Source organism: Brassica napus, chromosome C3, assembly GCF_020379485.1.
Source record: "Brassica napus cultivar Da-Ae chromosome C3, Da-Ae, whole genome shotgun sequence".
In the NCBI taxonomy this organism is placed as follows: Eukaryota; Viridiplantae; Streptophyta; class Magnoliopsida; order Brassicales; family Brassicaceae; genus Brassica; species Brassica napus.
Genome location: NC_063446.1, coordinates 32,691,675 through 32,835,853, shown reverse-complemented (window position 1 = coordinate 32,835,853; position 144,179 = coordinate 32,691,675). Strand labels below are relative to the sequence as shown.

Genomic DNA, 144,179 nt, shown 5'->3' with positions numbered 1-144,179 from the left:
CATATCAGCTCCATTATCATCCGTATGAACTTTCTCAAGTTCCACTTCCTTAGAAGCAACCACATCTCGTATCCAATGATACCTCCTCTGAATGTGTTTTGATTTCGAATGAAATGTAGAGTTCTTCCCGAGACAGATGGCGCTTTGACTTTCACAAAGCAACACATACTTTTCTTGCTTTAAACCGATCTCTTTACAGAAGTTCTTCATCCACAACAACTCTTTACAAGCTTCAGTAGCAGCAATGAACTCTGCCTCAGTGGTAGATAGTGCAATGCACTTTTGCAGCCTTGACTGCCATGCCACAGCTCCACCCGCAAATGTTACCATGTAACCCGAAGTAGACTTGCTAGAATCAACATCTCCAGACATGTCAGAATCAGTGAAACTAACCAATAAAGGTTTCTTACACCCAAATGTAATCTTCAGATCAAAAGTCCCTCTGAAATATCTCAAAATTCACTTCACAACATTCCAATGTTCTCTTCCTGGATTGGAGATAAACCTGCTGACAACTCCAACGGCGTAAGCCAAATCCGGTCTTGTACAGACCATGGCATACATCAAACTACCCACTGCCGAAGCATATGGAACCTTCGCCATATCTTCTTTCTCTGCATATGTCTTCGGACTTTGTTGACTGCTCAGTCTTAAGTGTGGAGCAAGAGAAGTACTCAACACTTTAGACTTGTCCATGTGAAACCGCTTAAGTATTTTTTCAATGTACTTCTCCAGAGACAAGTGAATCAGCTTCTCACCTCTGTCTCGAACAATTCTCATACCAAGAATCTGTTTCGCTGGACCCATATCTTTCATGGCAAAGGACTCACTGAGCTGCTCTTTCAGCTCCTTAATTCTGTCCATGTTCCTGCCCACAGTCAACATATCATCGACATACAGCAACAAGACGATAAAATCATCCTCACCAAATACACAGTGGTCTGAATCAGTCTCAGCATAACCATGTTCCCCCATAACAGACTTGAACTTCATGTACCACTGCATTGGTGCCTGCTTCAATCCATAAAGGCTTTTCTTCAAGCGACAAACCAAATTTTCTTTGCCCTTTTTCACATAGCCTTCCGGTTGTTCCATGTAAATCTCTTCCTCCAAATCACCATGAAGGAAAGCAGTCTTCACATCCATTTGCTCAACCTCTAGATCAAGGCTCGCTGCCAATCCAAGCACAACCCGAATGGATGACATCTTTACAACAGGAGAAAATATTTCATCATAATCAATTCCCTTCTTTTGGCTGTAGCCTTTCACAACCAATCTAGCCTTGTGTCGAGGTGGCAAATTGTCATCCTCATGCTTAATTCTGTACACCCACTTATTAATCAGAGCCTTCTTGCCCTTAGGCAATTCCACCAACTCAAAAATATGGTTCTCCTCAAAAGAATCCATCTCCTCATCCATGGCTCCAAACCACATATCCTTGTGTTCATCCTCCAAAGCTTCATCATAGCTTTCCGGCTCTCCCCCATCAGTAAGTAAAACATACTCACTAGGATCATACCTTGTCGACGGTTTAAGACCTCTTTTGGATCTTCTAACAGCAGTAGGTTGGTTCTCAGCAGCTAGTGTCTCACCATGATCGTCACCATGATCACCACTGCCATCTTCATGTGCAGGAGCATCTGCACTTGGTGTATCATCCTGAACCTCAACCTCAACCTCACCGTGGAACGATGTAGAAGGAGTAGCCTCTAAATCAATCAAACTCTCATAAACCTGAGCTGGAATTTTGGACTTGTCAATGTCCTTAATCTTATGATCTTCCATGAACACAACATCTCTGCTCCTTACGAGCTTCCTTTCAACGGGATCATAAAATCTATACCCAAACTCATCCTGACGAAAACCGATGAACACACACTGCTGTGACTTCATCTCAAGCTTCGATCTCTCATCCTTGGACATATGAACAAATGCTTTACACCCAAAGACTCTCAAGTGACTGTAAGAAACATCCTTACCAGTCCAAACCCTCTCTGGAATATCACCATCCAGTCGAGTACTCGGTGACAAATTCAGCACATGAACAACCGTGTTCAAAGCTTCTCCCCAGAAAGTCATCGATAAGCCTGACTGTGAGATCAAACATCTCATCCTCTCGACAATCGTCCTGTTCATCCTTTCAGCCAATCCATTCAACTGTGGAGTCTTAGGTGGCGTGAACTGATCTCTTATTCCATGCTCTTTGCAATAAGCATCAAATGGTCCACAATACTCTCAACCATTATCACTGCGGATACACTTCAGCTTTTTCCCCGTTTGTCTCTCAACCAACGCCACAAAATGCTTGAAATATCCCAACACCTGATCCTTCGTCCTCATAGGAAATACCCACAACTTTCTTGAATGATCATCAATGAAAGTCACAAAATATGATGTGCCGCCAAGAGATCTTGTCCTCATTGGACCACACACATCTGAATGTACCAAATCCAGTACCTCGGGTTTCCTAGAAGGTGCAAAAGACTTGAAAGACACCATGTGTTATTTTCCCGCAAAGCAATGCGAACACTTCTGCAGGTGCAAACTAGAGATTCTTGGAATCACCTCATTCTTAGACAACACAAACATTCCCTTCTCACTCATGTGACCGAATCTTTTATGCCATAACTCCATGACACCATCATTCTCCACCGCATTAACAGCGTCTTTGGAGAACTTAGCTTGCATCCAATAGAAGGATGAAGATTTCTCACCTCGAGCCACAATCAAAGAACCGCGAGAGAGCTTCCATTAACACCACCGTGCAAACTTAAATAACCCTCATCATCAAGTCTTCTCGTCGATATCAGATTCATCCTAATATCAGGAACATGCTTAACATCCTTAAGCACCAACCTAGTCCCAAGACTAGTCTCCAAGCATATATCGCCAATGCCATCAACCTGAGCCATCGCATCATTTCCCATCTTCATGGAACCATAATTACCCGTAGTATAGGTAGAAAACAAATCCCGCTGTGATGTTGCATGAGTAGTAGCTCCACTATCAATCACTCAACTGGTGTATTGGCATGCGGCATTAATGGCATCACCCTCAAGAAGAATGAGAAACTGATCTTCGATGACAGTCACCCGATCCACTTTTTCTTCTTGATTACCTTGCTGCTTGTTTTTCAACTTCCAGCAATCCTTCTTCATTTGCCCTTTCTTGTGACAGAAATAACACTTTATATTAGCAAATTTATTTGATTTTCTCCTGCTCCTGTTCTTGTCCCTCTTGGGATCTCTACTCGAACTCCTCCCCCTTGACTCAGTAACAAAGACATCTGAACGCGAACTGCTAGCATTCGACTGTCTTCTTGCTTCTTCATTAAGAACACTGTTCTTCACTGAATCCATCGAAATGACACCTTCCGACGCGGAGTTACAAAGAGACATCCTGAAAACCTCTCAAGAATCCGGTAAAGTACCGAGAAGCCACAGACCGTGAATCTCATCTTCAAACCTGATGCCCATATCAGACAGCTTGTTGAGCAATCCCTGAAACGCATTCAAGTGATCCGTCATCGGAGTTCCCTCCTGATACCTCAGCTCAATCAACTTCTTGATCATGTACATCTTGTTGTTTCCGGTCTTCCTAGCATACAACTGCTCCAGCTTCTTCCACAAAGAACGAGCATCCGTCTCAGTCTCAATATGATGCAAAACATTATCATCTACCCACTGCCTTATCAACCCACACACTTTGCGATGCAGCAGCTTCCACTCTTCATCCGTCTTCTTCTCAGGTTTCTTCTCCTCGAAGACTGGAACTTGAAATTCTTTAACAAAGAGAAGATCCTCCATCTTGCCCTTCCATAGATGATAGTTAGCACCATTCAAGCTTATCATCCTGCTCGTATTTTTCATCATTCTCACAAGCAACAATAACCCGAAGTTATCAAACCCAAAGCTCTAAAACCAGAAGCTCTGATACCACTTTGTTGGGGAAAAATATGGACACACGACATGAGTGCAGCGGAATGTGATCGATCGTGTTCCCCTGACCTTGTGTGAACCTGTGAAGAAAATAGTTCGGCGATAGTAGGATATAGTATAAGCAATAACTAAATGAGACAAACACTTTTTAAGTGGAAAACCTCCTCGATGTTAGAAGGAAAAACCACGTGACCGTAGTCCACTCAACAATCCACTATATAAATGTATGTGAGTACAACCACGTCCTCCCTGTTCAACAACCTGAACAGAACAGAGACTCAAGCTACAAAGAACTACCTCCAACACAAGAACAACAACAACACGAGAGCAACACAAAGCTTCAAAAACCAGCAGCAACCAAACGACCTCAGCTCACAAGGATTCCGGCAACCAGAGATTAATCCCACCGTACATATCCAAGATAAACTAGTCAACAACACGTCTGCCAAATTTCAGCTCAATCGGAGAAGATCGCACCGTCGGATTTACCAAACACTCAAGACAGCACTGTTAAAGAACTGTGACGACCAGCTTCACTAAAACCCAGATTACAGAAGTTCCAACCGTTGAAATCCAAATCCCTTCGGTGAACCTTTAACCCACTGACTGACGAAGATTTCCACAAAATATCAGCCCGATTAGAATCCGTTTGACTCTCCAAATCTGCCTTGACAAACCCACACAAAAGTGCCTCATTAGATAGTTGTGTGGATACGCTAAGTAATATCCCACGCCAGTTGCCTCTCTCAAAATATTTGTCGACTACTACTGTACATACGCTAAGTACGGATAAGAGCATGTATATAAAGATTACGGATATTTAAAACTCAAGTCGAAATTTACACAAATTGTTTGGTGAAAGGCAAGAAAGCAATCGAATAAGTAGCAGTTCACCAATTTGCTGGCATATTCTCATCAACTATACCAACATGTTTTTTACCGTAAGTTTGTAACATTTTTTGACTGATAATACATATCACTATTGTGTAAGAAAAACAAAGCTTTCTCCTAACAAGACATTTAAGTAAATCTTATTGTAAAACATATCTTAGCTGCTAAACGTGTCTTTGCAGTACAAAGTCATAAATAATACAAAATGCGCACGAAACAAGGAGTTTAAAATGATCTCCAGACAAATATTTTATAAATGATTATGTTAGGAATAAATATCCCATGTCAGAAATTCAAAGAGATCTTAACTAATATATAAAGGTTTAGGATCAACCCACTTATCGCCAATTAGATTTAAGTTAAAAGTTTATAATAAATCTAAATTGTATCAGAGATCTAGAGATCAGTATCTGATATTTCATTTAAAATCATAGATTTGCATTGCCAACAAAATCTCATTAAAATAAACAAAAATCTGGTGAGCCTTAGAATCGAGAGAATCTACACCTTTAATAGTGGGTTCGCACATCTAACAATACAAAAGTGTTGCTAATCATGTATTTGAACTATGGGAAATTCCTCACAAATGCATAATCTGCTGGTGATATCAGTATGATATTTTGGAAATACTTGATCGTCTCTGGCTTTAACGTAGGTTTTAGTTTGCTGCCTTTCCTGGCTAACCTTCAAAGTTTCATGATAGTTTCCTCAAACTTTATAACAATATGAAAAATTGTAAATCCATCCGAACAGTTAAAAATGATGATTTTAGATCATGACATGTAACATATTGTGCTTTTTGTTAGTGTTGTTTTGCGTCATCGTCTAAATCAAATCTTCTTATTTCATTTTGCAGAAAAAGCAGATATGACGATTTGATGGTCTAACTTATTTTAGTTTTGAAATGACTTACTATCTTTGCCTAACAAGTGGATCGGTCAGTCGGTCACGGTTGGCATGATAAACCCTAAATCTGACCTAGTTAAGAGATTATTTTAATGTTTGTAGTGCTAATTATAGCTACTAACAAATCAGATCACATCAAAACTAAATATTCCACTATCGTATTTAACTTCTGATTCACCATTAGTACACAGTATACAGTATACTCTTGGTTTTCGACTATGGAGAAGATGGAAACATTGGACGGTGATTTTTGAAACAATATAATATTTAAAAGAAAATAAGAAGAGTGTTATAACCATAATGGAAAAATCTATCTTTATTCGTAACATAGAGGTTCTTTATATAGGAGATTACACCGTTATAGATAAATAGAAAGATTATAAATTATAATCTCTTGGTTATGAGCTATCCACAATCTGATTCATAACACTCTCCCTTAAATGCCATAATCATTTAGAGCTTGTAATGTGCTTTAATGTTGTCTCATTAAAACCTTATCAGGAAAACCCAATTGAGACAAAGCCATAGTGAAGGAAAAAGAGTACAACACACATTACTCCTCCTGATTTGGACATTGCTGAAGGTCCCTTGGACCTCTCCAATTTTCTGCAATCCGTGGGTGATGAAGATCTTGAGCAGAATATGCTTCGTCCTCGAACATAATAGTTGGTTCTTCTTTACCATCGGCCATGCCACAATCTGATTGAACATATTGATTCATCGACCTCAAATACACACACACGAAATCTTGGATGATGTTACTGTGATATGCGTGTACCACCATGTGTAAAACATAACATGTCTGAAAACAAATCAACAAAACCAAATAACCCCTCTTTGGGCTGGTTAGTATAAAATAAACCAAAATCAAAATCTTCTTCATCGTCCTTCTTATGGACCAATCAGATCAGTGTCTAAAACAAAACTTCTGCATCGTCCATCTCAGGACTAAATGGTCTTCTTTATCGTCCACCTTTGGACTGAATGGATCAGTGTCTAAAACAAGTGAAATCACGCCCATGTACCAGATAATGGGTGAGACTAGTCCATATTAAATCTCTTGAGTACCCTTTTCTGTATATACTATTTGATGCACAATGATTTCATTGTTAATGTAATCAAGCTGTAATCCCAAACAAAACTTTGTTTTCCAAGATCTTTCATCTCAAACTCTTTCTTGAGATATTCAACTGTTTGGGAAATTGTATCCAGAGGTTCCTAGGATATTCAGATCATATACTTTGATGATTATCAATATTGTTCTCGAGAACTTGGTGTACTTTCAGCTCAATACCCTCTAGTACTTTCATTATCCAGTGGACCATATAAATATGCAGTCACTACATCAACTTGCTGCAAGTCTAATTTTCTCTCTTATATAGCCAGACTTATGAGAAATCTAAAAGAAGTTGCATACACCACATGGGAGTATGTCTCCTCATAATCTATTACTGGTCTTTGTGAGAATCCTTGTGCAACATCAGCTTTATATCTCACGATTTCTATTCCTCACAAGACCTATTTATATCCGCTGGTTTTAACATCATATGGCGTCTTAATCATATGGCCAAATACGCATTTCTTCCTCAAACTATTTAACCCCACGTTTCCATTCAATCCAATATGTTCTACGAGTGCGCACTTTTATATTGACGTGGGTTCATGAACCTCGTTTATATTCATAAATTCAAGTGCTACCTTGTATGCAAATAAATCATCTTATGTCGACATTCTTTATTGGTTCCATTATATTCCAGACATGATATAATCGATTGAGATTCATTATTATCAGGACCTTTAATACTTTGCAGCTTGGCGTCCCAAGCTACATTCTTTGGTATCTGTACCTTAGAGCCGGCCGGCCTTATCTTCATGTCTGGGATGGTTTCTTTACTAACCTCGGATTTGGATTTTGATTATCATTCTCTGCACCTTTCTTTTGTTTCCGAGGATTCTTATCTTTTGGAACCTATTTGGTCTACCACGTTTTGTACGTTGTCTAGACTCTGTAGCAACTTGACTGTGTCTCTTCTTGGACATCAAATTCGTTGGTGCTTTACAAGCTGGTTTATATATGACTTAGTCATTCTTTTTCGGGTCAGCAATTGTGTCTGGCATTTGATTAGCTAGCTTTGTAAATGTATAATCTTTGGACGTCTATTTCACATTTTTTAGTCTGAGGATCTTGCCAAGACATTCATGGTTGATTCCATTCTATTTCTTATACCATTCTTTTACCAGCTTTATTATTTGTTTCTCCTCCTGGTCTTAAAATAATCTGTGTACCTGGCCTCAAATATAATCACCCATAGTTGGCTCAAAGTACTTTATTATTGTGGGAGAATCATATCCAACATATATCCCCATCCTCCTTTTGAGGTCCCATCTTATTTCTCTGTGGTGGAGCAATTAGTACATAGACAACACATCCAAATATCTTATGATGCGGTATGTCTAGCTCTTGACCCGTTAATAATTGTGATAGGGGATACATATGCTCACTAAATGGTCTGATGCGTATTAACTTAGGTGCATGTAAATTTCGTGTGGCCCAAGCTGTGAATGGGAGTTTTGACCTCATAAGTTATGGTCTATCAATCAGCTATTTGCGTTTTAAAAGATTTCGGCCAAGCCGTTCTTGGTATGGACATGTATCACAGAATTGTCCACACTTACCCCCATGGACATACCATAATCATTTAAACGCTTGGGACATGTATACCAGTATTATCTAGACATATAGTCTTTATTTATGAAAAAGGGGCTCGTAGCCGTTTTACTGGTGATGGCCTTATGAGTTCCCCATGTGTACATGCTACACACGTGATATTCTTTGGGATAACTCTTTCTTCCTTTCAATGTGTGCCCATTTGTATATCAATTTCGCATTATGTTTGAACCAGGATGGTCAATCCGGTTATGCCATAAAGTGAATATTTTTCGCAGGCATTTAGCCTCTATCATCCTGATCTTGACATAGTAAAAACCAGTAGAGAATGCAGGTATAGTCTCGACCATTTTTCTATGGTCTTGGACGAATTTTATATATCTAAAAAGAACTTTTTATTTCCTTTGCCCATTGTTTCAATATGGAAACCACTCTTATATCTTTTAAACTCAATGGGCTTCTATGAGTGAATATAAATCATTAGATCTCTTTAGTCTGGTCATAGCCTATCATGAGGATGGCTATACCCGCAACTAAATTTCTTATAAACTCATATATTTTAAAAATCATTCATTCCTTTTATTAAGTTCAGAGCAAACAAAGCAATAAATTCAAAGTGATAAAACAAAGCAAGTATAAAAGCCAAACAAACACAGAAGTCGAAATCAACATTATTCTTTTAGGCAATCAAAAGTTTCATATTCCGTAGGATCATCTCTTTCATGATCAAAAATCATCTTTACCATCTTTATATACCAAGTGGGCTTCAGGATTCTTCCCTTTCAGACTCTCTTGATAGATGTCACAAAGATGTTTGGGAGTCCTACATATCTTAGCCCAATGGTTCCCCATTCCACATCTATGGCACACTGATTTGGTCGAGCTTTGTGGTTTAAAGGATATACCACGGTCTATGCCTCGACCATGGCTCAAATTAGGTTGATACCCAGGGCCTTTGCCATAGTGGTTCCCAAGACCAAATGTATAATAGTGGCCATGGCCACGTCCTTTCTACCCTCCACGGCCATGGCCGTGTGGTCTATCATCCTGGACGTGGTTAGATTCTTTGAATTCTTTTTTTTTCCTTTGCGGCCTTATTGGCTTCAGGTAATGGGGTTGATCCAGGAGGTCTCAATTCATTGTTTCTTATTAGCTAGCAATAGACTCATCCACGGACTTGTAGTCCTGGATTCTGAGATTCCTCCATAGCTTTTGGTAATAACACCTTTCTTTGGTGATCATATCTCGATTTGAATTATGTCCAAAGGTCTAGAGGATTCTCAATTGTCAAATACTGATCTTTGAGACTCTCAATAAGATGATGGCGAATAATTAATATTGCCATGTATCAATCTTTCTCATTGGCATTATTGTCTTCTATGATACATTCACCAAGTCTTTTTGACTTTAGGATAATCTTTGTATTCAATGCCCACCGTAAATAATTATCTCCAGAGAGATTTAAGGCATCAAAATCCAGGTTGATTTTTGACATCTCAAATCATATATCACTCAATATTTAGGTATAATTTTCATGCGGCCTTACTCTTAAAAAAAACAATCAATTCGGATTTCAATCTTGTGAGGACAATGAAACTATCAATCTTAAAGGCATTTAATCAATCAGTCAATTTCTAGCAAGTCTTAGCAATACTATTTCTATGTGCTTATAATATTATGGTTTATCAAGACTAGCAAAAACGAATTCAATTAATCATGCAATTAGGGTTTAACAATCAATGGATTTTAGCAATACTAGTAAAAGATTTATTAATCACTCAATCAGTTTCAAGGCTGATTTTAGCAATACTATAATATAGATTTCAAGCATGAATTTCAATGAATCAGTTTCAAGGCTGATTGGTATTTAGCATAAACCATGTGTAAATAATTTATCTAGTATCTGAATTTATCAAACCTCAAAAATATATAATCAGATCAATCAATTTAATCGAACTTAGCATACAATCTTAAACCTCAAGACATTAGATTTTATCATGAATCTATCAACCTAGTATACGGATTCTCAATTCTCAAATACATTCAAATCAGATCAATATAACCTATCATACGGATTATTTAGGGTTTCTATTTAAAACAGATCAGATTACAAAACTATCAATCCTAGCAGATGATATTAAACCTCAAGAATCATGCAATCATATCATTCAGATTTTTAAACAAGTAAACCTCAATCAATCTATCAACCTATCGGATTATATAAGCAAAGCAAGCTAGCAACCTATCGGATTCAATCAATGTTTTAACAGGCTGGTCGGTTTAAACAATTTTAAATCAGATGAACAATTAACCAAGCAGGATGAGAAAATAAATCTATCAATTTAACGGTCAAACAATTCTAGCAACATAGCATCAGATTCAATCAGATTTAAAACCTCAATGATCAAAACCGAAAACAGTTTTGATTTCAAAAATATTCGATTAAGGTTTTAATATGTGATTTGATAATTATAGTATAATTAATTCTGATACTTATATTATTTAGGGTTTATAGATTTAGGGTTAGGGTTTATCGGATTTTAACTTGTAAAAACCGATTTGGGGTTTTAATCATGTAGGAACATGATTTAGGGTTTGGGGTATCGAACTTTTAGAGCTTCGATTTACTCAATTAGGATTTTTGATCTATTACCCTATGGTATTGATTCATAAAGATTAGGGTTTTAGGGTTTCATTCTTTATCAATCAATCTATGTTCGATTATGGGTTCTTAGGTTTTGAATTACCTTTTAACCTTAGATGATTGTTGAATCGGACCACCAAAGGAGTCTAGACTCTGTAGCAACTTGACTGTGTCTCTTCTTGGACATCAAATTCGTTGGTGCTTTACAAGCTGGTTTATATATGACTTAGTCATTCTTTTTCGGGTCAGCAATTGTGTCTGGCATTTGATTAGCTAGCTTTGTAAATGTATAATCTTTGGACGTCTATTTCACATTTTTTAATCTGAGGATCTTGCCAAGACATTCATGGTTGATTCCATTCTATTTCTTATACCATTCTTTTACCAGCTTTATTATTTGTTTCTCCTCCTGGTCTTAAAATAATCTGTGTACCTGGCCTCAAATATAATCACCCATAGTTGGCTCAAAGTACTTTATTATTGTGGGAGAATCATATCCAACATATATCCCCATCCTCCTTTTGAGGTCCCATCTTATTTCTCTGTGGTGGAGCAATTAGTACATAGACAACACATCCAAATATCTTATGATGCGGTATGTCTAGCTCTTGACCCGTTAATAATTGTGATAGGGGATACATATGCTCACTAAATGGTCTGATGCGTATTAACTTAGGTGCATGTAAATTTCGTGTGGCCCAAGCTGTGAATGGGAGTTTTGACCTCATAAGTTATGGTCTATCAATCAGCTATTTGCGTTTTAAAAGATTTCGGCCAAGCCGTTCTTGGTATGGACATGTATCACAGAATTGTCCACACTTACCCCCATGGACATACCATAATCATTTAAACGCTTGGGACATGTATACCAGTATTATCTAGACATATAGTCTTTATTTATGAAAAAGGGGCTCGTAGCCGTTTTACTGGTGATGGCCTTATGAGTTCCCCATGTGTACATGCTACACACGTGATATTCTTTGGGATAACTCTTTCTTCCTTTCAATGTGTGCCCATTTGTATATCAATTTCGCATTATGTTTGAACCAGGATGGTCAATCCGGTTATGCCATAAAGTGAATATTTTTCGCAGGCATTTAGCCTCTATCATCCTGATCTTGACATAGTAAAAACCAGTAGAGAATGCAGGTATAGTCTCGACCATTTTTCTATGGTCTTGGACGAATTTTATATATCTAAAAAGAACTTTTTATTTCCTTTGCCCATTGTTTCAATATGGAAACCACTCTTATATCTTTTAAACTCAATGGGCTTCTATGAGTGAATATAAATCATTAGATCTCTTTAGTCTGGTCATAGCCTATCATGAGGATGGCTATACCCGCAACTAAATTTCTTATAAACTCATATATTTTAAAAATCATTCATTCCTTTTATTAAGTTCAGAGCAAACAAAGCAATAAATTCAAAGTGATAAAACAAAGCAAGTATAAAAGCCAAACAAACACAGAAGTCGAAATCAACATTATTCTTTTAGGCAATCAAAAGTTTCATATTCCGTAGGATCATCTCTTTCATGATCAAAAATCATCTTTACCATCTTTATATACCAAGTGGGCTTCAGGATTCTTCCCTTTCAGACTCTCTTGATAGATGTCACAAAGATGTTTGGGAGTCCTACATATCTTAGCCCAATGGTTCCCCATTCCACATCTATGGCACACTGATTTGGTCGAGCTTTGTGGTTTAAAGGATATACCACGGTCTATGCCTCGACCATGGCTCAAATTAGGTTGATACCCAGGGCCTTTGCCATAGTGGTTCCCAAGACCAAATGTATAATAGTGGCCATGGCCACGTCCTTTCTACCCTCCACGGCCATGGCCGTGTGGTCTATCATCCTGGACGTGGTTAGATTCTTTGAATTCTTTTTTTTTCCTTTGCGGCCTTATTGGCTTCAGGTAATGGGGTTGATCCAGGAGGTCTCAATTCATTGTTTCTTATTAGCTAGCAATAGACTCATCCACGGACTTGTAGTCCTGGATTCTGAGATTCCTCCATAGCTTTTGGTAATAACACCTTTCTTTGGTGATCATATCTCGATTTGAATTATGTCCAAAGGTCTAGAGGATTCTCAATTGTCAAATACTGATCTTTGAGACTCTCAATAAGATGATGGCGAATAATTAATATTGCCATGTATCAATCTTTCTCATTGGCATTATTGTCTTCTATGATACATTCACCAAGTCTTTTTGACTTTAGGATAATCTTTGTATTCAATGCCCACCGTAAATAATTATCTCCAGAGAGATTTAAGGCATCAAAATCCAGGTTGATTTTTGACATCTCAAATCATATATCACTCAATATTTAGGTATAATTTTCATGCGGCCTTACTCTTAAAAAAAAACAATCAATTCGGATTTCAATCTTGTGAGGACAATGAAACTATCAATCTTAAAGGCATTTAATCAATCAGTCAATTTCTAGCAAGTCTTAGCAATACTATTTCTATGTGCTTATAATATTATGGTTTATCAAGACTAGCAAAAACGAATTCAATTAATCATGCAATTAGGGTTTAACAATCAATGGATTTTAGCAATACTAGTAAAAGATTTATTAATCACTCAATCAGTTTCAAGGCTGATTTTAGCAATACTATAATATAGATTTCAAGCATGAATTTCAATGAATCAGTTTCAAGGCTGATTGGTATTTAGCATAAACCATGTGTAAATAATTTATCTAGTATCTGAATTTATCAAACCTCAAAAATATATAATCAGATCAATCAATTTAATCGAACTTAGCATACAATCTTAAACCTCAAGACATTAGATTTTATCATGAATCTATCAACCTAGTATACGGATTCTCAATTCTCAAATACATTCAAATCAGATCAATATAACCTATCATACGGATTATTTAGGGTTTCTATTTAAAACAGATCAGATTACAAAACTATCAATCCTAGCAGATGATATTAAACCTCAAGAATCATGCAATCATATCATTCAGATTTTTAAACAAGTAAACCTCAATCAATCTATCAACCTATCGGATTATATAAGCAAAGCAAGCTAGCAACCTATCGGATTCAATCAATGTTTTAACAGGCTGGTCGGTTTAAACAATTTTAAATCAGATGAACAATTAACCAAGCAGGATGAGAAAATAAATCTATCAATTTAACGGTCAAACAATTCTAGCAACATAGCATCAGATTCAATCAGATTTAAAACCTCAATGATCAAAACCGAAAACAGTTTTGATTTCAAAAATATTCGATTAAGGTTTTAATATGTGATTTGATAATTATAGTATAATTAATTCTGATACTTATATTATTTAGGGTTTATAGATTTAGGGTTAGGGTTTATCGGATTTTAACTTGTAAAAACCGATTTGGGGTTTTAATCATGTAGGAACATGATTTAGGGTTTGGGGTATCGAACTTTTAGAGCTTCGATTTACTCAATTAGGATTTTTGATCTATTACCCTATGGTATTGATTCATAAAGATTAGGGTTTTAGGGTTTCATTCTTTATCAATCAATCTATGTTCGATTATGGGTTCTTAGGTTTTGAATTACCTTTTAACCTTAGATGATTGTTGAATCGGACCACCAAAGGAGTCTAGACTCTGTAGCAACTTGACTGTGTCTCTTCTTGGACATCAAATTCGTTGGTGCTTTACAAGCTGGTTTATATATGACTTATTCATTCTTTTTCGGGTCAGCAATTGTGTCTGGCATTTGATTAGCTAGCTTTGTAAATGTATAATCTTTGGACGTCTATTTCACATTTTTTAATCTGAGGATCTTGCCAAGACATTCATGGTTGATTCCATTCTATTTCTTATACCATTCTTTTACCAGCTTTATTATTTGTTTCTCCTCCTGGTCTTAAAATAATCTGTGTACCTGGCCTCAAATATAATCACCCATAGTTGGCTCAAAGTACTTTATTATTGTGGGAGAATCATATCCAACATATATCCCCATCCTCCTTTTGAGGTCCCATCTTATTTCTCTGTGGTGGAGCAATTAGTACATAGACAACACATCCAAATATCTTATGATGCGGTATGTCTAGCTCTTGACCCGTTAATAATTGTGATAGGGGATACATATGCTCACTAAATGGTCTGATGCGTATTAACTTAGGTGCATGTAAATTTCGTGTGGCCCAAGCTGTGAATGGGAGTTTTGACCTCATAAGTTATGGTCTATCAATCAGCTATTTGCGTTTTAAAAGATTTCGGCCAAGCCGTTCTTGGTATGGACATGTATCACAGAATTGTCCACACTTACCCCCATGGACATACCATAATCATTTAAACGCTTGGGACATGTATACCAGTATTATCTAGACATATAGTCTTTATTTATGAAAAAGGGGCTCGTAGCCGTTTTACTGGTGATGGCCTTATGAGTTCCCCATGTGTACATGCTACACACGTGATATTCTTTGGGATAACTCTTTCTTCCTTTCAATGTGTGCCCATTTGTATATCAATTTCGCATTATGTTTGAACCAGGATGGTCAATCCGGTTATGCCATAAAGTGAATATTTTTCGCAGGCATTTAGCCTCTATCATCCTGATCTTGACATAGTAAAAACCAGTAGAGAATGCAGGTATAGTCTCGACCATTTTTCTATGGTCTTGGACGAATTTTATATATCTAAAAAGAACTTTTTATTTCCTTTGCCCATTGTTTCAATATGGAAACCACTCTTATATCTTTTAAACTCAATGGGCTTCTATGAGTGAATATAAATCATTAGATCTCTTTAGTCTGGTCATAGCCTATCATGAGGATGGCTATACCCGCAACTAAATTTCTTATAAACTCATATATTTTAAAAATCATTCATTCCTTTTATTAAGTTCAGAGCAAACAAAGCAATAAATTCAAAGTGATAAAACAAAGCAAGTATAAAAGCCAAACAAACACAGAAGTCGAAATCAACATTATTCTTTTAGGCAATCAAAAGTTTCATATTCCGTAGGATCATCTCTTTCATGATCAAAAATCATCTTTACCATCTTTATATACCAAGTGGGCTTCAGGATTCTTCCCTTTCAGACTCTCTTGATAGATGTCACAAAGATGTTTGGGAGTCCTACATATCTTAGCCCAATGGTTCCCCATTCCACATCTATGGCACACTGATTTGGTCGAGCTTTGTGGTTTAAAGGATATACCACGGTCTATGCCTCGACCATGGCTCAAATTAGGTTGATACCCAGGGCCTTTGCCATAGTGGTTCCCAAGACCAAATGTATAATAGTGGCCATGGCCACGTCCTTTCTACCCTCCACGGCCATGGCCGTGTGGTCTATCATCCTGGACGTGGTTAGATTCTTTGAATTCTTTTTTTTTCCTTTGCGGCCTTATTGGCTTCAGGTAATGGGGTTGATCCAGGAGGTCTCAATTCATTGTTTCTTATTAGCTAGCAATAGACTCATCCACGGACTTGTAGTCCTGGATTCTGAGATTCCTCCATAGCTTTTGGTAATAACACCTTTCTTTGGTGATCATATCTCGATTTGAATTATGTCCAAAGGTCTAGAGGATTCTCAATTGTCAAATACTGATCTTTGAGACTCTCAATAAGATGATGGCGAATAATTAATATTGCCATGTATCAATCTTTCTCATTGGCATTATTGTCTTCTATGATACATTCACCAAGTCTTTTTGACTTTAGGATAATCTTTGTATTCAATGCCCACCGTAAATAATTATCTCCAGAGAGATTTAAGGCATCAAAATCCAGGTTGATTTTTGACATCTCAAATCATATATCACTCAATATTTAGGTATAATTTTCATGCGGCCTTACTCTTAAAAAAAACAATCAATTCGGATTTCAATCTTGTGAGGACAATGAAACTATCAATCTTAAAGGCATTTAATCAATCAGTCAATTTCTAGCAAGTCTTAGCAATACTATTTCTATGTGCTTATAATATTATGGTTTATCAAGACTAGCAAAAACGAATTCAATTAATCATGCAATTAGGGTTTAACAATCAATGGATTTTAGCAATACTAGTAAAAGATTTATTAATCACTCAATCAGTTTCAAGGCTGATTTTAGCAATACTATAATATAGATTTCAAGCATGAATTTCAATGAATCAGTTTCAAGGCTGATTGGTATTTAGCATAAACCATGTGTAAATAATTTATCTAGTATCTGAATTTATCAAACCTCAAAAATATATAATCAGATCAATCAATTTAATCGAACTTAGCATACAATCTTAAACCTCAAGACATTAGATTTTATCATGAATCTATCAACCTAGTATACGGATTCTCAATTCTCAAATACATTCAAATCAGATCAATATAACCTATCATACGGATTATTTAGGGTTTCTATTTAAAACAGATCAGATTACAAAACTATCCATCCTAGCAGATGATATTAAACCTCAAGAATCATGCAATCATATCATTCAGATTTTTAAACAAGTAAACCTCAATCAATCTATCAACCTATCGGATTATATAAGCAAAGCAAGCTAGCAACCTATCGGATTCAATCAATGTTTTAACAGGCTGGTCGGTTTAAACAATTTTAAATCAGATGAACAATTAACCAAGCAGGATGAGAAAATAAATCTATCAATTTAACGGTCAAACAATTCTAGCAACATAGCATCAGATTCAATCAGATTTAAAACCTCAATGATCAAAACCGAAAACAGTTTTGATTTCAAAAATATTCGATTAAGGTTTTAATATGTGATTTGATAATTATAGTATAATTAATTCTGATACTTATATTATTTAGGGTTTATAGATTTAGGGTTAGGGTTTATCGGATTTTAACTTGTAAAAACCGATTTGGGGTTTTAATCATGTAGGAACATGATTTAGGGTTTGGGGTATCGAACTTTTAGAGCTTCGATTTACTCAATTAGGATTTTTGATCTATTACCCTATGGTATTGATTCATAAAGATTAGGGTTTTAGGGTTTCATTCTTTATCAATCAATCTATGTTCGATTATGGGTTCTTAGGTTTTGAATTACCTTTTAACCTTAGATGATTGTTGAATCGGACCACCAAAGGAGTTGAGCTGCGTGTTGGACACGAACGGGACGCAAGCTGGAATGGATCGAGTCGCTTCTATCGGGTCGCAGACGTCCTTTGTTGCTTGATTGGGAACGCCTTGATTGTCGGACGCAAGCTGTCTGATGTTGTCGCGAACGAGGAAGAGGTCGCGTGCTGGAGCTGCTCTCGGGTCGCGAACGTCTGAGCTAGAATCATGAACGCCTTGTGCTGAAGCTGATCGGGGACGCGAGCTGAAACAGATGCGGGAACAAAAGACGCGATCGGGGTTTAGGATTCGTCGGATCGCCGGCTAGGATTAGGGTTTTAGAGTTTTTCGATTTGGGTATTAGCTTAGGGATTTAGAGTTTCGTGATGATAACGTATTATAAAAGTAATGAAAAAATCTATCTTTATTTATAACATAGAAGTTTTTTATATAGGAGATTACACCGTCATAGATAAATGAAAAGAGTACAAATCATAATCTCTTGGCTATGAGTCATCCGCGGCTGGTTCTTAACAAAGATCATAACAAAGAGAGAGTACTTATTACAAGTTACAATCTTTTTTTTTTTTGGTAAAATACAAGTTACAATCTTAAAAATATCTAAGAGATAGAATTATAAGACCACCTGTCTCATGGTGACGCACAAAGACCAAAAACACTTTCATAATTATTTAGTTTATTTCTATAGTTTATTGCCATACTGCCTTAGGTGGAATCCAACGAATCTTATACGACAACAACAAAGATTAGTGTAAGATCGTATGTATAATTCTCCTAGACACTTGGAAAAACCTTAGTGGTTTAGTAATATGTATCAACTTAAAATAATCAAGTAACATCAGATATTTCTTTTACATTTAAGTGTTCTTTAAAGAAAATATTAATTAAGGAACTTAAATAATAGCCATAGTTATAATTAATATACGTGTCAACACTATAGAAGTTCCAATTAACTTCAACATATAAGGATTATTCTATTGGAACTGATGCTAGGTTGCACCATGTTACCCAAAGCCTCAACATTATATCTTTAATCCTGCATGAATATTAAAAATGATTTAATAGCCTGTAATGTCCTTGTTTAGAATTCATGAAATGATGATGTTTAGGTGCTAAACTAGGGTTATCAATCCAATTTGTCCTTCAGTTTTTATTTGACTATTCCGGCATAGTTTTTTCTGCAACTTTGGTTCAGTTTTGTTTTGTTTGGTCACATATTTTTTTCTATCTTAGTTTAAACCAAAATACCCTGAAAAATGTACCAACAAGAAGGCAATTTAGTATTTTCCGGATGATGCCTTTTGGGGATGAAAGACTTGAATGGACAGACAAAAGGATATGTACGAGACACATATGAAAACGACCTATGAAAAGAGGTAAAAGACTAAAAGAGCACCCAAGTTCTACTTGCTGAGTTGCTTCTAAGCTCTAACCCTTCATTTCTTTACCTTTCTTTCTGATAATATTCTTCTTCTTTTTCCTTTTATATCTTCACTTCTAAATTATTTTCTTCTTTGGATAACATTTGCTGTTTATATTAATTATTCTTATTACTAATAATGATAACGTAGAACTATTTTTGTAATTTGAGATAGAAAAGTATATATATATTGTAAATTTCTATAGAATCTGCTTTTAGGTAGTGATAACCTTATAATTTTTATTCTAGAAAGAACATAACTCTAAAAATGTAAAAAGATCTTTGTCTTGTCACTAATCTCTATCTCTATGGAAAGCAAACAAAAAAGGTGGTGGAGCCTAGGAGTAAGAATGAGTGCGTGCATATATAAATACTGAAAGGGGAGGGAGAAAACAAAACACAACATAACTCAAAGGCAAAACAGAGGAACACTTAGGATTCATAAGACAGAGAGACAAAAAGATTGGTGGGTCTGAAGGAGAAGGGGATCTAAGACATCACTTCTCTTTTTTTTAGCTTTCACTTCAAGACAAAAAAAAGAAGGATGAGTTTGTGGGGAGTGATGGGAGGAGGATGGGGACTGGTAGAAGAAGGTTGGAGAAAAGGACCTTGGACTGCTGAAGAAGACCGTCTACTGATCGATTATGTGCGGCTTCACGGGGAAGGTCGATGGAACTCTGTGGCGAGGCTCGCAGGATTAAAGAGAAATGGCAAAAGCTGTCGGTTAAGATGGGTTAATTACTTAAGACCAGACCTCAAGAGAGGACAAATCACTCCTTATGAAGAAATCATTATCCTTGAGTTACATGCTAAGTGGGGCAACAGGTAATCAAGATTGAAGTTTAAACAATTGTAGCCTTACTTGAATAAATATCTGGAGTCTTTTTTTTCCTATATGATTTATTGCCTGATGATTTTGTAACTTCAGGTGGTCAACAATTGCTCGTAGTTTACCAGGAAGAACAGACAACGAGATCAAGAACTACTGGAGAACCCATTTCAAGAAGAAGACAAAATCTCCAAGTAACAATGCGGAGAAGACAAAAAACAGAATCTTGAAGAGGCAACAATTTCAGCAGCAAAGACGGATGGAGTTGCAGCAAGAACAACAATTGCTTCAATTCAACCAAATCGACGTGAATAAGATCATGTCTTTACTAGACGATAACAACAATTATAATGACTTCAGTAGCAGTAGTAGCGGCAGTAGTGGCGAAGGTGGTGCCTTCTATGTTCCTCATCAGATCAAAATTCCAACACCAAATTCTGGTCATGACCCAAATGGTAATGGGTTCTGCCCCGTGGTTCCGGCGCCAACAGTTGAGGCTAACGTGAATGAAGATTTCGCAATTTGGAATGGTATATGGAATCTGGATTTAGAAGGACAAGGAAGCTTTGGTGACGGTGCTTGTGTCCCAAGGAAGCACTGTTTCCAGAACTGGCCTATTCCCTCTAACTTGACCTTTTAAGTGTCTTATCTGCCGGAAAATCACATGACTTGACTGACAAGTGGTCGAGTTTGAGTTTGGTTTTGTTTTATCTTTCCTGATTTTGGGTTTAACATAAGTAGTTTGTTATCCATTGTGTGTGATGTTATAAGAAGCTCATTTGGGCAACTTCCAAGTTAAAGAGTGATGTAGTAGAAAGTCTGTCGAAGAATGGCGTCAGTTGAGTAGAGCAAATAAAATATTGTTACTTGCAAATTTTACTGGAAAAATATCTTCTTAGATTAGTAACTAACGATATTAATTTTGACCAACCAAAGTAAACTAATAATAGAAGAGACCCATGGATATGTGACTAGAAAAAACTCACTTTGTAGCGTTAAGGATAATCACCTTGTTAAGCATAAATGGGCTTTTTATTCGTGGCCATTAGTATCTCAAATACAGAAAATACAAATCCAATTTTGCGTTCTTGTTGATAAGCAGGCCATTTTGGGTGGTAGTCTGGTAGATTAGTTCTGGCGCCTAAAATTTTAACAATACTCCTTTAAATCATTGTAATAAAAGATTCAAAAGTTCCCTAAACTATATAGTATCTAAAAGGAAAACAATATAATTTCTCCTTGTTTAGATTCAGTTTGGAAACACTGTAGAATAATGATATCACAATATTTAATGCGATTCCGTCAGCTATTCCCTCACACAACCAAAATTGTTTCCCCATCTTAGTCAAATTTTATTTGGACCATATATAAATTGTATTAATTAATGTACCTTTCGATGATAGTGTACAGTAATTTCGATTATAATGAAGTGGGTGGTTCTAAATAAAAAACAATTAAATACGGACGAAACCCTTCATATACTATTGCCGTAAGATTTTTTTTTTTCTTTTGTAACTGAAGATTTATTATATTATGGATACATATATACACCAAATGTCTATATATTCAAACAAAATGCGTCTTTTTCCAACCACAAAAACGTCTATACGTCGAAATTAAGAACCAAAATTATAAGTTTGCCACGAATATTTGAGTTAGTCTTCCAGTTAATACTTAAATATTCCATTAAAATATATAAATTAGCTGGAAGCAATAGTTTTTCAATATATAGTTCTATAGATGAAAAGTCAATCGGTTTTGGCAAAAAAATATTAATGTGAAAAAATCGATTTTCTGTAAGTTTCTTACGATGCCTGTATTTATTAACATCCAGTTAGCATGAAAATATAAAACCAATTTAACTAACGAAATTTTCAAATTTGATATGCATATATAGAGGGAGGCAGCTGTAGACACCTAACCTAATGTGCCATGACGCCGAGCCGTGGACTGACCCGACTTACACGGGAGACTTGTTTGATAAAGTCTAATTTCATAAACCAGTGAACCACCTAATATGGCTTTTCTAATTAGCAAACAGTTTAAGTTTTTAAAATTGTCAGTTGACCTAAATTAAAATATATGAATATTAATTAATCACTAGTTACTACAATTGCTTAGAAATCAATGTGCTATGTGATAATCCATGATGTCATACGATTTGAAAAGCTACTATTTGTACTAAAATATGTGATTAATTTATCATTCGTCGACATTATATATAATAAAAGTTTTTTTTAATCAAGCCCCATTACAATATATATACTCTTTTTTTTTCGTAGTCCTTTATCAGGTAGTTTCTAATGTGATGAGCTCATTGATTTTACGTTGTATTTATATCAGTGAATATAGATTACAAGTGTGTGCTATGATGATCAGGTTTACGTATAGGCATAGTTGAGCGTTATCAGGCTCGCCAATGGAGTCACATTGAATGCCACTGATTTGTTGATTTAGGGCTTAAGTGCAATTTAAAAAAAAAAATCAAACGTGATTCATGCGTTAGCGGATGCGTCTCAACCTCGGTACATCGTTAAATTCACTTTTAAATTTTTTGTGTTCACTATATGGTGCATATATCTGCTTATTTAGTAATTTGTTCTTTTGAAAATTCTGTCTATTGATTTTATACTTATTTAGTTAACTCAAATTAACATTGTGTCCTGACTTTGATTTCCCAAGATAAATATAAATTTTAACTTTGTCGTAAAAAGCAAACAAATCAAACGTGGTTCCTGATAACCCATGTTATCATTTACATTGGACTAATAGATAATCTCTGCTTTGCAAGCCACTTTGAAGTTTTGATTGAACCTGGAATATAATATTTCAATTAGTTCTTTAATTGCCAATCAGATTTGAGATGAATGTTTAGAAATTTAACAAATTAAAATAAACTTTCTTAATTTCTTGCAAGGTCATCATATTAAAATTTTCGTATATAGAGAAACGTAATCTTGAGTTAGCCAATTGTCAATCGGCATTCGATTTATAAAACAGTTAGGTGTTTATGTAACTAGATCGGAATGGTTTGGTGGAACTTACATGTACAAGTAAAAATGTCGTATTCAAGAAAAAAAAACTAAGACTCAAAGACTTCTGCATAATGCATCCAATCTTTATTTTTATTTTGAAACATCCATATAATAAGAGTAATTCGACCGGCTATAAAACTGATCTGATGATGGTACTATATGGAGCTGAATGACTAAATTCCACATGGGAAATATAATTTACTGAGAATGATATAGTTATGTCAATGGGTTTGGAGTTTTTTTTTTTTTTTTTTGCTAAAAAGGGGTTTGGAGTTAAAAACTCATGAAATTTAATACTAAATTTTGTGTAACTAAAAAGAAACTTAATATCAATACTTTTGAATTTAGTTTGATTTCGATTGACAATAGAGTAATACAAACCGTGGAGACAAAATTCACAATCATAAAATATATAAAAATAATAATTAGTTCCAATATTAATGCGCTTTTGTAATTCCACAATTTTTGTTGCCAGGAATTCTTTTTTTTTTTTGGGTTCTATAATCAAACAAAGGGACAATGAGTTTCCCTTTCCGTGACAGTGTGAATCTAAAATGACTAGCGGGTCCCACTTTGGTTGAGAATATTCTTCCCTCTTCAATCTAGATCGAGATTCCTTGGTCGATAACGTATGTTACACTTGGACAGATCATCTCTTCAAGAAACATTTCAATTTTTTTGACAAATAAAAGTCATCGATTTTTTTTTGTTTTTTATGCTCACCAAAAGTCATTGATTTTCTCTGGTTGAAGTTAATTAACTTAATCATTCAATGACGTATAACCAGATAATTTAATCATTTTTTGTTAGTTTGTTTGTCGAAGAAACCTTGAGGAGTACAATAGCAAAATCATATTGTGATTTAAATATTACGATGAATTTTTTTTGGGTGAAAATGTTAAATTTTATACCAAATTTTTTTTTTTGTGACAGAAATTACAAAAGAAACAAGCAGCAGATCGCAAATAAATCTAATGCAACAACAAAAGAGAAAGAAAAGCAACCTCAAAGATTTACAGACCCTAACATTACTCAACAGAAGTTTTACTAGCTAAGGAAGCGTCGAAACTAGGCCGAGGAGGCATTGCCACATGAGTTAAAGCCTTTGATAAACTATGAGACCACACTTTGGTAGAAATCGGCTTGTCCGCGCAGCGCTGCTCCAAATGATTGGCTTTGAATACACACAGCTTTGCCAATCCTAACCGCTGCAGCTACGAGTCTCAAACAACCACCGGAAGAAGAGAGCTCGAGCTCCTAGAGCTTCAAATCACTACCCGCGCAAGTAAACCTTTAGGGCGCCATCTGGCTAGCCCGACAAACCATTGAAGATCACTCTTATTAAACTCGACTTCAAAAATAATGCGAGCCATAGCAGACGATCAGGAGAGATGAGAGCCACATCCTGATGCCGTTCTTCCTTGCCTACAAAAGGACCGAAAATCAGCCCACCAAAGAGAACCAAGGGTACCACAATGGTGCTGGGAAGACCGATCATCACATGAGCCTCCCACGGAGAGCCTCCACTCCAATGACCCAAGGAAGATCCAAGCTCACCGCCTCGCGCTAACACCGAGAACCGAAGCTAGCTCCACAATGCCTAATCAACACTACACTACGGGGGAGCACCGGAGAGCAGCTAGAAGAGACGGAAGGGAAGAACACCACGAATATCCGCAGAAGACATCAAGAGCGGCGCCAACTGAAAAAGGGGGACAAAGGTGGAGCAACAACCGGGCAGACCAAGGCAAGGTCATAGACGGCCCCGCCCGAGAGCAAACCGGCTGCCACACACGAACCCGCAGAAACAACGGCGACCACACAGAGGCCTTCACTGCCACGCTCGCACACCGGAGACGACTCCGGATCCACACTTTACCGGTGAAAACGGAAGGCGCACGTAGCTCGACACCGAGTAAATGAGCCACCACCACTCCGCCAGAATGCTCCAACACGAACCCGAGACTTGACGCCAAACCGCAGGATCTGAGAACAGGAGCAACCCCAGCCCAGTCACGCGCTCTCACCGGACGCAAAGGGGTAGATCTGGAAAGGGGAAAACGCCGCGACCCACTCCTCTACACAACCCTAAAAGTCGACTTCTCCACCAGGCTCAGACGACCCGACCTACGCATAGACCCGACGAATTCACTCAGCATCACTGCTCAGAGCAACTGACATATCGGCAAGGAAGGAGAACCGGTGAGGAAGCAAGAAGAAGAAACACGAAGCAAAACGCCTCTGACGGCGAAGGCAGATGCCGCCGGAGCAACTAGAACAGAACGACGGCTACTTTTCTTTTGTTTTGTTTTGTTTGGAAGAAAAACTAGGAGAGATAAATCTTACGATCATTTGATCACAAACAAATTACGATCACTGTTGTAACTATAAATTCATTACATACAATAGTTTTTCCCAGTTCACATAAAAAATTATTGCTATCTACATCAATTATACACACTAAAACATATATTTACACAATACTAATATATAATTAACTACGTACATTTATATGTTTAATATGACAATATACGTTAACTAATATGAGTTATGTACCTTGTTCGGAAACTCGCTAGGCGCTACGCGTGCGGCACATGTGGGCCTAGCGATTTATTGAAAAAGCGGGAAAAAATCGGAGAGTACGCGGGGAGGATTTTTTTGTACTTTATACGTATAATACTACATTTTATACATACAAATTAGAAACCACCATCTCATAATTTATTTTAAATGTTTGTTCTACTGACTTAAGTCGATAAAATCTGTAAAAATGTTAAAAAAACTCATTCCGAGTCTGATCCAGTCTAGGCCCAATAAAATTTACTACTTAATGAAATATGAAAAGTAAAAAACTTGAAATTCTAACATCCCACATCGTCTAATGATAACAAAGTAACATCTAACATCACCTATAAATAAACGTATCACTAGCTAAATAGTTAGTTTGCAAGATGGGCTTCGTATCAAGCCCAATATCTTGTCGAAAAGTTTAAAAAGACGGCTCGTTACTCGTTGAGAGATCGGTTTTGAACCGAGTAAATCAGTTAGGCGGCCGACTATATGTGGCCCGATTAATGTGACCGAATTGGTCTTAATCGAGTCGGTTCATTGACGTGGAGCGACTACTCGGCCGAGTATACGGCTAGACGGCCGCCTTTTAGAACAAGGGTTATGTATCAAAACACTATATCCATGTTTTCTATTATCATAGGAAAATAACCCGTGCGACTCATTTTATAAAAAAAAAATATGCAACATTAATTGGATATTGTAATAAATATATGTTGACTTATGTTGTATGATATTTCTCATTTATAATATTATTTTTGAATTTCCAGGTGAGTTCTTATATAACTCAAACACAATAATTTAACAAAATCAACAATAAATTATGGATTTATTTTTTTTTGAAATTATTAATGGATTTTATTGGATCTTTAAATTGTATTTAGGATAATGTGGTATTGAGATATAAATGCTCTAGAACTCTATCGGTTTCTCAATGAAAATTTTTAAATTTAGGCTAAAATCAAAAATAACAAATAGAGTTATGGGTCCGGTCCGCCGTCTATAATCTATTATATTCTATTTTTTTCTCCTCCCTGCGTTCTGCCTTGATTGTAGAGTTAGAATCACCGTTTTCGTTTTCTAGAGAATTTCTACCACTTCAATTTGTTGGAATTTCTCCCACTGAATTCCAACTCGAGGGAAAACAGGCATCCATCTTTATATGTGTTAAAAAATATATATATTTATATTTGAAAATCATTTAACAATGAATTTCTCCAATTTCTAGTCTAGTGATTTGTCAATGTCTACGACTCCTTATATATATATGAATAATGATTGCAATTGTTGATAACCAAACATTGTAATGTTTAGCTAAGGGTTATAATGGTTAACATCAAAAGTTACAATGATTTAACCAATGAAAATTTTGGGATGAAAATATATATTTAGACATTTTGGCAACTTTTAATCTCATGCAATCCTAAGGATCAAAAACAAATTGTTAGGAGGAAAAAACACTTCTTTAGACATTTTGACAAGTTTTTTTAAACCAATGTAATCCTTAAAATGAAAAGACACAATGTTAAAATGTTTTTTTTTTGAAAAAGCACAATGTTAAAATGTTAAGAACATAGTTAAAATCAATGTAATTTTTAAGATGAAAAACACATTGTTAAGATGAAAAGTTACACCTTTGATATTTATGTGGATACATCTAGACATTTTGATAACTTCTTTTAACAAATGAAATTTTTAAGATGAAAAGACACATCCTTATACAGTTTAAATACTTCTTTTAAACCAATATAAATCCTATAGTGAAAAGACACAATGTTTAGATGAAAATATACATAGCCATATATTTGACAACAATTTTTAAATCAATGCAATTTTAAGATGAAAAGACACATTATTAGGATGAAAAGTTACAACCTTTGACATTTAGTTGAATACATCTTTAGACATTTTGATAACTTCTTTTTAACAAATGCAATCTTTAGGATGAAGAGACACATCCTCATACATTTTCTTGTAAACCCATGCAATGCGTAGGATGAAAAGACATATCTTTAGACATTTTGATAAACTTTTTAAAACTAATGCAATTTTGAGGATTAAAAGATAAATTGTTAAAATGAAAAGGTACAACTTATACATTTTGACAACTTATTTTAAACCAGTGCAATTATTAAGATGAAAATACATAATGTTAAAATGAAAGTTACATTTAGACATTTTTAATATCAGTTTTTAAACTATGAAATTTTAGGTTGAAAAAATATATTGTTAAGATCAAAAGATACATACTTATACATTTCAAGCTGTCAAAAAAAAAAAAAAAAAAAAATATACATTTCAAAACTTATTTAAAACTGATGCAACGCTTAAGATGAAATGACACAACACAATGTTAGAATTAAAAGTTACATTTTAGAAATTTAAATAACTTTTTTAATCCAATACAATTTTTATGATGAAAAACATTTCTTTATATCAATATAACAGATTTATCAGAAAAAATAAAAAGATACATATTTTTATTTTGATAACTCTTTTAAACCATATATCTCCTAAAATTAACATACACATATATTATTTAACAAATACTACTCAATTTTAGTAAGAAATTTTTGGAATATTTTAACTATGTTTTAAAACTAATTAAAAAAACACAAATTTTAAAACAATAGATTTTAGAGGTGATGTTGAAAAGACACAAATATAATTTGATAATTTATTTTCAACAAATGCAATTTTTAGGATGAAACAATACAACCTTTGACATTAATTGAGATTGCTATTATACATAGATAGAAAATTTGGTTTCAAAACCTACTAACTTAGTATTGAAAAATAGACTTGATTTAAATTAAAAAAATTGGCAAGAACCAATAAAAAAATCTGAATTAGTTAACATATATCGGTTAAATTTGTTTTCTATTTGTAATGGTCTGTTTTACAATATTGAACTGCCAAGTCCCTACGTTGGTTTCACCATTCCAGCAATAAATATATGATTATGGTGTTAAAACGTCAAATATGTTAGTTAATATGTGGTCATATTAATTATACAGTTCGTGTAATTATAAGTGCTATAATATTATTTAGATATACGATGGTTTACACTTGGTGTACAATCATTTTTCCATTTATATATTCCCTTGCATTTTTGTATTCACAAAGTACATGCCAATCACTAAAAACCGTAACCGCATATTGCAAGTAGTTAAAAGATTTGGCAGATTCCGTCTCTAATTCAATAATGTTGTTAAACTACGTCACAACTTTTATAGTAATTAATTAACTACGAATTTAATTGGTTAAGCCGGAATCAAAAGTCAACCCTAAGCATCCTCTTCATTCTTTTAATAGATACAAGAGACAACAATTTTTCTTATTCGAATCTTGCTTTCCTTCTAAGGTCTCTCAACATGTCTGGAGCTATAACATGCTCCGCAGCCGAACTCTCCGCTCTGCTCGGCCCCAACGCCACGGCCGCGGCTAACTACATCTGCGGCCAACTAGGCACCGTCAACAACAAGTTCACCGATGCAGCCTACGCTATAGACAACACCTACCTCCTTTTCTCAGCTTATCTCGTCTTCGCCATGCAGCTCGGCTTCGCTATGCTATGTGCTGGCTCCGTTAGAGCCAAGAATACAATGAACATCATGCTCACCAATGTCCTTGACGCTGCAGCCGGAGGAATCTCTTACTATCTCTTTGGTTACGCCTTTGCTTTTGGCGAGTCCTCCGGTGGATTCATTGGAATACACAACTTTGGTCTTAAAAACTACCCCACTTCTACCTCGGACTACTCCTTCTTCCTATACCAATGGGCGTTTGCAATCGCAGCCGCTGGGATTACAAGCGGATCAATAGCTGAGAGGACCCAGTTTGTGGCGTACTTGATATACTCTTCTTTTTTAACTGGTTTCGTTTACCCGGTCGTGGCGCACTGGTTCTGGTCCCCGGACGGATGGGCTAGTCCCTTCCTTTCAGAAAACCGCTTGTTTGGTACCGGAGCAATTGACTTTGCTGGCTCCGGTGTTGTTCACATGGTTGGTGGTATTGCTGGATTATGGGGTGCCCTTATTGAAGGTCCTAGAATCGGCCGGTTCGAGGAAGGGGGCCGCGCTATTGCTCTGCGCGGCCACTCTGCCTCGCTTGTCGTCTTAGGAACCTTCTTACTGTGGTTCGGTTGGTATGGTTTCAACCCCGGTTCCTTCACCAAGATCCTCATTCCGTACGAGTCTGGTTCCAACTACGGCCAGTGGAGTGGAATTGGCCGGACAGCAGTTACAACCACTCTCTCCGGATGTACTGCGGCTCTAACAACGCTCTTCGGCAAACGCTTCTTATCAGGTCACTGGATGGTATCTGACGTTTGCAACGGGTTACTTGGCGGGTTTGCGGCCATAACCGCAGGCTGCTCTGTGGTAGAGCCATGGGCAGCGATTGTCTGCGGATTCATTGCTTCCATCGTCCTTATCGGATGCAACAAGCTCGCAGAGCTCTTAAAATATGATGATCCGCTTGAGGCTGCACAGCTACACGGAGGGTGCGGTGCGTGGGGGTTGATATTTGTAGGACTTTTTGCAAATGAGAGATATGTAAACGAGGTATATGGAGCCAGCCCGGGAAGGCATTACGGACTGTTTATGGGCGGAGGAGGGAAGCTATTGGGAGCGCAGCTGGTTCAGATAGTTGTGATTGTGGGGTGGGTTAGTGCCACAATGGGAACACTCTTCTTCATCCTCAAAAGGCTCAACTTGCTAAGGATCTCGGCGAATGATGAGATGAGAGGAATGGATATAGCACGTCACGGTGGTTTTGCCTATATATACCATGATAATGATGATGAGTCCATTCAGTTTCCGGGAATGAGCCCTGGATCTCCTTTACCTCGCCGTTCTGATCCTCCAGCTCTTTGACTTTCATGTTTTTTGTAATTTTATTCCCGTTAAGATATTTGGGGGTTTGCATTTGAAATACAAATTGCTTTGTTTGTATCTATTTTGTTTCGAGTGATCTATTATCTATGTATGTGTTTATATGTTTCTTCTTTCGGTTCCATTTTCCGATTTCTATTATTATTTGACTCGTTCAATGCTTTTCTCTTTCTTGAAACTAATTCTGGATGGATAAACACGACCATTGCTACAACAGAAAGAAGTTTGAGTCAAAAAATTTAACTACCCATTTTACCAAAAAAAGTAAAAGATAAACTACCCACGTACGTTGAATACTCTCTCCTCTGCAAGTATACTAATTTATTTTCATGTTTTTCTTCTAACATTTACGGCATGATTAACCCGGGTTCTTAATTTGGGGTTCTTAACTCATGATTTGATATTCTTTTTGTTTTTTTGTTTTTACACTTTGCGGGTAAGAATCGGCTCTTATTGAAAGTTCAGAGACTACCAGAAACATGAACTAAAATACGAGATACCAAGAACGCTTTCTTGTATATTAGAAATCTGTTAAACAATCTCCCTAGATCTGTTTAATCCGAATTACTCTCAGTCACACACGACTAGAGACAGACCAATTTATAATCTCTCGAAATAGAAGCACGAGCTGCACTAACAGGTCACTCGTCTTCCTAATGCTGGTAAGAACAACTCTCTTGCTCTAGCCACTTAATCTCTTAAACGTTAACCTAAATCTACCCGAGGTAATAAGGTTAAATACCCTTAACACAATATCCTATTTTTTTAATATTGTGATAAGCCCAAATCTTCCAGATCTTTTTTGCTTCACGCCAAAGTAATATCCTAAAACCAATGAGACGCCGACACATCATCATCTCATAACTGACTTGTAACAGCAAGTTACACATCCTTCAACGCGTGTAACACATCCTCTGTTACATGATCCGACAAGCTCCTTTTCTTGAGTTTACATTCTCCCCCTTTTTATCTCAATGTGACAACCTAAGCATCCTGCACTGGAAACAACCACACAGCACAAATATCCAAGACCATGGAGTCAACTAGAATACTCAAACCACTAATCATGAGCTGAAAAACACATTCTTAAATAAGTTGCAAATAAGGTTCATAAAAAAGCAGAGCCGATACACATAGTCTAAGTCTTGCAAATGAAATTCAGATATGACACAGTCGTCATTCAGTATCAACCCAATCCTCCTCCTCATCTTCATCATCTCCAACCTCCTCCTCGTCTTCATCATACCCAGGATTAGGAACATATTGCACATAATCTTCCCCTGCGTAGGTGCACATTAAGATGAAAAATATTTGTTAGACAAGCAGAAGGTAACGATACAAAAACTGTACAACTCCCTTACTCCTCAGGCGAACTCGAATGGCTTTGAGACCAGCAATGGTGCGATTGATGTCTTCTTCAAGACTGGCATCACTTGAATCTGCTCAAGACCCTCGACCAGCCTTAATGTCCTTGACGACTAACTTTGGTGTTCCCGTGAATTCTTCATTGAGCGTGTCAGGAGGTATAGTACGCTGGAAGAGAATAACCTGCTGAATCAAGATAGGGAACATGATGCAACGAGTCTTCTCTGTCTTAGTGTTCTCCGCCATTTCCATAATCTGATCGTAGACTAGTTTCCCAAAGTCGGATCCATCATGATGATGAAGCATGTAGACAAACCTAAGATGCTTCTGATTCATAGATGTGTAGTTCATGGTGGGAATCCAGTTCGAGCAGACGAGTTTGTACAGAACCTGATTTGTAGCAGTGAGATACTTCGAACTCATATTCTCCCATCGTCTTATTCTACCATCAGTGAGAAAATCACAAACTTCATCAATGCTTTCATCCATCCAGTTAGGATCTTCTTCAAACCCCGGAATACAATACAGAGAATTAATCAGACTTGGAGAGAAATCAACTAGAGATCCTCTGACATACACAGCTACACCATCGTCTCGTTTCTCAGCCTCAGGGAGATTAGCGATGAATTCTCTTATTATATTCGGCTGATATGGATCGATATCAGTGAGAGTATAAATCAAACCTGCTCCAGTCACAATTCTTCTGACATCAAAGACATTGTCATCCGTGAGAGAGATACACTGCTGAGGAATGAACTTCCGGCCTCAGAGGTCTTTGAAACGCTCAGTCGCCGACATTGAGAAGAGCCTTCCAGTCATGGGCATTCTTTTTGGTCGCATGTGCTCTGGATAGAACTGAGCTTTAGTTTGATAAACATCCGACTCTCCTCATATCTCTGTTCTTTGGAGCGATTTTCAGGAGTATCAGCTGCAACCGGAGCTTCATCGGGGTCGTCGTCGGAGGAGTCCTCATCCGAGAGAGACTTAACTTCTGGCTCAACGTGCTCAGGCGGAGGCGCATTATCACCAACTGAAACCCGACGGCGAAGTCGCTTCTGCGAGGATGGGCACGATCCCAAAGGGATGTCAGAAGTGTTCATCGAAGCTGTCTCGGAGACACATGGCAGATCGGACTCAACATTCTTCAGCTTCGAGAGCCGCAAGCTTCTTCTTGCTGGTTGCATGTTGCTAGTGAGAGAGATCGAGTGCGCCAGGCAAGAGAGAGAGAGCGTGACACTTGAGAGCGGCTGAATCATTCAAGCCACATGTACCAACCCTAAGCACACTAACAAAGCCCGTTAGACAACACAAAAAATAGGCCCAAAATGTATGACCCAGAACTAATGAATGAAGAACTCAAAATCAAACCGTTGCTTTTTTTTTTTTTAATTTTAAAACTACCATGTACCAATATCACTTACGTTTGTGAGAGAGAGAGAGAGAGTTTGTGAGAATGATAATCAAGTCCTCGTGAGCAATACATCAAGTAAAAGAAACCGTATCTTGAACAACTTGCCAGAAGACATACTCAAAGATGCCTTTAGCGTCCAGAAGAGAGCTACAGAGATTGCTTCCCACTCGTACTAAGTCACCAAGAAGTTTTAATAGAAATCAGTGAGACCAACCCAAGTCTGTAGCTATTTCTCAGCCGAGTAGTTGTCACAGACGAGATTCTTCCGCACACCTCATTCACACCTTAGCTCCTACATCACAGTCGTTCGTATGGTCTGGAAACACAGTGTAGACATCTTGTGAGTCCGTCTCTCCAACTCGACAGACACAGTAACCTTTTTTTTTTGTTTTTACTTCTTCAAGAGTATGTTTATCAACTCAAGTGAGTGAGACAGTTGTCAATACTAGAGACAAAGTGGGGATACACCTCGCTCCAGGCTGAGCTATCTCAAAGAATTGACATCAACCCTGCCCAGTCCGGACAGTGATCGAAATCAGAGTCTGAATGTTGTGTCATCCAGCTCCAAAACGAGTATCCATCATTCCAGGCCTTTCCTTCTTTTTTTTTTTTTTTGACTTTCTTTGCATTGCGTGAGATATGATATTCTCCTTCTGCTTAGACACATATCAGGTCGGCTTGCGGTAAGATACATCAGGCTTCCTATCATAGCCTTATACAGCTTCTCATCGACAGGTTTCCCATCATCATCTCGTGACAACTTTGTAGTTGTGCTCATCGGAGTATTGGCTGTCTTACTTGTCTGCATCCCGAATCTCTTAATAATATTTTTCGCATATGTGCTTTGTGAGACTGTGATTCCATCGTCTAGTTGCTTGACTTGTAGTCCAAGAAAATAATTCAGTTCGCCCACCATGCTCATTTCGAATTATGTAGTCATTGTCTTTACGAACTCATCAACCATGGACTGAGAAGTTCCTCTGAATATTATATCAACAACATAGACTTGAATGATGAGGATATTGTGGGAACCGAAATTCGCACTGTCGATTTCCATTTAAAGTATAAGAAATCAGAAAGAGAGCAAAGTAGATCTTATTCCGAATTCGCGTTTGGGCGTTACAACAAGGTAAGAGCCTGGGCTACGAGAGCTGTCGGCGAGATTCCTAGTTCTAAAACCCTAAGACGGCAATAACCTAGTTGACTCGCAGCTCGAATAACAAAAACGGAAATATGCCTAATTTCTCTAAGTGCTAAGTTTGCTCTGACCAAAAGTCCTTTCCATGCTTCTCGCCTCGGACTCCTTATATACTGGCTCCTAGGTTGGTTTCTCTTCTGCCCTTAAGCCGTCATATCGTAAAAATGGAGATATTCCATTTTTTTATCTTCGTAATTATCTTCAAAATTTCGTATTTATCAGGTCGGCTTGCGGTAAGATACAGCAGGCTTCCTATCATAGCCTTATACAGCTTCTCATCGACAGGTTTCCCATCATCATCTCGTGACAACTTTGTAGTTGTGCTCATCGGAGTATTGGCTGTCTTACTTGTCTGCATCCCGAATCTCTTAATAATATTTTTCGCATATGTGCTTTGTGAGACTGTGATTCCATCGTCTAGTTGCTTGACTTGTAGTCCAAGAAAATAACTCAGTTCGCCCACCATGCTCATTTCGAATTATGTAGTCATTGTCTTTACGAACTCATCAACCATGGACTGAGAAGTTCCTCTGAATATTATATCAACAACATAGACTTGAATGATGAGGATATTGTGGGAACCAAAATTCGCACTGTCGATTTCCATTTAAAGTATAAGAAATCAAAAAGAGAGCAAAGTAGATCTTATTCCGAATTCGCGTTTGGGCATTACAACAAGGTAAGAGCCTGGGCTACGAGAGCTGTCGGCGAGATTCCTAGTTCTAAAACCCTAAGACGGCAATAACCTAGTTGAGTCGCAGCTCGAATAACAAAAACGGAAATATGCCTAATTGCTCTAAGTGCTAAGTTTGCTCTGACCAAAAGTCCTTTCCATGCTTCTCGCCTCGGACTCCTTATATACTGGCTCCTAGGTTGGTTTCTCTTCTGCCCTTAAGCCGTCATATCGTAAAAATGGAGATATTCCATTTTTTCTGATCTTCGTAATTATCTTCAAAATTTCGTATTTATCCGCGGAAACTTGACTTTTATCTTTCCTTGCAAAACAAGCGTAAACCGTCATGCGGCTTACGGGCTGTTGGTTAAGAAATCGTAAGTTTGGCCTCGAGTCATGTCTTATGTCCCTTTGGGCCGTCTTCTGACTCGAAGCGTTTATTATGGCTACTTTCGATAAAGAACAAACGTTCCGCTGTTTTTACGGTAAAGTTTGATCGATGACTTAGAATAGCGGGAAACATGAAATGGGTTCGCTACGGTCTTCGGAAGATAGCATCGAAGGGTAGACGAGAATGCATGGACTAATTGTCGTATCGATGTTTCGAAAAAGCTCGGTCGCTAAGTAGCGATTGAGCGGGACGGACGCTCTGTCGCTACGTAGCGACCGAGCAGAACGAACGCTCGGTCGCTACATAGCGACCGAGCGGAACGAACGCTTGGTCGCTACGTAGCGACCGAGCGGAATGGACGCTCGGTCGCTACGTAGTGACCGGACAGCGTGCATGTGCAGTAGTAGTGTAATGATCGAGCTTGGTTCATCCATGTTCCGATCGTCATACTCGGACCTATCCGTAACCGGTCTGGGTATGTTTCCGATGGCTTATGTTTGATCTAAATAGAATTTGAACGAAGTTTTATCTCGGGAACATACGTTGTGATGTTCTCTTGACCGAGCATGATTTGTTGCGAAAAGACATACTTGTATTATGCGGGGATTTGGACGTTAACTTTGTCGCAACCGTTTTCGACCCCAACAGTTAGCCCCCCAGCTCGTTAGGATCGTGGATTTCTAGTGAGATCCCAACGTGCGGTATGGCGAGTTCGGACGAGATTGGTGTATTTGGGAGAAGTTCGTGTCCGAAAATCCGCAAATAAATAGTAATTTCTCATGCCTATAAGAAGGGAGGTAATTTCTTCACAATCTTTACACTTACTCATTCTCATAGAGAGGTTTCTTGAAAAATTCTTTCTTCTTTCTCTTTCTCTCTATCATTTCCTTCTTGATAAAAAAAAAGAAAAACACGAGATGTCGAGTAAGAAGAGGAGTTCGAAGAAAGGGTCCTTGCCCGCGAACGTTTCTGAAGAGCTCCGTGTGCCAAAGATGGAATTTGTTCCTCATTCGGTAGACCCGGCCGAGAACGTGGCATGGTGGGTGGCGTGTTATGGTTCGATCATGCCTCCGAAAGAGAAATCGTTTCCGGTCATGAACCGTCGCCCGGTCGAGGAAGGTGCACCAAGTTGGAGTACTAGCGAATTCCTCGAGGTCATGCGGTCGTTCTACCATATTTCGGATGAGGTGGAGTTCAGGGTTCCTCGTCAAGGAGAGCGCGCTAGTAGTCCCCCGGAGGGTTACTTTACTCTTTACGAAGCATTTGTAGTGAGCTGTCGTTTGTGGTTCCCGATTCCCGAAATTATCGTCCGTGTGTTGGATCTTTTCGGGGTGGCGATAAGCCAACTGAATCCCCTTGGCATCCAGCACCTCATTGGAGTCCTGATCCTGAGCTATAAGCATGGTCTTTCTCTTACCGTCGATCATTTCGAAGCGCTTCTTAGGTTGCAGATCATCAAAGATACGGACAAGTACATGCTGGTCCCTCGGAACTTCATGTCAGTGGTTAAGGGGTTTACTTCTAACTTCAACTCGTTGAAGAAGTTTTTCTTTTTCGTTCGTGTGGACGCTGCGTCTGTCGAGAAGAGTTGTATCCCATTGTTCTGGAGTTTGCCGAACGATCGTCCCTTCATCAATCCCCTTCCTCCGTTTCCTGAGGACATTATCGCTGTGAGGGATCTGCACAGGAACGGTCCTTTCTTCTGGACTTCCTTTACTCCGAAGAGAGTTCGAAAGGCGTTGAGGTTTGTGCATCCTAGTCCTGCTTTGGGCGGGGAAGCAGGGAGTGATTCCGAACCTGATGACCAAGGTGCCGACGCTGCTCCCGCGGTTTTGACGGGTCTAAATTCTTCGAAGGGGAAAGAAATTGACCTCCGTGACCTGGAGTTTTCGGTGGGCGAACCTTGTTTTCGGCGATGGAAGCGGTACGAGCGAGGTCCCTATTCTGGACTTTGATGATTTCTTCGCTGGTCTTCCCTCGGGCTTCGATGCTCCTCCGTCCACGAACGACTCGGGGAGGCCGAAAGTCGTCGCGGAAGGATCTCGTATCATCGGTATAGGCTTTAAGAATTTTGACGATCGTTTCAAGTGTATATATATTTTTCTTTTTTGCTATTAACGTGTCAATCGGTTTTACAGGGCTTGAACTTGCTTGGATCGGCCATTGAGGCGAGCCATAGAGAAGCCATGATCTATCGCTTTAAAGCGGAGAAGGCGGAGAAGGATCTTACTCGCATGCGAGACGAGATGTTGGCGCGAGATGTTCAACTCACTCGTGATCATGCCAGGGTTATTCGTAGGGCGGAACGGAAGGGCAAGAGGGAGATTGTTGAGGTGATGAAGACTCGCGCCTCTCAATTCCAGGTTGAGTACGGGAACCTCAAGGATGCTTTCAACTCGCTGGGCGACTTCCGTGAGTGTTGCGGTTCAGTTGGGAGCCTTTGGAAGACGCATGCAGATGACTACGTTTTCGAGAGGGAGAAGGAGTTAATGAAGGGCGGTATGAAGGTTCATGCTCACGCTTAGACGCTCATTTCTCCGATTGTTGGGGTCAAAAACGGCTGCGACGAAGTTAATGTCCAAATCCCCGCAAAATACAAGTATGTCTTTTCGCAACAAATCATGCTCGGTCAAGAGAAAGTCACACCGTATGTTCCCGAGATAAAGCTTCGTTTGAATTCTATTTAGATCAAGCATAAGCCATCGATAACATGCCCAGACCGGTTATGGATACGACGAAGTTAACGATCAAAACATCCGAAGAAAAAAACGAAAAACCTTCTTCGACAAATACTTTTTCGAAATAGATTCTTCCTTACGAAAAGCTTTGCGGAGGAAACACGAGACATCGGAAAAGATCTCGAAAAGGGTCGCTACGCAGCGACCGAGCTCAAGCTGAAGCTCGGTCGCTACGTAGCGACCGAGCTCTTCCGAAACATCGATACGACATTAGTCCATGCATTCTCGTCTACCCTTCGATGCTATCTCCCGAAGACCGTAGCGAACCCATTTCATGTTTCCTGCCATTCTAAGTCATCGATCAAACTTTACGGTAAAAACCGCGGAAAGTTCACTCTTTATCGAAAGAAGCCGTAATAAACGCTTCGAGTCAGAAGACGACGCAAAGGGACCTAAAACATGACTCGAGGCCCAACTTACGATTTCTTAACCAACAGCCCGTAAGCCGCATGATGGTTTACGCTTGGTTCGCAAGGAAAGATAAAAGTCAAGTTTCCGCGGATAAATACGAAATTTAGAAGATCGGAAAAAATGGAATATCTCCATTTTTATGCTATGGCGGCTTAAGGGCAGAAGAGGAAAAACGTAAACCGACCTAGGAGCCAGTATAAAAGGAGTCCTAGGCGAGAGGCATGGGAGATGACTTTTCTTAGAGCAAACTTAGCACTTAGAGCAATTAGGCATATTTCCGTTTTTGTTATTCGAGCTGCTACTCAACTAGGTTATTGCCGTCTTAGGGTTTTAGAACTAGGAATCTCGCCGACAGCTCTCGTAGCCCAGGCTCTTAACTTGTTGTAACGCTCAAACGCGAATTCGGAATAAGATCTACTTTGCTCTCTTTTCGATTTCTTATACTTTATCGTTGTTATTCTTGTGTTCTGATTGCTTGGCGTGTGGTATTAGCAGATATCCAGAACCTCTGGAAATTACGGTTTTCCCAGTTTCCTTATTTAAACGGAAATCGACAATGCGAATTTATGTTCCCACACCGGTCGACGGGAGGATTCAGGGATTCAGGGATCCCATCCCGGTTTCTCCTGATACCGTAGAGACCACGACCGAGTTTGCCGGTGGCGATGAGGAAGTGAACTATCCTGCGGATACATTCGGAGCTTCCTTGTCCTGAAATTTTAACTTTGATTTGTGAGAGGTGAGTGTTTGACGGGAAGAAGTTTTTCCCTTATCTTGTCTTATGCGGCCAAGTGTGGCCTTCGTTCATATATGTCCGGCCGAGTGTGGCCTTCGAACTTTGTATGGGCCTGTTTTGGCCGTTTTTATTTTTTTCGGGACTGGCCGTTGGTGGCTTTGAACCCCTACCGCTATGCGGTTTATATATAATGGATGTTTGTTTGAGTTATTTTGTTTCGAGTGGGTTTGAAGTAAAAATGAGCTGAGGCGTTCGATCTGTTGGTTTGTTCAGGACGTGAGTTTTCGTAAAAATTATTTATTCTTACGAACTTTCGGGAACGTTGAGATATGAACGGAGAGACATGTTTTAGGATCTCGTATCGTTTAGATATCATGTCTTTGAGATGTCTGAGACCAATACGATGGGTTTAGGGCAAGACCTAGGTTTACTCTCGGTTTTAAGGTTTGTGCGGTGACTAGCCGACTATCGATTTTCCTTTTGCGATTTCTACCTGATTCGTACCGATTTAAAGTCCGCGATAGGTTCTGGGATTATATGACTTGTATGGTACGAATCGAGCATCTTTCCAGAGACAAATATTAAGCCAACTGGAAGTGCTACACCAAAATTTTGGATTTTTTTTGTAGCGCGCTTTCGTCCTTGTGTTGGACGTTCGAAGATCAAAAGAGTGATCAAGTTGCGTTTGTTTAAGACGACTGATGTGTTCGTCGGGGCCAATCGACGAACGGAGTGTAAGGTTTTTGTGGTCGCGTTCGGACAATTTGTTCGCATCGTCTCGTCTTTAAACTTGGCGACGTCTCGCAGTTATTTCGAAGACTATACGTATATTTCCGGTGCTGAAGAGGGATTGTTTTGCGGTTTTGGGCCGTATGAGGCTGCTGACAAGAGTTAACGTTTGTAGATTTTCTAAGCGTGTTCTGAGACTTTTGCGTTAATTGAAGCGCAAGTGTCTTAAAAAGGAGCGAAGCATATTGTAGTAACAAATTTCGAAATCTCTAAAAAACTCGATTACAATAACGCATATTTTCCTATGTGGGAGTATACGAGTATACGCACCCACTCCCCCCTCCCTTTTTAGAGAGGGGGGCAGCTGAACTCGTCTTTCGACGAGCTGCCTACGTACCTCTTTCGAGGATCAAGCCATCTCGTAGTTCTATTTTATGCCGCGAGCGTTTTTTACTCGGCGATTGTCGCCGTGCTGACCGCCTTGATCGTGATGACCGTGTCCGGGTCAGCGTTCTCTTCTGGATGTTCTGGTTGAGTCGTAGTGTCAGCTTCGGACTCGTGTTGAGTTTCGACACCCTAAACGTTTGCGTCAGCAGACGATGTTAAATCGTCTTTTCTTGAAACGTTTTTGGCCGAAGATTTATCTATCTTCGTGCGCTTGCGATTTGCAGTTGCAGAAGTCATCATCTGCCTTAACTTGTGCTCCGCGAGGAAGCATAGTCGCGACTGTTTCTGACATCCCCTGATAGCTGCGATTCCGTTTGGGGTCGGGAATTTGACACCAAGGTTGTACATTGATGGAACAGCTTGCATGGCGTTGAGCCATGGGGTTCCCATGATCACGTTGTAAATGGCAGGATGATCGACCACCGCGAATTCGACGATTTTTGTGATCTCCTTGGCCATGACTGGCAGATGGATTGACCTGAGGGTCATCGATACTTTGCCTGAATAACCCGTGAGCGGTTTCGGCGTTGGAGTTACTTCTCCCAGTTCGATGCTCATCCGATTGAGAGTGTCGCGCAAGATTACATTGACCGTGATTCCCGTGTCAATGAGTATTTTGTCGACTTCCAGATCTCGTATGACGAGATCTATGACGAGCGGATCGCAGTGAGGTTGATCGATCCCGCCGGCTTCCTCCTTCGTGAAGGTGATTGAGCAATTCTGATCATCTCGGGTAGGAGACCATGTAGGCCAGTTTGCGCTCGACTCCGCCTTCTGCTGGTAAGCCTTGATAGCCGAAACCGTATCGTTGCAGAATTGCGATCCTCCAATGATCATGTTGACTCTGCGAAGATTGTTATTGTTCCCCTTGTCGTCCGGCCTTCTGTCGCCTTTATCCCCAGATTGGTTTCTTTGAGGAGATCACTCTGCGGGAGGATTTCTGTCCGGCTTCGGGGGGCGATCGGTCTCGAGGATGAGATCTTTCATGCTGGTCACTTCCGAGAGCTCTGCAGCTAGTAGCTTCGCGGCCAGCCTTGCTCCCAAGACTTTGCAGTCAGTCGTGGAGTGTCCTCGGGACTGGTGGAACTCGCAGAAGGTGTTTTCATCATATCCTTGATTGCGAGTCCACGTATTACCCGTGATTCGGCCCTGGTTCGAGCTGATCGCGTAATTGTGCGCTCCTTAGAGATCTTCCCCCTCGTGATGGACATACTTGTCGTTACGAGGGTTCTTCTTTTTCTTTTTTGGATCTACATCTTTCGAGGATGGTCTCGCCGACTTATGTTTATGCGATAAGACTTTCGTTTCATCCTCGATCATGATGTAGTCCGTTGCCTTATGGAGGGCGTCCTGGATCATTCGCGGCTTGTCGAGGGCTATCCATTTTCTGAATTTCGACTTGTACCAGAGCGCCTTTCTGAGCGCATCAATGGCCACCTTGTCGCTTATCCCGCTGACCCTGGACATTACCAACTTGAATCGGCTGATGAACTCGCGGAGTGGTTCGTCTTTCCTCTGGGACAGACACTAGAGATCGACATCGAAAGTTTCTCTATCTATGAACATAGAGTATTGCTTGAGAAATTCCGATGCGAGCTATCGGAAACTTCTGATAGAGTTTCGTTTAAGGCGTGCGAACCATTCGAGGGCTGCCCCTTCCAGATTCTCGACGAACAGACGACAGTAGCCGGCGTCTTTTTCGCCGTCCTTCAGCCTCGCTCTTCCCATCGTGATGTGGAAAACCTGAATGTGCGCCTTCGGATCGGTCGTACCATCATACCTCAGTACTTTGAGTTTTCCCAGATCGGATACCCTCATATCTGAGATGCGAGTGGTCTTCCGAGCCCCTTCCAGCAGTCTGTCGATCTCGGGAGCAGCGCTGGTAGCGTGATGGATTTGGGATTTCACGGCTCTTACTTCTGCCGCAGTCTTGGTGATATAGTCGCGAAGATCGCGGACATCCGACGTCTCGCCAGCAGATTTCCGAGCCTGTCGGCATTTACTGCGAGTGAGCTCGGTTTGCTTTTCAGCCAGCTCTTCTTTTTCGTTCCAATAGAGGATTTCCTCCTCTTCTGTCATTGGTTTGTAGAACGGAGAGCTTTCCCGAGCGAATCGGCTTCTGGTCCTCCTTGGATGTCTGTCGACGTCCTCATCTGTATCATTGGAGACATCGCTAGAATCCAGGTCGACATGCTCGACTCCGTTGTCCTCCGAAGCCTTCGCGGGAGGCGGAAGACTTTCAGGGTTTCCCTTTTCGATGGGAGATTTCTCGCTAGGGTTTTGACCTGAAGGTCATTCCTGCACGGCTCCAGGCCTGTCGAGTGGGGTTGCGAAGTCGAGTCTTTTCCCGCGGAATTTAGTGGTTCCGGGGGGACGGATTGCTCGAGTCCTTTCCATTAAAGTTTCAAGGTGTTCACGAGCTTATCCTGTTCTTCCGACCTTTTTTCGTAGGTGGCAAACATCTTTTTAAAATCCTCAAGCGCCGCGGCGTTGGCTGGTGCGTTGGCCGCAGATACGTCTGCTGCGGGAGTGTGGAGGTTAGTGCCACTGCTTCCGTTAAGAGGAGTCTGCATGTTATCCGCGTCGTCAGTTGACATGTCTGGTTGAGCGTGATGTGGTTGAGAGTTAGATTGATCCGTACCCCCCTCCTTCTAGCGCCAAACTGTGGGAACTGAAATTCGCACTGTCGATTTCGGTTTATATAAGGAAACTAGGAAAACCCTAATTTCCCACACGTCCCCGATATCTGCTAATACCACACGCCAAGCAATCAGAACACAAGAATAACAACGATAAAGTATAAGAAATCGAAAAGAGAGCAAAGTAGATCTTATTCCGAATTCGCGTTTGGGCGTTACAACAAGGTAAGAGCATGGGCTACGAGAGCTGTCGGCGAGATTCCTAGTTCTAAAACCCTAAGACGGCAATAACCTAGTTGAGTCGCAGCTCGAATAACAAAAACGGAAATATGCCTAATTGCTTTAAGTGCTAAGTTTACTCTGACCAAAAGTCCTTTCCATGCTTCTTGCCTAGGACTCCTTATATACTGGCTCCTAGGTCAATTTGCGATTTTCCTCTTCTGCCCTTAAGCCGTCATAGCATAAAAATGAAGATATTCCATTTTTTCCGATCATCGTAATTATCTTCAAAATTTTGTATTTATCCGCGGAAACTTGACATTTATCTTTCCTTGCGAACAAAGCGTAAACCGTCATGCGGCTTACGGACTGTTGGTTAAGAAATCGTAAGCTGGGCCTCGAGTCATGTCTTAGGTTCCTTTGGGCCGTCTTCTGACTCGAAGCGTTTATTACGGCTTCTATCGATAAAGAATGAACTTTCCGCGGTTTTTACAATAAAGTTTGATCGATGACCTAGAATGGCGGGAAACATGAAATGGGTTCGCTATGGTCTTCGGGAGATAGCATCGAAGTGTAGACGAGAATGCATGGACTAATTGTCGTATTGATGTTTCGGAAAAGCTCGGTGGCTATGTAGCGATCGAGCGGAAAGGACGCTCGGTTGCTATGTAGCGACCAAGCTTCGGCTTGGGCTCGGTCGCTACGTAGCGACCGAGCTTCAGCTCGAGCTCGGTCATTACGTAGCGACCGAGCGTGCATGTGCGGTAGTAGCGTAATGACCGAGCTTGGTTCATCCGTGTTCCGATCGTCATACTCGGACCTATCCGTAACCGGTCTGGGTATGTTTCCGATGCCTTATGTTTGATCTAAATAGAATTTGAACGAAGCTTTATCTCGGGAACATACGTTGTGACGTTCTCTTGACCGAGCATGATTTGTTGCGAAAAGACATACTTGTATTTTGCGGGAATTTGGATGTTAACTTCGTCGCAACCGTTTTCGACCCCAACAGATATCTCTTCCATTTTCTCCAATGAACTGGGTTTTATCAACTCCTCCTCTTTGAAACCTAGCCTGAGTCAGGAACTTTGTTAGGCGATCATACCACGCTCGATGGGCCTGTTTAAATCAATACAGTGCCTTCTTGAGTTTGTAAACATGATCAGGAAAGTGAGGATCCTCGAAACCCTTAGGCTGTGTGACGTAGATTTCTTCCTGTAGCACACCATTCATGAATGCACTTTTCACATCCATTTGATAAAGCTTGATCTTCAGATTACATGCCATTCCGAACAACAGTCTGATTGATTCTAGTCGAGCAACTAGAGCGAATGTGTCATCAAAATCCACACCTTCGATTTGTGTGTAACCTTGTCCCACAAGTCTTGATTTGTTTCTGATCACATTTCCTTTTTCATCAGTCTTATTCTTGTGAATCCACTTAGTGCCAATGATGTTCACATCGTCAGGTCGTGGTACTAGTTCCCATACCTGTAACCGATCAAACTGTTCAAGCTCCAAATGCATAGACTCTGTCCAAAACTCATCGTTCAGTGCTTCCTGAAGCGTTTTAGGTTCAATCAATGAGACAAAACATTCAAGCTCGTTCAGCTCAGCTGTGAAACACGCAAGCTTGACCATTTGCTTAAAGTCAATCTGCTTCTTTCTTGTGACTCTTTCACCAAACACGCCACCAATCACATCAGCTGAAGAATGATTCTTATGCACTTTGGCTTGATCCAGATCCACTTGCTGTTCCTCAGTCTGGTCATCCTCTCCTTCTGACTCATCTTTGGTCCTTACATCAGAGGATGCTTCAGCTGGCTGTGTAACACACTCAATTTTTTGAGTGACTCGTGCTTGATAGAAGCTGATACTGTCGTCGAACACATCATTCACGTTATCTCCAATGAAATTAGTACGTTGATTGAACACTCTGTATGCCGAGCTGTTTGTTGAATATCTGAGAAACATCCCAACATCACTCTTTGCATCAAACTTCCCAAGATGATCTTTATCATTTAAGATGTAGCACAGACAACCAAAGACATGCATATGACTGAGGTTTGGGGTCTTCCCTTTGAACACTTCATACGGAGTAGTCTTTGTGTTAGGTTTAACGTACACTCGGTTTATTACATAACATGTAGTGGCTATAGCTTCTGCCCAAAAACCGGATGGAACACTGTTTCCACATAGAATAGCTCTAGTCATCTCCTGTAGTATTCTGTTCTTCCTTTCTACTACTCTATTTTGTTGAGGAGTTCTGGGAGCTGCATATTGATGCTTGATTCCTTGACTGTGACCAGAATTTATCAAACTCCTCATTTTGAAACTCACCTCCGTGATCACTCTTGATCTTCACAATGCCACCCTTTTCTTGTTTGAGTTGCAATGCCAAAATACGGAAGCTCTCCAGCGCGTCCGACTTGTTTCTCAGGAAGTCCACCAAAGTGTATCTGGAAAAGTCATATACAAGAACAAAAATGTACTTTTTCCCTGCAATGCTGTCTGGTGTGATTGGTCCCATAAGATCCATATGGACTAGCTCGAGTATCCCCTTGGATCTGATCTCAGAAATCTGTTTGTGCTGAACCTTCACTTGTTTGCCTTGACAACATCCTCCACACACAGTATCGGTTTGCTTTTACAGTTCTGAAATTCCCCTAACAACTTCAACATTTACCAGTCTGGTCAAACCATTAGTATTCATGTGTCCAAGTTTCTTGTACCAAAGATCCAGCTTGGACTCTTTAGCAGAGTAACATAAGTGTGATGGCTTCCATATGTAACAGTTTTTTCCAGATTGCACTCCGCATAGAACAACCTTTCCTTCTGTGTTGACTGTTAGACATTCTTTGCTGTTAAAGATGACTTCCAATCCCTCATCACAAAGTTGGCTGACACTAATGAGATTTGCCTTAAGACCATCCACATAGAAGACATTAATGAGTCGAGGAAGAACAGTCTTTTCGTGTTCGCCTACTCCACGTATTTTTCCTTGACCACCATCCCCGAAAGTAACTCTTCCTCCTTTGATGAACTCGAGTTTCACAAAGAAATCTTGATTCCCTGTCATATGTTTCGAGCACCCACTGTCAAAGTACCATGGAGTGTCAAACTGTGGATTGGAATCAGCGCTTGTATAGGCGACATTGCTTACTAACTCAGTTTTAACAAACGAGCTTGCGAAATTGCATATTACAGTTTGTTTTGTGTCTATGCGTATCTCATTCTTCTCACTGTGTGAGACAGTCGAGGTTCTCTGCTTGTAGTTCGGGTACTGATCGCGTTTGGCTATCCAGACATGACCATACAAGGACGGTTCCATGAAACATAGGTTCATTCTCCAAGCTCGCTGATACTGATACTTGCGGAAGTAACAGAACCTTACGTTATGACCACGCTTTCCACAGAAGTGACAACCATTCCCGTGACGTGTAGTAGTAGGCTTTTGATGATAGGGGTTTCAAGGCCCCTAATCAAATGTTGTAATATATAGGATGTCAAACCAGTCCTAAGTGATTATGATGCAAAGGGAATGCAAGACCATGCTTAATCTAAGTGCTACCAGTTTTTGAGATGATTTGAAACTAGATTACTACCTAAAATGCAATAAAAGACAAAGCTTTCTTTCTTATAAGAAGAGAGAACTCATGGGCTATGGGAATTGATCTTGGGTGATCAAGATTCAACCTAAAGGTGTCAACTTTTAACCAATCTATATCTACCTTAGACCTAGACACAATCCTAAGCAAACTCTATCCCTAGATGAATGCTCATTTACCTAGATAACTCAAGCATCAAATTCCTTTGTTTGAATGTTATCTAAGTAATCATTAATCTCAAGTCTACTAGCCATCTTAACACCTTTAACAACAAATCCCTTTGGTAAAGGATGTTAAAAGCTTAGGAGAGTTGGTTCAGACATTTCATCAAACACCTTCCGGGTATGAAATGCCTAGAGCTCAACTTTAGAGAGGCCAACTCTAAAATTGCATTAAAAGCCCTCTACTAGCAAGGAATAAGATTGATCTATACCTAAACACCTTAGATCTAGCTTAATCACCCTTAATCTCCCTAACCCATGAATCCAAAGATGACTACTCACTACTCTCCATGATGAGCCCAAGAATCAAAGATGATTTGGTGCTAATCATGATTAGTGATCAAGATAATCTAGCAATCACAAGAGAGAAATGATCAAGATAGGATCTTTCACCTAAAAGTTCTTTTGTGATTAGATAGAAAACAAGATAAGATCCTACAATTAGGTCTGAAGGACCTTTATAGTAGCTTAAAGTCGAACATGGTTTAACCCAACAAACCTGGGTTAACCAAAACACAAATTGGTAATTATCTGGTCAAACACGAAATATGTTGACTTTCTTGACTCGCAGCGGCCACATGAAACCGCTCCACCTAGCTGCTGGGGCACTCGCAGCGGCTTCTTCACTTCCTTGCATCATACCGCTGCGCCAAGTACAAATGCGGCAGGGGATGAGCTATTTTTCCAGCGGCTTCGGTTCACCGCTGCGTTAGGCCGCTCCCATACTTCTCTCCATTTCTCGAGTCTTCATCTCTCGAGCGTCTCCAGCGGCTCCAGGACACCGCTGCACAAGCCCGCTGCCACACTTTGTCTCCGTTTCTCCAGCGCTTGTAGTGGCTTCTCGATGGGCCAAAAGGCCGCTGGGACGTCACGAGGCCGCTGGGACACTTAACCTTTGCGTCTCTTCTTCGAGAATCACCAATTTTGCTTCCAAACCATCTCTAGATGCTCCAAAGTCACCATTTGAAATCTCCATCACCTAATAAGGACATATGTAATGCAATGCAACCTAAACATATCTAAATGCTATCCTAAATGATCAACATGTGCAAGAATGAATAGTTAAAACAATGCAAATTGAGAAGATATCAACTCCCCCAAACTTGTATCTTACTTGTCCTCAAGTGACCTTGTAAGAACTCATAAGAGAGAGAGGTTTGAAGGTGGGAACTCATAGCCAAAAGTAACACTTCCTAGCACTCAACTTAACATCCTAGAGAAACATAGCAAATAGCATGAGCATTCTCCTTATTATACTCTAGCTTCTCTAGGCCTATTCATACTCTTTTTTTTTCTCTACTCAAGTTGCAATACTCTTTACCAACAAGTCCCTTCAATCAGCTCTTACATTGATTCACACACACACACAAAAGGTGAAGTCTCACAAATGGGCACATGATCTCAATCATTTGGCTAGGTATGCAATGGTCTAATATGAATGAAGAGATGAGTTCAAATGTTTTTATTTAAGGGTGGTTATCACTCAAAACAAGGAGCTTGATCATTATGCAAAATTTATCTAAGATTAGAAGCAACTCATGCATACATAGATTCATTCTCATCATTCTACCCCATTTTGTTATAAATGATCACAAGTTCTACCCTCTTTATCATCATCTCAAAATCAATCTAAACCCCCTCACATCACTCACCCAATGTACAACTCTTTTTTTTTTCATTTGACCCACTCACTAGGGATTTTAATCCACTTTCCACAAGCTCTAACCTTTTTTCATTTCCTTCCCCAACTTCTTTTTGATCTCTTTTTTTTTATTAGGGGGAAGGTTCTTTGTTACATAATCAAGAGCTTCTTATTATTATTATTTTTTTTTCTTTTTTTTATATATCCCTAGGAGCTTTATTTTCATATCTCTCATCTTTCTCACTCTCCAAACTCAAGATATTGAAATTTAAAACACACAAACCCCTCTCACCATCCCCAAATGCTAACTCATTGTGCTAGCAAGAGATGAGAATAAACCTATGTCGCCTCCAATACTCTTAAGATTTTGCACATGACAAGCTATCAAAAGAGGCCTCACTCATGCAATTAAATGTTTGGTCTCAAGGAATGGTTAGGGTTTTAGGGTAAGGAGTGCCATTTGGGTTAACAAAGATAGGTATGAAGGAATAAGATAACCCAAATGTGTATGAGATCCATGATCAAGTATGCAAGTGACCACATGCAAGAGAGATTAAGTTCATTCAAGCCAAGTTTAGATTGGAGCTGATCTTAAGAACAATGCTAACATCAAGCAAGCAAACAAGTTTCAAGAAGAGTTTTCAAGGCTCGAAGCGTACAAGGTTTTCAAGAGATGCTTAAGCTACTTGATATGTTTAACTAGGGTGTCATTTTGAGTTCTAGACAAGGGTCTTTGCAAGGCATTTTAAATCATTGTTCCCAATGCAAGTGAATGCAACCTATATGCTTTAGACTCAATCTTAAAAGTGCAAGTGATGCAACTACATGTTTCTTTTTGTGTTTTTCAAATTTTTTAATTTTTTTTTGGTTTTTTCTATACATATATGTACAATGCAATGCATGAGACACAAATCATCAAAGAAAACATGATCAAATACTTGATACCTCCCCCAAACTTTGTTCACACAGTCTCTGTGTTAGAAAGTAGGAGGAGATACCGAAAAGAGAAATAAATGCAAAGAAAAACTGGTATATACAATGGAAGGGTGATGATGAAACCTGGCTAAGCAAAGGAGGATGCTCCCTCCGTGTCGTCGTCGTCGTCGGTAGCGACTGAAGTAGACTCGTTGGAGGAGGCTCGGGGTGGAGGAGCTGTGTTCCTGCGTCTACGACGGAGTCGGTACTCCGGGGAACGAGGAGGTCCATAGAAGACAGGGTATGGGAGAGTAGATGGACCAGCACCAGCCAACAAGTCATCCCGTTGACAACCAGAACCGATAGACACTTGAGAGAGAAGTGCAGTGACCTTTTTCATCTGTCCCTTAAGCGCTTCCACTGAGTTCTTCAGCTTGTAGATGGTGGAATCTTGAATCTTGTTCCACCGAAGCAACTTGGCGTTTTGAGAGAGAGCTTGGCGCAATGCAACGTTCGGTGTAACTCCACCATAAGGCTGAAAGTGGTATCTCTCTGTCCCATACACCGGGGCTGGTGTGGTCGGTCCTTCGTCATCAGCATCACTAGGACGAGCTGCCCGAGAAGAACTGGCCTTGGTCTTCTTCTTGCGCGCTTTGGTGATGGTCTCAAGTACACCAAAATCTGCGGGAATGAGCTCATGAGCAGCTGGAGCGAAGAGTACATGCCGAGGATCAGATAGCGTCATCAACCTCTCACAAGGGAGGAATATCTGTAGCTGCTCAGGCTCGAGATCAGTGGACCAAAAGGGGTAACCATACCGATCGCCAGATTGGCCGGTAAGGAAATGGGTTTTCTTCAAGTAAGCAAGATCAATGGAGGCTGGAGCATGATCTAGAGGTCCCAAATCTATCCCAAATGCTTCCAAGATCGGAGTAATGAAGCTCCCGATAAACAGCGTCGGTTTTTCATTCGGTGTTGTCCAAGCCCAATCTCGATAGTACTCAAACCACTTCATCAACAATCCCACAAGTCCCAAGTCCTCAAAATCTTTCGGATCGGTGTGGAGTAGCGTTCCTTCCTCAAGAATCGGGAGAAGTCCAAGAGCCAGAAGTTTTAGCTCATCATCGTTTGCTCCGCCCGGTTCCCTCCGTGAGTAAAAGGTGTGAGTAAGAACCTTGTGGGCATATCTCACTCCCGGGTTAGAGATGTCATTGCTCTTGTCCTCTCCCGCTGTACGCGACCACCCCGTAATCACTGCCCATATGTCATCCACAATTGCCGACCTAGCAGGTAGAAACGACCCACAGTTGTCTGAGAAACTGAGAATGGAGCTTAGCTTCTTGAAACCCACCTTGTAGGTTTTCTCATTGATCTCAAAGCTGATGCGCCCAAACCCCTCGGTCCTATGTGCATCGCAATGGTATCGAACTGAGAATGTAGACATGAACTCACAAGAGACCTCCTTATGAACTCCGTAGCTCATACCAAGTAGTGACTCCATGCCCATGTTCCGGAGAATCATTCTCACATCTTCATAGATCCCAAGCGTACGAAGAGCCTCAACATCTGGAAATCTCATCGGGCTCCATTTGATGTCATCACAAAGGCGCTCATAGAGTTGCGCTGAAGTCGGTTTGCTGGTTGGGGGTACTCTCTTCCGCTTCTTAGCTGGCTTGGGAGCAGGTGTTTCCTCCTCCTCATCTTCAGTCTCAGCTCTAAGACCCTCTTCTATCATCTCTTCGATCTCTGCCTCCAATGTCGCTCTTTCAGCTGGCGACTTTTCTTTTCGCTGTGGAGCTTTGCGCCGGTAAACCTGAGCTGGTGGGTTTGGCGTTGGTCGGCCTGCTCATGGTGGGTTGGTTCTTGTCCCAGCTCGAGACGAAGTGCCTACATCCACAATGCGATCAGTTACGGGTCCGCGATCTTTCCCCATGTCATGCTATCAACAAGCTCAAAAATGTACAAGTGATACGATCAATAAGAAACAAACTAAAGCTTGTGAAGAGTTAATAAGTTCAGAAGCAACATGGGGCGTTCATATTCATCTTATATAACTCAATAGACCCAATTCTAACATCAAACAATCAATCCCATGTCAATTTTTGAAAACCCCCAATATGAACCCTAACTTTTTCAAATCCTAATTCAGCTCAATTAGACTCGTTTTTCATCTATCCAACTCATCAATCAAGCCTAAAAGGACATAATTAACGAGTATTGAACAAGAAATCAACCATGCAACCACTTTGAAAAAAGTTGGAAATTTTGAATGCGAAAATTAGATGGCGATTTCTCTATACCTTAGCTTGTTTCAGATAAACAAGGGTAGAAAAATGAAAAGTCGAAGTGAAATCACGGAGATAGCAACTTGAATCAACGAATTTGGTGTAGAATTGAGAGAGTTATGAGTTCTTAAGCTTTGGAGAATGAAAGTATGAAGTTTTGTGATAAGGGAGAAAGAGAGATACGATTTTGGAGAAGAAGAAGGAGTAGCTCGCGACTGGTTGATGGTTTCGATCCGGTTCAGTTAATTAAACAGGAAATCGACGTCAGTTCGCGTGATTTAAACCCGCAGCGGTCACTCGACACCGCTCCAATAGGCCGCTGCAACTCCCACAACGGCTTCTTGCCACGAAACCTCACAGACCGCTGCGACAAGTACGAATCGGGCAGGGAGCAGAGTATTTTCACAGCGGCTTGAGTAGACCGCTCCGAGAGACCGCTGTGACACTTAAAGCATATTTCTCATCTTCTCGTTTGGTCGCAGCGGTGTGTGAGGGCCACTGTGCGTGGCCGCTGTGAGCGTTTTGAACCTCTCTACACCTTGTTCATGTCCACAACTTCTCCTTTTGGACTTGATGATCTGATAGACACAGAAAAATAACCAAAGACATACTAGAAATAGAAAAAAAAGATAAAAATATGTACAAGGATAGACATGGGACTTCCTCCCCATTGAGCTTGTTTTAAGTCTCTAGCTTGACTTCCTTTCTTTTTGGTTAGGCGGGAATGGGGTCGGAGAGAGGAACCGAGGTTTTCTCGTCCTCTGTTGTGGCTCCCATGTCGAGCTTAACCCTCTGTCCATTGACTGTAAAGTCTCCACCATCCTTGTTCCATAACACAATTGCCCCATATGGCCTAACTTCCTTGATCTTGAAAGGACCGGACCATCTTGACTTGAGCTTCCCGGGGAACAACTTCAGTCTAGAGTTGTAGAGAAGCACTTGATCTCCAGCACTGAATTCTCTCTTCAAGATCTTCTTGTCATGAAAAGCTTTGGTTTTCTCGTTGTAAATCCTTGAGTTCTCAAAAGCATCAAGTCGGATCTCCTCCAGTTCATTGAGTTGGAGAAGTCTCTTCTCCTTGGCACTCTTGATGTCAAAGTTCAGCAACTTAACAGCCCACAATGCTTTGTACTCAAGTTCAACCGGTAGATGACAAGCCTTCCCATACACAAGGTTGAAAGGTGTGGTTCCTAAAGGAGTCTTGTAAGCAGTCCTATAAGCCCATAGTGCGTCATCTAGCTTGATGGACCAATCTTTCCTTGTAGTCCCCACTGTTTTCTCCAAAATAGACTTGATTTCTCTGTTGGAGATCTCAACTTGACCACTTGTCTGAGGATGGTAGGGAGTTGCAACCTTATGCTTCACACCATTCTTCTTGAGAAGACTTTCAAAAAGCTTGTTGATGAAGTGAGAACCTCCATCACTGATGACAGCTCTTGGAACTCCAAACCTTGGAAAGATGGTGCTTTTGAACATCTTTATCACCACTCTAGAATCATTGGTGGGACTTGCCACAGCTTCTACCCACTTGGAGACATAGTCAACAGCTACAAGGATGTATTTGTTGCCAAAAGATGATGGAATGGTCCCATGAAGTCAATACCCCACACATCAAACACCTCCACTTCTAGAATTGGGTTTTGAGGCATCTCATTCCTTTTGGTGATGTTCCCTCTCCTTTGGCATGAATCACACCTAGAGACAAAGTCTTGAGTGTCTTTGAACATATGAGGCCACCAAAACCCAGCTTGTAACACCTTTGAGACAGTCTTGAAAGTAGCAAAGTGCCCTCCATAGGATGATCCATGACAGTGTGTGAGGATCCCTTCAACTTCTTCATCAGCTACTGCTCTTCTATAGAGTTGATCTCTACAAAGGATGTAGAGGTAAGGTTCATCCCAATAGTATCTCTTCACATCTTTGTAGAACTTCTTCTTGGCATATCCCTCAAGATCAAGTGGCTCTCTTCCACAAGCTAAGTAGTTCACCAAATCAGCATACCAAGGCCCTTTCTCTTCAGTTGCCTTCACTTCTTCAAGCTTCTTTCCAGTTTCACAAACTGCTACCACCGCTCCAATTGCCATGATCTGCTCTTCTGGAAGCCCTTCATCAATAGGGATCCCACTCTCAATCTTCAGTCTAGATAAGTGATCAGCTACACCATTCTCAACTCCTGGCTTGTCTCTAATCTCAAGGTCAAACTCTTGTAGCAGCAAGATCCACCTCAACAGCCTTGGCTTAGCATCCTTCTTGGCCATGAGGTGTCTCAATGCAGCATGATCAGTGTAGACTATGACCTTTGACCCAACTAAGTAGCTTCTGAACTTCTCAAAGGCATAGACAATGGCTAGCAACTCCTTCTCAGTTGTAGCATACTTCATTTGGGCTTCATCAAGAGTTTTACTCGCATAGTAGATCACATGAGTCTTCTTGTCCTTCTTTTGACCAAGAACAGCTCCCACAGCATAGTCACTAGCATCACACATGATCTCAAAGGGGAGATCCCAATCTGGTGGCTGCACAATGGGGGCGCTAACCAGCTTCTCCTTCAACTTCTTGAAGGCTTGTAGACATTCCCAATCAAAGACGAATGCAGCCTCCTTGCATAGAAGCTTAGTCATTGGCCTTGCTATCATCGAGAAGTCTTGGATGAATCTTCTATAGAATCCAGCATGACCGAGGAAGCTTCTAATGTCTTTAACCGTCTTTGGTGCAGCTAACCCAACCATCACTTCAATCTTGGCCTTGTCTACCTCAATCCCCCTCTCTGAAATCTTGTGTCCAAGCACAATCCCTTCCTTAACCATGAAGTGACACTTCTCCCAGTTCAGCACAAGGTTGGTCTCTTCACATCTCTTGAGGACCCTGCTAAGATTTGACAAACAAGCAGAAAACGAAGATCCGTAGACAGAGAAATCATCCATAAACACCTCCACAACATCCTCTATAAGATCAGAGAAAATAGACATCATGCATCTTTGGAAAGTGGCTGGAGCATTACATAGCCCAAATGGCATCCTTCGATAAGCAAAGGTACCATAGGGGCATGTGAAAGTCGTTTTCTCTTGATCATTTGGATGTATGGGGATTTGGAAGAACCCTGAATACCCATCAAGAAAACAATAATATGGATGATTTGCAAGTCTCTCAAGCATTTGATCAATGAATGGCAATGGAAAATGATCCTTTCTAGATGCTTTGTTAAGTTTTCGATAATCTATGCACATCCTATGTCCTGTTATTGTTCTTGTTGGTATTAGTTCATCCTTATCATTTTTAACCACAGTCATTCCTCCTTTCTTTGGAACAACATGCACAGGAGACACCCATTTGCTATCCGAAATAGGATAGATGACTCCTGCATCTAAGAGTTTTAGAATCTCTTTCTTAACAACATCCTTCAAGTTGGGGTTCAACCTTCTTTGATGTTCTATAGAAGTCATAGATTCATCCTCTAGATGTATCCTATGCATGCATAAAGAAGGTGATAGCCCTTTAATATCATCTAGTGAGTAGCCTATTGCCTTTCTATACTTTTTAAGTTCATTCAAAAGTTTAGACAATTCATCTTCACTAAGCTCACTACTCACTATGACAGGGTAAGTCTCATTAGGGCCAAGGAAAGCATACCTTACACCATGGGGAAGAGGTTTAAGCTCCACTTTTGGTGCTTTGAGTTCACTCCAATCATCCTCTTGGAGATTCTCTTGTTGAGTAGCTGAGGAAGCATGGTGATCCTCATATGAAAGCTCCTCATTCTGTTCTTCATCACTAATCTCCGTGTGAGAGTCCAGCATCTTCACATAAGCATCACTTTCCTTGTTCTCAACCATTTGGACCTCTCTCTCAATTGTTAAGGCATGTTGTAGAGAGTCTTCAAGTGCCAACTCCTCTAGAAGTTCATCAGCTAAAACCTCCATCTCCTCAATGTAGAATGCTTGGCTTTGAGTAATAGGCTTCTTCATCACCTCCTTGATGTCAAAGTGAAGAATGTTTCCCTTTCCAAGGTGAAGATCAATCTTCCTTTCCTTAACATTCACAACTGCTCCTGCTGTAGCCAAGAAAGGTCTCCCCAATATCAAAGGATCTGTTGGTTCTTCATCCATCTCTAACACCACAAAATCTGTAGGAATCTCACAATTTCTAACCATAACAGAGAGATCTTCTAGGATACCAATGGGAATCTTCACTGAGCGATCAGCTAGCACAAGAGAGAGTCTACACTTCTTGTATTGTGTAAAGCCAAGCCTTTTAGCAATGGAGAGAGGCATAAGGCTCACACTTGCTCCCAAATCGCATAGACACCTCTCAAAAGTAAATTGCCCAATGGCACAAGGTAAAGTAAAGCTTCCTGGATCTTCAAGCTTCTTAGGGATGGTTAGCCTTTGGATAATAGCACTACACTCATGAGTAAGAACCACCATGCCTTCCATCTCCTTCTTCTTCTTAGTTACAGCATCCTTGAGGAACTTGCTGTATTGAGGCACTAGCATGAAGGCATCAATTATGGGCATAGTAATCCGAACTTCACTCATTTGCTTCTCAAATAAAGCCTTGTATTGCTCCAAAAGCTGTCTCTTGAATCTACCGGGAAAAGGAAGTTTTGGTTCATAGGGAGGAGGATTGAATAGAGCTCCTTTTGATGAAGTAGCAACTTCATTCTTGTTCTCCCCCTTCTTTTCTTCTCCAATTTTACCCTTTCCTTTTGCTTCAACTATTTTCTCCAAGATCTCTTCATTGGTCTTCTCATCCATAATAACCACATCATCATCCACATTGATGACTACCTCCCCATCTTGCTTCTCATTATCCCTAATGAGAGTTCTTGGTGGTAGCTGTTTTCCACTCCTAAGGGTGATGGCTTTCATTGTCTCCTTGGGATTTTGCTCTGGCTTTCCAGGTAATGCCCCTTGTTGGCGACTTGGCTGAGAGTTCATTGAAGCAAACTGATTCTCCAAATGGCGGATCTTGTTGTTGAGCTCATTGTAACTTCCATCAATCTTGGAGTGAATTTTCGTGAACTCATAACCCATTGTCTTCTCATTCTTGGCCTCAAAATCCAAAAGTTTCTTGAACATTGCATCCACACTTGTATCTGAAGCTGGAGCCTGTGAAGAACTTCCTTGAGCTTGAGTAGACTGATTGTTGTTATTGTTGAAACAAGGAGGGGTGTTTTGCCTAGGCTGATAGCTCCCTTGCTGAGTGTTTTGCCTCTTCTGGTATCCTCCTTGCTGGTTGTTTGAGTAGGACTTTTGCTGGTAGTTGTTGTACTGAAAGTTAGGTTCCTTCCTGTACCAAGAACCATTGTTGTTGATGAAGCACAGCTCTTCTTGTCCTTCCAAACCATCAACCTCATTAATCTTGGGAGGAATCTCTTGAATAGGACCACCTACAAAGTAGACCTGCTCTTGTTTAGCTTGGTTAGAAAGAAGCAAGTCCATCTTCTCCTGCAAGGACTTGATCTCTTTCTTTGTCTGTTGGCCATCATTTCTGTTGACCCTATCATGCTCCTCGCTGTAGACTGAGTCGCTCTTAGCCATGTTCTCCACCAGTTCCTCTGCTTCTTCTTCAGTTCTCCCCAAGAAAAAACCATTGTTGGCAGTATCAAGCCTGTTTCTGCACTGTGGTAAGGCTCCTCTATAGAAGGTGCTAAGCAAGCTCTCCTTGCTGAAACCATGATGAGGGCATTGAGACCAATAACCCTTGAATCTCTCCCATGCTTCACTGAAGCTCTCTAGACCTTTTTGTTGAAACCCGGAGATTTCGTTCCTGATCTTAGCTGTCCTTGAAGTAGAGAAGAACTTTTCTAGGAAAGCTCTCTTGCAATCTTCCCAAGTAGTGACAGTGTCACTTGGAAGAGTCTTCTCCCATTGGTGTGCCTTGTCTCCCAAAGAGAAAGGAAATAGCTTCAGCTTGAAAGCATCTTCAGAAACACCATTTGTCTTGGACAAGCCACAGTACTGATCAAACTTGTACAAGTGATCAAAAGGGTCTTCAGCAGCAAGACCATGATACTTGTTGTTCTCTATAGTGTTGAGCAGCCCTGACTTGATCTCGAAGTTGTTGTTCTCCACTGCTGGTGCTCTGATTCCCAACCTATGACCATGAATGTGAGGTTGATCATAGGCTCCAATGGCACGAGCTTGGCACTGTGGATGTTGTGGCTGGCGCTGTGGTCTAAAAGGATCATCTCTTGGACCATTTCGTCCTTGGGCTTCACCATCTTGAGGTAGATTCTCCATATCAAACCCCAACACTTGCAAGTGAGCCTGTTGCTCTACTTCTCTTCTTTGTCTTGCTATCTCCCTCTCAAGTGCTCTAATGTCTTCAACTCTTGGAACTAGGTTTGTTGGACCTCTGCTCCTTGTGTTCATACACCTGAAATGCAAAGAGAGAAGAACAAAGAGAAGCAATAACACAATTAAATAAAAATTGACTTACTCTCAAGCAAATGACTAAATCCCAATGTCACAATCAACTTAGAATTTGGCAACGGCGCCAATTTGATGATAGGGGTTTCAAGGCCCCTAATCAAATGTTGTAATATACAGGATGTCAAACCAGTCCTAAGTGATTATGATGCAAAGGGAATGCAAGACCATGCTTAATCTAAGTGCTACCAGTTTTTGAGATGATTTGAAACTAGATTACTACCTAAAATACAATAAAGGACAAAGCTTTCTTTCTTATAAGAATGGAGAACTCATGGGCTATGGGAATTGATCTTGGGTGATCAAGATTCAACCTAAAGGTGTCAACTTTTAACCAATCTATATCTACCTTAGGCCTAGACACAATCCTAAGCAAACTCTATCCCTAGATGAATGCTCATTTACCTAGATAACTCAAGCATCAAATTCCTTTGGTTGAATGTTATCTAAGTAATCATTAATCTCAAGTCTACTAGCCATCTTAACACCTTTAACAACAAATTCCTTTGGTAAAGGATGTTAAAAGCTTAGGAGAGTTGGTTCAGGCATTTCATCAAACACCTTCCGGGTATGAAATGCCTAGAGCTCAACTTTAGAGAGGCCAACTCTAAAGTTACATTAAAAGCCCTCTACTAGCAAGGAATAAGATTGATCTATACCTAAACACCTTAGATCTAGCTTAATCACCCTTAATCTCCCTAACCCATGAATCCAAAGATGACTACTCACTACTCTCCATGATGAGCCCAAGAATCAAAGATAATTTGGTGCTAATCATGATTAGTGATCAAGATAATCAAGCAATCACAAGAGAGAAATGATCAAGATAGGATCTTTCACCTAAAAGTTCTTTTGTAATTAGATAGAAAACAAGATAAGATCCTACAATTAGGTCTGAAGGACCTTTATAGTAGCTTAAAGTCGAACCTGGTTTAACCCAACAAACCTGGGTTAACCAAAACACAAATTGGTAATTATCTGGTCACATGTTGACTTTCTTGACTCGCAGCGGCCACATGAAACCGCTCCACCTAGCCGCTGGGGCACTCGCAGCGGCTTCTTCACTTCCTTGCATCACACCGCTGCGACAAGTACAAATGCAGCAGGGGATGAGCTATTTTTCCAGCGGCTTCGGTTCACCGCTGCGTTAGGCCGCTCCCATACTTCTCTCCATTTCTCGAGTCTTCATCTCTCGAGCGTCTCCAGCGGCTCCAGGACACCGCTGCACAAGCCCGCTGCCACACTTTGTCTCTGTTTCTCCAGCGCTTGCAGCGGCTTCTCGATGGGCCAAAAGGCTGCTGGGACACTTAACCTCTGCGTCTCTTCTTCGAGAATCACCAATTTTGCTTCCAAACCATCTCTAGATGCTCCAAAGTCACCATTTGAAATCTCCATCACCTAATAAGGACATATGTAATGCAATGCAACCTAAACATATCTAAATGCTATTCTAAATGATCAACATGTGCAAAAATGAATAGTTAAAACAATGCAAATTGAGAAGATATCAGCTTTTTTAAATTCTCATTTTTCAGATTACCAATCTGAACTTCTCCTGATACTTGAATTTCTTTTCTTTTTGAGCTTTCCTTCACAAATACCGTTTCTTCAGCCGATTTGGATGTGGAACCTTGAAAACCTAGTCCCCAACTGCTGCTAGGACATTGGCCAATCGTGAGAAGATGATCCAGAGTTGTGGTGCCGGTAGTGAGCATTCTTACTTTCTTGAGATTTTCAGCAAGTTGGTTTTCAAGTAACTGGCTCTTATCCATCTCCTTGGTTAGTAGGTCACTCAGATGATTAACCTTCAGCTCAAACTGCTTATGCACCATTTCTTGTTCTGTCATGGCCCTTTTCAGTGACAACATCTCTTGATCTGAATCTTTCATGATTGATAATTCTGTAATCTGATTCAAAGATTTTTCCAGTTCCAAGATGTTCACTTGAGCTTTTAGCATAGCCTTATCCTTCAGCAGTTGCAGGTTCTCATGACTAAGCTCAGCAAATTTATCGAATAGAGACTTGTATTCTGTTTCAAGATCGTTGTTGAAATCATCATCATCCTCTTCCACAGCTGAATCCAGTTTCGGATCTCCTTCCTCACAGATAAGCGCCATAAAGTTTAGATGTAGCTCCTCTCCATCGATGTCACTTTCAGAGTCTGTATCACTGAAGTACATGAGTGATTTGTCCTTTTTTAGATTGTTGGGACATTCACTTCGAGTGTGACCAAACCCCTTGCTATCAATGCATTTTAGCTCTTTTCGTTTAGCTAGAGGACACTCGCTGTGATAATGCCCATATCCCTCACATTCGTGACATTGTAACTCCTTTTTCTTAGAGTTCTTTGAGTCTTGCCTAGTGTGTTGTGAGTTACCACGATCTGATTCATTCCTCTGAAACCGTGAATTGGATCGATTTCCTCCTTTCTCCATTTGCTTGATGAACTTATTGAAGTTTCGAGCCATTAATCCCAAGTTCTCTTCAATTTTCGCGACACGGTCCTGTTCTTTAGAGTTAGCTGTAAATGCGATGCTCTTTTGAGAGTTTGCAGTTCGATCAGTCTTCTCCAGATCATGAACCTTCAAGATTTCTGACAATTGATCAAATTTCATCTCATCAGTGTTAACAGTTATATCCAGTACTGCCTTGTATGCTTCAAACCGTGGCGGAAGACACCTTAACAGCTTCTTCACTAAATCCTTCTCATCATATTTCTTTCCAAGAACTGAGGCTTCACTAGCTAGCACACTGATCTTTGAAATGAATCCGTCAATTGGTTCATCATCACCCATCCGAAGATTCTCAAACTTTGAAGCTAAGTGATCAATCCTTGTTCTTCGCACGCTCGTGTTTCCTTCGAAGTGATTGACCAAAATATCCCATGCCTCTTTAGCAGACTCACACCCTTGAATGATTTTGAACTGGTCCATATCAACTGCAGAGAAGATCGCCGTAAGTGCTTTTGAGTTGAACTTTGATGTTTCCTTCTCTTGATCAGTCCACCTATCTTTTGGCTTTGGAGCCAGTGTTTTGTCATCAGTCATCATCGTAGGAACATACCAGCCTTCTTCCACTGCAGTCCATGCATCCTCGTCAATTCCTCTGATCAACTGCCGCATTCTTGCCTTCCAATGACCGAAGTTACCACTGTCCAGCATGATAGGTTTCTGAATTCTGAATAGTTCCTTTATGGTGTCCATGAAATCCGCAGGATCTCAACATGTTAGTAGTATATGATACCACAGAGGTTTCCTGCTCTGATACCAAATGAAAGTTCAGAGGCTACCAGAAACATGAACTAAAATATGAGATACCAAGAACGCTTTCTTGTATATTAGAAATCTGTTAAACAATCTCCCTAGATCTGTTTAATCCGAATTACTCTCAGTCATACACGACAAGAGACTGACCAATTTCTAATCTCTCGAAATAGAAGCACGAGCTGCACTAACAGATCACTCGTCTTCCTAATGCTGACAAGAACAACCCTTTTGCTCTAGCCACTTAATCTCTTAAATGTTAACCTAAATCTAGCCGAGGTAATAAGGTTAAATACCCTTAACATAATATCCTATTTTCCTAATATTATGATAAGCCCAAATCTTCCGGATCTTCTTTGCTTCACGCCAAAGTAATATCCTGGAAGTAATGAGATGCCGACACGTCATCGTCTCATAACTGACTTGTAACAGCAAGTTACACATCCTTCAACTCGTGTAACACATCCTATGTTACATGATCCGACAAGCTCCTTTTCTTGAGCTTACACTTATATCTTTTATTTAAGAACCAGTTCTTAGCTTTTCTTAGTTAAAAGCTAAGAAATGGTTCTTAACCGAAACTAAGAATCCCACCCTAAAAACCCGGATTAATCATGGTCGTATGCGTTTCTTTCTTCTTTTGCCTCCACTTAGAGAAAAGGGGAAGTTGACATAACTTTTTTGCTCGTGCCTCCCCATTGCTGGTAGCTGAGTCTCACTCTTTTTTTTAAAGTTCCCCTATATTATAATAATTTAAGCTTTATAATTTTTTGCAGTCATCAAGTATTAGTGGAATAGAAACGCATGGCCACCAACATTTACAAACCTCCAATCAAACAGAAGCATCCTTCTAAGAAATTAATTTTAATGTACTTTAATATATATCATCTATAACATATTGGATGTAATAATAAATTATAGAATTTCTACAAAATAACTTATAAAAATTCACGCGTATTACCAGATTTTAAAAATTAAAAATAGAATACATGTTGTAAATGAAGTGCTGGGAAATACTTCTGTTATTATTACTGTCGACCAGAAGGTCCATATATATACAAGGTATTACACCGTCATAAGGTCATGTTTATCATAACAAGATAAGGATAAGGATAAACACTATGTTACAGATATACATAGAATATATACTAGATAAACACATAGTCTCTGGTTGTCTTTATCATGTCTCGGATTGGGCCTGCAGTACGGGCTGGTCCATGGTCGATCATCATTTGGTTTATAACACTCCCCGTTGCTCGACACATCCGGTACAGGTTCGTTGCATGCTTAATGTTGCCTCATTAAAACCTCTCCTGAAAACCCCCAAAACCAATGTGGCAAAATGGGAAACCAAGGACAGGAAAAAGAGTACAACACATGAACTCCCCCAGATGAATGCATCACTGTAGTAGATGCATTCCCATCTGGTATCCGAGTCTTCTTGAACGTTGAAGTTGCCTATGACATGGTGAAGATGATCAGCTGGATTCTCCTTGAATGAACTTGTAAGTCTTGGACGTTGGTATGTCTTTTGGAACTCCATTAAGATGTGGTCAGGATGTACATCTTTGCTGCTGATCACTCCATGTCTTGGTTGAACTGATGGTGCTTCAAACGGTGCTCGGATGGACTTTATAATCTGCAATAAAACTTTACTTGCAAGTCCTTTTTCATGTCCCATGGATTCTCTTTGGTTATATGGCTTTCCCAAAACGTGGACATTCAATATATATTGAGTCATAGACCCAGAACACATACGAACAATTTTACTTCATATCTTTCGTTCATTCGGACTTATATCTCTTCGTATGTGCCAATGGTTTTATCCATTGTAACCAATCATTCTTTATTTTCTTTTGTCGATCCATGTTGAGCTATAGACCTTGTCTATATTCGTTCATAATCATGAGTGTCTAAGGTCATACCATCAATAATTATTTGCTGCAATGAAACTCATCACACAATGAATTGGCAGTCATACACTCATGTCATTTGTACATGGTTATCGATCTTTTCTTGCTTTAGCAATGCTTATAATCATTAAGCCACGACCAGACATCCTTCTGGTCACTATCCTGATTTATGGTTCTCACTTAGACGTGCTGACTTAATCATACACACACACACACGGCTATGATTTTTCTACAGACTTTCCATATGTAAAACATAGTCTGTTTAATCAATCGATAACTTGTATTATTGAACCTTTGAACCATTAAACATTTTCTCTCAGTTGGTCTTTATTATGATCACAAGGAATTATAATATTTTCTGTATGGACTGATTGCACTAAGTAAATACTTAGCTTTTCATATTACTTACAGCTGCTGTATATTACAATCCATAAACAACTTAGGAACAAAGCTTGTTCTATGAGAATTTCTTTCCATATTTCTATGGTACGTTGATACATTTATCTAGTGATCCATTTGCTGCTTACTACACCATTATTTCTTTAGTAAATATCCAGACAAAATCAAACTTGAAATGAATAACAAATAAATCAAATCAGATATGAAAACATAAAATCAGAATGTCGGAAAATTATTCAATGTATAATCCGACCTCATGGTCCATGAGTGTCCATTCGGAATCCTCCTCAGATCTCTTCTTATCAAATGTGGCTTTATTAGCTTCAGGGATTTTCATCTCACTGTCTAGTACTTCATAATATATCTCCATGATGTCATTAAACCGTCTGATGTTATCCATCCTTTTCTGCTTCTTTTGCTCAATGTCTAATAAATATGAGAACAGGTCATAATAAGTGGTGAAACCTTTGGCCTGATGTGATAACAACACTTCCTCTGAATGGAATGTGTCACGAGTTTTGTTTAACAAATCCTCGTTTGTTACCAATTCACCACATAGTCTAAGACTATAGGTGATTCTCATAAGATCAGAGTGATAATTGTCCACGGATTCATAATCCTGGAACCTTAGAGCTTCCCATTTTTTCTTGGATTCATGCAACAATGGCTCACAGAATCTAGAATTCAAAAATGACCAGAGATTATGAGGATCATTAACATATCCAAACTCGTCTCTTAGGTCCTCACAGAGATGGTGTCGCATAATCATTATGGCTCTGTGTCTTTCACACGCAAGGGTGTCATTACCATACTTGATGCACTTCCCAAGTCCTCGAGACTTCAAGACGGCTGAAGTGTTTATAGCCCAATCAAGATAATTATCTCCAGAGAGATTAAGGGCTTTGTAATCTGAGGGTATGTAACTCGACATCTGAAATCATTATTCAAAACAGGTCTTAATCAAGTAATCTTTTTGAAATTTTTCATGCTTCATATCAATGCCACACACGGACCAAAAGAAAAAAAATTTCTAAATGATGCATTTTCTTAAAACCATACGGTTTAAGGTGTGGATCAATGTATTTTTCAGATTTAAGGTCCTCTTATTTCAAACACAAGGTTTCAAGGCCTTTAGGGATTCTATCTTAGATGATCAGGAAAATGTTCCATATTTTCTCCATCCCATTGGATCGGATCATTTAGTATAATGATTTTTTTTTTTTCAGTTCAAATCAGATTGCTTGAAAACTATGAATGATCTATATCCCTAACAGTCGAGATTTCATGTTCAGTATGCAATATTAGTATGCAAACAATATGCAATCAAGCAAACCAATTCAATCATGAAATCAGGTTAGGGTTTTCGAAAAATATACCATATATTTATTTTTATTTTTTTTCGAAAAATAATCAAATCAGAAATTATTGTGACTTAAAAAAAATAAATCAGGAAGATTTGATTTATTCAAGCAATTTATTATATACTTTTCGATTTAAAAATAAATATATTTTCTCAGATATATCTCTGATATTTCGATTTTAAATATTAAAAAAATATTTTTTTCAATCCTAATCAAGTTCTAGTCGTTATCAATCATCAGAAAAACAAATTTCTCAGACAAGAACAGGAGGTACAACCTCGGATTAATTTATGAAACCATGATCAGATTTTCAAAAAAAAAAAAATTATGTAACATGCAGTCCTTAACAGTTCTAGTTGATTCAGATCAGATAAGAACATTAAACAGGACAATAATGATAAGTTTAAGCAAGTAACAGTCGGTTTCTTTCAACATATAGCAGTCAGATTTTTTTAAAAAAATTGTTTAACTTTCAATCCTAAACAGTTCTAATGTGAAATTATCATCAAGAAAAGTTTTAAACAATTTTAAAATCAGTTTCAGATTAAGAACAGGTTCAAAACAAGTTCAGGTTCGAGATTTTAAAGAGTTTATGGTTTCTAGTTTTATTTTATTTGCAGAGACATGTTGCTAAATATAGCTACATGGCTGCGGATGGGGGTATTTAATACTTTATGGGTTTTAGATGAGTTTTCGATGATACTAGAAAACTTTTGATGGGTTGATCGGTCTATCAGTTAGAGATCTTCCTGGTTAGCTGATGGATTGCTCGGAATTATTGTTTTTGTTGCTGCTTGTTGGAATAGGAGACTGGTATATGGTTGAGAGAGATTTTGGTTTCTGGAACAAATTTTCCGCCTGTATTGTAGCTGAGCGTGGGGGCGCGTCCGAACTCCGATTGATGCGGGGTTAGCGGCGTTGGCTTCGTCTCGTCAAGAGCTTTAATTTGGTATCTGGCTCGTCGTCTGGATCCACCGGAGTTGAGGGATAGAGGTGTTTGAAGTTTGTCAGGAATTAGGGTTTTTACTGCTCAGATTTATTTCTGGTTTTTAGGGTTAGGGTTTATGAGAGCAACGTCGTGCTGATAACGTATTGTAAATGAAGTGTTGGGGAAATACTTCTGTTATTATTACTGTCGACCAGAAGGTCCATATATATACAAGGTATTAGACCGTCATAAGGTCATGTTTATCCTAACAAGATAAGGATAATGATAAACACTATGTTACAGATATACATAGAATATATACTAGATAAACACATAGTCTCTGGTTGTCTTTATCATGTTCCGGATTGAGCCTGCAGTACGGGCTGGTCCATGGTCGATCATCATTTGGTTTATAACAATACCAAAATAGACTAATGAGTATAGATAAGCTGGTGTGACCCACAATAAGAACAAATCCTAGCCATATATACAAATTAAAAGAGTACTTATCTACAGAGAATAACCATATAAAGTCACAACAATATATATATATATATATATATAATTAAACCACCCTTTGACAAAAAAATATATATCTATAGGGGTGCGAGGAGAGCTTAAGATGTGCAGTAGTAACGTGGAAGAAGAGAAAATAAGAAGAAGCAGAAAGAGAAGAGGAGACTGCAGAACATTCTGCGAGGAACCGACTTACCGGACTCGGTGTTCTATATGTGGAATAACAGATGTGCTTGTCTACTGTGCCGCGGACGCCAAGTTCTTCTGCCAAGGATGCGACATAAGGGAACACTCCTTCTCTAACTATTGGTCTTGGAGGCACGTGCGCCGCATGCTTTGTACGGTTTGCCAGTGTTTCAATCGCACTTTATTGGTCGAAAATTTCCGCTACACTTTACCAGAGTTGACCATCCCAATTGAAGTACCACAAGCCGAAGTTGAAATCGATGAGCCAAGCGATCTTCTTGATTCCGATGAAGATTAATACTCTGTCCTAGTTAAGGTTTTGTTCTTTATTATAACACTTGGATGAAAATAGCTTTAGGGTTTTGTTTTTGGGTCAATGAGGGTTATTTAAGCATATTGTTTGACATGAATCTTTTGTTGATTTCATTTGATCATTATCAAAGACGACGTTGTTAATTTTATTTATCAATTGACTCTAGACGTTGAATGTGCTTAAGGCACAATTTCCATGAATGATTTAGATTAAATTTATTTCACCATAAGTATAAATAACATATCACCAAGTTTATCATTTACTGACTTTCAAAAATAATATTATATAAGACGAGGTTTTTTAACGCGCTACGCGTGGATTTGGTTTAATTGATCAAATTAAACAGGTACATATATAATATATGTAAGACAATTATGTTTAAAAGTAATAAATTAAAAGTCATAATTTGATTTTCTTAGTGACCTTCATGTATTTGTATCTTTAGGTTTTGTGTTCTGTTGTTGCTAAGAAAAGGGTTTTGTGTTCTCAGAGACAAAAAAATATAGTCAATTATTTTGTGGTAAAGAATTTACATAAAAATTATTTTAATGGAAAATTTTATAAAATATTTCAACTAAATTTCGTTAATTTATTTAATATCTAAACTTTTTGATATAAGTTTAATACTTCAAATAATTTCTTTGTTCATATATATCCATTAATTATTAATATTGTGCTCATTTTAATATCCAAACTATGTTTACTTCAATAAAAAAATATTAATAATTTTCAAACAAAATGTATAAAATTTTCTAAATTCAATCCAAATCTTAAAAAATTTCTATTTTAAATTTTAGCAATAAAAAATCAACTAAATTTTGGATGAATTTAAGAAATTTTAAAAAACTTAATTTGATTGGAAATTAAATGAATTAGTTTTAAGTTTCAGAAAAAAAAATTAAAGTTCATATTAAATAAAATTAAAAATTTAATGTTATCCACAATTTAGTTTATTTTCCTATAAATTAACATAAAATTAATTTTTTAAAAGATCTGGTTTTGAATTTTGTAGGATTTGTTTTTAATTTGTTTTTAATTTTTTAATACTTATGATTAAAATGAGCATATTTTGAATATTAAAGTGGACATAATTTTAAAGTTAGTGAATTAAAATGCACAAAAAAATTAATTGAAATATTAAACTTGGTTGAAAATAATTTGAGGATTAAAAACTTAACAAAGTTTACTTAAGGTATTTATATAATTTCCCTTATTTTAACTCTTTTACAGTTGTAGATTTACATTTTAATCTTTTCCAACAATGTTGATAGAGACTAATAGAAATCAAAATTTATGAGAACATTAATCAAAATAGTTGTGGATGTAGGAATTCCATTTATGTAAACAAAAAATTTATATATATATATATTTTTTTTTTGTCATCAATTTTTTTTTATATAAATGTAAGATTATATATGTTTTCCATGCAAATAATATTTTATTTAAATCATTCAAAATTTGAAAATCTGTGAATGTTTTGTATTTTATTTCTGTCAATTGAAATTATGTTTTCTCATTTACGATATATAAAAGCCAATTATAATAATAGTTTTGATATTTCTAGAAGATTGACTTCTCTTTTGGTATAAAAGCCAATTATAATAATAGTTTTGATATTTCTAGAAGATTGACTTCTCTTTTGGTAAGAAAAAGAAAGAAATATATTTAAATCATCTTATTCTAAACAGTATATATTAGTTTTATGAAGGTTTTGTTAGCTAGCTAGTCATTGTAATCTTCCTAACCAAATAACTATAACAGTTAGAAGCTAAGTGATAATATAAGATGTTATTAATTTTGTTTAGGGTAATAACTCTAAATCACAATAAAATAGAAAAGTTTATAATTATAGGGTGTAGTATTTTGTAATTATAATAAAAAAATTACAATAAAATAAAATAGTTCCGTAAATGTTTGTAGTATTTTTTAATTATAGGATATTAATTCCTAATCAGGTAAAGCGAAACATAAAATTAAACTAATATCTCTAAACATTACATATTGCAGTATAATGATAATAGATTCATACTGTTTTTTTTTTTGCCTTATTAAGATAAGCCATAAACTGTTTTAATTAGCCAACGCATACTACTTATAAACTGAAAGGAGAGGCACACAGTTGAACACGCTAGTGGTTGATCCTAGAAAGCACATACTATAAACTATATATGATTGTTGTAAAAATAATGTGTAAGTGTATTAAAATCATTAGAATCTTGTTTTACATTTACCGAGCTTTATCTTACATCCACCAACCCTCTCAAATCTCAGTTCACCAGTTGAACAACATTCTCCAGACTTCATCATATTTCCAATATCCCGCCTCGGTTCACCACTCCGTCTCGATATGTCGATACCCCTCTTTATATATACTGCCAAAAAGACTGGTTTCAGCCCCTTCAAGCATCGCTCGTAACTGAGCTCGAGCTTCATCAGAAACACAGAACTTTCACCATCCTCTGCGGTTATTGAGGTCTGTCGGAACTGAGGAGAAGCAGATGACCACAACCGTCACAGTGTTTGATGAATTAAGCCACGTGCATCTTTCCCAAGTTCCATCCCACATTGTTTGGAGTCCCCGTGCCTCAGTCTTTGAGTTATGTTACTCACTGCATTCTTGCTAAAACCATATCTCAACCAACACCACACTGGCTAATATCTATACTGGTCTTGGAGATATGAATTGTATTCCTGTGTTGTTGCTTCCACTACGTGCCACCACAAAAGAGACTCATTTGTTTTCAAGAAGGGAAGCACATGTTAAACTTGAGCAAGATTGTATTCAACTCCAATGTCAAGAAGATGATCCAAAGAGTGCTACCTTGAATAAAACGCCAAGCGCCTTGCAGTGGATTCCACTCGTCTTTGTCTCAATGAGTTGGCGTGAACTGCGCCAATGCCCTTTCCATCTAAAAAAAGCTCAATATTCGCATCAAACATACGATAGCTAGGTCATGTGTGAACACAAATTCGTATGTTTGACCATCAAAGTGGCGTACTCTATACATGCCAGCCCAAATCCCTACATTAAAAAGTATAAGATATAACTCAATTCTATGTAGCAACTTAGATTTAAGACATAGGATGACAAGGTTTTTCAGGGATCATGCCAAATCAATTGCATATCAAGATATTCAGAACAATACTCTCTCACCAGAATTCATTTAAATTTGGAAATATGTGCCTAAAATTAAGCTGGAGAACATAAATATAAATAGTATTAGTGGTAACGCATGAGAAAAACATAAAGGAACGAAGACAAAAGACCAACTTCCAATAACTGCAAATCAATCAAAAGCACCCGCATACGTGGTTGATTCCTGATCCAATTTGCTTTCTCCACCATCCAGTGATGTAAGCCAAGAAAAACGTGTCAATTACTGTGTCCTGGAAAATTGTTTGAAAGCATAAGCATTTAGATGAATATGAAAGTTATGCCAACCAAAATGAGAAGCGGATGAGAAGACGTCTTTGTTTAAAAAGTAATAAAAGGGTATGAGAATACCATACACAATTTTTCTTAACAGCTTTGTATGTTGGGTGATCAGGCACATAGATATGGATATAAGCACGTATGATCTCTCACAAAGTTCTGCGACATGAGCAAACTTAATAAGAAGGTAAATTGCAAATGGTGAACAGACAGCAATAAACGCTGGCTCTCTCAGAACATGTTACTTATTCCAAGATCAGGGAGGAGAAACTTCATAAACTGTCTAGCATCATCATGTTTCTGGGTGGAATAGTTGTCATAACTATTATATTTGGCTCACTAGAGCAAGTCCATTGGTAAGAACCCATAATGGGTTCTAATCAATAATTTAGTAATTAATTTAGTGATTTGAAAGGTTTAGAACCTTTGTTACTATAATTTAATTTCTCATTGTCCAATGGGAGAAACTCATTGAGGTTCTTAAATTTTTTTTTTTCTAAAATTGAATGATTGGATTTTATAACATGAAAGAACATAAAAATTTAAATAAAAAAGACATAACAATATTGGGAAGAAGCCATTTAGAAGAGAAATAGGAAGAGAAAAAAAATCTTGTTCTTTTAGGTGAAATGGGAAGAGAAACAAAAAGTGAAACATGTTTTAAGATATTGATAAAAACGTGAATGAAAGTTAAAAGGCGAGTGAAGCATCATACCTTTTGAACCATCGATCATCAATGCTGATTGAACAAAGCATATAATGTAGCCAGGATACAGTCCCTGCAAAGAAAAACAAATAGAGATTTTGATTACATAACAAAAAAAAGATTGAATCATTATGGAAGAACGGAGCACTCACATGCCACACGGCACTAACGGTTTGAGTAGCTAGCAACTGGAAGAAACCAGCTTTCTTCCCATGCTTCACAATTCTTTCATACACATCTGCAATTTAAACACCAAGAAACACCGTTGAAATGCGATAATGGCAATCTCAAAGAATCTCATCCTCAACTACTCACAGTGACGGAGCCAAGTGCTGACTTGTATGTTCCACACAAGAGGAATCTGAACTGCACTCTTAGCACACCTAGTATATCAACGTTCTTTGCAAGGTCCCATTTCGCCTTTGTTTGAGTGTTCTCGTCGGTCCAGCCACTGAAACCCAAACCGGAGATGATGATGGAAGCCTCTGAGATCGACCATATGAAGTAGCACTTCCAACGAGCCGTGAAACCGGCCATGTACTGGTAACCGAATCTTCTCCAGAACCCCCATTCATGGTACACCGGCTCAGTGAAAAAAAAAAGCTTCAAAAAGACATAACAACATTGGGAAGAAGCCATTAAAACAAAGCTTCAAAAACAATTTGAGTATAAAAAAAACAAATCTTTACAAACAAACTTTTAGATTTTGGGAAGTGCATCAGAGAGATTCCCATTTAGACAATAGTCATCATTCTACTTCTCGCTAAGGAGAATCTGGTGTCCCTGTCTTTTTATAGTCACTTGCACCATACACCCCATAAAAAATAGAACACCAAGAAAGAGCTAATCATCATATTCAACTATAATCTATGTAAACAAGAATACTAGCCTCTAATGCAACACTAAGCTAACGCAGAGGAAACATCTTACAATCCAGAGAAAAACAGATTAATAAGTTCAATACAAATTAAGTATGAAAAGAGATCAAATCGGCTAAACAGAGACTAACCGGAGAGGTGAAGAACAAAACCATAAACAAACTGGATCGTCTTTGAATCGTTTTTATGGGTGAAACAAACCAAAATCGTCTTTGAATCCAGACAGAGAAGATGGAGTGATCGTGATTGGATAGCCGACAAAGATTGGATTGAGACAGAATCGAGAGAGAAAGTCGATTGATCCAGATTGGAGGAGGAAGAGAGAAAGTCGAGGAAGAGACCAAACTGATTTCGGCAAGAGACTCCGACGAAAGAGAGAGAGATAAATGGGAGATCCATTAAGATAATGACACGTAAGGGCTCTTACCAATCGTAAAAATCCCACGTTTAACACCGGTTCTCTGATTTTTATTCCTTTTTCATTTATTTTTTTTTTCTTTTTTCCTTAGAACCTCATTTAAGACACACCGATGGAGGTGGTGTTAGCCAGAAAGAGATAATCAAATGCATTCAGAAAGGGTACTGTTAGAGAAGCATTAAAAAAATGAACTTGGAAGAGCAAACAACTAACAAAATGACGTCATCCCATGAACTAAGCAGGATTGCTGGATTAGAACCCTACATTAAAAAATGAGAAAACTATTTACATCACAATAAACTGTCAGAAAGAGATTCATACAATGGAGGGAGGATGGGAGAGATCCAGTCCGATAACATCATGGAGTTTCTCTTTAACCATCCTCAGCATACTACTAATTGGATGATTCTCACGGGTTCCTTCCTGCTCGGTCTGCGTAATCAACACACTGAACCCATAAATCTGAATTTTTGTATAGGGTCTCGGTGGAGTTTGAGAGAAGCGAGGAGGCCATCTGAGATTTATAGCGTTAAGTTGAGAGGAGTTGAAGAGAAATTTCTTGCATGTTAAGTATGTTTGGCTGTCTCGGGGAGAGGAAGGCTTCTCATAGGATTAGGGTTAAGACAGGACTATGACTCATATAAATACCAAATGTGAGAAGAAACCGAATCAGTTTTGTGTGTGCGATAAATGCTTACGTTGGGAGGAGGAAGCTGAAGGAATGAAAAACATGAATTTATGAGATGATGTGGCCTGTGATTATAATTACGGAGAGTTGACATGACACAAACTCATATTTTAAGAGCATCATTAAGGGTCTCTTAATTAATTTTTAAAAGTATTTAAGAAGTAAATTTGGTTAAGAGACTTTGTTAAAAACTTTCAACCTTTTTGTCCTCCATTGCAAGTCTCTTAAACAAAGAGTTTTTTTAAAAAAAAATATAGAGAATGTTTTTGATTATTTTGTGAATATAGAAGATGAGAACATTTCTTCCCATGATCATTCTCTAAGAGAAACAGAAAAAGAAAACAGATTCACAAACAAGTATAACTGCACGTACCTCACCACTGATCCTCATGAAACAGTTTCTCACCGAAAGCTGCACAATTCAGTAGGCAAAATATTGTTAGGGAATAACATTCCATGAGATGATTCTTCTTAAGGTGTGACAAAAAGAACAAATCCTATCGCATTGAGTAGAAGAACACAAGTCAGACAAGCAAAGCTTTAAGACATAACACAAGCACGTACAGAATCCAAGACCAATCATATATCTCAACAAAAATACGCGTAAAGAGACGAGTAACAATTCATTCCTTCAATAGTATGTCAAAGTTTTCATCTTTATCATACAAAACCGAGCTTTAATCCCATTACATACAAAAGATTGACATCTTAGAGTTTCAGCCCCCTATTCCATGAACGACATTCTAGCTTACTAATCAATAAAATCTCCAAGTTCACTTTTAATTTCAAAACCAAGCAGTGATGAAGTAGATTTTGTCGTAAAAAAATCAAGCTTCCATGATCAAAGATTACAATTTTAAAGAAATTTAAAAGATCAAAAACAAACCTCGCTGTCTTTGTCGAGCAAGATGTCTTTGATCCTAACAACCTCCTTAGAAACCATTGAAAACTCTTCAATCGCATCACTCAAGGCCTCAGCTTCATCTCACCTGTACATAATAAGTCAATACCAATCAGTTCTCAGACACATTGGTGCATCAGCTTTTTAGTTAACTACATACTGTTATGAACATGGCCTGTAAGAAGTCACTGGACTTAGTTTTCATACTGTTATGAACATGAACAGATTCGTTTTCATCATATGGAACAAGGCAAGAACAGAGATTTATAGAAGCAAAACCCAAGAAGAGATATAATCAAAGATCAAAACTTTATGGACAAACAATCAAATCCAGAAACTTAAATTCCATTAAAACTGAAAACCCAATTCAATCAAGCGTGGTAAGAAGAGTCATCAGAGTTGATCGTAATTGAAAGAAGCAGGACAAGATCAAGAACAGCAAGCAGAGAAATCTAAAAAGGGTGAGAAGAAGAGTCATCAGACTTATCACCGCCGTTAAACCACCAACCATTGTCTCCGCCGGAGCCGTTTCCATTATCATTATTGCCGCCGATATCTCCAGAAGGAAAACAGTTTCTCCTCCTAGCGATTGATTAGTAAAGCTTTCATTAGCAGTGGCGACTAATAGAGGGAACTGGGAAAGGGAGGGAAGTGGTGGTGGCCGGAGTGATTGCCGTGGGAGAAGTACTGTCCAATTTTCCGTCTAGAGAGAAAGAGATGTGGAGAGAAGAAGAGACACGTGTCTCATAAGATACGTCCCTTACTGTCCTCAATTAAGGAACGTTCCTTCTAATAATAGGCAATTTTCTTTTTCTTTTAATCCTAATAATATTAAGAGACAGCCTCAAGAGACTGCGTTAATGATGCCCTAAGTGGCTGATTTAATTTGACGATGTGGATAGCCTCAATGCTCTTGCTCAAGAATTTTTAGTATTCTAAGATTTTCAAAAAAAAGCATGTATCTCTTTTAGCCAGATCATAAAGTATTTTTTCAGTGTTAAAATCGCTAAATCTGTATTTTAAGTTAAAATTCTATGGTTATAATTTTACTTGTATTATGAGAATTTATGTCTGACTATACTTCTTGTACGATATTGAAGTTTATAAAAAATCAAATTTGTAAAATTATATTTTTTTTGTAATGATCAAGTATATGTGTTATTAACAATTATTTAATTTTATGATTTTATATATTAATTGATTTTATATATTTGACTTTCTGCGGTTTTGATGCAATTTAGCAAAATAGTGACAAAATATCTTGAAACAATTAACAAATTAGAGATGAATTTCCGTTTGAAAGTCTAAAAAATAATATAAAGGTCAATATTTATAAAAATCTTATATAAATTCATATCGTTTTGATATTGTTCTTTTCAATATTCATTAATTAAATAATACAATAAACTAGTTGGCAATATTTGTTTTTCTTTTTGCTTTTCTGCTTTAATTTTGTTACACGATCCTGCTTGGGATAAATCCTAGCCATATATACAAATTAAAAAGCTTATCTACAAGAAGAACAAATACATATAATATGCTTGGGATAAATCCTAGCCATATATACAAATTAAAAAGCTTATCTACAAGAAGAACAAATACATATAATATATATATTATTATATATAAGCGGAGGGGGATTTGAGAGAGAGGTAATGAAAAAAGATGTCTAATAATAATAACTTGGGAGAGAAAGAACAACTCAGAAGAAGTCTAATTTGCAGGACAGTTTGCAAAAAAACGAGTGATCCATCGAAGTGTGGTGTGTGTGGAACAACAGATGTGCTTCTCTACTGTGATGCTCACCGCGACTTCTTTTGCTTTGAGTGCGATCGATGGGAACACAATTTCGACAACAACATATGGGCTTGGAGGCACGTGCGTAGGATGATGTGTTCGGTTTGTCACTGTTTTAGCCGCAAAATATTTGTCGAAAATTGCTGTCTACCTTTGCCACCATTGCAGGTCCCTACTAAATTGCCGCAGGCGGTGTTTGAGATCAACGCAACGTTTTCTGATTCTGAAGACGACGAGGAGAACGATTAATACCCGGTTAATGTTTTTAGTGTTTTAATCTAGGGAAATCTGTTTTTTAGAGCAAAAAAATGGTAACTATGTCCCTTTAGACTAAATTATACTACTTTATGTCCTATTAGACTAATTTTTTCCAAAATGGCAGTAATGTCCTTAAAATTGTAATTTTTTAAAAAGATATATATTGAGTTCGACAAGGGGGATCGATCGATCCCACTTTACAAGTTATAGTGGATCGATCGATCCCGATCATTATTTAGAACAAAAAAAACGCGAAATATATACTGATTGACCTGGTCCATATCACTCGATCGGCGAAGGTCGATTTACACAGATCGACCGATCTGTAAGAATAGATCGATCGATCCCGTGCCGAGGAAAGAATCCCAAATCGATTTTTTTGGTTTTGTATGATTATATCTGGATTGATTCCCACTTGATTTGAACCGACTAAGCATGATTTCAACTCTTTAAACTCGATTTCTCTGGGATGAAAGTGAATATTCTCAAATATTCTCAAATATTTGAATTTCTAAAAATAGGAATTTGAATTTCTAAAAATAGGACACGCCTCTTCAAGAATGTTCCATCGACAACAACCAGTAGCACCCCTTTGAATTTGAATTTCTAAAAATAGCATATTTTTTTCTGGGATGAAAGTGAATATTCTCAAATCGATTTGTCGCTTTTTTTTGTTCCTTTTTTGTTTTTGTTTTTTTAAAAAAAAAATCAATTTTTTAAAAAAATATAAAAGTGAATATTCTCAAATATTTTGTTTCCATATTTTTAGGAACTGATTTCTTATCCGTAGAATACAACTAATATGTAGAAATCAGTTTCTACAGTTTTTTAGAATTATAGTAATGTTTAGAATTTGATTTCTACATGTTTTAGATTTATAGTAAATCTGTAGAAGTCGGTTTCTACATGTTTTAGAATTAGATTAATGTGTAGATTTTGATTTCTAAGAATTTTAGAATGGTAGGTTAAGCACGGAATGTGTATTCGACATATTTGTAGAATACTCCTATTTACGTAGATCATGTATTCTAAACATTGTAGATTCAATGAAAAAAGTAGATTTCGTTTTCTACTTCGTAGAATGTCATTTCTACTTTTTTTAGAACATAATCTGAAATTTATAATTTTAACTTTTTTATAACTGGAAAATATACCATTAAGTTCATATAGATATTTTAACAAATGTTACTATTTTTCCAAATTTTTTTTGTTCGTAAAACTATTTATTAAAATTATTTTCATAAATATTAAAGGGTATTATAAGAAAATATGACACAAAATATAGATTAGTCTAAAGGGACATAGTTACTATTTTTTTGCTCTAAAAAAACAGTTTTCCCTTTAATCTATTAGTTATCAGATTGGAATAAGGTCATGAGTTTAGGCTTTTTTCTTTTGTTTTAAGTTATCAACAATTAATATTTTCAATATTTTTTTGGTCGCTATCAAACAAATATTCTAAGGAAATTCTGATATGCGACAGTTTGTAATTGATTGTAACCAAACTGTAACTATGTGTCGAAAACAATCGTTTGAAGACTTAGCAAAAAAAAACAAAACAATCGTTTGAAGCAAAAGACGTGGTTAACTATTGGAAGAATTAGCCCTTACTCAAATTTGAGAAAACTATTAGAAGAATTTAACCTCAAGAGTTTTTCGCTATTGAGGGTCTGACTGGTTCAAACGCAGCGGTTTGCAGTTGCGGGAGTTTGTGGATGCGGGTGATTGCGGTTTCTAGCAGTTTTAAAAAATTTATAAGACTAGTTATGCGGTTAGAAATTTGTGTGTTTGCGGGATATTTATGACTGGTTAACTATCAAATGCAGCAGCGGTTAAAACATAAATTAACAATATTTATTGTTTATATAATTATAAAAATATGAAAAAATCATTATATTATAATAAATATAAAAATTATATTTAGAAAATTATAGTTTTAATTTTTTTTTAAAATATAGAAAATATTTTAATTTTAAAATTTATAATATTAATTAAAATACAATACATATATTTTAGTATTTTTATCATTCCAATTTAAATTTTATATTGAATATTTTTATTTTTGTATTTATATTGTTTTTTTAAAAAAGAAAAATAATTATCCTCCCGCAATCGCACGTAACTGCAAACGCTAGCTGAAACCAGCTTTTGAATTTATGAGGTTTAGAGCGGTTTGAAGCGGTTTAGAGCGGTTTGAGTGATTGTTGCAAAACACCAACAACCACTGCCAACCGCAAAAGCTGCGTTTGCGGTTGGTAGCGAGGGAACAAGTCATACCCTTAGTAGACCTGAATCTTTCACTAACTGGACACGAAAGTACGGTTTAACTAGAGGCACCATTAGTATCTTTTATATATTAAAACAGAATCATTTGCAATAAATGTGTTCACACACACATTGACACGTGTCAGCTTCACATTCATTTTAATTTTAAAATGCTTACGTGTCAGTCTCACAGTCATTTATCAATTAATATGTTCACACAATAATTTTTTTAACTCTATCGCACTAATTTTTTTAATAAGTTCATTTTTAGTTTTCATATTTTTAACTTTTGTAGCAGTGAATTGAAGTTCTCTCCGGGAAAGTACTGAATAATATCATTGTTGAAAGAAATAAATTACAAAATCATTAAGATTCACATCAACTAAAAATGCCGGAATGAAAATGTTTAAAAAAATGAAAGTTTTGTATCTAGCCGAACTTGGTCATGATTGAGATTTAAGCATATAAAGCAACAAATAATTATGATTGGTTATGAATTAAAGAAACTAGGGTAAAAAACGTCACACACAAAGTTGGATCTTTACTTTAGTCAAATATTATTTTTCTTACAAAGTTTTCATATCAAACTAAGAATTAGAAACATAATCAGATTGTTAGGAAAAAACAAAAATCATAAAAGCTTTAAAAGAAAAGAAAATTCGCGAAATCAATTGAAAAAGAGAATTCATGTACCGAGTGAAGATATCACATTATTTTTGACACAACTCTAACCATTTTCATTCGATTGTATCATGTTTTTATCATATTTACCAATAACTTTTATAAGAAAGTACACGTTATTGGTTATAGACTACGTCAATTTTTTAATATGTCCAACAATATTGACACGACGCCCAAACATTTTTATTGGTATTCTTAAAGTATGGTCTAATAATTATGTATGTAAAATAAGCCTAACATATTAATTTTACATTTATATATTTTTCTTTATATTTGTAGAAGAAAGTAAGTCTTCGTAAAATATTTGGAACCGAAGAACCGAACTTGATTTGAAAGTAATACTAGACACTAACTAAAACTGATTAATTACTCAAATGGATCTAGAAGTTTAATATCCGGATAACCAGACCCGGATTTGATCAAGACTTAAATATTTTAGATACCGAAATAATCTAAAACACAGTTATATACTTAAATATATTAGTTATTTTAAAATTTTATATCTACTAGATATTCATTAATATATATATGAAAATATCTAAAAGAACAAAATATGTTCAAAATACTAAAAATATATATATTTTTCTCCATCTAAATATTTAAATTGAATTTTTTATGTAAATTTAAGTATTTAGTCTTAAATTATTTAAATTTTTACGTTTTATATTATTTTATTTTCGGATTCTGAGATTAAATATTTTTGGATTTTTGTAAAAAAAATTATATAATTAAAATAGGTATCCGAACTCGAACGCGAACCGAACTTGCACTGATTCGAACCAAATCCAATCCAATTTCAAACCAAAATTTGTAAATATTCGAATCATATTTAAATTTTAACTCTATAAATTAAAATCCGAACAGATATCTGAATGCTCTTTCTTTGAAAAAGCTATACGATAAATCTTTAATTACAACGTAAAATAAATAATTTAATCAATTATTTTAGTCTGTGCACGGTGCACGTTATTACCTAGTTATTATTACTGAGAAAGGGTTTACTATTAAATTAGAGGCACCATTATTAATAAGTTTCTCTAGTGGTTCAGGTATTAAATAGGACTCCGAGGAGGGTTATTCAAGGCAAAACACCTTGTGAATGTTTTTTTTTTTTCCACCTCATGAATGTTTGTATGGAAGCGGCCTTCGTATGGACGCTCGTAGTCACTCTAGAACCGTATGGATTACTTATAAACGAATTAGATAATTATAATATGATAAAAATAATAGATAATTTATTATTTATAAATTATAAATTATAATAATTAATATATAGTAGTACAAATAAAATAAATAATATATTATTATTTGTAAATTTTGATATTTAACTTATTATATTAATACATTTAGTATATTGTTATAATTTAAGCGTTCTATTAATCGTTCTAATCACTATCGTTCTAAGCGATAGTGTTATTTTCAAATGTATTTATTACAAATCAAATCATGACCAGTTTTTTATATCTTGCTTATGAACGTAATAATCATGGTTTACAAATCCGCTTATTAAAAATTATATAATAAACAAACTCATAATTTTACCTTACTAATATATATATAGATATATTTTTTTGGAAAACTTTTTTTTTGGATAAAACCTTGCTAATATATATGAGAAATTGTCACAAATATCACATTCATAATACCATTTTTCATGTTTACATTAATCACTTTTACCCTCATTTTTAATGAATGTTAAAAGACACTTATACCCCTATGATTAACTAATCTACACTTAGGGTTTAGAGTTGAGGGGTGGGGTAGAGACCCTAGGAGGACACTTATGTCCGGTAAAATTTTTGGAATGTGAAATTTAGGATTCTAATAAATATATAAATAAATACTTAAAAAATATAAAAAAAAATGTTAAAAATAGTTTCAAATATAATTTTTGATTTTCAAAAATAAATTTTGAAAAAATAAATAAAAAAAATTCTGAAAAAAAATTCAAAACAAAAATTTATAAAAAAGTTCGAATTTGAAAAAGTATAATTCAAAAACATAAAAAAAAAATATTTTTTTTCATTTTTTTGTTTTTTTATTTATTAAAATAATGATTTATTATATATATATAGATAACAAGAATATAAGAGTCTTTTGCCACTTATTAGTGAAGAAAATATTTTTGAAAATGTTCTTTTAATAGTGGTAAAGATGAAAAGTGGTAGTATGAAAATGTCTCTTCACAACTTTGAAGTTTTGTTTTTACTGTCCGATAAGAATCATCGGTGAAGGTTATATATGTATTTTTGAAAACAAGTTGTGAATATCTAAAATCAAATTTAACTGTCGGATAGGTTCTAGATATGAAAAAAAAAAATCATCAGAATGTAATTTTCAACAATTTCTCATGTACTTCTCCACATAAACGTTGCAGACTTATTCTTTCTTCTTTTGTGAAATAACTAGTTTACTGCGGCTGCGCCACTTGCACCATCATCTTTTGGATCATCTTTTCTTGCAAATCTCTCTTTCGCATATTTTTCCCTTAGTTTAGCTGCTACTTTGATTTTTGGGGCAGTCCTGCAACGAGTGCAAAAAGTAGATATAAAGCAAAAAAACTTTATAATATAGTAGTCGTATTATAATGAAAGCACGTACTTCTTGCGTATGGGTCTCTTAAGGTCTAGCCTGATAGCAGCGAGTCTTCTGTTCTGCCTCTGAATCTCAGCTCGTGGTAGTGGTCTTCCTCCCACGTTTTGCTCCTCTTGCCCTTGATGAACCTAACGGTACAAAACAGTTATAGGAGGCAAATGATCAAAACATGAATATTATAAATGTAAATTTGGAAGGGGGTTTTACCACGGGTTGTTCAACAATTTGATGAACTGAGTGCTTCTGTCTCAAGCAATTTAGGCCACACATCCCGCAGACATATCGACTCTCAGTAGTGCAATATACGGTGGCCACGTGAGAATTCACCGGGCATTGTTCACACTAATATTGGGCCATTTTAATCCTATTAACAATTGGATGATATAGTTAGGTTTATTGTGCGACTCGTAATTAAGCACCGAATCAATAACAGGCTTACAATACCCTAAAGAAAAACTAAGGCCTAGATTCTTGGCAGAAGCAAAGGATAACATCAGTCTAGTTAATCCTAAAACTCTTCAGGTGTGTGTGTGTGTGTCTTGGCAAAAGAATCTGATAAAGAAAACACAAAAACCTAACCCTAACAAATGAGTAGGGGAACTTACCTTTACGCCGGAGGAAGAAAAAAACGGAGACGTTCCGTTCCTCAAGAAAAGCTGAGAAAGATATGTAGAGGGGAAGGTGAGAAGAGAGACATGAATTACACAAGTCAGAACAGATTCATGGCGGAAGAACCTCGAAGATCTACCTTACGGTGATTAAAGAAGAGAGACGTGAAGCGGAGTACTGGCGAACAAGATTCACGCGATGCTCGTGCGATGGAAAAAGACCGTGAGAAAATCTGTTAAACAAGACGAAGATGATGGTGAAGAAAGAAGACGGAGTCGCTCACTAAGATGACGGCGTGAGTATGAGAGTACAGAACCTAGTGGAGGACGAGTTAGTTACCTCTCCGGAAGTGACGGTGGGGAAGAAAGAAGAGATAAATTTTGGTGATGCAGAGAGAATTGAAGACGGAGTCGCCGAGACGACCTGAGTATGAGATCGTAATAGAACCAAAGTGGAGGACGAGTTAGTTAGTTGCACAAAGGGTTCGTTAAGTTTCATGAAAATCTTGGAGCCTGACCGTTGCTTTTTTATTATTCGATTCACATAATATATACCTTACCAACTTCGCTTCGTTTCAATTAATAGCGCTTTAGTTCTTTTTTTCTTTGGTTGCTAAATTAGGGTTCTGATATTTTTTTCTTTTTTCTAATTTTGTATTTTTGCTGGAGCTTCTTCCACACAACTTTCTGATTTCAAAAAGTTGCTACGTGAAAAGATATGATTATTTAATCTTAATTATACCACGTCATCAGATAACATTCCACAAAAATTGTAACAAAATCTATCCCACTAGGACATGGCTGGTTATGAGATTCTGGAGTCGTAGATGATTTATTAAAGATTTACCAAAGATTTCAATAGTTTAGGGACCTAAAATTTCCTTTTTATAAATTCGGAGGCCCGAGGACCGGCCATGCACTAGGCCCAGTTGCATATAAAAAAATTCAAAAATTTTAGAGGTCTGAAAAACAAATATTTCGTTAAGCTTGGCCTAATATCGGCCCTGTACTAGGGATGTTCCAAAAAGAAAAACCTATACCCTAAGAACAAATCAAATAAAACCATACATAGATTCTGAATCATAATATGCTATATTCTATCGATTAACATACCGGATTAAAGTTAGTTTTAAAATACTTGAAACAAATACATGGAGACCTACAATATTATTAATAAGTCTTCTTGATTGTTCACTGACAACATTTATATTTGGAGATAATCCACCAAAAAAAGTGATTAGATGTTAAATTTGTTTAATTACATTTGTATATTTTTCTTTATACTTGTAGAAGAAAGTAAGTCTTCGTAAAATATTTGGAACCGAAGAACCGAACTTGATTTGAAAGTAATACTAGACACAAAAAAAAACTGATTAATTACTCAAATGGATCTAGAAGTTTAATATCCGGATAACCAGACCCGAATTTGATCAAGACAGAAATATTTTAGATACCGAAATAATCTAAAACACAGTTATATACTTAAATATATTAGTTATTTTAAAATTTTATATCTACTAGATATTCATTAATATATATATATGAAAATATCTAAAAGAACAAAATATGTTCAAAATACTAAAAAATATATATATTTTTATCCATCTAAATATTTAAATTGAACTTTTTATGTAAATTTAAGCATTTAGTCTTAAATTATTTTAATTTTATGTTTTATATTATTTTTATTTTCGGATTCTGAGATTAAATATTTTTGGATTTTTGTAAAAAAAATTATATAATTAAAATAGGTATCCGAACTCGAACCCGAACCGAACTTGCACTGATTCGAACCAAATCCAATCCAAATTCAAACCAAAATTTGTAAAAATCCGAATCATATTTAAATTTTAACTCTAAAAATTAAAATCCGAATAGATTAACTGAATCCGAACGGATATCTGAATGCTCATTCTTTGAAACCCAAAGTATAAGATTAGTTAACTTTAGGGGTATACAAATATATTTATCGTTCAATAAATTTCTTTCGATTATTTTTTTCTTTGAAGACTTTTTGTGAAATGTAAACTAAAAAAAAATGATATCATAGAAAATTCCTCTTTTAAAATTGCTTATAACCATTAAATACATATATAATGTAAATATAATATTTTTGTTGTTAATTTTTACACAATTTTTTTTTTGAATTTCAGTGGATGTTTCTATTAAGTTAACCAGAACATAATAGGAAACATTTTTTGGGATAATCAACATTGTTGCGCATAAGACAGAGTTTAACAATTGGGTTCTACACGTGAGAGGAAGATGTACTGTATATATAATTACTAGGTCCGGGCCGCGCTACGCGAGGCATTTAGACTTCGTTAAATATTTGAATTGATTTTGCTTCAGAGGATTGAGTTATATCTTGTCTGAAAAATTGTTTTCATGAATCATTTACTTGTATATGATATTATTAAGAATATCAATAGCCTTTTGGCGATGTTCTTCCAATTGTATCCTTCTATAAGCCTGCAATTCACTCTCAAAAGCGTTTTGTACCTTCCTACCTACAGCTTGTGTGGATCCTTTATAATGACCATTGTCATCTTGTAAAACCCATCCTGCATTTCCTTCAATATTATAATTTAAAAATGATCCATCCACATTACATTTGATGAAACCAATTGCCGTGTTCTTCCAATTTGGTGTCCCTCCTCTTGAATACCTAAAGGAACATTTGCATTAGTGTTACCTTTAGCATCCTTCCATTCTTTTGCATCATCTTCTATATTCGCCATAGTATCCAGAAAGGAAGGTCTTGTAAATGAATGCACCGTGACGGTGAACATATAAATAATACAGGCTTCTATCTTCTCTTCCAACGTTGTTGCTGAACTATTGATGACATGATTTGATATACCCGAAGCTCTCCAAATTCTTTTTGCATATATGCATTCAAAAAATAAATGTTCCTCTGTTTCTTCTTGCAGGCTCCTAATGTTAATTTATTTTAATTTGATTTTTTTTTTTACTTTTTAACTTTAAGACAATGCATCTCTGGTTTAAATTTAAAATAAGAATACATCTGTTAATTGTAATAGTGGTGTTTATTGTTGCTATATATTCTTTTTGACTGTTTCCAAAATAATACCAAAACAACACTAAACCAAAATTCTTGTTAGTAAGAAAATTTCATAACCACAAATAAAATACTAAAATTAACAGGTGTACCAATTCTACTTTATTAACGAAAACCCGAACTGATTAATTAAAAATTTGCAAAACAACAGCATTATTGAGTGAAGCTTAAAAACTTAGGAAGAAATGGAATTGAGAAAAAAATTTGCCAATAGTGGGAGTGATAAGGCATTTCGAGGTTTCTTAAGATTTGGATCCTTGTCACCATCCATTGTTTCCTCCTTCGTGTTGACCACTGGACCAGTTTGCGTAGGAATTGGTTCAGACACTTCTAAACAGCCTTCCATTGTTGCTGAAGCATCACACCTGTTGGTGTTATCTAGACCAATGTTGTTTACAATTGGGTTTGACTCCACAGAAAGATTAACAGCCCATGTCATATCATTATCTGAATGGTCCTCACCCACTAACAAAGTTTGTACAATAAGTAAATATGTAGAACCTGACCTGGTGTGCGAAATTAGCAAGTGCTGAGCGATGGTACTATTCAACTCAGAGAGAGTGACAGATTCAAGTTTCTTAATCCCACCATACTTGGAAGAAGATGAAGAGGAGCCTTCTTGAGCTCTATATAACCTGTGTGGTTAATGTAGTATTTAAATGATAGCATAATCTGAAATTGCTTTCAGGAATAAGCGACCTGGAATAAGACAGTACGCAAGGATTTTAACTGAAAACTCCACATAATTAAAACTGGCAGATGAGAGCCGATTATATTCACCTCCAACTAATTTTGGATAGATGTTGGTTGCAATCATCACCTTTGGCTCACCATGCAAGAGTACTAACTTTTCATGAAGTAAATTGGCTACCAAATCAAAAATGCTGATACAAACCATAGTTTCCCTGCAGATGAGGGTTGACGTTATTTAAAAACCATCTTTACTGGATACAGAAAACCATTAACGATGTGGTAAATTACCTTTGGATTGTTAACATCAGACGCTGAAAGCTGGTTTCATCGTAATAAAAGGTTGATACTCATCACCTGACCAAAAAAATTTGTTATATAAGTTAAGTAAACAGGATATATTAATCTATTTTTCAGGAAAGGTCTGTTGGGACGTTAATAGTTGAGAAACAAACCCGGGAAATCAACGTCAGAGTTAGCCAGAGCCAGTAGCTGTTCATACTTTTGAAACTGGAACTTCTCAGTTGGGATGGTACAGGATGTAACATTGACAGTTACTGGCATGAGTGTCGCCTGAAAACGCGTTAAAAAAAAAACATAATCAACAACCGGATCTGAGACCATCTCCCAAAGAGGGAAATTATAATTTAGAAAACATTTTTTGATATCTGTGAACCTAACGCTACAGTGTGTTCAAACACTCTGATGAACATGAGTTTGAATAACATTATTTTTTTAAACATAATCAACAATCAGATTCGAAACCAAAAATAGGATTTTCAAAACAACTGGATTCGAAACCGTCTCCCAAAGAGAAAAATAGAATTTTCATAACATATTTCTCACATAACTATGATCTTATACGCAGCCGTCTGTTCAAATACTACGATCAACATGAGTTTCTAGAACGGAATCACCTTTGAGTCAAGGAGGAGCATATCCACACCCATGAGCTTGATATCTTGCATATTTACATTGTTTTATCCATTCATCCATGAGCATTTTCATCATATAGATTAGGATTTAGTCATGTCTAGGTTGCATTTTGCATTCATTGTCCTTATTAGGTGTTGGAGTGTGCCATGGAGTGATTTGAGATGTTTGGGAGCATTGTGATCCAAAAGGAGGTGAAAGATGAGCATGGATGGAGCCTTTAGAGAAATCTCCTGTTGCTAAGATTTTGTGGAGACACAGAAAATTGAGTTAGCTTTCTAATGGAAGTGGTTTCAAGTCATTTGGAGATGTAATGAAGGAGTTATGATCAATTTACTAGAGGCATATCCATCCTGGTCGAGCATCGCAGAGTGACCTCTCAGAGCGACCTACCGAGGTCGCTCCCAGCCAGAGCGACCAGCCAGAGCGACTAGCTCAAGTCACTCCCAGCCAGAGCGACCAGCCAGAGCGACCAGATCAAGTCACTCGCGTTTTGACGGGTCGAGACACAAAGAAACGCGTCGGGAGTGACCTCCTGGAGCGACTATGCTAGGTCACTCCGCGTGTTTTGCTTGAACGATTTTTATGTTATTTCAGGGGCCTTTTGGTCATTTGTTTTGATGTTTTTACACTTTCTAAACCTAAGTTAAGTACTTTTTGTAAGATTGGGAGGCAGATAATCTCTTTTCTAGAGAAAAACTAGTAAAAAACCTCTTTTGATTCAGATTTTATTGCTTTCATCTTGTGTTCTTGTTGATTTCTTATCTATTTCTCTACATGGTTAATCTGAAATCCAATATGGGTTTAAGAGGAATCATGGAGATTAGTGAGTAATCACCTTTTGAATTCATGGGTTAGGGAGATTAAGGGTGATTAGGTTAGTTCTAGGATGTTTTAGTGTAGATCATTCTTGTTCCTTGCTAGTAGAGTATTCCTAATGCATCTTCTGAGTTGGCCACTCAAAAGTTGATCAATAGGCATTTTCCACCCGAAAGGTGTTTGATGAAATGCCTGAGACAACTCTCCTAGGCTTTTAGTATACTTTGCCAAAGACATTTGTTGTTAAAGGTGCTAAGATAGCTAATAGACTTGTTAGTAATGATTGCTTTCATATTATTCAACCAAAGACATTTGATGTTTGAGATATGTTAGCAAATGAGCATTTATCTAGACATAGAGCTTGCTTAGAATTGTGTCTAGGCTTAAGGTTGATAGTTTGATTGATCATTTGCCATCCTTAGTTCGATACTTGATCACCCATGGTCTAATCCCTATGCCCATGAGTTCTCTTTTCCCTTAGTCAAGAAAGTATCATTCTGTTATTGCTTTTTAGTTTTAGTCATAGCTTAAAACTCATCTAAATCATTGGTTGCACTTAGATTAAGTGAGTACTTGCATTCTCATTGCTTTGATATCCCTCAGAACTGGTTCGACAATCACTATACTACAACATTTGTCTTAGGAGCTTGAAAACTCTTAACATCAAATTGGCGCCGTTGCCAAATTCTGAGTAGATTTAAACATTGAGATTTAGTCACTTGCTTGAGACTAAGTCATTTTAATTTTGTTTTGTTACTGATTCTTCTTCTTCACCTACCTTTCACTTTCAGGTATATGGACTTGAGGAGCAGAGGTCCATCAAACCTAGTTCCAATAGTAGCAGACATCAGAGCTTTCGAGAGGGAGTGTACTAGAGCTAGAAGAGAAGAAGAACAACAAGCCCACTTGCAGAGATTGGATATTGATATGGCAGATCCACCGCAAGGGGCAGAACACCAACCGCGGGCAGCTCGACCCATTGGTACTTATGACCGGCCCAACATTCATGGTCATAGACTAGGAATCCGAGCACCGGCTATGGCAGCCAACAACTTTGAGGTCAAGTCAGGACTCCTCAACGTGATCGAGAACAACAAGTATCATGGCTTAGCTCTAGAGGACCCATTTGACCACTTGGACAAGTTCGACAGCTACTGTGGGTTGTCAAAAACCAATGGTGTGTCCGAAGATGCCTTAAAGCTCAAGCTATTCCCTTTCTCTTTGGGGGATAAGGCACGTCAGTGGGAGAAGTCTCTACCCAGCGACTATATCACCACTTGGGATGATTGCAAGAGAGCATTCTTGGAGAAGTTCTTCTCTACTTCAAGAACTGCTAAGCTGAGAAATGAGATTTCCAGTTTTCAACAGAAGAACTTGGAAGGCTTCAGCGAAGCGTGGGAGAGATTCAAGGGCTACCAAGCTCAATGCCCACACCATGGTTTCTCTAAGGAGAGCTTGCTGAGCACATTATACCGTGGTGCTCTTCCTAAGTACAGGGCCAGACTGGATACAGCTAGCAATGGGTTCTTCTTGGGGAGAACTGAGGAAGATGCAGAGGAGCTGGTTGACAACATGGTAAAGAGTGATGCAATCTTCAGTGGAGACCACGACAGAGGCAGTCGAACAGATGATAAGCAGACGAGGAAAGAGTTGAAAGCTCTACAGGATAAGATAGACATCTTCCTTGCTCATAAAGCCCCACAAGAGCAGCTGCACTTTGTTGGTAACCCAAGCCAAGAGACACCACCTGTGTTCCATGAGGTTGAGGGTTTGGAAGGTCAGGAAGAGCTGTGTTTCATCAACAACAATGGTAGCTGGTACAAAAAAGAGCCCAACTTTCAGTACAACAACTACCAACAGAAATCCTATCCCAACAACCAACAGAGTGGTTATCCGCCTCGAAACAACCAGCAAGGCAGCTATCAACCACAGCAAAACCCCTCATCTGGTTCCTTTGCTCCTCAAGAGAGCAGCACTGACACCCTGCTGAAACAAATCTTGGAGTCTCAGACTAGAAGTGAGAAGCATGTTGGTTATGAGTTGAAGAACCTTCATTCCAAGATTGATGGGAGTTACAATGAGTTCAACAACAAGTTCTCACATCTTGCTTCTACAGTCAAGAATTTAGAGAATCAGTTTGCTTCCATGAACACTCACTAGACTCGCCAGAAAGGATCTCTACCTGGAAAATCTGACCAAAACCCCAAGGAGGCCAAAGCTATCACCCTTAAGAGTGGTAAGCAGTTACCTCCTACAACCCTCACCAGGGATGCTGAGAAACTAGGTGAAGAGGTGGCCATCAACTTAGATGATGAAGTGGTGATTGTTGATGAGAAAATCAATGATGAAATCTTGGAGAAGATTGTGGAAGCCAAGGGTAAAGGAAAGGTTGGGGAAGCGAAGAAAACAGTGAAAGATGGTGAAGTTCTTGCTCCAGCAAGTGAGAATTCTTTTGTTCCTCCTCCCTATGAACCCAAACTACCATTCCCTGGTAGATTCAAGAGGCAGCTGCTAGAGAAGTACAAGGCTTTGTTTGAGAAGCAAATGAGTGAAGCTCAGGTTGCAATGCCCATCATCGATGCTTTCATGTTGATTCCTCAATACAACAAGTTCCTGAAAGATGTTGTAGCTGCAAAGAAGAAGGAAATGGAAAGCATGATGATTCTTACCCATGAGTGCAGTGCCATCATCCAAAGGCTTGATGTTCCAGAGAAGTTAGAGGATCCAGGATGCTTTACACTACCTTGTGCTCTTGGACCTATGGTATTTGAGAAATGTCTCTGCGATTTGGGAGCTAGTGTCAGCGTGATGCCTTTGTCTGTTGCAAAGAAGCTTGGATTCACTCAGTACAAGAAGTGTAAACTCTCTCTGGTGTTAGCTGATCGTTCAGTGAAGTACCCTGTGGGCATCTTAGAGGACCTACCTGTGAAGATTGGAAGGTATGAGATACCTACAGATTTTGTGGTGCTTGAGATGGGTGAGGAGGCTCAGGACCCATTGATTCTTGGAAGGCCATTCTTAGCTACAGCAGGAGCAATTGTTAAGGTGAAAGAGGGCACGATTGATCTCCATTTGGGTAAAGGGCATGTTCTCCACTTTGACATCAAGGAGAAAATGAAGAAACCAATTGTGTTCGGGCAAGCCTTCTACATTGAAGAGATGGGCACTCTTACTGATGAGCACCTTGAAGAGTTACCACCTGAGGACGACGAGGAGGGAGCATCTCCCTCTACTCATTCTCCATAGAAGGTAACCCACTACTTTCCCTTGTATATACCATTTCGTTTTTGCATATTAGTTTTCTCTTTTGGGTATCTCTCTCTCCTTGACAACACAGAGACTGTGTCATTTAAGTTTGGGGGAGGTACCAAGTATTTGATCACGTTTGCTTTGATGATTTTGAGTCTCATGCATTGCATTATACATTTATATTTGCATAAAAAAAAATTCATTTAGTTTGCATCATTGGCATTTCTAGGAGAGTCTAGAGCATATAGGTTGCATTTACTTGCATTGGGAGCAATGATTTGAAATGCCTTGTAAAGAACATTACTTTGCACCTGAATAGCTTATGCACCTCTCAAAAACACTTGTATGCTTCGAGCCTTGAAGACTCTTCCTGAAACTTGTTGATTGCTGAAACTCAGTCTTTGAAGCCAACTACAACCTTATTTGAACTGAACGAACTTAATGCTTCTTGCTCATGGTCCCTTGTGTACTGAGTCATGGCTATACACACTTGAGTTGTCACATCCTTTATGCCAATCTTATTTTGTCAAACTCTAGTGGTAGACCACTCCCAAAACCTTTCCCTTCTTTTAAGCTTTCATTGTTTGATGAGTGAGACCTTCTTCGGAAAGTCTTACATGTGCATAATGTTGAGAGTATCGGGAACGACAATGCTTGATCTTCATTTTTGCTAGATTGGGCACTCTATTGTCTAGCTATAGGTGGGGGGGGGGGGTGAGAGTTATGATTATGATTTGGGAGCAATGAAAAAGGAAAAGAAATGACTCTTTGTGTTTAAGTGAATTGTCTTATTGGGATAAGTAGAAAAACCTTTAGCTCAAGTTATGAAAAGTCTTGGCCCCCATCTAAAAAAAAAAAAGAAGAGATGAAATATAAAAAGAAAAGAAAAAGAAAGAAAAAGGGGGCTAGCAAAGTTGTTAGGAGCTAAGTAATGTTTTGAGGTTGTGGAAAATCCCTTGTAGATTTCAAAGAGAAGGAGTTAAAGTTCTTAGGATCTTTTGGTGAGAGATGTGAGTTGGGTTTGACATTTGGGAATGATTGTGTAATTGTATGATTGGAAAAGGGTAGAACAATGGAGATTGAGCATTGTATGCATGAGTTGATCCCTTTCTTAGATATAATATGTGCAATGTCAAGGCTACTTGTTTTGAGAGTAAACCACTTTAAAAGATCATGGATTTTGAACCTCTTGACCCACTTGAATAAAATCTTTCCCTTACCCAACCAAATGATTTGGACTAACTGACCATTTGCAAGAATTCACCTACTGTTTTGTGCTTATCGAATGTGAGAGTTGGTTGATTTGAATATGTGGATGATTGATGATGAGTGTAAGGGCAAAAAGAGTTGAGATAGGCCTAGAGAAGCTAGAGTGTAATAAGAGAGTGTGCTAATTGTGTGTGCTAGTTGTGTTTCTTTTGGCTATGAGCTCCCAACTTCAAACCTCTCTCCCTATGAGTTCTAGAAAGTTCACTTGTGGACAAGTAAAAGAACAAGTTTGGGGGAGTTGATATCTTGCATATTTACATTGTTTTATCCATTCATCCATGAGCATTTTCATCATATAGATTAGGATTTAGCCATGTCTAGGTTGCATTTTGCATTCATTGTCCTTATTAGGTGTTGGAGTGTGCCATGGAGTGATTTGAGATGTTTGGGAGCATTGTGATCCAAAAGGAGGTGAAAGATGAGCATGGATGGAGCCTTTAGAGAAATCTCCTGTTGCTAATATTTTGTGGAGACACATAAAATTTAGTTAGCTTTCTAATGGAAGTGGTTTCAAGTCATTTGAAGATGTAATGAAGGAGTTATGATCAATTTACTAGAGGCATATCCATCCTGGTCGAGCATCGCAGAGTGACCTCTCAGAGCGACCTACCGAGGTCGCTCCCAGCCAGAGCGACTAGCTCAAGTCACTCCCAGCCAGAGCGACCATCTCAAGTCACTCGCGTTTTGACGGGTCGAGACACAAAGAAACGCGTCGGGAGTGACCTCCTGGAGCGACTATGCTAGGTCACTCCGCGTGTTTTGCTTGAACGATTTTTATGTTATTTCAGGGGCCTTTTGGTCATTTGTTTTGATGTTTTTACACTTTCTAAACCTAAGTTAAGTACTTTTTGTAAGATTGGGAGGCAGATAATCTCTTTTCTAGAGAAGAACTAGTAAAAAACCTCTTTTGATTCAGATTTCATTGCTTTCATCTTGTGTTCTTGTTGATTTCTTATCTATTTCTCTACATGGTTAATCTTAAATCCAATATAGGTTTAAGAGGAATCATGGAGATTAGTGAGTAATCACCTTTTGAATTCATGGGTTAGGGAGATTAAGGGTGATTAGGTTAGTTCTAGGATGTTTTAGTGTAGATCATTCTTGTTCCTTGCTAGTAGAGTATTCCTAATGCATCTTCTGAGTTGGCCACTCAAAAGTTGATCAATAGGCATTTCCCACCCGAAAGGTGTTTGATGAAATGCCTGAGACAACTCTCCTAGGCTTTTAGTATACTTTGCCAAAGACATTTGTTGTTAAAGGTGCTAAGATAGCTAATAGACTTGTTAGTAATGATTGCTTTCATATTATTCAACCAAAGACATTTGATGTTTGAGATATGTTAGCAAATGAGCATTTATCTAGACATAGAGCTTGCTTAGAATTGTGTCTAGGCTTAAGGTTGATAGTTTGATTGATCATTTGCCATCCTTAGTTCGATACTTGATCACCCAAGGTCTAATCCCTATGCCCATGAGTTCTCTTTTCCCTTAGTCAAGAAAGTATCATTCTGTTATTGCTTTTTAGTTTTAGTCATAGCTTAAAACTCATCTAAATCATTGGTTGCACTTAGATTAAGTGAGTACTTGCATTCTCATTGCTTTGATATCCCTCAGAACTGGTTCGACAATCACTATACTACAACATTTGTCTTAGGAGCTTGAAAACTCTTAACATCAGAGCTCGCCACCCCGTTCGTTTCTGGATTCTCAAAACCTGAGGTGAACCTCAACAGTGAAAGAACAATGTCCTGCCTTCAAATTAGCGAAAATAATAGATGAGTTACCAATTTTACTGAGAACAAAGTTTCCATTGTAGCAGGTTTGGTGAGGGAAGAAGACTGACCTTTATATAGGAAAAGTTTCCCTGGCTGGAAGGGAGTTAAGAATGGTTGATTGAGTAATCATGGATGGTCTGGGTCCAAGGAGTAAAGATGATTGTTAGTGACGATGAACCACTGAATCCTGTAACGTATGATATACGTTGAATCGGAGATGGAACGACAGGAAAGAAACCAACAGGGAAATTCAATACGAAGTGAATATTTGACACAGGGAACTTACCAGCAACTCCATTATAGTTTGACCTACTCGGATCTTGAGAAAGGATGAAACCTAGAATCCATCACTTTTTCAGGTCACGACAAAAATAAGCATCCCGTAGGCGGCAGTTGAATGAAACGTTGCAGCCCATGGAAACACTCGTAGAGGCCCATTAACAACACTCCCTAAACGGCAGAAATAAAACTCGCTGGACACGTGTCAGACTTACGGACCTCGACTTATCCATGTGGCTGTCGACGTGTCTCAAGGAGAAGAGAAGAAACAGTCTTTTATAATAACTAGAGACTAGAGACTAGAGATTTTTCCGGGCTACGCCCGGGGTTTTCCCCTATATTGTAATTTTATTTAGTTTATTATGGAGTTTGGATTTGACTAAATAATTTATACTTAGATTGAATATGGTATATAAATTATTTTAAAAAAATGCAATTATTTGTATTGATTTTGTTGACTAAATTTTAAAATTATTAAAATTTAATTTTTTTTTCTTTCAATATCAAAATACATATAAGTTGGTAACCAAACTGAATTAAAAAAATTAGTTCAAATTCAATTATTCGTTTATCTTGTTTATTTAAATTTATGAAAATATGGTCAAAATTAGCATATAATTCGAACAGTTTTTAACGTTAAAATCAACCAATATATATTTTAAAATTTTAATATTGATTATTTGTTATTTGGTGATAAGAAAATCTATATGAATTTGTTATTAAGTGTTAAGACACTGAAGAAATGAAGAACAATTGAAATCCAAAAGTAATGTACATTAAAAGAATCCTTAAATTATGTCAAATACTTTTGTGTCCATGCAGCAAAACAACATATTAAAAAATTAAAATTATAATAATATTCTCTAAGAGCTATTTGTATGTTTTCCATAAGAAAACCAAAAGAATGTAGTTGATTTTTTTAAAAAGATTGACAATTTATGTTTTTTTAATCGACGTTCACTCATTGCCTTCAATCATGCTCACTAATAGAAATTCCGGTTCTAATAATTGGTCTTGGGGCTGTAGAGAGGGGGGTTCACAGCGTGCCATGTATAAACCTCAATATGACTCATATAATCTCTATGGTTCATCATATCGAAGTATCATATTATTATATATTTTACCTTGCAACAAAAAATCAGCGTTTCTGTACGTAGAGACTCTCTAGTAGAGAGTGAACCATCCATAAGTATTACGTTTGGTTCTTAAATACGCTTTACAAAGTTCTGAAAAACTCTCATTTGTTCTTTTCTTTCTGTAAACATCAAAATGTTTCCTTGTTGAGCCTGTACAACGTCATTTCTTGCTGCTTAAGTAACAACGGATCCTCTTCGTCCACCAGACAAAAGATTCAGATAATTCTTGACATTGAATTTGTTGTTGATGTTCTGAGAATCTAGTGTCTTTTCCTCCAAAAAAAATCTAATCCGTGAACTTTGTAATCTACATCACCGAACTGCACCGGACTTACTTCTTCACTTGCGTTTCGTTCATGAAAACCCTCTGTTCAACTGCCTCTTGGAAAAACCCATGAATAGCAAGCATTAGATATGTGCACATAAGAACAAGTTTTGTCTAGATCCGGCTTCATCAAACACTTTACTACTCGTTCAGCCATCTCAACGTCACCAGTTTTCTTGCAAGTAGAAAGAAAAGAGCTCCATTAATAGTGGCTTCTTCCACTGTTATATATGTTTTTATTATTGCTCCGGCTTTCTCCAATAGCTCTGCTTCACCCAACATATGTTGTATTGGTTCTGTCATTAGTTAAATTTTGTGACTTGCTATGAAGGTGATTAGATATTTGATAACTGTAAATTTGAATTTGTCCTGAATTAGAGAAGACAACTGGTTTTTTTATCAGTTTAGTGATGAGTTAAAAGCATGTTATCTAATATGTGTGTATTGGTAGATGCAATTTTTTTTCCAACATGAGACTTGTCAGTCTCCACAAACTGTTATTTTAATTATAAAAACCAACGAATAAGTTCTTCCTGCAACTCATTTACAAATTACAATATCTTCATTTACCAATACTTTCTTCCTTTTTCAGTTTACAGCTTCCCGTAACCATATGTTCTTTTCATGTTGGTTTGCAGCTTCACCGACTCTGTCTGAGCTCCTCTTTCGCACATGCCTGATCCCATACAATTTAATATATATTGGAACCAATTTATCACACCACAGCAACATGAATCCCATATGGAAGACCGTAAATTCAAATTTTGGAATCAAACAAAGAGTAGACAGGTGCTAAATTATTTCAAGACTATTGTCTAATTAAAAATGATTATATTTGAATACACTAACATCCACGGTTGAACTAAAGAGCAATTAGATTAACTTAACAACCCAGTTAGTATGGTCTAAATTTCTTGTAAGTAATTATAGATCAAAAGGAAGCATCACAAAAAGGCCTACCTTTTCTTTATTGCTAAGATATCAGAACTTGGGCTTACCTTCCAGATGTGTCAATATTGAGGTACCTGATAACAAACCAAAGTATGAGCAACATTAGTTGAAGAACTGCACGGAAAAATCCTAAAAACTTATTCAGAGCTAAATATAGTACACCTGAACCATATAAGCAAATAAACAAACACAATACACTTTGGCATGCAAACAAAGACGTTTCAGTGAATATATATTTCTCCAGATGCTGAGATGTACAACACAGAACACCACCATAGTTTTCGATGTATAAATCTCCAAATATCCTTTTCTACTCAAGCTATTGGAGATGGCAGTGGAGTGACCAGTTCAATAATATCGATGCAGTCATACATATACATTTCTCCTACAAAACAAAATCACAGACATGAGTGAGTGCGCCCATTTATTATATATACTCAGGCGCGGATGGTTTCTAACTGTCCGAAAAAGGTTTGAACAAAAGACGCAGAGACCATTTCTTAACATAGAAAATTTGATAGACGACCCAGAAAACACATACAAAATTTGATAAAAGACCTAAGGAGAAAAGAAATAATGAAAGGAATCAGAAAGTGAAAAGTAAACTAATTAGGGTTTAAGCATGCTACCATGAAATCACGTTGCTTTGTAAATATTTTTTTCTTTCTCGGCGGTGCAATCTACACATCAAGCTACCGTACGTCGTTCTCAACACAAACTTTCTCACCGCAACATAGCCTCCTCGCAAAACTTACAAATGTAAACATGAAAATCAGCTTTTCTTTGACTATATTCTTACACTACAAGAAAACAGGCGGATACTGACAGACAAAATCGTCAGAAGTTCGTCGGAATAGGCGGATACTGACGAATTTCTGACGACAGTGGTCGTCGGTATCATTTCGTCGGAAAAAAAAATTCGTCAGAATTTCGTCAGAGTTTCCGACGACTTTCTGATGAATACCGATAAACCACATTCTGACGAACTTCCGACGACACTCCGATAACATATTCAGAGAACATAATTCATCGGAAACACTATATTCCGACGAATTAGGTCGTCAGAATATACTGACGAATTAGAGTCGTCGGAATATAGCGACAAGCAGGTTCGTCGGAATATTCCGACGACACTAATTCGTCAGTATATTCTGACGACCTGTACTCATCGGTATATTCCGACAACTATGATTCGTCAGTATATTTCGACGAACCGGTTTGTCGGTATATTCTGACGACTCTGATTCGTCAGAATATACCATTTTTAAATATGAATAACTTTTGCATTTATAAATATTGTTTAATATTAAAAATTAATATATACACAAAATCTGAAATTTAAAACTAATAATATTTTAGAATTTAAATTCATAGAAACTTAAATAGAAAAAAAACATTCATCAAGTTTTAAAATTCATAAAAAACTAAGAACCCTAAGGTAACAAACGATCTAGCTTTTCCAATATCTCGCCGTTGGTCTTCTTTTGAGATTCCAGCTGAGCAAGGATTGGCATTCTCAGAAAGAATAGTGGTGTTCTGCTCCTCCAATGCCACAATCCGTTCATCTTTTTTCTGTAGCTGCTCTAGAATCATGGGATCGGTATACGGAACTTGCGAAGAAGACGCCGGATACGTAGAAGCACGGCGGGCCAACCCAACTAAACGTCCTCCTTTCCTTTTAGGAACCGCCTACAAAAATATTTAAAGTTAGTAAACTACATTATAAAATAAATATATTAATAAAAAAATTACCTTTTCGACCATCTCATTTATTTGCAATCGGAACATGTTGGTCGAAGCTCCCGTAGAATCGCCGTCACCAGAGAGAGGCTGAGAAGATAGAAGATCTTCTTTTTGAGTTTCCACCAAGTCAACGACGGATCTGATCACGACGTCCTGAATTTGACCCGTCTTCTTGTTAGTGTGAGCCTCCTTAATAAGTTGAAGACGATCAACGGGATTACCGTCATTTGCTTCAATCTAAAAAATAGTCATTAGCCAAAGAATATATAAAAATATTTATTTAAATAAATATAAAGATAAAAAAAATAGAACTTACAAGTTGATCCTCCTTAGAAGACATAGAGCAAGCGCCGAGGTTGTGCACATACATACCTTTCCCGCCACGATCGCTCTTCCGGTTCTTGGAGTTCTTAAGAGACGTCGCTGCAGTGTCGTCCTTCTCCCAATGGACTATCAACTGCTCCCACACCGTCCCTTTGATGTACCGTGGCCTCTTGTTCTTCTGCCATACTGTCTTCCAAGGGTTGATCTGCTTCGTATAAGTGTCCATGGCCTTTTCGTTGAATTTCTGACGAACTGTTTCCGTGAGACCGGACTCCCAATTGAACTTTTGCTACAAAACACACATAATTTAATTAGTAGATATATATAAAAAAAATTGGAAAATGCTTTAAAAAAAACTGAAGAGTTACCGCAAACTGACGAAACCACAACTCCCGGTCCTCTCGAGGAATCACACTCCACTTCGAATATCCGGTATGGAGCATGGAATACATCATATTGTTGATACTCCTGCTAATGCCATTGCTCGACTTGTTGAACCTTTTAAAAAAATGCATGTTAGAAAGTTAATTAATGGAAAAACACTACAAATAAAATAAAAATACTAACCAAGTTGTATGTCCCGGTCGTGGGTTGGGATGGAGAACCGGGAGATGCTCTCGACCTGGTTGTTGAACCAATTGTTGAACTGACATGACCCCCGGATCCTCCTGAGCAGCTGGAGCGGGAGCGGGAGTGGGAGCAGGAACATATGCGGGAACCGGGTTTTGTTCGTGAGAAGATCCCGATGGATGGGAACTGCTCGCCGAACTACCTCGGCCGCCACGGGGTGCAGAACGACGGGATGCGGAATGACGTGCTTCCTCGGACCTAAAAAATAAATGTTAATACATCAAAAGATTATTAAATATATTAAAAAATGATTTTCTATTTAAAATGTTTTAATTTATATATTTAAATCTAAAAATGATTTTTATATATATGTATGTATAAAAAATTATAAATGTTTACTAAAAATATAGAAATGGTTGTTAAATATATTAAAAATTATTTTTACATCTAAAAATGATATATATATATATGTATGTATAAAAAAAATTATAAATATTTTTAAAATATTTTATAGATATAGAACTGGTTGTTAAATATATAAAAATATATATATACATTTTTATCTATATAAACAAATATAAAATCGTTTTATCTAAAAAAAATATTTATAAAACGTTTATAAATATAGAAAAGGTTGTTAAATATATATAAAACTTTTAAAAAACGTTTTATTATATATAATATATTACTGGAAACCCCAAAAACAATTTTAAAAATACAAAAATGTTTTCAATCCAAAAAAAATTAAAACAACAATCCAAACAACAATCCTAACTAATAGATCCTAAACTATCCATTCAATCTTAAAGTTTTCAATCAAACAACCTTAAATCCTAAGATCTAACTTCCTAAACCCTAAAAAATTGAAATACACAAAGGTTTTATAGAATCTTACATGATTTGTGGAGTGGGGGAAGAGATCTGACGGTGGGAAGAGGAATCGCCGGAGATGGGAGCTCGCAAATCGCCGGAGTCGCCGTCAAAGAGAGAGAAATCAGAGAGAGTTTAGAGAGAGAGGCGGAAATGGCAAAGAAGGAAACGTCCAGGGTTTTTATCTTTAATGATTCCGATGGACACGTATCCGTCGGAATTTCGTCGGAATCATTAAATATATGTTCGCAAAAATTTTCACGCGGTTTCTTTTTCCCGGGTAATTTGATATTCCGACGGAATTAGTAATGTTGTCAGAATTTCGTCGGATATTAAATTCGTCGGAATGTCGTCGGTATTTTCCGACGGATTACTGACGGATTTTTCCTACGGAATTCCGACGACGTAGTGTTTAGGGGTTGAACACAAGTTTCTAAATGCAAAATCCAAATCTTTAATAAAATATATAGTATTTGCATAAAGATTTAACTATAAAAATGTTTACATAACACGATTTTTCACAAAAACATTTTTGTAGTATAAGATTAGATGAATATGATTGTATAAGTATATGAGTGTTATGATGAGATGTTATGAAAACCATGATATACATACATAAATATTTTAATGAGTTGTTATATTTGAACGGTTACGATCTAATACTATACTAAACACTTATTATGTGTTATTTTCATATTTTCGGTATCCAAATTTATATATATTTTGATATGAAATTTTTTAAAAACATAAGTCCTCGGAAATACCTCGGAATATACCGAGGACATTCCGACGAATTTAACGAGTTCGTCGGAATGTCCTCGGTATATTCCGAGGTATTTCCGAAGAACTGGTCTACTTAGAATGAAACCATTTTTCGTCGCTATGTCGTCGGTATATAGTGACGGAATACCGACAGACTTGTTTTAAAAAAAAAAAAAACTTATGTAATTACAACAACTAGTACATACAAGTCAAATAATAAGAATTCCTAATCAGAATCATCAGAATCTTCAGAATCTTCATCAAACTCCCCAACCTCAGCTTTGTCCTCTGAATGTACAACAACATCAAGTCCAAACTCGGTAAAATTCTCAATGAGTTCAACATCTGCCAAATCTTCAACTGCACTCAAGTTGCTGGTAGAGTCTGGTTGTAATGGTTCATTAACAGAAGTTCCATCCACTCATCCCAATATGGCAGATCCCAGAAAATACTCTTTTTGTGCCAGTTATATAGCTCTCCAACCGCATCGACTCGAATGTTTTCATGTCCACCTACGTCTGGCGTCCTACCTGCACCAAAATCCCTCAACTGCTTCCACAATTTTTCCCCACTAACTTCCTCAGGTGGACCATCAAACACCTACTTGTTCTTCTTAAACAAAGTCTTACTCCTACGGTATGGATGATCAGGTGGTAGAAATCTTCTGTGACAGTCAAACCAACACGTTTTCCTTCCGTGCTTTAGTTGGAAAGCATCTGTGTCATCTTGACAATATGGACATGATAGCCTCCCATGTGTTGTCCATCCGGATAACATACCATATGCTGGAAAGTCACTTATTGTCCACATAAGTACTGCCCGCATATAAAAGTTTTCTTTGCACGAAACATCGTATGTCTCAAAACCATGCGCCCATAGTTGTTGCAACTCATATATCAGTGGTTGAAGAAACACGTCTAGTGATCTCTTGGGATGCTCTGGCCCGGGGACGAGAATTGAGAGGAACAAAACCTCTCGTCGCATGCACAAGCTTGGCGGTAAATTGTACGGTGTCACAATAAATGGCCATAGAGAATACTGTCTTCCACTCTTTTCATATGGGCTGAAACCATCAGTACATAATCCAAGATAAACATTTCTTCTCTCTTCCGCAAATTATGTATATGTTGACTGGAAATGTTTCCAAGCCTTCGCATCTGAAGGATGTCTAATCTCACCATTTGTGGAATGCTCTGCATGCCATCTCATTGCTTTTGCTGTGCACTAACACTAATACAACCTCTGCAATCTTTTCGTCAAAGGCAAATACCACATTCTTTTGAACGGGATCGGAACTCTTCCCCTCGTCTCCTGATAACGAGGTTTCCTACAAAATTTGCAGTTATCTCGTTCCTTATCTGCTCCCCAGTAGATCATGCAGTTGTCAATACATACATCTATCACTTCGTACGGTAGTTGAAGACCCACAATAAGTTTCTGAACCTCGTAGTATGAACCCGGTGCAAGATTATCCTCAGGTAGAATACCTCTGACAAAATCAGTAATCGCATCCACACATTCTTCAGCCAAATTATAGTCTGTCTTAATACCCATCAATCTAGTTGCAGATGATAAGGGTGAATGACCATCTCTACAACCTTTATACAAAGGTTGTTTTCCGGTATCCAACATGTCAAAAAATCTCCTAGATTCGGGATTTGGTTCTTCCCCTCTATAATGATTATGTACCATCTGCACAGAACCTACACCATAATCTATATCCGATCTAGGTTCTTCTAACCTAATATCAGGCTGAGGTTCGCTAACATGCTGAGGTTCGCTAGTACTACCATATTCATAACCAGTTTCCCTATGAAGATACCAAACTTTATAATTACATGAAAATCCTCTCATATACAAATGAGTCCAAACATCAAATTCTCTTATAATCCTATTATTATTGCAAGTAGAGCAGAGACATCTTAACATACCGGTTTTTGCATCCGGTTGATGTTCAACAAGCTTCATGAATTCTCCAATCCCTTGACTGTATTCTTCCGTAAGTAAATTGGTGTTGGGATCCATATGAGGTTTATCCATCCACAAACGATAATAAACTCCTGAAGACATGATTTTCTCGGAATTGTTGTGATTAGAGAGAGTGAAGAGAGAATGAAGAGTGAATGAGTTGAATGAGGAGAGGTTGTATTTATAGAAAATTGCTTACGACAGTCCGACGACATTCCGACGACCCTAACGGTCATATCCGTCAAAATTCCATCGGTATTTTCCTATCTCAACGGCTATAAAACGGTCATATGTATTTGTCGGCAACGGTCAAAAGGTTTGTCAGAAATTCGTCGGTATATGCCGACGAACTTCCGACGACAGCGACAGTTATATTATTGATCGCAAGGTCGTCGGAAAGTCGTCGGTATATACCGACGAATTTCGGACGAACATAACGGTTATATATTAAATCGGAATGTCGTCGGAATTGTGTCGGTATATACCGACGCTCACTCTTTGGTCGGAAAGTCGTCGGTATATACCGACGAATATTCTGTCGGAATATAGCGTGTTTTCTTGTAGTGTTATACGAATCTACAATGAAGGAATAATACAAACCTGGAGTTCTTTTGCTCTGAGAAGTCATAAGGATGGTTCCTAAATTGGGACGATATGATGAGGTCTGTTTGGGACCTGGATCATGCCATCGGTTTATATAGTGGTAAAATCTCTTAGGTTGTTGATTTTTTCTGTCACTAATGAGACTTTATGACGTTAAAAGGTGGGTCGCCAACGTTAGGGAGAATCAAAAAAGGTTGCAACGGCTGGGTTACGCAGATGGGAGTGAGGAAGATGAAGAGTGTGAGTGTTAAAGTTCAAAAAATAGAAAAAATTGAAGAGTGTGTGGCAATGAACGCGGGATAAAAATGAAATAAGGATAGGGTTTTCGTTGAGATCAATGCTGAGTCTGGATATGGGTTTCAATGGGATAGAAAAAAAAGCCCATTTGTTTTTTTCACTCTACAAAGTAGCAAGGACGTGGCAGAATAACTTTTTTTTATTGGCTGATTATTTTTGGTGACGTGGCAGCCTAGAAATTCAGCATATTGGCCTTTTAGTATTGTGATAGATAGATAGATTCGAATGGTTAAAGAGGAATTAAGTGGTTAGGTTGAGCCGTTGAGGTTAATATATATAAGAGATTGAATTAAACCAGAATCGGTTAAAAATAGTCGAAGAAAAACCAAGGCGGTATAGGTAAATAAACCGGTAGTTACAGTTAATAAGCACTGTTTATCCACATCATACGCTTTATACAGGTGTCGCCAACTCAGCTACTACATCCTCGAGATCTAATTAAAATAGTGGTCTTTATCCAACATCGTCGTCACGTGCGTGTTGCTACATCAGCGACGATTATTATTATCATTTTCAATGCTTTCCCCTATAAATACACTTCCCTTTCTCCTCCTCTCCAGATCTCCTCCTCCTACGTTACACAGTTTCTAATTTCAAAAAAAAAAGAAACAGAAAATCCAATTTGTGATTATATTCAAACGATCGATTCTCAAACTCGTTTTATTTTCTCGGGAAAATTACATAGAGAGAAAATGGCGCTTCGTTTACCGCATCAGCTCGGAGCTCTCGCCGGAACTCCGATCAAGTCCCGTGAAATAACCACCCCGTCGGCGAATTCATCTCTATCGGTTTCACCACCGTCGGCGAGGGTGCATAAAGCGATGAACCTGAATCACAACAAGGCTCGCGGAATGAATCCGGTTTTAGCATTCGCGGTGGAGACGACGGAGGAGCGAAGAACGCACAGAGAAGGAGGAGTTCCGGTTTTCGTGATGATGCCGCTGGATAGCGTGACGATGGGGAACGCGGTGAATCGGAGGAAGGCGATGAGAGCGAGTCTTCAGGCGTTGAGGAGCGGAGGTGTGGAAGGGATCATGATAGATGTGTGGTGGGGTTTGGTGGAGAGGGAAGCTCCGGGAGGTTATAACTGGGGAGGGTACGAGGAGGTGCTTCAGATGGCGAGGAAGGTGGGGCTAAAGGTTCAGGCTGTTATGTCTTTTCATCAGTGCGGTGGTAATGTTGGTGACTCTGTCTCGTAAGTACTTCTTCTCTACATTGATCTTTGTATTGTACGTTTTTTTGATACTAAAGATTGCATTTTTAAGCTTTGGTGTATGTTTGTGTGCAATTTGGATTGGATTTACAGTGAATGTTTAGTTTGACTATGAAACTTGATTAAGATTTTAGAATTGAAATGAAGAGGAGTAGGATTAGAGGCTTGGAAAATAGCAGATTTTCATCAATTGATTAATGGAGTGACGTGACGTGCACGGGAATTGCGTTGAAACAATGTTCTAGAGGAGAGTGACTCTTAAAGAAGCCACTACATCTTCTTGTTGTCCCTTGTTTTAGGCCTTTTTCGTATTCTTTTGTTTTTTTCTTTCTTCTCATTCGTCTTATGTCTCTTCCAAGGTTTTGATTACGAAAGATTGATTTGGTAGAAAAAGATGTTTCTTTTGGATGGACCAGTTGAACAATTAAACCAATGAATATATTGTTGTCTTTGGTAGAGAGTTAGTTCATGTATATTTTTTATTTGGTTGAAGTGGCTGGCTGTCTTAGCATTTCATAAGTGAGATTCGGGGTGGTTCTGATTGAGAACTTTTATGTTCTTCACCAGTATTCCTCTGCCTCAGTGGGTTGTTGAAGAGGTTGACAAGGATCCAGACCTTGCATACACTGATCAGTGGGGAAGAAGGAACCATGAGTATATATCACTTGGTGCTGATACACTCCCTGTTCTCAGAGGTCGAACACCCGTGCAGTGCTTCTCTGATTTCATGCGTGCTTTCCGAGACAACTTCAAGCATCTTCTGGGAGACACCATTGTGGTAATTGCACCTTCTCTTTTACCCATTTCGTGTCTCATATCAGAAACATGCCTCTCTGACTTTCTCTGTTTCTCTACTAAATGATTTGAGTTTTTATCGAATTCGTTTTACAGGAAATCCAAGTGGGAATGGGACCAGCAGGAGAGCTGCGTTACCCTTCATACCCCGAGCAGGACGGGACATGGAACTTCCCAGGGATTGGAGCCTTCCAATGCTATGACAAGGTAATCACTCATTAACAGCCTCTGCTTCATTTTGCAAATAATGTAATAATACTGAACTGTGTTTACTTGCTATGATTGATGCCAGTACTCATTAAGCAGCTTGAAAGCAGCAGCTGAGGCTTATGGGAAGCCAGAGTGGGGCAGTACTGGCCCAACCGATGCTGGTCACTACAATAACTGGCCAGAAGACACTCACTTTTTCAAAAAAGAAGACGGTGGCTGGAACACAGAGTACGGAGAGTTCTTCCTCACTTGGTACTCCCAGATGTTGCTAAATCACGGCGAGCGGATCCTTTCCTCAGCCAAATCAATCTTCGAAAACACTGATGTCAAACTCTCAGCCAAAGTCGCCGGAATCCACTGGCACTATGGGACACGCTCACACGCCCCTGAGCTCACGGCAGGATACTACAACACAAGGCTCAGAGACGGATACCTACCCATCGCCCAAATGCTAGCCAGACACAGCGCTGTATTCAACTTTACCTGTATCGAGATGAGAGACCACGAGCAGCCTCAAGACGCGCTTTGTGCACCAGAGCAGCTAGTGAACCAGGTGGCTTTAGCCACTCTAGCTGCAGAAGTTCCTCTAGCTGGTGAAAACGCGTTGCCTAGGTACGATGACTACGCCCACGAGCAGATCGTCAAGGCGTCAGCGCTGAGCTTTGATCAGGACAGCGAGGGGGGAAACAGAGAGATGTGCGCGTTTACTTACCTGAGGATGAATCCCGAGCTGTTTAAGGCGGAGAATTGGAGGAGATTCGTATGGTTTGTGAAGAAGATGGGTGAAGGGAGAGACTCTCATAGGTGTTGGGAAGAAGTGGAGCGTGAGGCTGAGCATTTTGTGCATGTTACTCAGCCGCTGGTTCAAGAAGCTGCAGTGGCTCTCACTCACTAAAGCTGCAGTTGTTCAATGGTTTGTGTTTGTATGCTATATAATGTAATGATTATTATGATGATGCTGAAAAGATCTTAGGCTGATGTGTATGTATTGGTAGTCCCACAGCTTTGTTTTTTTTTTTGGGTCAGGTTTGTGGCAGTGTACTCCTAATGTATGCTTAACATATGTATGTACCTTCTCCTTTTTGTTCTTATAGTGATGTTGTTTATTATAACATGAAGAAGATTTGAAGGTTTCCTTTAATAATATTCAAAATTATGAATAATTAAATGATTGATGAATGTGACACTGTAACTTGTAACTATACTTGCAAATTGATGCCTTTTTGTTTTGCTTAGTTCATGTGCTTTTGCAGGGTTTGTAAAATTATCAAGTGAAACCAGAACTGTTTCCGATTCAGTGATATAAAATGAAGAAAACTGAGACTAAAATATCTGCCAAAAGGTGTAATATGCTAGTATTATTCAAAATTCGACAGGAAAAAGAAATATAAAGATGGTGAAAAATCTATATATCCAATGATCAATCTAACAGAAAATAGCTACAAAAGATTATCTCAGAGGTTACTACACTAGTATATGGTGGTGTTCACTCTTCACAATCTGGAGAAATCACTGACAAAAAAACAACTTATTGTGCCAGTAAAAGTATATCAACATAGATAATTCAAAATTTTAAGAAGCTATTATATGCTTATCCAAGTCCTTGATCAATGTTTTCACCAAAAGAACGACTATAGTTAGGGAGAAAAGAGATTCTTCTGATTAGTAGAAAATGTTTATACTCCATATATGTTTCAGTGTCATTTTACAATTCCAATATAAATTATACTTACATTCAGCTGAAAATTAATTGCAAACTGCATTTGTTTTATAAATAATTTTATTTATCTCAAATATTATTGGTCAGAAAAATGTAATTAATAACAACTTACATATATTTCCGCTAATTTCTTACTATGTATGAAAAATGTTTAATTGATACTTATTCAGAAACGAAAGGAGCACAATAGGGCACTAGCAACTGAAAACAAGGGAAACACCAACTCTCATCTTCCCTAGCCCAACCTTCCCAACTACCTCGGAACAAATACCATGCATATAAGATAAGTCGTATGTGTTACCAAAAAAAGAAGAAGACAGAGAGCCGTATTAAGAGGTAAGTTTCACGTGAAGAGACATCTTAAACCTGTTAGTGAATATACGATTAGATATGATTAGATATGTAAATATCTTTGTGATACACTTAGATACTCTCTAGAACCATCTAATGTATTGTATATATATTCTCACGTCAATGATAATACTCTCTACAGAGTTTCCTAAACTTACATGGTATCAGACGCTAAACCCTAGCCTCCAAGCTAAAGCGATCGATCCAGCCTCCGCTCTCTTTCTTTCTCTCTTCTTCTGTTTCTCTATCTCGTTCCCCTCTCTCTTCTTCTTCAAAACCATGGCCGCCCTTGCTTCTGCAAATGACAAGCCCTATGGGATTTCGCAAATCAAAGCTTACATCCCGATCACTCTTGACATGAGCAAACTCAACTACGACAAGTGGCGTGAGCTTTTTGAGACACATTGCGTAAGCTTTGGTGTCGTCCAACATCTCGACGGCTCTTCTCTCCCGACTCCGGAAACTGAAAAGGAGTGGAAATAGCGCGATGGACTCGTTAAGATGTGGATCTAAGGAACCATATCCGACTCCATCATTGATATCGTTCTCAAGAAGAACGCTACTGCTCGCGAGTTATGGCTCTCCATCGAAAGCCTGTTCCGCGATAATAAGGAAGCTCGTGCACTCCAACTCGAAAACGAGCTTCGTACAATGGTCATAGGTGATCTCTCCGTTCATGATTATTGCCAAAAGATGAAAACCACTGCTGATCTCCTTGCCAATATTGATGCTCATGTGTATAAACGCGCCTTGGTGTTACACCTCTTGAACGGTCTCTCTGACAAGTTCGACTCCATCATTAATGTCGTACAGCACAAGGTACCGTTCCCGACTCTCCTCGAAGTAAGATCAATGCTACAGATGGAAGAGGCACGTCTCTCGAAACAACAGAAACCAACTGCTTGCCATCATGACACTTCTTCTTCTCCAACGGTTCTCTACGCCGGATCTGACAGCAATCCATGAAACTCCAACAACAACATCAACAACTCTGGACGTGGTAACAAAGGACGCAATCGTGGTGGTGCTCCATTTCGAGGAAGAGGCCGGTCCTCAAACAATTGGCAACAACAACAGGTGAATCCCTACGCCTCACTGTGGTACTACCAACAACCACCTCCGGTCTATCCTCCCTTCACCCCATATCCGGCGTACTCTCCATACTCCACGCCCCACCAGCCACGACCTGGCAACACAGGCTACTCTGGCACTCTAGGGTCTCACCCATCGACACCCTCTCATCTGGCAAACATGGCTCAGCAGGCGGCTCCTCCACAAATGACACAGCTCCCTGCTGCTCTCAACCATGCCTTCAATACGGTGACCTTCCAAGAACCTGACAACGTGTGGTATATGGATTCTGGAGCATCCACACATATCACCGCCAACACAGGTAACCTACAATCTCTTTTTAATACTAGCACCATGCCTCATGTTACCGTCGGTAACGGTTCCTTAGCTGCCGTAAAGAACATGGGTCATGGTATCATTAAAAATCTTATATCAATCCGCAAGTTTGTTACTGATAACCTTTGTGCCATTGAATTTGATCCTTTCGGTTTTTGTATAAAGGACCTGCAGACTCGGAACACTCTGCTCCGATGTGATAGCTCAGGCCCCCTCTATTCAGTGACGCCTTCTCCACCACCATTATCTCATTCCGATCTCTCCATCGCGTCACTAGATAGGTCCGTCTGGCACAAAAGGCTCGGTCATCCCAACAACTCTATTCTTACTCGCATCTTATCTTCTTTTTCTTCTAGCATTCCCAGAACCGACTTGACAACATTGGGTCAAGCGTGTCAGCTTGGGAAGCAAACTTGGTTACCATTTTTTTATTCTAAGACTGTTGTTACTTCTCCTTTTGAAATAGTCCATTCAGATATTTGGACATCTCCTATCTCTAGCATTAGTGGGATGAAATACTATCTTATCTTTCTTGATCATTATTCTCACTTTCTTTGGATCTATCCGCTTCATCAAAAAAGTGAAACTTTGAGCAAATATTTTCACTTCTCTAATTATGTGCAGAATCAGTTTAACCGACAAATAAAATCGCTACAATGCGATAATGGCGGAGAGTATGATAACTGTTTGTTCAAGGAGCACTTTGCATCAACTGGCACACTCTTCCGGTTCTCCTGTCCGCACACTTCGCAGCAAAATGGACGAGCTGAACGTATGCTTCGCACCATTAATAACATGATTCGCACGTTGTTATTTCAGGCGTCTGCCCCTCTGGAGTATTGGGTTGAAGCTTTACATACAGCAGCTCATCTTCTCAATATACTTCCATCTACAGCCATCGACAACGATGCTCCTCATACACGCTCTTGTTCAAGACGCAACCAACGTATCAACAACTCAGAACGTTTGGTTGCCTATGCTACCCGAATCTCATCTCCACAGAGAAGCACAAACTGGCGCAACGATCAACACCATGTGCCTTCCTCGGGTACCCTCAAGACCATCGTGGATATAGGTGCCTTGACCTCAAGACCAAACGACTCATACTTTCTCTCCACGTCGTGTTCGATGAAATGGTATTTCCCTTTTTTTTTCCTTCTCATAATTCTATAGCTTGCTCTACTCCGTTAATTCTTCCTCCTCCTATTATTCGACCCACAACAACTCCTACAGCTCCACCTCCTTCTCCACCACCTTCGCCTCACATTCTCTCACCGCCTGTCTCACCTCAGCCTCCATCTCCACAAATCAATCCTACACCTCCTGCTCCTGCTCCTCAAAACACTCATTCCATGGTAACTCGAGGTAAAAGCGGTATCATAAAACCGCGTCTTCCCGTGTGTCTTCACACTGATAATTCTATCTCTCCATTACCTATCTCACATGTTCAGGCAGCAAAGGATCCATTATGGAATAATTATATGAATGTAGAACATGATGCTTATACTAAAAAGGGAACGTGGGTTCTTGTGCCACGTCCCAAAAATACTAACATTTTGCGTTTTGTGTGGCTATATAAGCATAAATTCAATGCAGATGGAAGCCTCAAATGCCACAAATCTCGTCTCGTAGCCAATGGCAAGTCGCAGCAACCGGGCATAGACTGTGATGAGACGTTCAGTTCTGTTGTCAAACCTGCAATGATCCGCACAGTTCTCCATGTTGCTCTCGTACGCGGCCACTTCATCAACTCGACATCAAAAAGGCATTCCTAAATGGTGATCTTCAAGAGACGGTATACATGCACCAACCATCCGGCTTCGTCGACTAGAGTAAATCCAAACATGTCTGCCTCTTGAAGCGCTCTCTCTACGGACTCAAGCAGGCACCTCGAACGTGGAACATACGCTTTGCCTCATACACCAGACGTCTTGGTTTTCGTCAGAGCACCTCCGACAACTCATTGTTCGTACTCTGCTCTGGCTCAGACCTTGCCTACTTGCTCCTATACGTAGATGATATCATTCTTACTGCCTCATTTACCAGTCTCCTGTAACACCTTATCAAGTGTCTCAGCTCCGAGTTTGAAATGTCTGATCAAGGTCCTCTACATCACTTCCTCGGTATTACACTCAAGAGAGACGCTAACGTCCTTATGCTACATCAACAAAATTATGCAGCCGACATTCTACACCGTGCAAACATGGCCAACTGCAATCCCTGTCTCACTCCAGTTGACACCAAACAAAAGCTCTCCGCTGATGGCAGCAAACCGGTCTCTGATCCCACTCTTTATCGGAGCCTCGCAGGTGCACTCCAGTACTTGACATTCACTCGTCCTGACATCGCCTTTGCGGTTCAACAGGTCTGCCTCTTTATGCATGATCCACGGGAAGCTCACTTTCATGCACTCAAAATAATCCTGCGATACGTCAAAGGAACTATCTCATACGGCATCAAGATGACACGCTCTCAGTCTCTCTCCATCACGGCTTACTCTGATGATGATTGGGCAGGTTTCCCCTCCACTCGTTGCTCCACCTCCGGTTATTGCGTCTTCCTCGGTGAGAACCTCGTCGCCTGGTCGTCAAAACGACAGCAAACAATCTCCCGGTCCAGCGCTGAAGCTGAGTATCGTGGCGTCGCTAATGTAGTGTCCGAAGCTACGTGGTTGTGCAACCTTTTGTTGGAAATGAAGATACATATCTCCCGGGCCACAATAGTCTATTGCGATAATGTCAGCGCCATATATCTCTCCTCCAACCCGGTTCAACATCAACGAACTAAACATGTGGAGAGCGATATACACTTCGTACGCGAAAAGGTTCTGATGGGTCATGTCATGTCCCCGATATTGGATAGGATCGTCCGAACGGACTGCGGTGCGTGGAGATGCACCAGTATGGTCATATGGCCCAAAGACAAGCGTGTCATAGCCTGGAAGTAAGGTTAAGGGCATCAGAAAATTAAGGGATAGCTAAACCAAGAAGGAGACAAGTATAAAGAAGCTGTACTAAGAGTATGGCAGCTGGGCGGTGCGGTAAGCAAGCTCGACCAGCTAAGTGAAGAGTAGTGCAGCTCAGTGTAGCTCACTGAAGAGTGTGTCAGCTCCCTGAGCTAGATGGACTAGCTCACTCAGCTGGGTCAGTTGGGGATCAGCTCAACTCAGCTGGACTGAGTGTTCGAGTTTTGGGCAGTTGGTTCGGGTCTGGACAGTGACCAGGCCATGTGGATGACCCATGTGTACCAATGGGCTGGAGGGTTCTTGTGGTTGGGTCATGGGCGTGGGCAATCAGTCTGGGCCTTGTTTGGACTTTTCCAGGAGTGGTTTGGCAGTTCCAGGGCGTGTGATAACTGCCATAGGCGAAAGGGTGCAATCTGTACCATTGATTAAATTAATAGCCAGAAATGATACCGAAGGGATGCAATGGGCAAGAAGTAACCACCCCTTCTCCTATATAAGGAAGGCAAGTCCGTGCCTTTGTAGGCACGCCAGGGCTTCCTTCTACACCCTGAAACACAAATAATCCAGAGAAGAATACAGAGAGTTGGTCGGATTCCCAATCCAAGACCCATAGTGGTGTGAAGGCCATAAAAAGACAGTTTTGGGGCGGATCAAGGGAGAAGTTGAAAACGACCCTCTGAACGGTTTTGATCATTGTTGACAACACCCAAAGCCTTATCTGGAGCCTGTGAACACACGCAAATGGTGAGGAAAGAAGGGAGTTGGCCGGAATCCATTCCCAAGGGCCAATGCAGCCTTAAAGGGAGATTGGTGTAGAAAGCAGTTTCAAGGGGAACAAAGAGGGAAGTGATGCACGACCTTTGGATGGTGATTGATCATGGATGATCATGTCTAAGGCTTCCTCTGTGTGTGGGGAACACACGAAATTGGTTAGGAGAGAAGGGGAAATGCTTGACTCCACTCTCAAAGGCATGAACAGCCTTGAAGATGGATGCAGTATAGAAACTGGTTTCATGGAAGTTCCATGGAAGGAGTGATGGGCACGAACCATGGTTAGATCTTATCAATACTGGAAGTATGTGATAAGGGTTTGATGAAGGCATGCTAGGAGGAGCATGGACGCCCCTGATGAGGTAACAGGTGGGGACTGCAGACCATTGGACATAGTCTTGTACACTATGGACTGATCTGGTCCTGCAGTTACACCTTACTATGTTTTATGATTATTAATCATATTATTTCTTCTTCTTATGATTGAGATTGATGATTAGACATAGTAGCACTGAATCATGGCTTGGCCGGTTCAGAAGAACCCTCCATGGCCTTGGTTTGGCAGCTAAGTCCGGATCTCCTACTTCCTGATGGATTTATGGCGATCTGACTTTGGAATCCTCTTAGTGGTGAATTATCATGGTATTTGGGGATTTTTATCTGATTGATTTTGAGATGGTCAAGGTGGCCGGTGGGGCTGTTCTAGGTCAAGATCCATAGGATCGAGATCGGTTCTTGAAATTCTGACTTGACCATTCTCTTAGTTAAGATTTATCATGAATTATCATGAATCCTAATGAGTTTTTAGGGATTGATTTAGAGATGGTCCCTTGGGCCGGTTTGGCTGATCTTAGCCGAGATCTATGGGATGGAGGCCGGTTCTGGGAAATCTGATTGTACCATTCTCTTAGTTATGATTTATCATGAATTTTCATGAATTTTAATCGATTTTTGGAGCAGGTTTGCTTGCGGTCGAAATTGCACCTGAGGGCATATTGGGGTCAGATCCTTGTGTTAGGATATCTGATCATATGTTTGTGTGCTGGAACATATTGTCACTTATGATATTGATCATAAGGAATTGCTGGTTATCAACCTTGGTGTTGGTAAGGCAGGCCGTGTGTGATCTGATCATGGGCAAGGATGGACGACCTGATCCTTGGATGATGGATCAAGGTGTCTGATCTGATTGATCAAAGGATGCACCGGTGGTAAGAGCAACACTAATCAGGTTTAGTGGGACATGGTTCCATGACTGATTAGGAAGTATGAAGACTCATCAGTTCTGAGTCATGTGGGGTGGTTGGTTGATTGACTCAGGATCTGATGGGCACTGTTAGTCCATGAGCTGGACTTGGTATCATAAGTTGATAAGGCAAAAAGGATGTGGGACAGTGCATGAGCCGGTAAGGGCCAGATGCATGTCCTTAGCTGTTTGAAGACTTCTCAAGGGTTACTTATGTCTGTGGGGATGGTTGGCTGAATGACTAAGTACCTAAGGGAGTTGTTTTGTGTGTGTAAAGGAGCTGGACGCAGTATATGGCAGCTGGCCATAGCTCGGTCCTAGCTCAGTTCAAGTGTGACAGCTCGATCAGCTGGTTTATGAGTTCATTCAGCTAGAGTAGCTGGGCCGATGAGCTAACAAGCTTCGTGGATGTGGCAAAGGTATGATCTAGCAATGTTGCATTGATCTAGATAGAATGGTTAGGGGAATCGAACCTCAGATTTGTATGCCTTGATTTGGGTTCGGGATTGACCTTGGAGCTAGCTGGTAGTTGAGTATACTAACCATTAGCCGATGTGATTCGACCAGACAAGTATTATATTGGTTATAGACCAATGGTTAAGTAGATACTATTCCGTTGTGCATAAGTTGAAAGGATCTAGCTAGGGAATGACTAAGGTAGTCTTGAGCTAGGATCTGAGTTAGCCCTCGCCAATGGGCGATATTTTAAATAAAGGGCAAAATTTTTAGAGATTTGGTCCGGATATGGACTGAGCGACGTGAGGCATCGACCGCGGCCTAGTCGGCCGGGATCGGGTCTTACAGGTCATGTTAAGGTTCTCCATGTCCCCTCTGATCAACAGTTCGCTGATATTTTCACAAAAGGTCTCCCCTCTCCACTCTTCTTGGACTTCAGAAACAGTCTCACCGTCCGATCATCTGACGCTAAGAATGCGGGGGAGTGTTAGAGAATATACGATTAGATATGATTAGATATGTAAATATCTTTGTGATACACTTAGATACTCTCTAGAACCATCTAATGTATTGTATATATTCTCACGTCAATGATAATACTCTCTACGGACAGAGTTTCCTAAACTTGCAAAACCAGCCAAACAAAAAAAAAAATACTAACTCTCATTCACACAAACAAAAATCATGGGACCAACCTAATCGTTTTATGTGGGTGTAAAACCTAATTATCCATATTTAAACTATTCATGTTTTTGACCACCCTTGAGCCACCCAAAAACAGATAAGTCTATTCACCTCCAAATGTGAGATTCACACAAAAAGTCTTTTTTTGTAGATCTGTGACTATGGAAAGTTATATGAAAAGAAGACTTATAGAGTATATATCATATAGAGTTACAGAGAGGGGGTGGGTCTAACTAGACATGTGAGAGAAAAGAAAGTTAGAGAAATTACTGTTGTGATATGCTTATTCTGGAGGCCTTCTATACATATGTTAGAGTGGTACTTGTGGAGCTTCTTCACTCACAAATCACAGTTATGACTTCTCTTCACTGAATGAAGAGGAGCCTCTCTACATTGAGATCAAACAAGACTAGATATTCCAGGGACTGAGAGACTCCTCCATTAATATTCTTTGTTAATAAAAACATCCACAAGACTAGACATGGATGGTTGCACAAGCAAGCAAGAGAGACGAAGTATGAGAAGTGTCAACAAGGAGACTTCTACTGAAAAAGGCAGAGGAAGAAGACCGATGAGAAGAGAGATGGATGAGAGAGAGAAGTTGATGTTTGAGAAACTTAGAAACTTGGAGCGGCAGAGAGAGTGTGGAGGAAAGAACGGAAGAAGGTTAGAGAAGAAGTAAAGAGGCTAAGGAAGAAAGTGGATGAGAGAGACGAAGCAAAGACAACAACAACAACAACCGAGGAGAGAGTGTACTGGAAATTGATTGTTGAGGAGATGTGTGTAGAAAGAGCTATGAGAGATGAAGCCATTGAGAAATGGAAACAACTATAATTAGCTATCAAGAATGAGCTTGATCATCTCATCATCCACGAAACTTATTCCTCTGATACAATTGAGACACTAAAAGAGAAAATAGCTTTGATGGATGGACAAAAGTATGAGAAAGAAAGAGATATTGATTTACTTAGACAGAGTCTGAGGATCCTTGGAAGCATGAAGAATAAGAAGAAGGGAGCACCATTTCCATCAATGAATCTGCTGATTGGAACACCAAATGTGTGGAATGTACATAACACGTTTTAGTCAAATAGTCTCTGCAACAGTGATGCTATCTCACCCATCAAAGAGTCTTGATCTACAACGTCATATTAGTAGTCTTTTGGTTTATTTAACTTCATATAGCACTGAGTACAAAAAGCACATGATAAAAGATTTTTCATAAATCATTGTTTTAATTTTGTAAGTTACTCCTGAATCATAATACAGTTCTCCAGCAATCATGAATCATTTCGTTTGCAAATAAAGCACATATGCTTTCTCTTACACAAGTCTCAACCGAGGAGCATAGAAAGAAATGGATTACTCCTGCATATATACAAGGTTAGCCGCGGAGTTCTATAAAAGGTATTAATGAAATGAAACCACCACTTGTATGGTAACGTAATGTATCTCGCTTTTGTCATGCTGTTGGATTAGTTGCTAAAACAATGCTTGGATAATGGTATTCTTAAGGGAGATGTGTAGGCTAGGGAGCTGGTTTGTAGGAGAAAAAGTAATGTTGTATTCTTTTAGCATTATTATTTTTTTTTTTGAAAATATTCTTTTAGCATTATTGTTAGCCTTTGGATCATGTTTCTTTGTTTTAAGGTGATGTTCCGAATAAAGGCGGATTTGGGTATGTTTTTTCCTATAGGAAAATATTACATCATTTATTTCTTTTCATGTCTCGTATCTTTTAAAAGAATTCCACACTTTATTACAAAAATACTTAGGAAACGCAAAAGAGTTTTCAAACTTTAGAAACTCTTAAGTAAATATGGAATACATAAATATGAGAAGTATATATATATATATTGACTTCTCATTTTTTTCTCATTGATGCCAAGAGTGTTCTTGACACTATCGACCGCACCCTGAGCCATATTCTTCACTGACTCTCCCGTCTGTCTCCAAAAATATTTTAAACATTAGTCTAGATTAAAACAAGTTTGTACACTACAAGAAAACATCGTAATTCTGACGGACATTCTGACGGAAAATGAGATCCTCGGAATATTCCGACGAATTTACGAGGAAATTCCGAGAAAAACAAAATTTAGGTTTCCTCGGAATTTCTTCGGAATATACCGATGAAATACCGAGGAAGGCATATTCCTCGGAAAACACCGACGAATATCCGAGGATATATTATAGCCGTTGGAGAGCCGTTGGAGATTTTAAAAATTCCGAGGAAATTCCAAGGATAGAGCCGTTGTCGTCGGAATTTCCTCGGTACTGTCGGCAGCATTTCATCTATAAATACCCGCACCCCCCCCACCTCTTCATTCACTCCATTTCTTCATCCTCTCACATACTATATTTACACACGAATTTGATTGAAAAAAGCATGTCTTCTTCAAATTATTATCGTTCTTGGATCGATCGACCTCATTTGGATCCGAACACGAGATTGCTTACGGAAGAATACCAACGAGGTATAACCGAATTCATGGGGTTAGTTCAAAGACAACCGGAAGCAGAAACGAGTATTTTAAGATGTCCTTGCTCTAATTGTAAAAATAGAAAGATTATTAAAGAGTGGGATGTTTGGACTCCTCTATATTTGAATGGGTTTACACGAAGTTGCAAAATTTGGTATCATCATGGAGAAACTGATTATGAATATGGTAGTACTAGCGAACCTCAGCCTGCGGTTAGGTTAGAAGAACCAATTAGAATGGATGTAGATTATGGTGTAGGTACTGAGCAGATGGTAAATGATCATTTTAGAGGGGAAAATTTACCAAATGCATAAGCTATGAGATTTTATGATATGTTGGATGCTGGAAAGCAACCCTTGTACGAAGGTTGCAGAGATGTTCATTCAGCTTTATCATCTGCAACAAGACTGATGGACATTAAAACAGATTATAATTTGGCTGAAGACTGTGTGGATGCGATTGATGATTTTGTAAAAGGTATTCTACCTGAGGATAATGTAGCCCCTGGTTCATACTACGAGGTACAGAAACTGGTAGCTGGTCTTGGTTTATCGTATCAGGTAATAGATGTATGCAACGATAACAGCATGATTTATTGGAGGGCGGATGAAGAGCGGGTTACATGCAAATTTTGTGGAAAGGCTCGTTATAAAGATACGAGTGGAAGAGTTCCAGTGCCATTTAAAAGGATGTGGTATTTGCCTTTGATGGAAAGGTTGCAGAGGTTGTATCAGTCTGAACGCACAATGCGACCAATGAGATGGCATGCGGAGCATTCAACAAATGGTGAGATTAGACATCCTTCAGATGCAAAAGCGTGGAAGCATTTTCAATCAAAATATCCCGACTTTGCGTATGAGAAAAGAAATGTCTACCTTGGATTATGTACTGATGGTTTCAGCCCGTTTGGCAAGAGTAGAAGACAGTATTCTCTATGGTCAGTCATTCTTACACCATACAACTTACCGCCAAACTTGTGCTTGCGACGAGAGTTTTTGTTTCTCTCCATTCTCGTTCCCGGACCAGAGTATCCTAAGAGATCACTTGATGTGTTTCTTCAGCCACTAATATATGAGTTGCAACAACTATGGGCTCAAGGTGCTGAAACATACGATGTTTCATGTAAAGAAAACTTTCAAATGCGGGCAGTACTTATGTGGACAATAAGTGATTTTCCAGCATATGGTATGTTATCTGGATGGACAACGCATGAAAGGCTATCATGTCCATATTGTCAAGATGACACAGATGCTTTCCAACTAAAGAACGGAAGGAAAACGTGTTGGTTTAACTGTCACAGACGATTTCTACCACCTGATCATCCATACCGCAGGAGTAAGACTTCGTTTACGAAGAACAAGCAGGTGTTTGATGGTCCACCTGAGGAAGTTAGTGGGAAAGATTTGTTGAAGCAGTTTAGGTATTTTGATGCAGAAAGAACGCCAAATGTAGGTGGACATGAAAACATTCGAGTCAGTGCGGTTGGAGAGCTACATAACTGGCACAAAAAGAGTATTTTTTGGGATCTGCCATACTGGAAGTATCATCTGCTGAGGCATAATTTAGATGTCATGCATATTGAGAAGAACTTTTTTGACAATCTCATGAACACGATCTTTAACGTTCAAGGTAAAACAAATGATAATTTGAAGTCAAGACTGGATTTAGTCGATATATGTGCTTGTTCAGAACTTCATGTTGATGAAAATGGTAGGGCTCTTTTTCCCATATACCGACTTGATGCAGAGGGAAAGGATGCGTTCTTTGATTAGATTTCAAACGATGTGGAATTTTCAGACGGTTACGCATCTAATTTGCGTAACTGTGTCGACAGAAAGGAAGGAAAGTTTATCGGCTTGAAGAGTCACGATTGCTATGTAATGATGCAGCGCCTCCTTCCGTTTGCCTTCAAGGAACTATTACCACGGAATGTTCATGAAGCAATTGCAGGGATTAGTGCTTTCTTCCGCGATTTATGCACGAGATCAGTGACTCTTGAAGGTATTGAAAATTTGAAGACTAACATAGCCGTGATTGAGTGCAACCTTGAGAAGATATTTCCTCCATCATTTTTTGATGTTATGGAGCATCTTGTTATTCACCTGACAAGAGAATTAGAACTTGGTGGTCCTGTGCAGTATAGATGGATGTATTTGTATGAGAGGTATATGTACCATTTGAAGAAGATGGTGAAAAATTATAGTAGGGTGGAAGGTTCTATAATCGCACAGATGATAAATTCAGAAACTTCAAACTTTGCCGAGTTCTACTTTCCAACAGAAGTGCAGACCAAAAACAGAAGACCTGCTCGGCATGATGATAGAGGCGAACGGGCAACATATCATGTTACGGTTCCAGACATCTTCACAGATGTTGGACGACTTAACGGAAAACCAAAGGACCGTCGACTTACTGAGCAGCAGCGCAGTCATTTGCAAACATATTTGCTCACCAACTGCGAAGATTTTCTTCAATATGAGAGGTAAATAAATTAGCTTACAAATTTTTATTTTAACAAGTTGAAATTTAAATCTTAATTAATTATATTATTGTCAACATATGTAACAGGATTTTCATGGCAGAAAAGCGGTTCGCATATAGATACGCCACAGAGGAGGAACTTGAAGAACTGAAGCAGAGATAATTTTCTGGATGGATGCTTACTTATGTGAGTGCTTTAAACAAATTAAAATATTATTTATCACATATATATACTAATTCACATATATTGATATAACATATATATGTGCTATTAATAGGTGTCTGCTGGTATGACCAGAGGTGAAACATTTGACGATTGGATACGCGAGATGGTGCGTGGAGCAGAGTATGTTGTGAAGTCATATCCGAGATTTTGTACTCGAGGATATGCATTCACAACTCAAAAGAGGAGACGTTCGAGTACGACTTATGATGCTGGCGTTTGTTCTGCATCTAGAGATGATGTATACTACGGAAACATACGGGAGATTATGGAAATCAAGTATCCGGGCATAGTTGGATTGCGATGTACTGTTTTCTATTGTGATTGGTACGACAACACTCCAGATCGAGGTGTGAGAACAGATGCATTTGGTGTTACATCAGTACATTGGAGGCGAAAATTGCAATATTATGATCCTTTCATTCTTGCTTCTCAGGCCGATCAGGTAATTAAATATATATATATATCAATTATTCATAATGATTCATCATCATGTGTATTAATAACACTTATTTACAAATTAAATAATTTTTTAAATGTTACAGGTTTGTTATATCAAGTACCCCCGGGTTAGGAACAGAGATGATCCATGGGTCACTGTTACATCACTCAACCCGAGAGGCCGAGTTCAGGGAAGTTCTGAGCTGGAAGACCCACTACAACCAAGCACATCCGGTAACTTAAGTGCAGCAGAAGATTTAGCTGCAGTTGGCCTTGTAGTCAATTTAACCGACGTTGAAGAGGAAGCCGTCGTTCACGTAGAGGATGAACAAGAGATTGGAGAGTTTCACCAAGATCCAGATTCAGATTCATCTGGTGATGATGACTCGGAAAACAGAGTAGCTTCGCCTTTTTTTTTTTAATATAAGAATACCGAAGAAATTCCGAGGGATAATAGGATTTAGGGATTTCCTCGGAATTTCCTCGGAATAGTCCGAGACTTTTCCGACAATTTAAGGCTTTTCTTTTAGGGTTTCTATTTCCTCGGAATTTTCTTGGAATATTCCGAAGAAGTTCCGAGAAAATACAAGTGTTCCTCGGAATTTCCTCGGAATATTCCGAGGAAATTCCGAGGAAATAGAGTTTTAAAACCGAAAACAACGTTTTGCTGTTTGAATAACACTTATATAACTCTTATTAAGTGTCTTAGACTGATTATGAAGTCAAAAATTTGTTCATTACCCTATAATAAACATTTTTCCGATTGTATGAACGAAATCCCCACAACATAAGAAAAACACTTATACACTTTAATGAACGGTAAAGAGAATACTTACAATTCGTTTTGAAATTTTGTTATTTCATAGTTTATGATCATCTATACAAAGATTCTTCAAAGGTATGCATTGCATTTGTATAAGAAATGATATAGGGCAAAAAAATTTGATGTTTTAAAACCCCCAAATATGTGTTCCTCGGAATTTTCTCGTAATATTTCGAGGAAATTCCGAGGAACAATATAAACCAATAGAAATACATGCATAGGATATTCTTTTTCTTCGAATTAATGAAATATCCGAGGAAATTCCGACGGATATTTAAGTGTCCGTCGAAATTTCCTCGGAATATTTTCATTTAACCGGGCTAATATTTCGCGAAAATTGAAATTGAAAATTTCGAGGAAATTCCAACGAATAGTTTCCGTCGGACCCTAGGTTTTATAAAGACGAAACACTTCTTCTTCCCCATTTCTCTCTTCTTCCTCTCCGGCTCCTCTCCCTCCTCTCCGGCGATCTCCCACTTCTCTCGCGACGATCTCTCCGGCGAATCCTCTCTACACCTACACAAATCATGTAAGGATTCTATCCCACTCTCTTAGGTTCTATTTGTTAGGTTTTTGTGTAGATTTGATGATTTTAGAAGTTTTTTGATAGATTTTTGTTAGGGTGATTGGTTAGGATTGTGATTTGGTTGTGTAATAGGTTTAGAATTGTGATTTGGTTGGATAATTTGATGTGTTGAATTGATTTAGAATTTTTTTATAAATTTTTTATTATTTTGTATTTATAAAATTGATTTTTGTATATAAATTCGATTTTTGTATTTTACAAAAAGTTTTTTGTATATAAATTCAATTTTCGGATTTATAAAAGATGATTTCATATTTATTAAAATATTTATATTTATTAAAACTAATTTTGTATTTATAAAACATTTTTTTGATTTATAAACACTATTTTATTATTTTTTGTATTTATAAAAACTATTTTTCAATTAATATTTATCAAAACTATTTTTAAATATGTTTTTTTAATTTATATATTTATTATAACTAATTTTAAATATTTTTTCAATTAATATTTATTAAAACTATTTTTAAATATGTTTTTTTAAGTTACAGGTCTACTGGTGATCAGACCCGGTCTCGATCTCGTCGTGCCTCACCACGAGGTCGTAGTGGTACGGGGAGCCACTCTCAGGTTTCGTCCAGCCACTCTCGGGGGTCGAGCAGCCACTGTCGGAATTCTTCATTTCCCGCTCCGGTTTTTGCTCCCGCTGCTGTACCCCCTCCCGTTGCTGCACCCCCTCCCGCTCCTCCAGTCGTTCCGGGAGTGATGACTGTTGCCCAGTTGGTTCAACAGCCCGGTCGTGAGCATCTTCCCTATCTCACTCCGTGTCCAAAGGGACGACGTCAAACATGGTAATTAAAAGTCTTTTTTTTTCCTTTCATTAAAATTTGATTCATTATTAATAATTTGTTTCTTATATTAAGTTCAACCGATCCGGGAACGGGATCAACGCATGGATCAACAACATGATGTACTCGAACCTCAGCAAGAGATATCCGACTTTCACTCACTTCCCTGCCGAGGACCAGGAGATGTGGTTTCGTCAGTTTGCGGTAAGTATTCTAATTTTTTAACTTATATTTTTAATCTTTAATATAAAATTTCTACAAATTGTGTTTTTTTTTCAGCAAGAGTTCACCTGGAATCCCGATCACACGAACTTTATCCGTGACGCCTTCGTCCATAAAGTTATGGACAACTATGGGAAGCAGATCTACGAGTGGAAGCAGAAGTGGCTCATCAACCAGGTTTTTTTTAATTTATTAAACAATTTTTTGAATTTATAAAACTATTTTTGGATTTATTAAACTATTTTATATTTTTTTATTAAAAGGTCCCAAAGTCGATCAACAGCACGGTCTGGGAGGAGTTGTGTGTGCATTGGGATAAGGACGAGACGAAAGCTACCTTCGTGACCAACTCCGCCAACCGCAAGAGCGATCGTTGCGGGAAGGGCATGTACAAGCACAATTTGGGTGCCCAGACTATTGCCACTCTGGGGGATCGCTTGGTAAGTTCAATCTTTTTTTTAATTATTTAAGTATTTTTATTTTGTTTTTTATGCATTTTTTCTAATTTCTAATGTTTGTTTAACTTTTGTTTTTTTTAAGGCGGATGAAAATGATGGCGAGCCGGTTGATGATTTCTTCCTAATGAAGAAGGCGCATACCAACAAGCACACCGGGGAGATTGATGATGGTGTTGTGAGGGATGTGTTCAGCCTGATCGAAACTCAGAAGGAAGACGAAGAGACCCGTCTATCTCAACTTCAAACCGACATGGACGCCACTTCGACGGCTTCGACCAACTTGTCCCGGATTCGAATCAACGAAATCGTTGAATCGGTATGTTCTTTATAAAAAAGTTCAATTCATTTATTTCTTTATTTTCATTTTATCATTTTTTCTATTATTTAAATTTGTTTATTTTCTATTTCAGTCGGTTCCAAAGAATAAGGGACGTTTGGTCGGTTTGGGTCGTCGAGCCCGGTCGGTTCCTCCTTCTGCACCACATCCCTATGTTGATCCAGAAGTTCTTATGGACCAGTTGAAGGACAAAGATGACCGCATAGCTGCGTTGGAGCAAAAGATGGCGGATCAAGAGGCGGGATGGGAGGCAACGAGGAAGCAGAACGAGCAAATGATGAAGATGATGAAGAGGATGTACCCGAACGAGCACTTCCCGTAGTTTCATTTTTTTTTCAAAAACTTTGAATGTTTTATTTTGGTATGTACAACTTTGAATATTATCTAATATGTTTTCTATTTCAATTTTAATTATATATTTTCGAATTACAATTAAAAAAATAAATTTTTAATTTAAAAAAAAAAAATTATTTTTGGAAATATTCCGAGGAAGTGTATGCCTCGGGATATTCCGACGACAACTTCCTCGGAATAGTCCGAGGGCATATCTCCTCGGAATATCCCGACGGAAAATGTTTCTCGGAATATTCTGACGGCCGTAGTTCCTCGGAATATCCCGACGGATGCACTTCCTCGGAATATTCCGACGGCCAAAGTTCGTCGGAATATTCCGATACCTCTTTTCTCTCGGAATGGTTCTGAGGACCGTTCCATCGGAAATATCCGAGGAGATACCGACGACCAGTCCTAGGAAATGGTTCTTCGGAATATCCTCAGAATCTTTAATTCTCGGTATTCCATCGGAATTTTCCGAGAAAATTCTGAAGAAACTTTGGTTTCCGACGAGAAATTTCCGACGACCATTCTCGTCGGTATGTCCTCGGAATACCGTTATTCCGAGGACATACCGACGATATTCGTAGTCGGAATACCGGTGTTTTCTTGTAGTGGTAGTCTTGCTAAAATTCATATTATGAGAACAAATTAATGGTTAATTGATATTACTTGTTGGATGAAACCAGAGACTTGTTGTTGGCCATGTTGGGCGGATTCTTTGGTGGACTGAGCAGCGTTAGCAGTCTTGTCACGAGCGCTGTGTACAATTTCCTTGGCAGATTCAGTCCATTGCTCGGCCTTCTCCTGCATATTACCAATATATACATTATTACATAAACAAATTTATTTTTGATAACCTATTTAAACAAGAAATGGGATGAAAGAAGAGACGTTAGCTTGACACCTGGTCTGTCCAGCGTTGTACGATTATTGCAAATTAGACATGATTCTAACAACTCTATCTTATATGAAGTGTTGTTTTTGTTTTCCTGGATAGTAAATGAGCTTCAATTGATCAACTGATTGTTTCTTGTTGTGATGAGTAGTGTACCTATAGTGTTCTTTTCATAATCAGGATTATGTTTTAATCGAAAAAAAATCAAGATTGTGGATTTTGCGGTGACTAAAGAAAATACTCCGGTTGAGAGATGTGTGGGTGACCCGTCTATGTTTTTTTGACTTTTTCTCTTATAATTTTTTTTTTTTACTCTGTAAAGACGAGTAGAAAAAACTTTGAAATTGCCCTATAACAAGTTTTATCCCAAAATAGGACACAAGAATGTATATAAATTGCTGAATAACTTTCATTAAAGAATATAAATACAAATATCTATCTATTTATAACTATATAACTAATTAAATATATTAAAATTTTGAAAATAATGTACTTGGACATATAAAAAGAATGTGATTAAATACTGAAGTTTGTGAGGGATAAAAATGTATATTAATATCAACATGTTAAAAATACACATAAATACTGGAGTTTGTTAAAGTTCTAAATTTATGCAGATATCTTATTATTTTCATGAAAAAGCATAAGATAATTAAAATTTATTTATTATATCTTATTTTGTTCCGAATGTTAGAGAAGCTAATGCAAATTGATTAGGCCAAATTTATGTAGATAAATGCATATTTGTTAACATAATACATAGTACATCTAATATAAAGTCTCGCATTCAAAGTTAAAAGATTTTACGTAATATATAAAAGAGATAACCCATTTTACTTATCGGTCAATTGATTTTAAGTCGGAAGTTCATGTAAGTTAACATGATATCATCACATGATCCATGTAATTCAAATTCATCCACAATTGATCTGACCCAGAAATTAATCCATAATTTCCCAAGAATAATAGTCAAAGAGTCATCATCTTGAAAATGCATATTAAGAATAAAGTCTCTCACCATAATAGTCGGAAGATCTATTAAGTAGTATAAAGAGATGAGTCAATCTAATTCTCGTTAAGTAATTTGTGAAAAGGTCTATCGAACATCAATTAAAAGAGTTGTGTAAAAATATGCATTGTTGAGAAATTAAAAGAAGCATGTGAAAAGAGGCATTGTTCAAGAATTAAAAGAGAAGAGACATATAAAAATTATAAGAGACGTGTAAATAGGTGTTTGTTCAAAAATTGAAAAAAATGTATGAAAGAGTGTAAAAGAGATGTAAAAAGGTACGAGAAGAACATTTTCTCAAAAATAGTTTGATGATGTAAGATCTTATAAAAAAACCATGTCCGTAGATTACAAAACTATGATAAAATCAACCATTAGATTTAAAATTTTCCCTATAAAAGATAGTGACATCAACAGAAAACACAAAAAGATTTGTTATTATTATTATATATGTATTAAAAAAAATGAATGTATGTAAATAATAAACTATATAATAAATATATTTTAAATTTGGATTTAAGTTTTAGTATAGTTTTAGGATTGGTATTTAGGGGTAGGTCTAGTTAGGATTTAGGTTTTAAGATCATTTTGATTTTAAAATGTTTATTGGATGTTATTTTTGATATTGTCTCTTGTGTCATGTTTTGTGATATAAAAAAACTTCTTAGAGTTATATTTATGGGATTCGCCCTAAATATTATGAACTCGACCTATCTATGCAAATCTTAGGTTAATTTATTCTCCCAACAATAAAACAACATCTTTGTTTTCAACCAATTCTTCTACCGAGATGAACAACAAGAATTTTGGTGGGAAAAAAACTTTACTTTTTCTCAATGAAAACATAAATTCTAATGACTAAACTTCTTTCAGAACATCGGATGAATATAAAACTAAGTAATACAATGATTAAAAATATATCATTATGAATAAAAATATTACACTGCAAAACGATAGATTACACACTAACTATTTATATTAAACCACATAAAAATACATTCTATGAATAATTTGTGACCACATATTCGGATCACCATTTCAAATCTAGTTAGAAATTTCCAAACATAAAACACATTTCATTTAGATTGGCATTCATTCGCTTTATAGAGTTTTACATCCAAAGCCACAATAAGTTGGAATATTGGTTTTCAAACATTTGAAGATTTTTGAATATTTGCTGGATTTGAATATTTGATCCTTCACCGCTGAAAGATTCAAGCACTTGTTGAAAATTATAGAGTGTTTAATGACTATAATCATAAAGAAAAAGCATGTATGATGCAACCATGATTATATTTGTTATTATATTTGTTATTAGTATTTTTCAGATTTTTATGAATCCATGTCGGCCAGTACCAAAACAATAATACAAATATATTTTTACTATTTTTTATTCATCAAGAAATCTTTAAAAGGTAATTGTGTAGAATGATCAATCTGACTCTTTCCATTTGGATAATTGATGTTAGGAATTTCAAGTATCCTAAGAAAAATGTTGTAGTATAAGTGATTGTCGAACCAGTTATGAGGGATATCAAAGTAATGAAAATGCAAGTACTCATTTAATCTAAGTGCAACCGATAATTTAAGAAGTTTTTAAACTAATGATTAATGATAAATGAAATAACTTTCATTACTAAGGGAAAAGAGAACTCATGTACATAGGGATTAGACCTTGGGTGATCAAGTATCGAACTAAGGATGGCAAATGATCAATCATACTATCGACCTTAAGCTTAGACACAATCTTAAACAAACTCTATGTCTAGATGAATGTTCATTTGCTAACATATTTCAAACATCAGATGTCTTTGGTTGAATAATATGAAAGCAATCATTACTAACAAGTCTATTGGCTATCTTAACACCTTTAAAAACAAATGTCTTTAGTAAAGTATGTTAAAAGCTTAGGAGAGTTGTCTCAGGCATTTCATCGAACACCTTTCGGGTGGGAAATGCCTATCGATCAACTTTTGAGTGGCCAACTCAGAAGATGCATTATGAATACTCTACTAGTAAGGAACAAGAATGATCTACACTAAAACATCCTAGAACTAACCTAATCACCCTTGATCTCCCTAACCCATGAATTCAAAAGGTGATTACTCACTAATCTCCATGATTCCTCTTAAACCCATGGTGGATTTCAGATTAATCATGTAGAGAAATAGATAAGAAATCAACAAGAACACAAGACGAGAGCAATCAAGTCTGAATCAAAAGAAGTTTTTTACTAGTTGTTCTTTTTGAAAAAAGATTGTCTGCCTCCAATGGCTTCTCAAGTACTTAACTTAGGTTTGGGCCATGCAAAACAACAAAACAAATGACCAAAAGGCCCCTGAAATAACATAAAAATCGTCCAAGCAAAACACGCGGAGCGATCTAGCATAGTCGCTGCTAGGAGGTCGCTCCCGACGCGTTTCTTCGTGTCTCGCCCCGTCAAAACGCGAGCGACTTGAGCTGGTCGCTCTAGCTGGTCGCTCTGGCTGGGAGCGACCTTGGCAGGTCGCTCCAGGATGCTCGATTTTGGTGTCTCCGGACGAGAGGACGCGAGCGACCTTGGTGTGTCGCTCCAACAGGTCGCTCTGAACATCGGGAGCGACTTCAGCACGTCGCTCTGGGAGGTCGCTCCAGGGGTCAAAACCGTGTGTCTCCGGACGTGAAAACGCGAGCGACTTCGTGCGGTCGCTCTGGGAAAGTCGCTCTGGGATGTGGTGCACAGCGACTTCATGTAGTCGCTCCGGGAAGTCGCTCCAGGCAGTGCTCGTCCAAAGATCACTCTAATCACCTCCTCTGAGCTCCAAATGCACCCAAATGTCTCCAGGAACTCCATGTGGTACTCCAATACCTAATAGAGACATATGTATGCAAAATGCAACCTAGACATGGCTAAATCCTAATCTATATGATGAAAATGCACATGAATAAATGGATAGGACAATGTAAATATGCAAGATATCAACTCCCCCAAACTTATTCTTTTACTTGTCCTCAAGTAAACTTTCTAGAACTCATAGGGAGAGAGGTTTGAAGGTGGGAACTCATAGCCAAAAGAAACACACAAAGCACTCAAATCAACATCTAAATTCTGCATTAGTACACCCTCTTATTATACTCTAGCTTCTCTAGGCATATCTCAACTCTTTTCATCCTTACACTCATCATCATGCATTCGCACATGCAAATCAGCCAACTCTCAAGTTCATTAAGCATAGCATCAAGTGAATTCTTGCAAATGGTCAATTGGTCCAAATCATTTGGTTGAGTAAGGGAAGGCTTTTATTCAAGTGGGTCAAGAGGTTCAAAATCCATGATCTTTTAAAGTGGTTTACTCTCAAAACAAGTAGCCTTGACATTGCACATAATATATCTAAGAAAGGGACCAACTCATGCATACAGTGCTCAATCTCCATTGTTCTACCCTTTTCCCAAACATACAGGTTACGCAATCACTTCCCAATGTCAAACTCAACTCTCATCTCTCACCAAAAGATCTCAAGAATACTTTGCACATAAAACTCTTTTTCTTTGAAATCTATAAAAGATTTTCTCAACTTCTAAACAAATCTTAGCTCTAAACAACTTTGCCAGCTTTTTTTTTTTTTTATATATATATTTTTTTTCGGGGGCCAAGACTTTTCATAAACTCGAGCTAGACGTTTATCTATTAATTCCAATAAGATTATCCATTTAAACACAAAGAGTCTATTCTTTTCCTTCGAACTTTTCATGCTTCCAAACCATAGTCACCACACTCACCCCCACCTATAGCTAGACAATAGAGTACTTAATCTAGCAAGAATGAAGACCAAGAATTGTCGTTCCCGATACTCTCAACATTATGCACATGTAAGATTTTCCGAAAAAAAGCCTCACTCATCAAATAATGAAAGCTTAAAAGGAGGAAGGGATTTTGGGAATGGTGTACCACTAGAGTTTGTCAAAAAAGATTGGCATAAAAGATGTGACAACTCAAGTGTGTATATCCATGATTCAGTACACAAGGGACCATGAGCAAGATGCATTAAGTTCGTTCAGTTCAAATAAGGTTGTAGTTGGCTTCAAAGACTGAGTTTCAGCAATCAACAAGTTTCAAGAAGAGTTTTCAAGGCTCGAAGCATGCAAGTTTTTTTGAGAGGTGCATAAGCTACTCAGGTGCCAAGTAATGTTCTTTACAAGACATTTCAAATCATTGCTCCCAATGCAAGTAAATGCAACCTATATGCTATAGACTCTTCTAGAAATGCAAATGATGCAAACTTAATAATTTTTTTTTTATGCAAATATATATGTATAATGCAATGCATGAGACTCAAAATCATCAAAGCAAACGTGATCAAATATTTGGTACCTCCCCCAAACTTAAATGACACAGTGTCTGTGTTGTCAAGGAGAGAGAGATACCCAAAAAGAGAAAACTAATATACAAAAACAAAATAGTATATACAAGGGAAAGTAGTGGGTTACCTTCTATGGGGAATGAGTAGAGGGAGATGCTCCCTCCTCGTCGTCCTCAGGTGGTAACTCTTCAGGGTGCTCATCAGTAGGAGTGCTCATCTCTTCAATATAGAAGGCTTGCCCGAACACAGTTGGTTTCTTCATTTTCCCCTTGATGTCAAAGTGGAGAACATGCCTTTTACCCAAATGGAGATCAATCGTGCCCTCTTTCACATTAACAATTGCTCCTGTTGTAGCTAGGAATGGTCTTCCAAGAATCAATGGGTCTTGAGCCTCCTCACCCATCTCGAGCACCACAAAATCTGTAGGTATCTCATACCTTCCAATCTTCACAGGGAGGTCCTGTAAGATACCCACAGGGTACTTCACTGAACGATCAGCTAACACCAGAGAGAGTCTACACTTCTTGTACTGAGTGAATCCAAGCTTCTTTGCAACAGACAAAGGCATCACGCTGACACTAGCTCCCAAATCGCAGAGATATTTCTCAAATACCATAGGTCCAAGAGCACAAGGTAGTGTGAAGCATCCTGGATCCTCTAACTTCTCTGGAACATCAAGCCTCTGGATGATGGCACTGCACTCATGGGTAAGAATCATCATGCTTTCCATTTCCTTCTTCTTTGCAGCTACAACATCTTTCAGGAACTTGTTGTATTGAGGAATCAACATGAAAGCATCGATGATGGGCATTGCAACCTGAGCTTCACTCATTTTCTTCTCAAACAAAGCCTTGTACTTCTCTAGCAGCTGCCTCTTGAATCTACCAGTGAATGGTAGTTTGGGTTCATAGGGAGGAGGAACAAAAGAATTTTCACTTGCTGGAGCAAGAACTTCACCATCTTTCACTGTTTCCTTCTTTTCTCCAACCTTTCCTTTACCTTTGGCTTCCACAATCTTCTCCAAGATTTCATCATTGATTTTCTCATCAACAATCACCACTTCATCATCTAAGTTGATGGCCACCTCCTCACCTAGTTTCTCAGCATCCCTGGTGAGGGTTGTAGGAGGTAACTGCTTACCACTCCTAAGGGTGATAGATTTGGCCTCCTTGGGATTTTGGTCAGATTTTCCAGGTAGAGATCCTTGCTGGCGAGTCTGGTGAGTTTTCTTGGAAGCAAACTCATTCTCTAAATTCTTGACTGTAAAAGCAAGATGTGAGAACTTGTTGTTGAGCTCATTGTAGCTCCCATCAATCTTGGAATGAAGGTTCTTCAACTCATAACCAACATGCTTCTCACTTCTAGTCTGAGACTCCAAGATTTGTTTCAGTAAGGTATCAGTGCTGCTCTCTTGAGGAGCAGTGGAACTAGACGAGGGGTTTTGGTGAGCCTGATAGCTGCCTTGCTGGTTGTTTCTAGGCGGATAACCACTCTGTTGGTTGTTGGGATAGGATTTTTGTTGGTAGTTGTTGTACTGAAAGTTGGGCTCTTTTTTGTACTAGCTACCATTGTTGTTAATGAAACACAACTCCTCTTGACCCCCTCAACCTCATTGACAGCAGGTGGATCATAATGCTTGGAGTTACCAACAAACTTCAGCTGCTCTTGGGTGGCTTTTTCAGCAATGAGTAGGTCGATCTTGTCTTCCAAAGCTTTGATCTCTTTCCTCGTCTGCTTATCATCACCCCTACTGCCTCTGTAGTGGTTTGCACTGTAGACTGCATCACTCTTCACCATGTTGTTAACCAGCTCCTCTGCATCTTCCTCAGTTCTTCCCAAGAAGAATCATTGCTAGCTGTATCCAATCTGGCTCTGTACTTAGGAAGAGCTCCCCTGTAGAATGTGCTCAACAGGCTTTCCTTAGAGAAACCATGGTGAGGGCATTGAGCTTGGTAGCCCTTGAATCTCTCCCAGGCTTCGCTGAATCCTTCCAAGTCCTTCTGTTGAAAGCTGGAGATCTCATTTCTCAGCTTAGCAGTTCTTGAAGTAGAGAAGAACTTCTTCAAGAATGCTTTCTTGCAGTCATCCCAAGTGATGATAGAGTGACTGGGTAGGGACTTCTCCCACTGACGCGTCTTATCCCTCAAAGAGAAAGGGAATAACTTCAGCTTTAAGGCATCCTCTGACACACTATTGGTTTTTGACAACCCACAGTAGCTGTCGAACCTGTCCAAGTGATCGAATGGGTCCTCTAAAGCCAAGCCATGATATTTGTTGTTCTCGATCACGTTGAGGAGTCCTGACTTGACCTCAAAGTTGTTGGCTGCCACAGCCGGTGCTCGGATTCCCAGTCTATGACCATGAATGTTGGACCGGTCATAAGTACCAATGGGTCGAGCTGCCCGCGGTTGGTGTTCTGCCCCTTGCGGTGGATCTGCCATATCAATATCCAATCTCTACAAGTGGGCTTGTTGTTCTTCTTCTCTTCTAGCTTTAGCACACTCCCTCTCGAAAGCTCTGATGTCTGCTACTATTGGAACTAGGTTTGATGGACCCCTGCTCCTCAAGTTCATACACCTGAAAGTGAAAGGTAGGTGAAGAAGAAGAATCAGTAACAAAACAAAATTAAAATGACTTCGTCTCACGCAAGTGACTAAATCTCAATGTTTAAATCTACTCAGAATTTGGCAACAGCGCCAATTTGATGTTAGGAATTTCAAGTCTCCTAAGACAAATGTTATAGTATAAGTGATTGTCGAACCAGTTCTGAGGGATATCAAAGCAATGAGAATGCAAGTACACACTTAATCTAAGTGCAACCGATAATTTAAGAGGTTTCTAAACTAATGATTAATGATAAATGAAATGACTTTCTTTACTAAGGGAAAAAAGAACTCATGGGCATAGGGATTAGACCTTGGGTGATCAAGTATCGAAATAAGGATGGCAAATGATCAATCAGACAATCGACCTTAAGCTTAGACACAATCTTAAACAAACTCTATGTCTTGATGAATGTTCATTTGCTAACATATTTCAAACATCAAATGTCTTTGGTTGAATAATATGAAAGCAATCATTACTAACAAGTCTATTGGCTATCTTAACACCTTTAACAACAAATGTCTTTGGTAAAGTATGTTAAAAGCTTAGGAGAGTTGTCTCAAGCATTTCATCGAACACCTTTCAGATGGGAAATGCCTATCGATCAACTTTTGAGTGGCCAACTCAGAAGATGCATTATGAATACTCTACTAGCAAGGAACAAGAATGATCTACACTAAAACATCCTAGAACTAACCTAATCACCCTTGATCTCCCTAACCCATGAATTCAAAAGGTGATTACTCACTAATCTCCATGATTCCTCTTAAACCCATGGTGGATTTCAGATTAATCATGTAGAGAAATAGATAAGAAATCAACAAGAACACAAGACGAGAGCAATCAAGTCTGAATCAAAAGAAGTTTTTTACTAGTTGTTCTTTTTGAAAAAAGATTGTCTGCCTCCAATGGCTTCCCAAGTACTTAACTTAGGTTTAGGCCATGCAAAACAACAAAACAAATGACCAAAAGGCCCCTGAAATAACATAAAAATCGTCCAAGCAAAACACGCGGAACGACCTAACATAGTCGCTGCCAGGAGGTCGCTCCCGACGCGTTTCTTCGTGTCTCGCCCCGTCAAAACGCGAGCGACTTGAGCTGGTCGCTCTAGCTGGTCGCTCTGGCTGGGAGCGACCTTGGTAGGTCACTCTGGCTGGGAGCGACCTTGGTAGGTCGCTCTGAGAGGTCGCTCCAGGATGCTCGATTTTGGTGTCTCCGGACGAGAGGACGCGAGCGACCTTGGTGTGTCGCTCCAACAGGTCGCTCTGAACATCGGGAGCGACTTCAGCACGTCGCTCTGGGAGGTCGCTCCAGGGGTCAAAACCGTGTGTCTCCGGACGTGAAAACGCGAGCGACTTCGTGCGGTCGCTCTGGGAAAGTCGCTCCGGGATGTGGGGCACAGCGACTTCATGTAGTCGCTCCGGGAAGTCGCTTCAGGCAGTGCTCGTCCAAAGATCACTCTAATCACCTCCTCTGAGCTCCAAATGCACCCAAATGTCTCCAGGAACTCCATGTGGTACTCCAATACCTAATAGAGACATATGTATGCAAAATGCAACGTAGACATGGCTAAATCCTAATCTATATGATGAAAATGCACATGAATAAATGGATAAGACAAATGTTGTAGTATAAGTGATTGTCGAACCAGTTCTGAGGGATATCAAAGCAATGAGAATGCAAGTACTCACTTAATCTAAGTGCAACCGATAATTTAAGAGGTTTCTAAACTAATAATTAATGATAAATGAAATGACTTTTTTACTAAGAGAAATGAGAACTCATGGGCATAGGGATTAGACCTTGGGTGATCAAGTATCCAACTAAGGATGACAAATAATCAATCAGACTATCGACCTTAAGCTTAGACACAATCTTAAACAAACTCTATGTCTAGATGAATATTCATTTGCTAACATATTTCAAACATCAAATGTCTTTGGTTGAATAATATGAAAGCAATCATTACTAACAAGTCTATTGGCTATCTTAACACCTTTAACAACAAATGTCTTTGGTAAAGTATGTTAAAAGCTTAGGAGAGTTGTCTCAGGCATTTCATCGAATACCTTTCGGGTGGGAAATGCCTATCGATCAACTTTTGAGTGGCCAACTCAGAAAATGCATTATGAATACTCTACTAGCAAGGAACAAGAATGATCTAAACTAAAACATCCTAGAACTAACCTAATCACCCTTGATCTCGCTAACCCCTTAATTCAAAAGGTGATTACTCACTAATCTCCATGATTCCTCTTAAACTCATGGTGGATTTCAGATTAATCGTGTAGAGAAATAGATAAGAAATCAACAAGAACACAAGACGAGAGCAATCAAGTCTGAATCAAAAGAAGTTTTTTACTAGTTGTTCTTTTTGAAAAAAGATTGTCTGCCTCCAATGGCTTCCCAAGTACTTAACTTAGGTTTAGGCCATGCAAAACAACAAAACAAATGACCAAAAGGCCCCTGAAATAACATAAAATTCGTCCAAACAAAACACGCGGAGCGACCTAGCATAGTCGCTGCCAGGAGGTCGCACCCGACGCGTTTCTTCGTGTCTCGCCCCGTCAAAACGCGAGCGACTTGAGCTAGTCGCTCTGGCTGGTCGCTCTGGCTGAGAGCGACCTTGGTAGGTCGCTCTGAGAGGTCGCTCCAGGATGCTCGATTTTGGTGTCTTCGGACGAGAGGACGCGAGCGACCTTGGTGTGTTGCTCCAACAGGTCGCTCTGAACATCGGGAGCGACTTCAGGACGTCGTTCTGGGAGGTCGCTCCAGGGGTCAAAACCGTGTGTCTCCGGACGTGAAAACGCGAGAGACTTCGTGCGGTCGCTCTGGGAAAGTCGCTCTGGGATGTGGTGTACAGCGACTTCATGTAGTCGCTCCGGGAAGTCGCTCCAGGTAGTGCTCGTCCAAAGATTACTCTAATCACCTCCTCTGAGCTCCAAATGCACCCAAATGTTTCCAAGAACTCCATGTGGTACTCCAATACCTAATAGAGACATATGTATGCAAAATGCAACCTATACATGGCTAAATCCTAATCTATATGATGAAAATGCACATGAATAAATGGATAAGAAAATGTAAATATGCAAGATATCGATAATTTATGCTTCAAAATTTATCTAACCCTCATTAATCTTATTTGGACTTTTTTACATCAAATCAAACAAAGAAATCAATGCATTTATAAGCGTAAACCAAAATGAATTACTCATTTTAGGTTTTGGTATATAAGAAAAATAAAAAAAAAATAGCAAAAGAAAAGTAAGTTTAAAACAGAAATAAATTATAAAATGATTGTTTTATAAATAAAAGATGGCAAATATATATGTTTATAGTTATAACTGTTAGATTGTCACATTATTTAACAAAATTGGTGAAAGAGATATTTATTCATTGTGAAAATTTATGTCTTTCCAAAAAATAGTGATTTATTTAAAAACCATTATTGTTTTAATAATACGTTTGTAACCTATCATAATTCTAAGCTTCACATTTAAATGTAAGATTAAATCACATTCATATAACTAAATGATTTAGTATGTGATTTAAAATCATATAATCCAATCAAAATAATTCTATTTTCTGGGTTTTTTTTTTACAAATGATGGTCTAAACATGTTTTAGAATTTTTTATTAGTTTAAATTTTCACAAAAATAAATGAAATATACTATCTCAATGAAATTAATTTTGCTCATATTATTTCTAATATTTAGTTTATTACATTCATCTCTCACAGATTTTAATATATGGTACATCAATACAAAATAAACATTTTAACAAAATAAACATTTTAACAAAATTATTTTTATAACAAAATAAATATTTTAGCAAGATAGATTTTTTTAACAAAATAAACATTTTCACAAAATAAAAATTTTCACAAAATAAAAATTTTCAAAAAATAAACATTTTAGAGTTGTTTTAACTATTAATAACATTATTACATATTTATCAATCTTGATTGTAAGCACAATTAATATCATGATGGAAATACAAACATATACTACTTCTTCAATAGTAACTAACCGAGTTTCAAAATTTAAATGAAGTAAAAAATAATTGAGGCATCTTAAAAATTCTTTGTATACTACACAATCTTGATTATAACCATCAGAATTTTCACACAGTCTTTATTCACTCGCATTTGTCAAATATGTCTTTGTATAAATTGTATTATCTCATTCTGAGCTCTAATGATAGATATCTAACACTTTGCATTTTGTAAGTTCAAGTAAACCTTTACAATTCCATATCTCCAAAATTAATGCATGACTTATATTAATTTACTATATCCAATAAGAATTATACCTAATATATACATGGATTTTGCATACATATAACTTGATGCATGTTTTAATCTAGCATAAGTTTTTATTTTTTTTTTAAACTCATTCATGCGATAAAAAAGAGCCTAAACATTATTACTATGAACACAATGCTTCGAAAAAATTGATATGTTTAGAAAGAGTATATACTCATTGTATGGATGCTTGAACGCATTGCTTATTTATAGTTTTTCAAAAAAAAAAGAAGATTACTGTTGATAGATAATATCACCATAATATCTCTAATATCCCAAAACTCTACAGAAAAATGCGGTGCTACAGTACATATGAGATTCGTCTGCCGGACGTGGTCACCATATTCATTTCATAGTACTGTAGTAAGATCTCAAAACTGTTTATTTTAAGACTCTTGTTGATCTAGAAATTGATTCTTTTAGTTATTAACCCAAACCAAAGTTTTTCAAAATACTTCAAACCAGATTCTAAGATATCAAACAGTTTTGATGTTTTGATTCCTAGAAAATATTGATTTGGACGTTGAGCCAATGGAGCCAACTGTTTGAAAGTAATTTACATCTTGGATCAAACCAAAAGAAAATTCAGTCAAGATATAAAAATATGTGATTTTCAAAGACTAAAATCTCATATATATGTGTATATATATAAATGTACATATGTGTTTTTATTATATATTTAATTAATGATGGATCTACAAGTTTGCTATCCGGTAAATAATTTAATTTTAAAACACAAGTAGTAATTACACTTTTAAATTAATATATAATGTAAGTTCAAAAATTTTAAGTATATATGTATATACATCTACAATTTATAAAATAGGTCTAATTGTTAATTTTTGATACATCAACGCATAACTTTTTTTGGTAAATGCAAAAAGATGTAAAAATCTTTACATGACTACATATCTAATTATATTTTTTTAAACAGAACTAGGAATTCCACTTTTAAATTAATATATAATGTAAGTTCAAAACTTTGAAGTATATGTAAATACATTTACAATTTAGAAAATAAGTTTATTTGTTAACTGTTGATCCATCAACGCATAGCTTTTTGGTAAATGCAAAAAATATAAAATCTTTACATGTCTACATATCTAATTAAATTATTTATATATGTATGCAATCAAGAAAGGAAAATAAATCTTTGTTTAGTTTTCTAGTCTAACTTGATTGAAAATACGAAAATGTCATAAGGACAATCATTGAGAGAATACATAAATTCTTATCTTGAGTTATCTTCTACAAATATGTATTTTGATAAATTGGTTTGTTACATGCATCTCTCACATATATTGATATATAATGTAAGTTCAAAACTTTGAAGTATATATGTAAATACATTTACAATTTAGAAAATAAGTCTATTTGTTAACTGTTGATCCATCAACGCATAGCTTTTTGGTAAATGCAAAAAATATAAAATCTTTACATGTCTACATATCTAATTAAATTATTTATATATGTATGCAATCAAGAAAGGAAAATAAATCTTTGTTTAGTTTTCTAGTCTAACTTGATTGAAAATACGAAAATGTCATAAGGACAATCATTGAGAGAATACATAAATTCTTATCTTGAGTTATCTTCTACAAATATGTATTTTGATAAATTGGTTTGTTACATGCATCTCTCACATGTTTTAATATATGATCATCATTTTCATCTACATTTTAATAAAAAAATATTTTAAATTGGTTTAGCACTTAATAATGCTATTACATATTTATCAATCTTGATCGTACGTATAATTAATAGCGTGATGGAAATACAAACATATAAAACTCTTCTGATTAAAATTAAAATGGTTTCAAAATTTAATTAATCAATATACCTTACAAATTTTTTGTTACATGCATGAAATGTTTTAATATATGATCATCATTTTCATCTACATTTTAATAAAATAAATATTTTAAATTGGTTTTAGCTCTTAATAATGTTACTACATATTTATCAATCTTGATTGTACGTACAATTAATAGCATGATGTAGATACAAACATATAAAACTATTCTAATTAAAAGTAAACTGGTTTCAAAATTTAATTAATTAAAAAATAATCAATATACCTGACAATGATAGGGATTTTTTCGAACAACATGTATTCTCTCACTTTGAGCTCTAATTATAGGGATTTAAGACTTTGACAGCATTTTTTAGGTTCAAATAAACCTTTACCTATATATCCATAACTAATTCAGAGCCTTTACTCTCTCCAATAAAAATTATACTTGATATATACATGAATTTTGCATGGATATAATGTGCTACATATTTTAATATATCATAACCTTTATATTTTTCTCGTCTAAAATAAAACTTAATAGTTGAAACCTTTAAAAATCACTAATTCTAAGAGTACTAAAAATTATTACTTGAATAGATGAAACCTGAATATTGTTACTAATATACAGTTCCCAAAATCTTTAATTAAATAGTTGAAAACCTTTAACAAAATCTTACACAACATCTTTTGGTAGTTTCATTTTAAGTGTAGTATACTATTACTTTTTAGATCAATATAAGCATTTATAAACACTATTATGTATTTTCAAAGGATATGAATTCAAACGTAGCTACAACGTTTTCAGTTATGATGTTTTACTTTGAAATATGCTAATATAATTAATTTTGGTTTATTATTCAATTAATTCGGTGCATAAGTTTTTGAAAACGTTATATTACAAAATTAACATGGAGAAGGTACATCAATTTTATTTTACTTTGAGTGTGCCTATTGTTTGTGGTGTTTTACTTTGATGGATGATTATCTTTCTTTCTAGCTGGACTTTTCACTTGTAAACAAACCAGCTATCTCAATCACAGAGATGGCTCGGAAAAAGGATGACGTCTACAACAACTCTCACTCTTATCCGTCTAACATCCTTGTCTTACAAGTGTCAAACCGAAAATAACCAGAAAGCATTGAACCAACACAATTCTCAAACCGACTCAATTGCATTGATCTAAATTTTTGCATTTCCCCAGAGTATTAGACTAGAATGTATATCAACATGTCTACTCTTTATAGAATCAAAGCACAGTAAAAGATGAAATTAGACAAACAATTAATCTTGTTTTATATATTTGCTTAACCGAATCTTGAATCTAAAATGGAAACAGTGAAATACAAAACCAAACCGATTTTTTTTTTTGTAATTAGCATATTGGCTGGAACACCTTTAACCTTAAGACTATAAAAACAGTTACAAAATTCAAGTCAAACAAAAACGCACTCATATATAAACGTGTCTCTGTCTCACTATACCATTTCTGCTGTCTTCTTGATTTTACTCAACTCCAATGAACCCAAAATTTTGGATCAATTATCCAAAAGGTCTTCCAAAACAAAACGGAGAAGGAAGCAATAGCGAGCGGTCCATGGCTATGCCGGGATGTACAGAATGGAAACAAGGGTCAAGGCTGAGCAAGTAGTGCATTAGAGGAGCTTGCTCGTCCTTCTTTTCGATGGCCCTCCTGGGAACATCTTCATGATCCATCCTAGAACCCTTTCCACCACCTAAAGAGAGAAAGTGATTAATGTGTGTGTACCTCATCTTTTCCAGAGAAGAAAGAGAGAGTGTGTGTGTGTGTACCTCATCGCCCTCATCTGCAATCGGTGGTCTCTCTTGAACAACATGAGAATCTGGCTGGTTTGGACGTGAAACATTGTCTATCGCCATATTCTGTGCTGTTAGTAGCTCTAACCTCTGCGTCTGCACTTCAAGTTTTCTGGATAACTCTTTATTCAACTCCTATGGTTACCAAACATGAGAAAAATATAAACACAATGTGCCTAATAAACACATAAACATTAAACGAACATATAAAAATGGCGTGGGATTTTGAGCCAACAAGGACGAAACCATATACAAAGCACAGTCAGACATGTTGTTACAAGTCGCCGAATATAAAGAAGACACGTTCTAGTTCCTGTATTTTCATGCTTTTCAGTTGATGTTAATGTACCTTCACATGCGCACTTCGAGATAACTCAGATGACAATGCTTGCACCAGTTCCTCTTTTTCAATTGCCAACTGCAGCCAAAGATGCAAAATAATTCTCATGTTGTCATCCACATTGAGAAATGGCAGAGCATCGTAACACTTGAAGAGTATTTATTCTCACAGCTAAAGAACAAAAAAAAATCTGAGATAACTTCACATTAATAATCCATGAACACTACCTCAGCAATCAGCGTATTAATGTTATCAATCACTCTCATCTGATCATCTGGGACACTCAATGAAAATCCTTCAAGAGTTAATTGCCCAGTTTAAGGAATGATAGTGGTGTTAGACGAATCACTTTCGAGCAGCGCAGTAGAATCTGTTTCCTGGTTGGAGCTCCCTGACATAGTATCTGAAATTGCAAAAAGCAAACAAGAAGATGGGATTATAGAATAGTAAAATCCTGGTTTGGAAGACTATACAGCCCATCAACTAGAGTCTACGTAGGCATATGATTAAACCTGAAGTTGTTTATAAGGATGCGAAAATGCAGATATATTAGTTCAGGTATCCAAAATATATTTCACATTTCCATAATAGTGAGCATATACTACTGTGATTTTATAGGAGGACCATTACCAAGACCTTCGGTAGAGGTTGATGCGTTTTTCCTGCTAGTGGAGCTTTTAACAAGGTCAGTGGATTTTCCACCAGAGGAAGCTTTCTGCATCATAGTCTGTAGGACCTTCTTTTCTGAAATGGACGATGAAGTGTATAAGATTTATACAGAATTTGTAGGATCACATTACTTTGCAGTGTACTTACCTTCCTGAAGAGCTTTAATAGTAGATTGTAAGTCTTGGCGATCTTTCTCTACGCTCTGTAATTTTTTCCTACAACAGGTGATAGTTAAAGACGAGAATTATATATCTCAAAAAATCCATAGGAATTACTGGTAGGTAAATAACAATACAGTAAAGAGCATACTTGTAAGATAACATTTCTGCTTGTGCATTCTCCAGTTCCCTCTCCAGCTTTAACTCACTAGATCTGAGTCTGAGAACCTATATATGTTCCACGATAAAGTCAACCGCTAAACAGATGAATATGAGCATCTGAGGGTAGAGGAAACAAACATCTTCACAGCATAAAATCCAAAAATTAAACTAAAAATGTCATTCCACACATTTGCAATAAGTTAAAAATGTTATTTCGTTCTTAAGAACTAATGTGGTAGTTATTACCCTATCTTCCAAACTGATGACTTCAGCAGCCAGTATTTGGGAATGCTCATCAGCAGCATTACATTCGAGCTGTGCATTTGCATACTCAATTCTGAAGGATTCAAGTTCCGCCTGTAAGGAAACAGAGTTGAATTAAGTAACAACTTTTGGAAAAATCTAGACAATAGCT

The 144,179-nt window shown here is 37.9% G+C and overlaps 5 protein-coding genes, 2 long non-coding RNA genes, 4 other non-coding genes and 3 pseudogenes across 13 annotated transcripts; 7 read left to right on the top strand and 7 right to left on the bottom strand.

Annotated features, from left to right (window-relative positions):
• The first annotated feature begins 19,112 nt into the window (after positions 1 to 19,112).
• Positions 19,113 to 21,217, top strand: LOC106414380 (myb-related protein 305-like). The gene is made up of 2 exons (XM_013855049.3): positions 19,113 to 20,343; positions 20,447 to 21,217. The coding sequence occupies exons 1-2, from the start codon at positions 20,063 to 20,065 to the stop codon at positions 20,985 to 20,987; spliced, it is 822 nt and encodes a 273-aa protein (XP_013710503.1). The 5' UTR covers positions 19,113 to 20,062; the 3' UTR covers positions 20,988 to 21,217.
• Positions 21,218 to 28,301: 7,084 nt separating this feature from the next.
• LOC125584570 (putative ammonium transporter 1 member 5) lies at positions 28,302 to 31,006 on the top strand. Its single transcript, XM_048753261.1, has one exon. It carries the CDS (start codon positions 29,325 to 29,327, stop codon positions 30,825 to 30,827), a length of 1,503 nt encoding a protein of 500 aa, XP_048609218.1. The 5' UTR covers positions 28,302 to 29,324; the 3' UTR covers positions 30,828 to 31,006.
• Positions 31,007 to 53,134: 22,128 nt separating this feature from the next.
• Positions 53,135 to 58,812, bottom strand: LOC125584572 (annotated as a pseudogene).
• On the top strand, positions 58,144 to 58,250 carry LOC125584582. The gene has a single exon (XR_007321495.1). It is a non-coding gene; the product is annotated as a small nucleolar RNA R71 (small nucleolar RNA).
• A 5,899-nt stretch (positions 58,813 to 64,711) lies between the features above and the next one.
• Positions 64,712 to 65,410, bottom strand: LOC125583025. The gene has a single exon (XM_048749554.1). It carries the CDS (start codon positions 65,408 to 65,410, stop codon positions 64,712 to 64,714), a length of 699 nt encoding a protein of 232 aa, XP_048605511.1.
• A 1,980-nt stretch (positions 65,411 to 67,390) lies between these two features.
• Positions 67,391 to 67,768, top strand: LOC106413420 (B-box domain protein 31). The gene has a single exon (XM_013854201.1). The coding sequence runs from the start codon at positions 67,391 to 67,393 to the stop codon at positions 67,766 to 67,768; it is 378 nt and encodes a 125-aa protein (XP_013709655.1).
• A 2,150-nt stretch (positions 67,769 to 69,918) lies between these two features.
• On the bottom strand, positions 69,919 to 73,258 carry LOC106416031. Of its 3 annotated transcripts, XR_001283076.3 has the most exons (7): positions 72,932 to 73,257; positions 72,238 to 72,525; positions 72,075 to 72,160; positions 71,932 to 71,995; positions 71,294 to 71,375; positions 71,055 to 71,170; positions 69,919 to 70,805 (listed from the first exon to the last, which is right to left on the bottom strand). It is a non-coding gene; the product is annotated as an uncharacterized LOC106416031 (long non-coding RNA). The 3 variants fall into 3 exon arrangements; XR_001283074.3 differs by having other exon boundaries at positions 69,919 to 71,170; positions 71,289 to 71,375; positions 72,932 to 73,258; XR_001283073.3 differs by having other exon boundaries at positions 69,919 to 71,170; positions 72,932 to 73,236.
• On the bottom strand, positions 72,635 to 72,730 carry LOC125584920. The gene has a single exon (XR_007321822.1). It is a non-coding gene; the product is annotated as a small nucleolar RNA R44/J54/Z268 family (small nucleolar RNA).
• Positions 73,259 to 81,870: 8,612 nt separating the features above from the next.
• LOC111207603 lies at positions 81,871 to 84,551 on the bottom strand. Its single transcript, XR_002659857.2, has 6 exons — positions 83,352 to 84,551; positions 83,152 to 83,244; positions 83,009 to 83,059; positions 82,611 to 82,767; positions 82,410 to 82,531; positions 81,871 to 82,331 (listed from the first exon to the last, which is right to left on the bottom strand). It is a non-coding gene; the product is annotated as an uncharacterized LOC111207603 (long non-coding RNA).
• A 5,319-nt stretch (positions 84,552 to 89,870) lies between these two features.
• Positions 89,871 to 89,977, bottom strand: LOC125584618. Its single transcript, XR_007321530.1, has one exon. It is a non-coding gene; the product is annotated as a small nucleolar RNA R71 (small nucleolar RNA).
• A 15,183-nt stretch (positions 89,978 to 105,160) lies between these two features.
• Positions 105,161 to 107,985, top strand: LOC106411687 (beta-amylase 1, chloroplastic). Its single transcript, XM_013852497.3, has 4 exons — positions 105,161 to 105,850; positions 106,436 to 106,646; positions 106,760 to 106,870; positions 106,956 to 107,985. The coding sequence occupies exons 1-4, from the start codon at positions 105,348 to 105,350 to the stop codon at positions 107,766 to 107,768; spliced, it is 1,638 nt and encodes a 545-aa protein (XP_013707951.1). The 5' UTR covers positions 105,161 to 105,347; the 3' UTR covers positions 107,769 to 107,985.
• Positions 107,986 to 115,965: 7,980 nt separating this feature from the next.
• LOC111207655 lies at positions 115,966 to 118,564 on the top strand (annotated as a pseudogene).
• A 15,257-nt stretch (positions 118,565 to 133,821) lies between these two features.
• LOC125584698 lies at positions 133,822 to 133,928 on the top strand. Its single transcript, XR_007321607.1, has one exon. It is a non-coding gene; the product is annotated as a small nucleolar RNA R71 (small nucleolar RNA).
• Positions 133,929 to 141,871: 7,943 nt separating this feature from the next.
• LOC106416321 overlaps positions 141,872 to 144,179 on the bottom strand; it is a 4,825-nt pseudogene continuing 2,517 nt past the window's right edge.

Excerpts from the sequence above, each read along its gene's own strand:
- LOC106411687 (XM_013852497.3), top strand. The coding sequence starts at position 105,348 with ATGGCGCTTCGTTTACCGCATCAGCTCGGAGCTCTCGCCGGAACTCCG. Across the intron at positions 106,647-106,759 it reads TTCTGGGAGACACCATTGTG|GAAATCCAAGTGGGAATGGG; the intron begins GTAATTGCACCT and ends TTCGTTTTACAG. Across the intron at positions 106,871-106,955 it reads CCTTCCAATGCTATGACAAG|TACTCATTAAGCAGCTTGAA; the intron begins GTAATCACTCAT and ends GATTGATGCCAG.
- LOC106414380 (XM_013855049.3), top strand. The coding sequence starts at position 20,063 with ATGAGTTTGTGGGGAGTGATGGGAGGAGGATGGGGACTGGTAGAAGAA. Across the intron at positions 20,344-20,446 it reads CATGCTAAGTGGGGCAACAG|GTGGTCAACAATTGCTCGTA; the intron begins GTAATCAAGATT and ends TTGTAACTTCAG.
- LOC125584570 (XM_048753261.1), top strand. The coding sequence starts at position 29,325 with ATGTCTGGAGCTATAACATGCTCCGCAGCCGAACTCTCCGCTCTGCTC.
- LOC125583025 (XM_048749554.1), bottom strand. The coding sequence starts at position 65,410 with ATGTCGAGTTACATACCCTCAGATTACAAAGCCCTTAATCTCTCTGGA.
- LOC106413420 (XM_013854201.1), top strand. The coding sequence starts at position 67,391 with ATGTGCAGTAGTAACGTGGAAGAAGAGAAAATAAGAAGAAGCAGAAAG.